Source organism: Pseudoliparis swirei, chromosome 5, assembly GCF_029220125.1.
Source record: "Pseudoliparis swirei isolate HS2019 ecotype Mariana Trench chromosome 5, NWPU_hadal_v1, whole genome shotgun sequence".
NCBI lineage: Eukaryota > Metazoa > Chordata > Actinopteri > Perciformes > Liparidae > Pseudoliparis > Pseudoliparis swirei.
Window position 1 is genome coordinate 14,440,351 of NC_079392.1, and position 144,179 is coordinate 14,584,529.

At 42.5% G+C, this 144,179-nt stretch overlaps 1 protein-coding gene across 3 annotated transcripts; it reads right to left on the bottom strand.

Annotated features, from left to right (window-relative positions):
* Positions 1 to 16,144: 16,144 nt before the first annotated feature.
* On the bottom strand, positions 16,145 to 94,149 carry LOC130193901 (cadherin-2-like). 3 transcript variants are annotated; one of them, XM_056414729.1, is made up of 16 exons: positions 94,016 to 94,149; positions 87,695 to 87,833; positions 54,462 to 54,691; positions 49,565 to 49,738; positions 47,422 to 47,577; positions 45,079 to 45,223; positions 44,823 to 44,995; positions 43,978 to 44,115; positions 43,437 to 43,622; positions 42,194 to 42,447; positions 39,385 to 39,527; positions 33,670 to 33,903; positions 32,528 to 32,761; positions 29,045 to 29,184; positions 20,524 to 20,685; positions 16,145 to 17,341 (listed from the first exon to the last, which is right to left on the bottom strand). In XM_056414729.1, exons 1-16 carry the CDS (start codon positions 94,055 to 94,057, stop codon positions 17,135 to 17,137), a joined length of 2,757 nt encoding a protein of 918 aa, XP_056270704.1. In that variant the 5' UTR covers positions 94,058 to 94,149; the 3' UTR covers positions 16,145 to 17,134. The 3 variants fall into 3 exon arrangements, with proteins under 3 accessions (XP_056270704.1, XP_056270705.1, XP_056270706.1); XM_056414730.1 differs by lacking the exon at positions 16,145 to 17,341 and adding an exon at positions 17,742 to 19,636; XM_056414731.1 differs by lacking the exon at positions 16,145 to 17,341 and adding an exon at positions 27,399 to 27,500 and having other exon boundaries at positions 20,603 to 20,685.
* Between the last annotated feature and the right edge of the window lie 50,030 nt (positions 94,150 to 144,179).

A 144,179-nucleotide genomic window follows, 5' to 3' on the forward strand; every position in this document is an offset into this window, starting at 1 on the left:
TAGAAACAAGGCGACCTGCTGCATATAAAAAAGGCTCATTGTAAGGTAACTAAACAACAATTCGTATTTTAAGATGGATACACAAGAGAAAACATACGTAATTATAATGTATTGAATTTTTGCCACACTGTACCCATCTGTATATAAATATAAACATGTAAAGTGTAATGATGCGTTCCTTTGACCAATTTGCTTTGCTTTAATTGCTTAGTGTATCTGTGTGAACTGGTAGATACATTTGTGTGAAACCAAAATTAATTTGAAAGTTTTTTTTTTTCATTTGTAGATGATGTAATAAAGATTGGTGAGCATCTTTTTTCTAATTTTGCGACATGGTTTCGCTCTGGTCTAACCAAAGTAGCAGATCACATCTTACCTTTGAGTGTCTATAAAAGTGATATATACATTTGAAGTATTATTATTGTTATTATTATTACCTTAGGGATGGCTCCTCGTATTTGTTGAAATCGGATTGACAGTTTCATTGTGAACGGACAAACTGACAACTGTTCTGTTGTTTTAAGGCTCCGCCCCTTCATGACTCTCGTGGACCCTGTCCGTCCTCTGTGTTTACTTCGACTCGTCCCAGATTATTTTCAGTGGTAGTGTGACTCTCGCGCCACTCTTAGTCTTTTTTCGACAGAAAGTATCTTTTGTTGTTCTTCATCTTGTTGATGTACTAACTTCTGTTCCTTGTGCCCAGGAGTCCCGTACTGACCACCGCCGCTCACCCCACCACATCTCTCGACCTGCCTTCGATTCCTGCCCTATAAATCCCCAGCTGTCTTCCAATTAATAAAAGCCGTTCTTACACCTACCCTCCACCTCCTTGTCTGCTCGAAGGTCCTGCTGAAACCAAACCGTAACAGTTCTTACACAAACTGAGAGTAGGTGTTGGCAATACATCCAAAAGGGCCTTGGATGTCTTCAGCATCATCAGTTTATCTTTATACCTAGAACTGTATTTGTGTTAAAATGACTACCACATATATTCCGGTTCATTCCTTCGAGGCGCTTGCATAAAATGCCTTTTTATCTCAACGTCCCGGGACGAATTTGAGTCCTTACATTTCTGCTTACAGCTGTGAGCTAGCTTTCTCCTCTCTGAACATTATTAAAACCAAGTACCAATCCGGGCTCACCAATGAGCACCTCCATGAGAATGGCACTAACTCCATTCAAACTACTTGCAGGACAGTTACAGGCCCATTTCATTCTCCAGGAAAGGAAAAAGAAATAAACATGAAGAGAAAAAGGGGGTTGATCTAAACTCTGTTTGCCAATCCATTGGACTCGGATTACTGCTATTTATAGTTTGTTTTCCATACTGTTATTGTTGAAACGATAGGCAAATGGGTATTGTTGATGTTATTTATGAGACATAAGGCGGACTACTGGATGGAATTCACACATTATGAGGTTCAATTCAGTTTATTTTGTGTAGCCCAATATCCCAAATTATGAATTTGCCTCAGAGGGCTTTACAATCTGTACACGAACGACATCCCTGTCCCAGGACCTCACCTCGGATAAGGAAAAACTCCCAAGAAATCGAAAAACTCTTTCAAAGGGAAACCTTCAGGAGAGCAAACGGCGTTACGGCAACTCTTCTTCTACACCATCACAAGAGTCTGGAATCCGTGGAGGTACTCAGTTTGCGCAGATATCAGCATCTCTACCCCTGGCCTATCCTGATTCAGGATGGAGTCCAATCGCGAAAAAGACTTTGCACTATTACAAAATGCAATTGTAAATACATTATTGTAAAACTCTAAATACCTGTCTCTGCTGATTGAAATAGAGTTATACTGTACGAACACATTCAATGAATATAACAAATGTATGAATAGTGAGTAGTAGGCAAGATCCAGACCTCCATAATCCATGAGACAGAAGGAGGTTGAGGGGGCGCATCAGCAGGGCTTTTTTCCCTGGGACATTTTTTTTCTGTTTCTTGGGAGTTTTTCCTGATCCGATGTGAGGTCCTGGGACAGGGATGTCTATGTTTACAGATTGTAAAGCCCTCTGTGACAGGATTGTAGCCGTCACCAGTAGGTTCCCCCCCTAAGCACCAAGGAAATGCGCAACCAGAGGGATATTTGGTAATAAGTTTTATTACTTCAGCCCGCAGACTGTGTCTCTGCTCACTGCTCTCTCGTCTTCAGTCCGTCCAGCTCCTTTAAAGAGAAAGCCTCGCAGATACACAAACACAGATTGTTATCAGCTCGACCGATTACCCATCAGTCCAGCTGATGACAATCAGACACCGTTCCCTGAACCACACCCCCGCTCCACCCACTCTGCAGCCAAGCCTAAACACACCCCGCTGCCACACCCTCCGAGGCAAATTCGTAATTTGTGATATTGGGCTATATAAAATAAAGTGAATTCAATTGAACAAATACCTTCAATCACCCGGTTATATTATTATAACAATCAATAGGAACCAACTCTTGATCTAATTGATTCTTCTTTCAATAATCATTGTGTTCCTTTTTATTTATTACACCACATCTAAAAAGGAATGGGATGTTGTATATGTACAGATGGTAGTTTTTGATATTGGGATATATAAAATAAACTGAAATGAATTGATGGGAGGATATTTGAGTATATTTAATATCGTATTTATATTTTGCTTTTAGGGTGATATTGTTGCATTATATAGTACTGTTTGTCCACTGACTTTCTCTCCTCGGTGCTTCTGCTCCCCTCTCACATTCACGATGATGTAATTGTCACTTGAAGCCATGTGGCTTTTGTTCAGCCAGAGTTGCATGGCAAGCTTTGGGGACAGATGTTCCAAATCAAATGGCTGCCTATATAGCGGACATATTCCGACATGCTGTGGCTGCGTATGCAGTCGACGGTGACACACACACTACTTCAATCTGAGCTGCAGTATTTCACATGGGCTCTGAATCCTGTTCCAGTGGCCTGCATGACAACAATGCAATCACATAAACACATTTGGATAGGTTCCACATGAAAAAACAGAAAGCTGAAACAAAATCCAGAAAAATTGCAGTCAAATCAGGGAGGAAAAGCACAACAACAGGATCTCCCAGTAAACGGGTAATAAAGAAAAAATCCCGTAATTCATTTCAAAGCAGGACATCAGTTAGAGGAGCAGCAGCGGGACACGCCTCATTTGTCTCTTAATAACCAGAGGATTACTGCTTTCTATGGTCGCGTCTTAAAAAAGGAGCTGCACATTTCTTGCTAGTTCAGAAAAAATATATTGAATATCATATGCATTACAAATCACTTACCAGATGTTTTACTGAAACAATATGAGCATCTGTCTTCACCAACCCATATCCATCAAACTTTCTCTCTCTCACACACACACACATACACACACACACACACACACACAGGCAGAGACAAGGAGAAAAGCATAGAGGCTTAAAATAGAGCCACGTTGTAAGTTCATCCTCCGAGGAGTTCATTCTGCTGGACGGTTTATTTGGACATTATCTGCAACCTAGTGGAAGAGTTACAAATAGTGCAAACGTACAAATGCATCTGCACACCCAAGAGAAGAAAAAGAGACATGGTTTGGGTATGATAATCAAAGAGTTTATCGAGGCTCAGGGACATTCGGGTCGTTAAGCAGATTTTACGGACTTGGAAAATGCCTTTGATTTATTTGTAAAAGATGTCTACTTGTTTCCCTGATAGCCTTTTCTTAGCGGCTGTAATTCCGATACCGAGTCATGTCACAAGAAGTAATGCTACGATACTTGTGGTGCACTAACACCATCAATGGCTTTACACAGGACATGATGTTGTCATGTTAAAAGGAATAATTCAGCCCCAAAGTGATCACGTGTATATCGGTTAACCCTTTTTTTAGTTTTTCTCTCATACTTCCACAAAGAATCCAACAACAGGAGACCAGTCGTTATGGATTGAGGTCAATGAAACATCTCTGCAGTACAATCCAAGTCTTATTCATCCAGTCACATGTTCACTCCTTCTGCAGCTCATGGGTAGAGTGGTCGTCCTGCAAGGTCCCCGGTTCGATTCCCCCTCTCCCCATTAGTTGCATGTCGAAGTGTTTTTGAGCGAGACATCCCAGTTGCCCCCGGGGGGCTTCACTGCAGCCCACTGCTCCTAAATTGCTAACGTTGTTTTAAATACAGAGACCAAATAAAAATGTATGTAAAAATTTGTAATATTTCGAAGTTTAAACCACAAGCATCTTCGAAATACTTACTATTGAAAAATCTTCCACAGACGGCACACCTTGTCCATATTGTTCAACAAACAGTGACCTTTCACCCAGGAAACCCGAGTGAAAGGACAAGGTCATTATGAAAACACTGTATGAATGTAACAAGTGGAACTTGTCATACGCTGCATACGAAGCAAAGCGTTGAATGAGGACACGTTCTTATGCAACATTGTTTACGCTTTTTATTTTAAGCTGCACCTAATGTTTTTTCCTTAACTTAACTAACTGGATATGTTGCCTCAACCTTTTCGTGGTTGTGCTTTTTGTGGTGAAAATAAACCTTTTTAATTTCCTTGAATATAATTTGGAGAAACAAACATGATAACTCTTTAATGTCTTTGAGTATTTATTGAAGAGACACTTGGAATAGTTCAGCTGAATGGAGAGAGCTCTTTCCCCACAGATGGTGCAGAGGCCTAACCACAGAGTCTAATGCACATTATTTGGTATTCTCCACCCTCCTATTAAATACGATTAGATTTGTATTCATCCTCAGGGGGAAATGTCTTTCTAGCAGCAGCAAGCAAGCATGTTACAATAAAATAAAATAGCAGGGCATATTACATTTAAGAATTTATATAATAAAGGAAATGAAAATTAAAAAAAAAATAGAAATGAAAACTATACAAGTGATGTTGATTCAATTGAAGTAGGATTCAATACATTTCAATTTATTTTGTTTAGCCCAATATAATACAAATGTGCCTCAAAGGGCTTTACAATCTGTAGGATCTGGCCAGATGTGATTTATTAAAAAGTCTAATAGCGGTCGGCTATCAGGAATCAGGAATGTTCTCCTGTATCAGGAACATTTTTCTGAACCTCTCCTTGTGAATCGGAGTTGAATCAGTCTGTTGAAGAACGTGCTCCGCTGCAGTGGGTGGTGGAGAGAGTCATCCGGGTTATCCAATATGTACAATCATTTCTTCAGTGTCTAGCTCTCCACCACCTGTTCCGGATAGTTCTGTTTGCAGCCGATGATGGAGCCGGCCTTCCTCACCAGTTTTGTGAGTCTGTTGGTGTCTCCAGCCCCAATCCTGCTCCCCCAGCAGAATACGGAGGAGTCCAGAGCCCTGGTCCAACAGACTGGTAGAACATCTCCAACAGGATCAAAGTTTCGTCAAGAAAAAAAGTTGACTCCTCCCCTTCTTGCACACAATGTTGATGTTAGCCTTCCAGTTCAGTTTGTTGTCAATGGAGACACCCAGGAACCTGTACTCCTCCACCATGTCCACATCCTCTACCAGAACTCTCAGCGGTTGTGGTCCATTCGGGTGCGACTAAGCTCGGTGCAGCAGGTAGATGATGGCGTCGTCCACTCCCACGCAAGGCTGGTAAGCAAACTGCGAGCGCTACTATGTATCTATCTTAGATAAAGCTCTACTATGGATCTATCTTAGATAAAGCTCTACTATGGATCTATCTTAGATAAAGCTCTACTATGGATCTATCTTAGATAAAGCGCTACTATGTATCTATCTTAGATAAAGCTCTACTATGGATCTATCTTAGATAAAGCGCTACTATGTATCTATCTTAGATAAAGCTCTACTATGTATCTATCTTAGATAAAGCTCTACTATGGATCTATCTTAGATAAAGCGCTACTATGGATCTATCTTAGATAAAGCTCTACTATGGATCTATCTTAGATAAAGCGCTACTATGTATCTATCTTAGATAAAGCGCGACTATGTATCTATCTTAGATAAAGCGCTACTATGTATCTATCTTAGATAAAGCGCGACTATGTATCTATCTTAGATAAAGCGCTGCTATGTTTCCGAGGGAATCTCATTTTTATTTTTCGACTGCGCCATGAAAGACGCAAACAATCTTGAGCAAGTTACTCACTGAATGTAATGAATTACTATTTATTCATTTTTAAAAAAAAGTAATAGTATTACTCTACTTATTACATGTGTGTGTGGTGTTCAGGACAGAATGGGCCTGTAGCCTGCGAGGTGTGTACAAGCGAGTGCAGATTAAATCACAATATACCATGCAGTGATGCAACTGCAGGTGTAAACCGGCCACAGGTCCAGACTGTGACAGTCATAACATCTGTAACATCTGTACAGTAGGTCCAGATGTGTCCACATACATCAGCTGTGTTTTCTAATAGAGTCTAGGAGCTTGAGCCGTAATAGATTGAGTAACATCTCCAACAACCTAATAACTTTACATAGTAATGTAAAACTATCATATAGCTATAAAATGCTCTCCCACATTCGAGGTAATGATGTGGGAGAGCACCTATTACACCCCTAATGACTGAAGACGGGATTTCCCTCCTTTCCATTACAAGTGTCACACATACATTCATATTGAACACATTTTGTTCTCACTGGGCATCTCATGGTGATAAATACTTGAGACATTGTGTGCGTATCAAAATATTTCGCCAAAATATCAACAGTTGTTTACACATAAGATTCATACATGTCACCATCTTTTATCCATAAAAGGAGTAAACACAAGTTAGTCATCAATTTAACTAGAAAAAGATTGGAACAATAAATGTCTCTGAAATACTTTCCCAGGTCACACACATTTACATTTATCACATGTGTGTTCATATGTTCCGTCTGGTCTTTTTGTTTCTGAATCTATATTATCTATTGTTACTTCAAGCTGAATTAAAAAGTCGATGGCTTCACTAGACACCTTTAAGACATTAAAGTTATGATTGTGTAATAATGTCAACCTGTACTGTCCCTCCCTGGTAAATGTATTAAAAAATACACAATGCCATTCAATACATGATTGGAGTGGCCATTCCCCTCTATTGTATTGGGGGAGGGGCATATATGACAATCATGGACCTGCATGACGTACCAATAGAGCTAATGTAGTGGACATTTCTTAAATGATATCAACAATACTTAATTAGTCTCTAGAAGCTCCAGAAACACATTTAATTGATATGAAAGATGTAAGAGATGTATGATTGCACTTAACTTAATCCAACAGGAATACATTTCATATTAAATAAAACATAATTTCACTTAAATCAACCTCAGGGCAAATGGATAATGGGGAAATGGATAGCCAATCAAATAATTCAGTGTCAATTCTAAAGGTCACTGTTTCATACACACAACACCACATAATCCAAAGTGTAGCACACCAACATATATATATATATATATATATATATAAATATATATATACAGTATATATATATATATAGCTCCTATGAGCCCTTTTTCTACAGAAACCCATTATTTCCATTGACTTGAGTGGCACCACTGAACCCAGCGTAAAAGGCTCTTAAGTTGCTTAACTTTAGACCGGAATGATAGGCTGTTTGTGTTTGTGTTGCTATGGTAGCTACCACATACGTTTACCTGATTCAGGTGAGACTGATTACCTACAACTAAATAAAGAAACGTCAGAATCTAAAATGAAATGGAATAACGGTGTACTGACTACTTTCTTGAAATGTACAAATACTATTGACCTTTTCAGTTCAAGAAAACACAAATTTTACTCCTTTTAAGGGTGCTATATACAAGATTGCGGGCAATGGCTCTCAACCAGCTGACAGCTGACAGCTGACTGTTTTCCTGGGGGGAACCGGAGTGTGCTGGCTGCGCTTCCTTTCAGCAGAGTCTCATAACGCATCCATACATTTGTTTGATATTTGCACACCTTATGTCTTCAGTACTAAGTGAAAATTTGAGATTTACAATGTGAGACTGTTAAGAGAGACGCGTACGTGAATCGATTCGGTCGCCTCGGGTGGGAGGCGGAAAGAAAAGTCACGCCGCTTCTTCTCGTGTAGGGGAAACGGGGGAGGGGTGGGGGGGGGGGAACGAGACGGGAGAGGAGAGATGGAGAGTATGGGGAAAGGTTTGAGGTGCGAGTCGGCTCACACCGGGTACTTTATTGAGGGAAATAATCGTGCTCTAAGGACAGACGTGTAGCAAACTGTCGTAAAAGCACGTCGGCGACGCCCAAGCGCAGCGCGTCACCGCGCGCTGCTAACCTGTCGCACTGGAGAGGACGCGGGTCCACGGGTCACGATGCCCGTCCTCTCTTCTGACGATCGCCCCGGTCACGGTATCCTCGCCTTGCGCTTCGAGGGGGAGAGGGAAACTCGAGCGAGGGCGAAGACCGAGTTAAGGGGGAAGGAGGCGGAGATCAGTAACTCCCTCTATATGATTCTGCGATCGTTCGGGCCTGATGAGCGACGCGCGTGCACCTCGACAGTGGTCGCTGTTCGGCTCGGCGCGCGACACCCCTAGATGATGGCAGATCGATCTCCGCGGAGAGGAACGCTGTTTCTTCAATTATCGGGTCTCTCCCCAACACGCTCGAGGGTACCAGGCTCGTAGAGCGGCTGGCGGGACACTTAGTAATATTCTATTTTTAGGACAACCTCCGCGACGAGGACTCGAGTGTTACGAGTCCCTCTCTGGGTCCCAGAACCAACCACGGCTCGGCCGAGAGACGGAGGTCTACCAGCTGCAGCGATATCTCTCTTCAGTACAAAATGTCAGTTACAGGTGTGTGAGGAATCAGTATGTGCCCTGGGTAACTGCGGTCAGTGGGTGTAGCCGTGCAGATGTCGCTCAGACTCACCTCGGGGGAGGCCGGGGTCCGCTCTTGGGTCTCCGCCTTCGGCCTCCTCGGGTGGGTCGACAGGTGAAGAAATAGGTCTCACAAAAAAGTAGGTCCACAAACCGAATGTAAAGTTTAAGACTGCAAGGCAGCCAAGTATTTTATTCAAAAAAAGAAGAAAGAAATAAACAAAGTACAATTACAAGTGAGTTCCCTCACGGGAGCCTGACGCAAAATCACAACAACTAAAAAATTCTCTTTTTCTAACCCCTTTTTCAGAAGAAAAAAAGAAGAAAAATAGACAAAGTACGTCAGGCGTCCGTGAGTTCTTCACGGACGCCTGACGCAAACCACAACCTATGAAAAAACCTCCTTTCTTTTCAAAAAACTCCTTTTCTTTTGCTCTTTTCCTTTTCCCTGTTCGTCACCTTTATACCCTCTGCTCCTCCCACTTTTCACCGGATATCCGTCCCTCTTTGGGGTGCTGATGGGGGGTCATCCCCCCCCCCCTCTCTTCCTGAGAGGTTCTGGAGAGACTCTCTGTCTCCCCCTCAAAGAGGAGGACTGTTGTCTCAGCTGGTTTAGATGAGCTGAGTCACCTCTGTGACCTGTCTCCGGGTGTCTCCTCTTATCTCTCAGGCACTTAGGGTACCCTCTTTATGAGTCTTTCAGACTTGGTGAGACTTCCCGTGGGCAGTGACGCAGAACACATTATAACCGGGGGTCAGGATACAGAACATATGGGGGACATAGGTTACATTATCATATCAAAGACCATTGATCTACAGGCAGGTTAACACACATGAATTCAGGCTTGTGTTGATTCACTCCGCAATAACATCATCATGGGCCCATATGGTGAGGATATGGGCTCCGAACACACAATCAAACAGGTCTTCATTTGAATATCACAAGAGGTGCAATGTTTACATCTGGTGTCGGCGTAGGGCCCCTGAGTGAGTTCAGACAGAGGGTCACCGGTTGTAAACGCCAAAGATGACCACTCAGGACCCTTGTTCTGTCACACCTGGCCCTCTGCTTATCATCCCAGCGATGGCCTCGACGCTTTCATTTGACCTTACAGCCACTCTCCCCGTCGGCCGGCCTGATGGATGCCTTGTTGCTTTCCTGTTGTTGTAGTCTAATGGAACTGGGTCACCTTAGATCTGTTTTATTACTAACATTCCGCATTCGCTCTTTCCCGGCCTGGTCTACGGATCCCCTTGCTAATCCCAGAAAAATTCGCATTTATTTGTTCCACTTCTAACACCCTCTCTTGTGAATTTTGATAAACCAAGCCTCTTTAATATTCCAATTACTTTTATGCAAATAGTACTTAATTTGTTTCCCTTATTATCAGTTATCTGTGTTAACCCGACTACTCCTCACAAGACTCTCAAATAAAAGGACACGAAAAATCTTGCAAGACAGATAGATCATAAAGTATTTTTGCTCAACTCTTTTCTCAAGGGATAGAAGTCTAGTTGAAGTAGTAAGTACAAATATTCCTACTCAAAGTTTCAGTCCGATATTTCTCAAGCCTGAGTAGATTTTAGAGATTCTCTTTTGGTTTGCTCGTTGAAACAAAGTTTACTATTTTGCATCAAGTTTAAACAAAGACGTGTGTGGTCGTCCTTAGGTGTATGGTTAAGGTGCATTCCAAGTGGGTTTGGTCACATTGTGGTTGATGGACTGATGTGTTCAAGGCTTGAGTTCAGCATTTTGGTCACAAGCAACAGTGACACTAGAGGGTGGAGCCTAATACTACCAAACCCTTAATGAGCCATTTTTCGGCAACTAAATCAGAATCAGAACCTCATATTGCCATGTATGTATTCATGGGGATGACAGAGTCAGTCAGTGGGGGACCCGGACTCTGTTCATGAGGGTCAGTGAGTGACCTGGGCTTTGTAAATGAGCCCGAATTTACTAACTGAAGATCATGCTGTATTGAAGAATACTTGAAACTGGAGATTGAAACCATTAACTGATGTTTGTAATGTTTAAGGTAGTTTAAAGTGGAGTCTGGACATACTGTATATTTAGGTACTCGGGAACAAGTTGTGAAATTACGAAATAAGAGGCTAATAGTTTGGGATCCCAACAACTACACTTTGAACTACTGGGTACCTTTTGTATTATTACATGGCATGTATTTACTACTGATCAATAATCTGTATATTTGGGAGGAGGAAGAAGATGTGAGGAGTGAGGGAGACTGTGAGATCAAAGAGAATACATTATGGAATATTCAATTGCATACAAATCATATTTGATTAATTTTAAACCCATTTCATTTGTTGTGGGACTGTTGGGCTGTAAGTTACATAGATATCTGATCTGATCTAATTCAATAGAGTTCAGTTAATTATTGTATTGTCTCATAAGGGGAAGTTTTTTTGCAGCAGGATACTTAAAATGAGAATAAAAACAGGACATACAGAGGACAACCCATTTTACATTTTGTATAAGTGGTCTTCTGTGCTCAACGACAAATGTGACTTTGAAGGCCCTGGTCCGAGAGCCTGCATCATAGGCTTCGGTTGAGTGGGTGTTTAGTCCTGACAGATGTCATCTTGAAGAGAGGTGTTGAGAGGTGAAATGTTAACATCATAAGTAAACAGTATCAGGCAAAGACACATATGCTTAATGCTTAAGCTATTACAGCAATACACCTGACATCCTGTGTTACGATGTGCTTCCCATTTTTAAACTCTTGTTATCGTCCCATAAAGTGCACACGGTCAAATGGATGTTTGAAGGGTGCAAGTCACGAAACGCCCAAACCTGTGAGACAACCCCGCTGTCAATCAGATTGTATGCTGAGTTATTATCAGGTAACATGAGCACCACAACTACGAGCGAAGTTACAGTGACAGATATTTCTGAATCTCTTTTTTGGGGTTCAGAGCTCTTTTCACTGGTTTTGAGTGGGCGGGGCTTAGCTGAACAACATTTCAATCAGAATTGAAACGGTTGGTGGGTTGTGGGCTTACTGTCAATCAAAGGTGATGAAATAACACCCACAGGTTTACAGTTTGTATAAAGCAGGGGCTCCTTAACTAGGCGACAGACGAGGCAGACACTGTGGGGGAGGGACTCACATACAAGTATAAATACATTTATCAAGGCCTAATCATTTTCTACTATTTCACTTTCTTACCAAATGTTATTTTTATAAGCTGATTAGCAGATTTATAAAAAACTAAGGAAATCCATAATGATAACTAGAAAATACTCTCAGGTCTTCTTTCAAACATAGTTGCAGAACGGCAGCTTGTACTCGTTTCTAAAGGGAGGGCCGACTGATGCTCCAACTGGGCTCAAGCAGCGTGCAAAGGGATGTTGAAAAACCAGATCAATAGGCAGAAGAAGTGCCTTTACTAAAACAATGTTTACTAAAACATAGAGCAAAAGGGACTTGAGGGAATTTCAATGCAGCTGTATGAAACTGAATAAAAACAACACTAAACAAAAGAAAGCTGCAGCCTCACAGCAGGCTGCCAGTGAATGGCTCTTTAACTTCCTCAGCCTCACCCAAATGGAACCGAGCAAAACATCCACATCACACAGACTAATACCATTAACACGAGATCTGGAAATAAGTGCTGACATCTCCATCCATCCATCCATACCAATACAATCACCAAATATTAGAGAATTTACGGAAAAACCACCGTGTACCTGAACAGTGGCCAGCCCCTCCCTGCCCCCTTTTTGTGGAAGTTATTACAAAACCAAATCAGAAATGCCCCATTCTAGAACGGACTTTGACCTAAAGAAAAGAAAACCCTTCATATAGATGATCCACAGGCAAATGTTCCTGCTTCCTGCTGTTTGAGACCTTTCTTTATACAATGTGCTGCTTGCAAACCCCCGACTTTAAGGAAGTGCTATACCTTGTCGTCCACAGTACTTTGGAGTTCACAGGAAGGAGGCACTACAATATTTAGTTATGTGTATTATATATTTTAAGAGTCTCTTCTGTTTTATAATGTCTGTCTCTCTCAGGGTTTAGCACCATTATTTATGTATTTCTTCTGTATCTTTTTGGGCCAGGTATTGTTTTAGGCGGATTGCTTCTGTGTGCAGCACGATTGCCCAACTAACAATGTTCCCCTTGGGACAATAAGGTCTATCTTATCTTACATTATTAAAATGTCCCTTTAATAGTTTGTGCTTCTTTGTGAAAAATACATTTGAATGAAAAGTTATATTCAATTTGTTCATCTGAAAAGTGTTACGTGAAAGAAACAACTTGTATTAATAACCTTCAATCTTATACAGCGCTTCTCTAAATACCCGAAGTCCCTTACAGAGTGCAGAGTCCAGTAGTCATACACACACAGTGGTGGTAAGCTACATCAGTAGCCACAGCTGCCCTGGGGCAGACTGACGGAAGCGTGGCAGCCAATCAGCGCCTACAGCCCCTCCGACCACCACCAACATTCATTCATACGACGCGGTGCATGTCTTTATGATGGTGGGGGAAACCGGAGTACCCGGAGTAAACCCACGCAGACACGAGGAGAACATGGAAACTCCACACAGAAAGGACCTGGAACGACCGGGATTCAAACCCAGGGCCTTCTTGCTGTGAGGCGACAGTGCTAACCACTGAGCCACCGTGCTGCCCATTGATGAACCTTCACCAACTCTGCCTTTGCATTTTAGCCGATTGCTTGGTTTTTCTGGCCGGTACATTTACTGTTCTAGTTTATTCTAAGTCTGAACACTGTCTGCAGACAGACAGTTGGAGACCAGCTCATTTCTGAGTTGGTGGAGACCAAAAACAGAGCTTAAAAAAATGATATGAACTGTAATGCTACTGTTGCTCTCTGCTGGATGCTACTGTTGCCAATGTGTTAGCCATAACAGCTTTATAATGTGCTAATATGTCAATGTATTGTTCAGTGTGTCCTGCTGCCCCCAAGCACCAAACATCAAAAAATTATGTTTCAAAATGTCCGTTACTGAGCCTACACAATGGCAAATTCACAAATAATGGATTGTGTCCAGTAGCACGTCTAAAGGTCTGATGAACAGCTCTCGTGCTAACACGCCCACAAAGCAACTCGCCTGGGAGGTCATGGTGGGTCATTGTTTTTTATTGTGACCATATATGCATCTGTACCGCAGAGCACATATAGGTGAAATAAAATAATACATCATTAATGAGGAACATATTAATTAGTCTTATTTTACCAGATTATTTTTGACACTTTGTAAATACATGCAGCTCTGTTCATTAAAGCACAAGGCACGCAGGTATTTTAGCTTCATTGAAATCTTGTTTTACTCTCACTCTTCAAAACATTGGAGATATATTCATTTCATTTTCACGACAGTCCCTCCATCTCAGCATAAATTAGTTTGAGTGGACACCCTTTTATCTCTGACGACACCGATCACTTCACTGTGTGTGTGTGTGTGTGTGTGTGTGTGTGTGTGGGGGGGGTAGTATCAGCACTGATCTTTGTGAATTGGACTGTTTTTGCAATGAGACTCATTTGCATTGAAAGGAGACAATCTGCCACCAAATATCTGTGAATGACCTCATGGAAATATGTGCAAATAGCACGAGAGCACCGAGAGGCGATGTGCTTGTCAGCGCTGCATTTCACTCTTTGTGGGCGCTTTTAAATGTTGGTTTCACAGATTTAGCGTATCGTTAAGTTCATTTACCCCTCAGTGTTTGTACGTGTGTGTGTGTGTGTATAACAGGTGTTGAACTTCTTTGCAAAAAATACTGTTCCCAGAATGAAAAGATAAAAACATGCAAAAACATTTTAATTTGTAATCCAAATTACACATATACAAGGATTCAGGATATTAGCATGTCATTTTTCAGAGACCACAGCCAAAAGAACAACAAGAGAGAAAAATACAATCTGTACATATTTCAGTTTACAGTGAGTAGCCAGTTGGAGTACCGGAGAACACTAAGGCAAATCATCAGCAGACAAAAGAAATGTTGCCTTTTTAAAATGGAATCCACCACAGCCGAGTATCAAGAAGTATCGCTGCTACGAAACCAGGACCGACGTCTCCCTCTGTCAGCAATCGCTGCATAACTTACATTGTGATAAAAGCAAAAACAAAAACAGAAGGTATCTATCTAAAGTCTAGCATTACTGTACAATTCTTGTGACTAGCTTTGGAACACCAAGTGGCAGAAAGATGCTTCTCGTTTGTCCCGCTCTGGGTTTGAACCCCAAAGGCCTCACATGACACACACTGCTCCTCAAAGTGATGCTGCGGTTTTTAACAGAGCATGAAGGTACCCGTTACCCATTCATTTTAAAAAGACTTTACGATAATAACAATAATTTGCCAGATTTGAAGATTTTTTCCTTCTGAATATGTAATATGAAATAATACATATTCAATGCAGCAGATATTCTAATTGAATGAAAGAAAGTACCACGTTGAGTCACGTACACCAAGAAAGAGTTGCATTATGGGTTGTTCGTGGCCTTAATGTTGCGTCCTGCTAGTCCTTGTGATGTGTAATGAAAACCAGTCCAACTGTTTGGGCATCTGCAGAAACCGCTTCAATGTATCATCGTTTCCATGTGAAGAATTAACACATACAGGATGCAATGAACACATCTTCAAACAAGCTCACCACCGGGGTCAATGTGGGTCGGCTGATACAACAGCAAAGTGTTTCCTGTCTCCAAAGAGAACTTCCAAAAAACGGTGTTGGAAAAAGGGCCAGTTTGGTGATACGTAGCGGGCAATATCCACACACTTGAGTATCGCGATATGTTGATTGATACTGTATCTGAGAGTTGGGATGAATACCGACAGACTTAGCAACGTCAAATGTAGATACTATGTAGAAATAATAATTCCTGCTCGTAAGAAAAAGAAAAACTCAATTCAGAGAGATTGTTATTTAAATGGGTGGTGGCACTACATGTCCTCGATTATCTGAGTGCTGAGTGAGGCGGCCATTGTTCACAGCAGGTCAGTCAGAGCCCTGACGTGATGGGAACGATCACACGTCAGCGAGGGGAAGGGAACACTTCTGATTTGTGCAGGCTTCGTTAACATAGGCGGTCCTGTTGGTACCTGAGATATGTATATATGTGTGTGTGTGTGTGCGCGTGTGTGTGTATGTATGTGTGTGTGAGTGTGTGTATGTATGCATGTATGTATGCATGTATGCGAGTGTGTGTATGTTTGTGTGTGTATGTGTGTGTGTGTACGTATGTATGTGTGTATGTATGTGTGAGTGTATGTGTATGTATGTGTGTGTGTATGTATGTGTGTGCGAGTGTGTGCATGTATGTGTGTGTGTGAGTGTATGTGTATGTGTGTGTGAGTTGTGTGTATGTGTATGTGTGTGTGTGTGTGAGTGTATGTTGTATGTGTGTGTGTGAGTGTATGTTGTATATGTGTGTGTGAGTGTATGTTGTATGTGTGTGTGTGAGTGTATGTTGTATGTGTGTGTGTGAGTGTATGTTGTATGTGTGTAGATGCCGTTGATGCTGCGCGATCAGAGAACTGGAACATCCGGTACACGGAATGACTCCAGCTGCAATAAAGCTTGTGGTCAGAGGAGACTTCCGTGGTCAGTTAAGTATTGTAAGTGGGTCACCAATTAAAAGAGCAAAAGCCTAAACATGTGATTCTGGGAGTGTGGTGGAACGGCCGATGGGAAGAGAAACCCATCAACACCCAGAGCCGTACAAGTAAAGCCACGTTTCTGCTGCCAGGATCATCCAAGGCGTCTCATAATAGGCTTTGCCCTTTTATCCATCCAGTGTGTCAGACACATCCACGTGTGCACACACACACACACACACACACCCACACAGACACCCCCACACGGTGGAACACAAACACGTGCTTATTATCATGGCAAAGTGCTCCTCCAGTCGCTGTCGCAAAAACACCGAGAGCTGTTAAAGCACAGGATCAAGACTGAACACAATCAAAAGAATGTACAAAAAGGCACATTTGACCCCAGTGCTCCTGGACTGTGAGATTCAAGTGTAGATGAGCGTCTGTAGCAGGCTGTTGTCGCTCTTAGCCGACGCTCCGATAGTGATGTCCGTTAGCCTGAATTTCTAGGCCAGGAGTCCCAATGGTCCCTAGTGTCATCGACCGTGGTCAAGTGGGCAGCAGGTCGTTGCAAGCCGAACCGCGATGAAGCAGAAGGGCTGATCCAACTCCCCAGAGCGGTTACCCCTGTGGTCGTCCTTTTCCTCAGCCCCACCCGCCCCACCTGAGCCCGTGAGCAGCAAGCAGTGGGGCGGGGGAGGGTGGTAGTTGCAGGTGGGGGATGGGGTCGGGGGGTTCGAGGCGGGGGTGGGGAGGCTAGTCGTCCCCTCCGCCGTACAGGTCGGCCAGCTTGCGGAAGCGCGGCCCCCAGTCGCCCAGATAGTCGTAGTCCTGGTCGCCGCAGCTCGAGGACGAGTGCAGGGAGCTGAGGGAGCCGGCGGCGGAGCCGCTGCCCTCGTAGTCGAACACCAGCAGGGAGTCGTAGGGGGGGGCGGTGGGATCGTTGTCCGCTGCCTTCAGGCCCTGCAGAGAGAAAGGGAGGGGTGGTGAGCAGAGAGAGAGAGAGGGAGAGAGAGAGAGAGGGGTGGTGAGCAGAGAGAGAGAGAGAGAGAGAGGGGTGGTGAGAAGAGAGAGAGAGAGAGAGAGAGAGAGAGAGAGAGGGTGGTGAGCAGAGAGAGAGAGGGAAGGTGAGCAGAGAGAGAGAGAGAGAGGGGTGGTGAGCAGAGAGAGAGAGAGAGAGGGGTGGTGAGCAGAGAGAGAGAGAGAGAGAGAGAGAGGGGTGGTGAGCAGAGAGAGAGAGAGAGGGGTGGTGAGCAGAGAGAGAGAGAGAGGGGTGGTGAGCAGAGAGAGAGAGGGAGAGAGGGGTGGTGAGCAGAGAGAGAGAGAGGGAGAGAGAGAGAGGGGTGGTGAGCAGAGAGAGAGGGGTGGTGAGCAGAGAGAGAGAGAGAGGGGTGGTGAGCAGAGAGAAAGAGGGAGAGAGGGGAGGTGAGCAGAGAGAGAGAGAGAGAGGGGTGGTGAGCAGAGAGAGAATCTTCACACTGATATTTTTTTTATTCAAATAACAAAAAAAAGATGAATGTTAATTGTCATGTCTAATCTTAGAATTTAGTTTTTCACACGTTCTCTCACACCTCCCAACTAAACTTCCTGTTTCTATGGTAACTGGATGCTTGCATCATTACCAGCCGCCCAACAGACATGACGGGAAGAGAGACGTCTCACTCCGGAGCTAGAACTTCTTTAATGTTACCACGTTCCCATTTGGGCCAGCGCTGGATTCACCAGCCCGCTGAGGCATTTTCGTGTCTCTGGGAAAGCAGGCAATCGTCATTGTCGAGCCACTCGGTCAAATGTTGGTGACCACGCGGTCCCCACGGATCCTCTGGGGGCCCTTATGAGCGGCGGCTGAGGAAGGAGGAGACTGATAACACCTACGCACAAAGCCTGCTTTTCAATTGGGAACAACGAGCATGCACGTTCAGACCACACGTTATTCCTCGGAGTACGACGTCATCACCCCGAAACTTTGTGTGAAGTCTAGGTGAAGCTGGCCTTCCGGCTCATTGGAATAGACACCGCTTCCCCACATGACGGTGCTAGAACCAACACTCCCAAGTGGCTGAGATGCTGAGCAGGATTCATGGGAGCTGTAGAGCAACGACGATATCTAGAGCAGAATTATGGAAATCCGCAAAGATAGAAACCTGTGTTCATGCGTTGAGCAGTGCGAGAGCCATGGTAACCCCTGGTCAACGACCCTTGTTGACCCCCTCAGACCACATGAAAGCAGAGTTCACCTCCCCAACGATTCACAACGTCACCTTTCAAACAGCCTCTCTGACCTTTACGTCCCTCCCCCCACTTCATCCCCTGGAGAGATCAGAAGGCGTGTGAGCCAGATCCCTCTTGTTAAGGAGAAAGGTGATGCTTATTTCTCTGAGTTCAGGGGTTGAGTTGGACAAGGAGGGATTATGGGGGCTTGTGGACGAGAGGAGCATTTATTTCAGGTTGGACAGATGCTGCCTCGATCCCCAGGAGGAGATTCAGCAGATTGCTCTGCGTCGCCGGATGTAAAGCCAAGACAAGTCTTCCCTGTGACACGCAGCGGAAGTGTTTTGTGGGCCACGTCTTGTCGTCTGACTGAAGACACGCCCGTCGCTCTGGAGCTCAATGGGAAGAGGGAATTACCGCCGAGAGGGAGAAGCATCAGCTTGTCACGTCTGTCGGATTATGCCGCCGAGGTCGGCTCGCCATGTCTGACGGCTCCCGCTCCTTATTCAGAGCTCTGCTCGGCAGATGTCTTTATGGCCGCCTGACAGAAATAAAGATGCGGCACGCAAACAATACGGGAGCGTCAGACGTGCGTCTGCAATGATGATGAACCTGCGCCGCGCCGCGGGTAGCCTCGAGGCGGCAGTGGCGGTTATCAGCCCCGTCAGAGGAAGAGTTCAGACGTCTGTGTGATAAACGCTGAGCGCCATGTTAATCCGTCTGACGGAGTGGAACGCTTTGCAGAAGGTTTAAAGGAACTCAGCGGCGTTCAAAGACTCTCTGAACCACGTTCCTGATGCTACTGCACTTCTATACATTATGTCAGGAGTCACTTTGATACAAATAGACACCCATGCTACACACACACATATATATGTATATATATATATTCATAGTGGAAGGTAGTGGAAGATAGTGGGAGGTAATTTTCCCAGTTCAAATGTCCAACTTTCGACATCCAAGCGTGCAGCCACTTCCTTTTCTTTTATGACGTTTTCCGGATAACCTTTTGTGCGTGTTGGCTGGCGATGGTTCCCCGTCGGCAGCCTGCCAACCAATTATAGGAGAACACTGCTGTACTAGTTGCCTGTTTGCTGTCGCATGTGCACCCACAAATATAGGAAATAGCGCATACTACTGTATATATATTATTTATATAGAAAATACAGAAAATGTAACAAAATGACCAGCATTGTCCCTTTAAGGGACCGTGGACGGCCTGAGAGAGTCTGTGGGATTAATTGAACTCAATATATTTACCTGTAATTAGGCAGCCAATCGTAATCCAGCTAATCCTGACCATTAGCCAAGCTAATTAAGAATTACACTGGACTCTGTTTCTCTGCCTCTCTCCCCGCCTCGTGTGTGTTTGTGAAACTAACGAGTGTTAAGGTGCCCCCTTATATCACTGATACTGATGTATTCTTTCACACCAGGGGTGCAGACTAAGCCCAGACCAATGTATTTTAAATCCGCTCTGTTTGGATAGAGCTCTCTTTTAATTAGCAGTAATCCATCTGATTGTTACAGTGGGTTCGTTCCCACACAAGGAGTGACTGTTTGAAATAAACTCTTTGAACTCCACTCTCCCTAAATCCTGGGGAGTAAACAGCACACATCCCCGGCTGCTCTTTGAAGCTTCATACGAAAGAATCGGGATGAGAGAAGCCAAAGATGTGAGGCTGGCAAATCTCAAGCTCTTTCTGGACAACGTGTTTGCTTACCGCTGTCGAAACAGAGTTTGTATTTCACTCAAGTCGTGATTCGACACTTCCTGCGCGCTGAGAAGTTTGCGTGCCCGACTGCCAGAATTTAAACCGGGCGAACAGATTGACTCTCGGTAAGCGAGGATGGGATGCTGCTGACATTTTCCACAAGATGTCAGACCCGGTGTGTGTGTGTTTGTATGTGTGCGTGTGTGTGTATTGCCGTACCTCGTGGATGAAGTCTCCAATGTCTCCTGGGTGGGGGGCGGCAGAGCGGATGGGGTACTGGTGGTCATGGTGGAGAGGCCTCTCATCCAGACGTCTGATCCCCACCTTGATGCACTCTGGCTCCAGGGCGTCGGGCTGCTGCAGCTGACTCAGGTCGTAGTCCTGAACACACCGAACAACATGTCAAGTTCATTCTAATCCTACAGCACCAGAATCATTCATAACTCAAGGTTGGCTTGATTTGCGTCATTGCATATTAGAAAAAGAATATCGCAGGAAAACAATACAAACTAGAATGGGCACTCGGTAGAACGCATACCTTCGCATATCACAAGATTGGGCATTGAATTATGAACATTTTGGCATTAGTTGCATGCCAATTGGACAAAAAAGTATTGTGCTATGGTAAAAAAAGAGTTTGACCTTTCCATGACCTTGACCTTTGACCCGATTGATCCCAAAATCTAATCAAATGGTCCCCGGATAATAACCAATCATCCCACCAAATTTCATGCGATTCAAGAACATTTGACCTGTTCATGACCTTTGACCTTGACCTTTGACCCGATCGATCCCAAAATCTAATCAACTGGTCCCCGGATAATAAACAATCATCCACCCAAATTTCATGCTCGTTCAATACTTTTTTTTGAGTTCTAGATTTTTTTTTGACCTGTTCATGACCTTTGACCTTTGACCCGATCGATCCCAAAAATCTAATCAACCCTCGGATAATAAACAATCATCCACCAAATTTTCATGCGATCGTTTTCAACTTTTTGAGTTCTCTGAAAGAAGATTTTTTGACTCATGATGACTTTGACCCGATCGATCAAAAATCATCAACTGGTCGGTAATAATAAAAATAATCCACCAAATTTCATGCGATTGGTTCAAATACTTTTTTGTTTGCGAATAATACGAACACAAAAAATAAATAAATAAAAATGACATCATCAATAACACTTCAGAACATTTCCATGCGAAAGGTAATAATACTGAAATTGCAGGGGTAGGCCATAAGACGATAGTGGATTCACGATTCAAATGAGACTTTGATCACATTCACTGAGGTCTTCTCTTGGGATTTGAACTGGATTCTGTGCACTAGAAATTGACTTTCCTGGGTTTGTTGGGTTCAGGTATTTTTTCTTTTGCATTTTTGTGGCTGCTTTGCTGCTATTTTACATTTGAACCTCTCTCTTTTCTTTTTATAATTCATACTTTTCTTTTCAGTTAGAAACTTCACTTTAACCTTTTTGCCTTAATTTCTTTAGCTTTTTAATGTTTTAATGAAAGTTTTTAATCTTTTAATGAATGTTATTTTTAATTTTTATAAATCTTCTTTTCTTTTTCATTATGTTTTGATGCTTTTAATGGTTTTATTTTATCACTTTTTTGCCTTGTTATGATACAAAAAACACTGTAAAAAAATGTGCCTTCTTGTCCTCCAATTCCATTAAATCAATTTGAATGTGATCAATTATCAATTTAAATGAAAATTGAGAGTTTCATATTGACATAAACACATGCACAAATTATAAAAGGTATTAAAATAAATTATAAAAAAAAAAAAATTAATAAAAAGCAAAAAAATAAAGATTTCTTAAATCTTATTCCTAATCAAATGTCTTTCCATGAATAGCATACACAATATTCATTCCAAATTAGTTTTCTTTACAATTAATTTACAAATTACTCTACAAACTGTACACAGAGAGTCTCAACCCAACATGTACGTAAGGACAAAACTGAAACTACCCAATAGATCAAAAAGGAAAAAACAGAGGAAAAAAGGAAGAAAGAGGGGGAAAAGGATGAGAGAGGATCCAGGATCCCAACAGATGAGGATGATGGACAGGACAGATAGGCGGACAGGAGATGTAAGGTATAGAATTGATTGGAGAGAGGAATAGTACAGAGTAGATAGTAGTGGAGTAGCAGAGGTATATTCCACGATGGACAGGTGGCCAGGCAAGGCAGATGGCGGTGAGGAGGGACAAAGCGGGGGAAGAGGCAGGGGAGTAAGCAGCCCCAGTCATGTCCAGGACTGTGGATTAGCGACGACAGATAGGATCAGATGATGAAATCATAGGTCCCCATGAGCCCTTCCGGCGAGAAGGTAAAGCCTATAGGGGAAGGCAGAGGATGAAGCAATAGAGATTCAGAAAAAAGAGATTCAAAGTAAAAAGTCTAAAGGGGAGAGAGGTACTAGGTCTATCCTAAAGCGAAATAAATGATGCTTGCACATCTGGCAGCATAGAAGCTATGTACCAGAGGCCAAAACTGATTCAGCCCTTTACTAAGGTCTTCTATCTGAGAGTCTACGCTTAAGCTCTTGGGGTGACGGTCGTTGACAGTGTGAATACTGAAGCAGGATAAGTCATCAAGAGAGAGGCAGGTGAGATTTATAAACTCAAGTGTTGTAATAATTGTATAAATGTTAAAACTCCAGAAAAACTGTTGATCCACACTCTTTTTTGTGTATGAATGTCCCTCCAAAAAATTTTGCAATTCCAAAATTCATCGGAAATAAATGATTTCATGATAATTGATTTTTAGATGATTTGACACAGCAGGTAGTGAAAACCCCTTTATTCGGTGAAATCCTCCGATGGTCGTTTAATCTTGGTCTAGATCTGGTTCATTAAAAAATGAATGTGCCAGAGGTGTCACAAATCCAGTGAGATCGCATCAAGACCCAAGACCTGGTGTGGGAGAGTCCTCAGCATCCATGGTGATCCGACCTCCGTCCGGGACGATGTGGATCAAGGTGGGGTTGAGCGTCTTCAAACAAATCAGTCCATGTGTTATTGATTTGCCCAGAGGATGACCAGATGATTTTTCACCAATGCATGGGAGCATGGTAATGTTTTGTGCCATATGTATTGAAGTAGCCAACAGGTGTATTAAGGTGTATGTCGTCAATATTTATTATTACTAGGGTTGTGAAACGATTACAAATTGTAATCAAATTAATCACAGGTTTCTGTGGATTAATCATGATTAATCACATATTACCGATATTCTCGGTATATTTTTGTGAGAACATAAAGATTTATGACAAAAGACGGATATATACATCTATACACAGAGGTGCACATAACTTTTTCAGTGAGTTACTCAGGTGAGTACCGGGAGATGGTGTTTGGTACTCACTCCATATGTAGCGTCAGCTTTTGTGACTTTTTTCGTCCCGATGTGCACACGCCGGCATCGGATCGCTGCGGCGCGCGAGACGGAGAGCCAAGTAGTGTTAATGCGACACGTAGAGACAGAATGACATGCTGCTGGTTAGAGATTAGAGACGACCAACAACAGACGTATTGGAAGCTCATTCTGCGCATGCGTTAAAAAAAAGTAACTAATTAATCCTGGAATTTAATCATAACGCGTTATTTTTCACAGCAATAATTATTACAGATTTCTAATTGATCTGGATTAACTATAAATAATACATACATACTCTAATAATAAATACATTATCTTTTTTATTAAAAGTAAACAATAAAGAACAAATAATTTAACTGAATTATCCTGCAGCTTTAAATTTATTTATTTAATTTATTTGGGCGTCAAGCGACGTCCATCAAAAGAGCCAAGATATATTTTTGTCATCTAAAAAGAGAAATGTGTGCAGGGACTTTATCGGGTTATTAAAGGATTGTGATCATATTGGACATTTAGCTTTATTTTTCTGTGCCTTCATCTTGGATGCGAGTTGGTACGTTTGCTCATAAGATTTGTGCTTTGTCTCGTAGCGGCGCTTCACATCGCTGCTTTTAATATCGCTTAACATACTGAACATGTGGGGACAATAAACATATACGCGTCTGTACAGCCTTAGTTAAAGGCTCTGGTTAAGCGGACGCATTTCTCTTTTTGGAGCGCCAACTGAAATAACTTCTCTGACTCACGTACTTTTTCCATCTATCGGGTCTCTGCCGTCACACCGTGTGTGTGTGAATATGGCACTCGAGTTGAGGGCGGCGCTTAACTGAATACACATATTTGATTGGCCGAGTAGGTGAGGTGATTTACAACGTGTGTAATTGGTCGGTGTGTTTCCTGGACCGCTCAACGAGAGCCGTAGAGGCAAGAAAACCGGCGCCAGTGAAATAGAAGCGACCTGCCATATTATAGCATCTAAGACTTTTGAAAGATTAATTTAGGATATTAAGGCCATATTTTTTTACTTCGATGTCTATAAAAACGTTTTAAGGATGTGTGGAGACATCATCTGTCAACTGTCCTGCAGAATATTTGGGCTGCTGTAAAATTCACACTTCAAGCTAAATGAGAAAACCAAGTTGTTGGCTTGCACTTTATTACCAATGCGTACAAACCCACCTACACCTGCACAATAATGTATACTTCCTCAGTACGCCTCTGGCTGTAAAGATACCAAAGGTCTGACAGACTACCACCAACACCTTTCTGTTCGGGTGTCACGGCCCCGGATCTCTTCTTCCTGAATGCTGGTAGTCTGACTCATCGCAGCAACCATCCAGAGACCAATTCATGCTCCCTGGTCTCTAGGGAAATCGACTAAAGTGGCCTTTTCAGGACAATAACAGCATGCTGTGGACTGACCTTGGGCTTTGTTCACAATAACAGCCAAGCAACAGAATACTTTTCACTGAAGACAGGCTGAGAGCCCTCCAGTAACCTGGCAGGGAGGAGATAAGTGCTGTGTGCTTCTTATTGTATTCCTATACCTGCATAGGCCACAGAGAATATCCTTCCACTGAGGACATGTGTTTTTTAATATTTGAAGAACTATACCAGGATTTATTTACAGTACATTACATGTATGCATGTTGGGCCTGTTTCCTGTTAACTACGTCTACTTTACATTATTGCTAAGTTTTCCTTCTGCCATTTATTTAATTCAATTATTCCATTGTTAAATGTTCACGGCAACACAGTATATGTTATTTGCAGACTCATTTGATACCCCTGCACTGCATTACCAAAGCACTTTAAAGTAGCATTTAGAACAATGAGAGCAGACAGTGTTTGCTGTGATGCATGACCAAACTCACCCTCTAATTTCTGCAAGCTGGGTTTTATGTTTTATGGTAATGAGGAAAATAAAGACCGTCTGGAAACACGATGGTATGTGATGTTAAGTGTGCATAGCTGCACTTAAACATGCAAAACATGGCTGGAACACTATAGAAGTATATTTGGGGTTTAAGCACATACCTACTGGACTTTTACAACATTCCCACAACCACAAGGCGCCAGAGCAACGGAGCAGCTGCCCCCCACTACAAGACCTAGGGGGGGGGGGGGGGGCTAACGCCGTTTCCTGTGAACTCGGTTCACAACTGTAGGTTATCAGACGCAATGTTTGGCAATGTTTGGTCATCAATCCAAAACAGCCAATTTAGAGCCTGGATGACAAAAGTTAACTTGTGCCCGAAATACAGGAGCAATTTCTTACACTGTGACTGCTGCTACAATCCACTGGTAACAAACAAAAGAAACAATAAAAGCATTCCGTCTTCCATAAATCAGTCAAAATCAGTCCCTTATTCTTTGTCTATGGAGCAGATGGTGACATCCAACTCATTCCCTGGTTTCTGGCTTCGAGAGATTAGCCCATGTCCACAAATATTGAAAGAACTTTCCTCGGCATTGGAAATAAGACATTTTAATTCTTAATGTGGAAGTATTAGTTAAAGGTTGTTGGACCTGGAAGGATTAGGAGTGAGGGAACAACTGCTGTCAATAAAGGTAAGAGTATATGTGTGTGTGTGTGTTGTGTGTGTATGTGCGCGCGCGTGTGTGTGTGTATTGCTCAGCGCTCAGTCTGCCTCAAATCCGATGCTTAAATCCAGACAAATAAAGACACAAGCTGTCGGTAGGAATAACAACTAACATAGGAATCGAATTAAACAGAAAAAACCAACACCATCCCAAGGCCAGCGAACCATGTTATTGTAGTGGTAAAAAAAGAAGAAGCAGACTTTTTACTTTATTATTTGTACTGCAGAGACATCAGGAATGTTGGTTCCCTTAGCTTCCACTGTGTGTGACTCTCAATCTAAAGTCTTGTGCAATAGACTGTTTTCATTCATGTTATACTTTTGTCATTAACTTACATTTGGTTAACAATGTCAAAACAAATTTGATCACGTTTGATAAAATCTTCATTGCTCAAAACAACGTACATGATGTCAGGAGTCATGCTCATTCAAACATTATATCTGAATGAAAGAAACTAAATTAAACTACAATGGACGGAGTCTGTGTCTGTCAGTATTTATGTCAGTGTGTGTATATGTCCTTCAAGTTTCTCGGTCACCCTTCATCCCAGCGACTTCACACGTGGCGAGTGTATTTGCTGAGGACCAAAGGAAGAGCAGTGTGGAGTGTGTGCAGTTGTTTGGATGAGTGCTTCTTGAGAAAGCTGCAATGAGGCCAAGCAAGTCAGCTGAACAAGCACTGCAGTAAAGTGTTCAACATGTTTTTTTAAAGACCCATTTGGGTTCCCATTGGTCGGTAAATTAGAGGGTTGCTATTTTGTTTCAGGTTTTGCTTGCAAAGGTGTGCTTGCAAACCCTTTTTACGCTACACTGAATCACTAAGTTCCATCACGAGCACCACCACAGACACACACTGGGGCTAAATATATATACATCAGATTGTGATTCTATATGAGACATATGAAGTACAACAAGTCATGCACAGCCTTGCTTTGAGAGGCTGTCATAAGACACAAACATAAACAACATGCTAACATGAGCATCATGCTCAAAATGCTAATTTCTAATGCTAGGCAGGTACATGGTTTTCATGTTAGCAACATTGTCTAATAAATCCTATGCACAGTGTTCATCAAGGCAGCTTTCAAACTATGGTAGTACCTTAAAGCTGCATCCTCTCTACTGACCACCAGGGGGCGACTCATGCAGGGGACTTTTTCTTTGCTCCGCCCCGATGCGCGCGCACACGCCGGCATCGGAGCTCTGCAGCGCGCGAGACGGAGAGCCGAGAAGTGTTAACGCGACACGTAGAGACAGAGTGACATGCTGCTGGTTAGATACGATCAATAACAGATGTTTAGTTTAATAAAAGAACAAAGACGTGCTTTTTAAGAAAAGGGACCTTAAATTATTTCTGCTGTAATCTGGCGCGATAGAGAAAATTACAGGGTGGCGGGCGGAGATTTTTTTTTTCTCAACTCAAAATTGTCTGGGAGACAAATGCCGTCACCGGAAGAGCCATAGGTTCCCGACCCCTGGTCTAGATGTTTGTGTGAAATTGGCATAATTAGCATTTGATTCCTTGAGTTTTGGCCCAAAATGTGTTTGGTGATCAAAATCGAATCAGTTCATCCCTGAATCTAAGAGGATATTTGGGCAAAACTTGGCAAAAATGTAAAGTTGTTCCTCAGATATTGAATTCAATTCAGTTTGTATTGCGCAAAATCACAAATTTGCCTCAGAGGGCTTCACAACCTGTACACTTACGACATCCTTGACCTTGGACCTCACATCACATCAGAAAAAAACTCCCAAAGAAACAGAAACAAACATCAGCAGGGCCACGGCAGGAGGCCGGCCCACCAGACAGGTGGCATCGCGAAAGAGGCCGCACCAATGAGGCCAGGCCCTTGAGGGAAGTATTGCATTTACAAGAATGGGTCGGACAACCCGAAAGCTTAAGGCCTTCTGTCACGGCAGTTGCTGGAGCACAACACAAACTATGACCTGCCATAAGGAATTAAAAGTAAGGGACCATGGATGTCAGTTCAACATTTTGTTGAAATGGTTGCAACGAGGAGAAGGTGCGAGCCCTGTTGGACTCAAGGATGTGGCTATATCCTGTAAGCAGTATATGTCAGTGAAGAGCCGGTCCAAACGATTTGTTTGCAATGAAACAGCGCAGTGCCTTATATCTGGTGAATCCACTCCCTACACAGTAAGTGTGTGTGTGGCTCCACATATACAGTGCGATGCCCTGCCTTTTACAGACACTTCATCAAGCTGCTGTAGTGGGAGGTAAAACATGCTGTTAGTCTCATCGGCTGGGTAAATAAGGGTTAACCATTTTTTTCCCGCAGAAGTGCGGAGCAGCTTATGTGCTTGGCAGCAGTAGAGGAGTTGTGAGGAGGGACACAGGAAATTGTTCTCCAACAGAAAGCAATTAATCCTGTTTAGCTCCTCTTTTGTAGTACACTTAATCTGAGCCGGAGGACAGATGATTGAAAACTGTAGGGAAGCAGAGAGTATATGTAGGTGTGTGTGTGTGTGTCTGTGTGTATGTCTCTGTATGGCAGCGTCATGTGTATTTGTCTGTATGTTTCCTGTCTGAGAATGTGTGTTTGAGTGGGATAGTGTGGGAGTGATGAACGCAAGAGCAGATTGGAGGTCATTTCTGTCACCACCAAAGACACTAAAGTAACCCTAGAAGGAAAACTACCAATCACAGGAACTGTAGCTCAGCCAATCAGAAAAAACAAGACAATAGAAAGAGAAATCCAAACTAGAGAGTGTGTGTGTATGTGTACCTGGTCCTCCTCTCCTCCCCCCTCCTCGTCGTATTTCAGGATGTTGTCTCGCACGTCGTCCTCTGGGTCGATGAGGAGCTGCTTGGCCTGACGCTCCTTGTCCCTCCTCTTCATCCACATCACAAACAGCAGCACCAGCACTGCAGAACAAGTGGCGACAAAAGAAGATTGAGACATTATTTAACTCGTGTTCTACAGCTCCACGAGCAACACACAACTAGATGCACCGCCTCGTGGCAGTTTGCCTCCGCCAACCAGCAATTTACACACATTTATGTCTTAAAATGTCATCGCTTGAGTGGGCTTTGACCACCAAAATCAAACCAATTTATAATTTGAAGACTCAAGGCATTCCTGAGATATCTTGATTGCTAACAAAATCTAATCCCTCCCGCTTGATGAATCAAGATGAAACAAAAGCAACTTTTGGTGAAATGCAACCTGTCAGACGCGCCCAAAAGATGACACTAGTGGTGAGATTAGCGCGTCATGGTTAGAAGCCACCACTGGACGTAGCAGTGGACTGTGATGACACGTCTTTACATTCTGAAACATCTCAATGTCTGAAAACAGAGCTTCCTCATTGAGTCAGAATGGGTTTTTTACACACACATAGCCACACAACGAGCAGCCAGTTCTCCCGGGGATCCGTTTCACTCTCATTAATGCAAGATTTGTATCACAGTTGCAAAGCCTCCATTATCTCCTCAGCCTCCTGTCGACGGTCAAAGTTCAACACCAAACAGCAACTGAAATCCCCTCACATGGGACTAAGTATTTCAGGGAAGGACAGAAACACACAGCTCTTATTTTGAGACAACTGGCTTTATTAACTTTATTTTTGATCGTATTAATCCGGGTGGATTTACGAGACCGAGGATCTCAGGGTGTGTGAATATGTTTGTAGTCTGCTGTCCCTGCAAGGGCCAAACTAAATCATGGCGAGTGAAATTCGAAGTGAGGACAATTCAAACCCCAGAGAGGCGATTTGAAGAATGGCTTGTCACCATGAATAACATTTCCCAGTGAAAGTGACGGGGAGGGCTTTCAAATACTACATCTAGTCCATTTAAATAATGAGAACGCTGCCTGTTCCCGGCTCCAGAATTGGCCTCGTTCCATAACGCAGTCAATGTGCCACATCCCGAGCCGAGGCCCGAGGGCCGGGAGCCCATTACTTCTGTTGTCTCTTTTCCTTCCTCTTCCTGTCCTCTTCACACGCCTGTGAACTCAAATGCCCAACATCTCTACACAGCTGCTCATGGTGGTGCCATAGCAACTGTCAAATATTTGAACTGGAAACTCCCCGCGGATTCGCTCAGTCAAGAAACATGAAGCTTTGTAACTTTTTAGGAAAATGTAAAGCCGACTCTTTCAAACACTGCCAAGTAGTGGGAAAGAATCTCTCACAAAAAGATTGTGGCTAATTAAAACCCAGAACTCGAACAAAAAATGTTGTTTTTAACACCAAATATGTTCTTTAATTTGTTTTGTTAAGTAGACACACATAGCCTTTGTGGAATTCATCTGCCAAACCAGAGGACATGTCATAGAAGAGTTACCACTTCCAGTCCTTTCAGTGCCTGACCAACTGAATCTCTTCAACTAATAATGTAACTTCTGCCAAATATAACGGTTCAATTCTCTTCAGAGGTAAAGCTGCAACTCCTTTACACCTTCATTTCAGCTGATACGTCCTCCAGGCCTTCCACTCGTAGTCGCACTTCAGCTTCATTCGGAAATTCCACTTCACTCCTCACTTCAAATAAATTCATCAATTACACCTAAACTGATCTTGACCCCTTCAACTCTTTCACAAGAACTGACTCTTCAACCAATTAGCCAACATTTAAATTCAACACTTCACATACACTTCATTCAGCGAAACTATGAAGCACCTGCATGTAAATTGCTATTTTGAACTTCTCTCAAAAATTCTGCTACAGGTACAAGTTCATCTTATTTTTTTTTAAAAGTCCAGTTGGTTATTTTAACGGTCAAATCAAAATTGAATTCTAAATTGTATTTAATCCTAAAAAAATTAGCATGCACTATGTAGCGGCGTTTCACCGGCGTGGTTTTTGTTAAGCCGCAAACGAGCTGCAGGCACATCGAGTTCCTGTTTCCTTACGCAAAATAACTCAACATCGTATGGTTCCTTTCTTCTTGTCTTTATTTGATGTAAACAAAGATACATTAACTATATACACAACATTAATAAACTCTATCCTACTTCCATACGGTCTTACGGTAGAAAAACTGTGTTTCCTGGTGCCTCATGCAGCTCGTTACCATTCACCTGCTGCTGTCACGACGTCAGTTATAGACTTGGTCCTTGTGGCTCCGACACACTGGGTGGAACCCTTTAAGAGCCAGAGCACCATCTTGCTTGCTATGCGAAACAAGAACTGCATGTCGCAGGCTGGGGCTGTCGTTCTTGAACTTGAACACTCGTCTCTTGTGTGATGACACAGTGAAGCGATGAGACACTTTTGTGCGTCCACTCAGTTGTATAGCGAGGCAGCAGCTCGGAGGCCATCTACGCACAGTGTCCAAACACATGAAGTGCCACTTGATAACATGACAAACTGCAACCAGCTTGGCATCCACACTTGGGATGAGAGCCTGGGATCTCTGCCATGGCAAACCTATGCTTTACCAAGAGAGCTTCACTCACAATGACTGATGCCGGCTGCTGGCGGCACGACACACGGAACAAAAGTGACAATTTCTTCGCCGCTGGATGCAAACGGATGGAGAAAAGCTACACCTTTCCTTCCTGTGGCCATGGTGGGTTAACGCACTCTGGGGGCCCTGGGGCATGATTTTGCTGTCAGGAGCTTACCGACTGGGTTTTGGTTTTCACTCGACTCGATGTTTGCTGACTCCGTGTTCACCTAACTGTGTGTTCAATTTTAAACAAAAAGTGATGTCCTCGTCCCACCAAATTAAGCCAATACATGCAGTTTCTTTAATGTGGGAAAAGAGGCAATGTACTCATGGCTGGTATTTCAGTGTTTTTCACATTTGAAATCAGAAAGCAGGGAGAGGCCAGTGAGCAGCTACTGATTTTGTTTCTTACTTGGAACGATATTGGATCTGAGGGTGTCATTTTCTTTTTATAAAAACACGAGGACTACTGGAGTGCCATTTGTCCAGGGAATAAATGTTGATTGTAACTTTTCCCATTGGTGACAAAACAGGTGTTAGTGGGTGTTTGTGACTTTCTATTGTTTTGTCCACCTCCATTTACATTCAGAAGTTAAAACTTTGCTGCATGTTCACACAGTCGGACACAAGTTTCACATTAAAATATTTTTTTTCGGGTCAGAAAAAGGCTGTAACAAAACTCCTAGAATGCATGAGATCATGTTGTCTACTGTTGAAATGATTTTATGTTATGTGTAACATTTCTTCACTGTGTATTCTGTGAGGTCAGCCAAGTGCTACACAAACAACCAGTGTGTGTGTGGGGAGGCTCACGTAATAGTATGATGATGCAGATGAGGATGGCGATGATGGCTCCGGTACCCAGTCCAGCGGCGATGATTCGCTCCATGTCCACACAGTCGCCATGGTGATCACACTGGCAGATCTTGACTCTCAGGTAGGACGTGTTGGACATGGGCAGGTTACCGGAGTCTGTGATCATGATGGGAACCTCGTAGATCCCACTAGCCAGGGAGCCGATCCTCATTCTCAGCTGGGTATACTCGCCTGGGTGTGATGGAAGGAGAAATACAGGGAGAGATTGATAAGCAAGCATGGTAATCCCTCCCTTACAGACTTCATCCATCTCCATCTTTCACGCCCCTGCCCTCCATTACACCGGGAGTCAGAGGAGCAGATGGCGGTTCTTTGCATTGCAAAAAGCACTCAACAGCCGTAACTGATGGATAGAAGGGTTCTGCATATTTTCCACGAAAGTCATCTTTAAAGATATCCAAAAATCAAACAGATATAGGACTAGAAAGGTTACCCGAAATTAACCCCATGCCTGAACCCGCAACAAAAAATGTAAGTGGAAAGAAGAATAACGTGTTTTTTTTCTAAAAAGCTACAGCTACACGGGGGAACAGTTCCCTAGCGAGTTCCGCAGGCCCTCATTTATCTCGTAACATAGCTTTAACGCAAGAGCATTCTCTTTCTTGGATAAAGGGCTCAAGTCGTTGAGCGTAGAGATTTATTCCTCACCTCGGGAATACACTTCTGTGGTAAATATTCCAAACTCAAGGTTCACTCGGTGGCTTTTACTAGGGCTTAGGACCATGTCTCAACGCATTATTTGAAGGAAAGACCATACTCGATTATCATCACACAACAATAAGTATGTAACTTTGGTCAGGTGAACGTTCACATCAAATAAATGGATCATTTTTGTGACTTAAGTACATAATGAGGTAAATCAAGCTTCTTTGGACAGGACACGGCAAGACAAAAGTCCATCCAGTAGCTTGTTGAAAGGTGGACATTGTCAGCATGCTATCTTGCTATGGAGTGACTTCATTAATAACCTTCATTTTTATACTGGGGTGTATTCTTCACTTTAAGCAAAGACAGAATGTGAAAGAGTTATTGCATGAAGGCAGATTAATAACAAAGCAGACACATTATCCCATACTGACCATTGATGCGATTCAGCGTCCAGTTGCGGCGTACATCTGATGGACGATTGGCCAGCTCGAAGACGAAGGGTCCCGCGTTCGGGGTCAGGTCGAGGTCACTGGCTGTGATGTTGATGGCGTTCGGATCAGGCTTCTCACACATTTCCACCTCAGGGGGGAACACGTGAGGTGCATTGTCATTTATATCCAGCAGGTACATCTGAAGGGTGCCTGTACCGCTGGCAGGAGGGATACCTGGACAACAGAATGAAGATGCTCAATATTTTAGGTTCTGTTATTACTTAGCTGTGAAAATACACAAAACATGTCTTCAACCACATGTAGCTAAAAGCTCATTTCCTACTTTGACGTTGGCATGACCCACACAACCCTACCTCTGATATTCTTACCCGAACCAATCCCACTCCTCAAGCCTAAATTCAACCAAATAAAGCAACAAGAGGCAGATGCATTTACCACAGTAGGATTTAAAATGTAGCTTCCTGTGCAGAGGTCACATGTGGTGCCACCCTGATTTTAATGGCTGAACTTAATAAAATATATGGATATTGTTTTTCTCTGTTAGCCTTTGTTAGGTTGCAATAGTGTATTTTGATTCTGCACGTGTACATAGAGGAAGTCTTATACTTTAAATTAATACAAATAGAAAGATATTATAATAGGAAATATTACGGAGGATATTATTCTGACTGTATTATGAATTTATTGTAAAGCATTAGGGAAATACACTGTTTACTGTATTGACTATGTGATGTTAAAATGTGAATGGCAAGAGGTACTGTTTATATGTATGTTGCATGGGAATGAATGTTAGTTAGTATTTCAGAAATGTCGAAGACGGTTGAAGCCTGTGACGTTACTTTAATCCGGAAAATAACATACTAGACTTTTATTATGAAGGTACTTTTTTAGTAGTCTGACCGGAAGTGACGTAGTGACCCAGGGTGGTGACGTTTGACCCCTCCGTTTTGATAACGGACTTTTAGCCAACGAGAAGGTGTTGCATGACTGAATAACAGAGGACTAACTTTTGAGAATAGGTGATTGGCTGCTGACGACTAATATTTCTTTGTACTTGGAGAAATCGCTGGGTGACCTGGGTTAGACAGCAACACTCACTTGCTTTAGCTTGTACCTGTGGAGCCTTGATCACTACGAATCCACGGTCGTGAGCATCGATTGTTTGTTAAACTTCTTGCCATTAAATATTGTTGAACTTAATCCATCATTCCAGTCCTGATTTCCATCGAGCGCGAGAAGTCCGTGAACAACCTCAAGTGTACCTTCCTCAGACCTGTCTTTACAACCAAAAGGGGCATTACAGCCAGAAAGGTGTATTCCCTGTGGTTGATTCATTTAATGTAAAAGGGAACTGTTACATCCCAAAAAATGTGTGCAAGGTTAATATTTTGTCCTGAGAAAGGCACAATAGCTACTTGACCTTGTTACGAAGATTCATCTGAACCAACTGTCTGGAAAAGGGCAGTCACTTTCAGAAAATACAGGTGTCTGTTTTTGTGTGCATTGACAGTGAATATTTGAGGCGAGCAAAATATTACGAAATGAACATCATGTTGTATTGAAGACTTGAAACTAGAGATTGAGACCATGAACTCATTTTTACAATCATTACTGAGGGAATAAATCAAGAGAAAAGTAGAGTACATTTCTCATAGACTTCTATACAACCAGAGGAGTCGCCCCCTGGTGGTCAGTACAGAGAAAGTTTATCACATGTATCACTTATCAGAACCAAAGGTTCCTTAGGGGTCTTGTGATATTGGGAGAATCCAGCTGCCGTGCAAGACGAGCACGATATCTCATGCAGTGAACAAATTAAAAGGGTTGACCCTCTTGGGAGGGTTATTTACTCAGTAAATTGAACACATATCTGCCCATTAAACATACTGCCACTATGGTGGTCTGCAAAATCATTCCTTGGGAAAGAGCCAAAACAATGAATGCATCTAGTAAGAAGTATTGTGTCTGTTTTGGGAAAATATTGAGACAAGATCAAATTGGTTTGGTTTCAGTGGATTTGTTGACAATAAGAAATGTATACGGGACATCAACAGCCTTATCTTTTAAGCGATAGGCTCCCCAGTAAAACCTTCGATGGCAGCATATGGGGGGATAATCAACACTGTCGTATAATAATGCATGCAAGCTGGCCAACTACTGATGCAGAGGATGCACATCCTTCCAGCTAGGCATATTATTACAATGACGGCGATACTACATCACTTTTCTGTGATGAATGCATGTACTCTGTATTCTTCATGGACAAAGTGTAGACCAGAGTATGCTCAGCATTAGTTGGTGACCGGTGCACATATGGTGACCGCTGAAAAACTGCAGACATGTACCCTCTTGCACGGGCTTGCCAGTGTTTGTCTTTGCGTCCCGAGTGTGTCCGTGGATTTATTTTTTATTTTTTTACCAGTGATCGCCTTGCAGTGCACGTTTGCTCGACGGGGGCAGAAAATGTGCTCGGACAGTCAGTGAGCAGGAAGCTCGGAGCACAGCGGGGTCTCTGTGTGGAGAGTGGGCAGGGTGGAGTGGATGCCGAATGACATTCCTCTTGAACACTGTTCCACTCTGAACAGAGAAGCAGCCTTTTTCTGTGGCTATAAAGCATTGTTGTGATCAGCAAAAGAGCAAGACTTTGGGAACAATGTTCTCAATAGGCAGAAAAAAACGTCACCTTATAAGTCAGGGGGAGCACTGTGTCCAAAAGCCAATGCAACCCGAAAGGCCTTTCTTGATCAGCATATTTGATTACGAGAACACAGAATTGAAATGTAATTAAAGAAGGGCAGTATAGTCCGTTGTTTAGAGGAAGGAGTTTTCCTCTTCCCATGATGTGTAATGTGAGCTTGACTTTAGGCTGAAGACTATTTAAGTACCCAAAGTAAGCCCAAATATGCCATGTTCAACAGGGGTGTGCCTCAACACAAGACAAGCTCTTCCTTCCATGGGAACGGATGTGTGTGACACTAGCAGCATTGTCGAGGGGTTGTGTAATATAGGGTTGATGTGACATCACTACAATGGCTAAAACCAGACTGTATAGATGGACGACACATTTCCACTTCGTCACAACAGGGAAGCCCAAATGTCCTTGATGGGGACGCCGTCATCTGTCATCCTGCACTATTGACATCATTTGGAGCCAGAGTATATGCAGCAGCTTGTTATCGTTAACGTAACCTAGCGGCTAAAAGACACAACTACTGAACTCCAGATCTCTGTAAAGACATTTACGTTCTATGACAGACTCGTGGTTGTGGTTTCAGATACATCACCATCCCACGATAGTCTGACAGCTCTGGATTAACTAAGATAGCTAGCAACACGACTGGCTATAAAGATCTATGTCTGAAACAGACAATTCCAGTTGTGAAAAATGTAAAGTTCCTTCCCACCTCTATGTCAATCAGAGCAGCTGACAATCATGGCTATCAATCTCATAGCCACGCCCCCTTTTAACAGCATCAACTAACGGCAAACTTCTCTGGACACTGGAACATATGTACTTTGATATCTTAGATGTCCCATCTGCTAACACAGAGGGGAGGGATTTATAACCTGTACTGCAGCCAGGCACCAGGGGGCGATCGAGAGTTTGGGCATCACTTTTGGGGAGCTGTCATGTTCCTTTATGAATTATGATTAATCAAATTTAAAATCGATTCAAATATAAAATGGACTTTCTAAAAGCAGTGGCTTGTGTGGATCAAAGAAATAGCCTAAATGGACACTGGATGAAAAGTGTTCATCATCAGTAAAGATGTTCTCAAGTCCCACTACGATCAGTAAACACATTCCTCTTGCAGCCAAAATGTCAATATCAGGTTTGAAAAAGAAGAGACAAATTGTGTCCTCGTCTGTGGAATAAAAAGAGATATTCGCTGGAAGGTTTGTGTGGATTTCTGAGTTGAGTCTTGGGTCTGGCTGTGAGGAAGAGTCAGATAGTAGAACCAACTGCATTCTGACGAGTTCAAGCAGGGACATGAGGCGCTGTCATGAAGTCAGAAAAAACACCTTTTTTGGAGCCTGAATTTGTATATTAAAAAGATATAGTGCATGTGAGTTTACGGAGCAGATCTGCAAACTGTGGATGAAGAAAAAACTCCATGCCCTTTTATTCTAGCTGGCATGTAGAGCTAGTTTGTTGAGTCGCATTCAGGTTGGGTAGTTATTTTCAAAATCATGGCATGTTTCCAGTCGTGAGGGACTAAATGCTACGCCACTATATTTCATTTTCTCTTGAAGAAACAAAACGCTTAGAAATGTATGTACTTTATACATACATTTGTGGCAGTATATGACACTTGATGGGAGAAAGCTTCCATGTGCTAAAGGCTGACTTCTTTTCCGAGGTTTTCAAATGGAAACGCCCACTCATGCATTAGTTAAAAGCAATGATGTCAGTAAGCTAATCAATAAGGTTATGAATAATTTGAACACAAGCACTAACTGTAAAATGTAATGACTGTTTGTCAATGGAGTCTTGTAGCAACATAATGACCTCCGTTACCAGATGGAAAGAGCTATCTGATGACTAGGTAAAGCAGCAGAAAACATATATCAGCCTCCAAATGAAATGAATATCAGTTTGTACAGTATATTAACAATATTTTCCCCACGTTCCCTTGACATCAGATGATCATTTCTAACTTAAAACTCAAGCCGTTGCATCTCTCTCTTCTCAACTGACTCCATTGACAAAATCAATAATTGAGCTTATCTCCCATGCCGATACTTCTTTTTGAAACACGTAAGTGAACCAGAATGTCAACCTTCGGATTAAAAGGAAAACCACTGGGAAGATACAGAATAATCCCAAAAAAATAACAGAATAATTGGCTTGCCCTTTTAGATACTTTATTTCTGAATAAGTAGTAGTGTTGCAACGGATCAGAAAAACAGAGCAAATTTAACTTCTAGAGATCCCCAATCACGTTTTGTTGCTGCTGATATTAAATGCCGATCATTGATGATAAATAATAACAGATACAGATCCCTTTCTTGATTGATTACGCAACTTTTTTTGCCACCTCCCAGAAATCATTTGAAAGGCTCAGTAAACTATCAACAATTCTAAATGTTATCCTATATACATATACATATATAATTGTTATTTTTTTTTTTTCTCTTCATAAATAGGAAATACATTTAAAACATTTTATTGATTAAAACAAATATTCATAATAATAATTATAATAATGTGCTTAGAGCTAGTGTTAGGAAGTTAAACAGCTCATAAGCAATCTCTAAAATCAATTTTATATTCATGTGAAAACATCTCCATCAAACAATTGGATTCATTCTACTTGATCACACCGATTGGTTGTTTCAAATGTCACATGATCATAGATCAGAGACTAGAAAAACATAAAGGATGTCCTGATCCCATATTTGACTGAATATTGGAGAATAAAGAGTCAGTAAAATGTTAAGTCACACTGTGATGGTCAACTTTAAACTGTCATTAATCCATTGTCCACATGGGGGGGATCTCCACGAGGGAGTTGTGGAGCTTTCTACTTTCAATAGACAAGTGTTCAAGTGTTGTGTAGTGAAGATTAGCTACACCACAGCAATTACTGAAAGAGCAAAAGAGCACTGGCACAGTGAATCCACCTGTGTGTGTGTGTGTGTGCGTGTGTGTAGGGGGTTACTGCAGGACACCAATGCAGCGCGACATCTCACCGTTATCAGAGGCCATGAATGTGACGTTGTAGAGGTTATTCTTGACGTAGGGAGACTCTCGGTCAAGGATGGCAATGGTGGAAATGCGACCGTTAACCGGGTCAATCTCCAGCCAGTTAGCGGGGTCGTACATCTTGGAGTACCTGGATACAGAGAGAGAGAGAGAAAGAGAGAGAGAGAAGGCGAGAGGGAAAGGGAGAGAGCGAGAGAGAGCATTAAAAACCTCCAAGAGAGGCTTCTTTATCTGCCTCCTTGGCTTCAGGCCAGCAGCTACCGGGGAGCTGATATATGGAGGCTGCAGCACTCTCACGAGGTGACCACAATTCACTCATTTATTCTCAATGGAAGTGATTTTATATTTAACAGATTTGAAATTCAAATCAAAAACTGTGTTCTATATGTTCTGTACTTGCAAACAAACCAGTAGCAGAATGACAGATCGTCCTCCTGCATAGCTGCTGATAGTCGTCCAACGGCCACACAGTTCAGACATATTGTGGATAAACACCCCAAAGTAGCACAGCTTCCACAAAAGGTGAGCAGAGCTGCCAACAAGCCGCCACAAACCGCCCCGTTTAAAAGGGAAATATTGTCCATTTGTCATATTTCTAATTGGAGAGATAAAGAGTTGAAAGGCACGGCGATGAATAAATGGAGGAGCAGCACCAACCGCAGAATACAAAGCAACAGAAAGCAAAAATGCTCTCCCTGGCACGCACTACACTGCACAGTACTATGCACTTTAAGTGCGCGCGCATGTGTGTGAGTGTGGGTGTGCGTTTGCATGTTTTTGTGAACAGAGTGTGTCCACCATTGGCTGTTGCTAGGCTACGAAGACTTCAGCACTACATTTAGAAACAAATGGTGGGATGTAAAAAGAAAGAGGGACGTGGACACAAAAAAAGAAAAAGCAGCAGTCGTGCAGGCGCTGTGGTCTGGTTGGTGAGCTGGTGGCTGAATAAGTGCTGCAGGAGCCGGAAAGATTTACATTCAGACAGTCAGGATGTTTGGAGGAGGAGAAACACGGCCAGCCATTACAGCTTTTTATCTGGAAACGGGGCTGCGACTGAGAACAGCGTGCCGCCCCCTCGCTAATTGAGAAGGCAAAACATTCACCCTGTCCGTAAAAACTGTAATTGTGTTGGTAAATACGGACACACATACGAATCAGTGCGACCACTTCTGCACCAGTATAGAACTGGCGACCCAACATCACACCCACTCCGCTGAGAACCAGATGCATTTGTACTCATTTTGGTCTCAGACAAGAAGTACTCAGGGTTTTATTTCACGCCGACTGCAGTGCAGGGATATTACTATGTCGCCTCCGCATTGTCCGATTTATTTGGTAACATCAGATTGGAAGTGCTCATGGAAAACAATATTCATACTATATAGAATTCACCTCTGCATCGCCTTTTGATTACTTTAGCAAGCCATTTCTTCCTGGTACACTTACAGATGCACACATATACCGTAGATATGGCAATCAAAGAGGTGAATGAGGAGGAATCTTCAAATGTTGTATGGAAATGAGGATCTTTGGATGAGTCTAAAGAAAGCCCAGAGTGTGCATGTTTAAAATGTTATAAAGCAGTGTGGGTTTTGCACTTGTCTGGTCTTGGCTTGTTCCCAAACCCTCAAAGTCTTGTCTTGACTCGGTCTCGATACACTCTGGTCTTGGTCTTGACTTTGCTTTTCATTCTGTCTTTGAGTCTGGCTGTTATGAACAGCTATGAATACTTTTGCATGGCAACGTGTTGAATCAACTGGTCATTTTGCAGAATAATCTGACCAACCCCATTAAATCATTTATCCAAACAACTAAGTAACCAAGTAACCCACAAACCAACCCCCCCCCTCCTTCCCCCCACCAACAATCAATTAATCAACAAACCATTTTCTATAAACAAACAACCAAAATATTAGTGGATTAGACCAAGCAGTGTTACATTTGGAAAGTAGTTAAACATGGCTGTGTTTAATTCCAACAAGCCAAAATCCACAGTTATATAATTAGTTGACTTAATAATGAATAACAATGAAAGCCCTAGAGCTGTCATTATGGTGTATTTATCACTGATTATATTCAAAGCATAGAAAACTGTTTTTACACACAGGATAATTAGTAAAGTGGATGTGACAGCTGAGAGAGACAATTAATTTCACTCTGTAAACAGTTAGCTCAGAAACTTTAACCTGCAATTTAACTATATTTGTTTCAAATTCCATCCATTTATCCATAAAACAACGTGTGGGCCCATTTTTGTGACATTTAACAAAGGTTAACACTGATGCAAGATATGTAAGAGGCTCGTTGGTCGCTCCAATAATAGTTCCTGTACTCAAACGAGCTAATGTTCCCAGACGAGGAAGTCAAGAGCAGCCTACGATGCCTACGACAGTCACACAGAATGGCTCCGTGCTCATTCTACCTTTCATCTAATCAAAGCGTTCCAGTGAAATGAAGATGTGCACTATATAAATAGATTAAACACTATTGTAACGGAGTCTTCCCTTGCATTAAACGTATACTAATGACCTCACTTCATGACACACATACACATACAATGAATTCTAATAAATGCAAGGCTAAATTAGAAAATGAAAAGGGAAACAGATATTCAAAGGTTCTTCTTATCAAAAGACGATGGAGGATATATATTCAATGCTCTATTCAAACCTGCTCAACCTTTTTACAGTGAAATTGTTTGAATGCTGAGTGTGTTTAATTACATTCTGACTACTTACAACTGAAACTCCCTGAGAGGAATGCCTCTGAGGTCTCAGGCCAGTGGGGTCCTCTTACCGGACAGTTTGTCTCAAGTAGCGGTCAGGGTCCTGGGCAGTGAAGGAGGTGAGCAGTGACCCTGCGGGCAGACCCTCCTCCAGCTTGATGGATTTGGGATTGGGGCTGAACTCTGGACTCTCGTTGACGTCCAGGATCCGCACGGAGACGGTCGCCGTGGACTGCCGCGGCAGGTGGATTCCACGGGCCAGCGGGACCTCGTTCTCTGCCTCCACCGTCAGCATGAAGGAGCGGGTCAGCTCAAAGTCTATGGGCTGGAAGAAGGGAGGCACCGGATCATAGGGGCACGTTCACTGGACGCCCAAATAAATCTACTGACTGTGTTCAGGTGCTTTAAATAAAAAAATGTCATAAAATATAGTTTGTTCTTCCATGTTGGATTAAAAAGCAACGATGAGCAGGAAATATATCATAAATTCTGAAACTAGATTTGTCCCAATACTATTTCTTCCTCCCAGATACCAATTCCTGTAATTGCATGTCGAGCGATAACGAGTACCGAATCCATAATTAGTTACAAACTAATTAATTAGGATTACTGGGAAGGATCACAAGCCTATTTCTCCAGATGTTGAAACGCTCCATATCATATGAAACTTAGACTTTAGATTGTATTTTATGTTTGGATTGCGCATTGTGTATTATTCTGAAACATTACTATCTCTTTCATGAATCCTTGAACTTCTGCTTCCCCATCACTGGTTTTTTTGTGTTTTTTGATTGGATGCCTGAAATCACGTTTGCGGTAAAGAGATTTTAATATTTTGTTCGGTAACATTAAAGACCTCTCGTTTATTTGGACACTGATTTTGGTAAAAAAAGACTAAATGAGAGAACTAAGCATCATCACACCGAGAAAAAACAGTTCATACTCGCGTAGCGAGGCAAGCGCGCCAGACAATGAAGCAATCAAAGCTGGTGACAAACAGTTCATCAAGCGCAAGTTATAAACAACGTGACCCTAGTGTAGCTCGTTTATAGCTTAACATATGCTTTTTACTTCAGAAATCAAAATCAAGTTAATTTGTGGAGACCAATTTCCTGAACAAAACGTGAACGTACCGCTAACGTTCTGCCGCAGCTTCTCACATTACCTCAAATAATCCGATAGGTTTTTAGTAAAGTTAAGTAATGCTAATTTCTGGGGCTTGGAATCGTGTTTCATGGCGGTGACTGATTGCTATTTGTGCATTTGTGTGTGTGTGTGTGTGTGTGTGTGTGTGGGGTGGAGAGAAAATCCCACCTTGACAACAGTGAGCAGGCCTTCGTTGGTGGTGTGGTCGGTGGGGATGGAGAAGCGGCCGGTGGGGTCCCCGGCGATGATGCGGTACACGGCGCTCCAGGCTGAAGTGTGCGGCTGGTCTTTATCCGTCACGGTCAGGTTCGCCACGATGACGTTCACCCTGTTCTCATGCACCTCCCCGAAGAACTGAACGGCGGACCAAAAGACGGATTCGTTAGCTCCACAGCATGTTTTAACACCAATGTGTCACATTGACAGGAAACAGGACGACCAATAAATGAGTCCAAAGTGGAGATGATTGCTTCTGCTTCCCGGAATAAAGACCGGGTTTTCCACAAACACTGCTTCTCCCTATCCAACCTAAACATATTGGACGTTTCATTGGTTTTTCACTCCTTCGCCTTCTGCTGCCACCAATCAAAGCGTCAGTGCTGTTTAAGAGACAGTGCCCCTCCCCCGTTTGGCTGTTTTAGAGCCATGACACTCCCTCTGTGTGTGTGTGTGTGTGTGTGTGTGTGTGCGTGCGTGCGTGTGGACCTACTGTGTCGGTGGTGAACTCCGGCGGGTTGTCGTTGACGTCGGTGATCCTGATGACAGTGGTGGCGGTGTTGGACAGGCCGTACGTGGGGTTCCCCTCCATGTCCGTCGCCTGGACGATCAGAGAGTACTGGGTGACTTTCTGGAAACACAGAATGAAGAGTCAACAGCTGACCCAATACTACAAACCACATCAAACCAGTTTGAATATTGGAGCACAAATTAGAGTTGAAATCGATCCGATTGAAGGCGTTTGCCAGAAGTGGAATGTCGTCCTGTCGAAGCATCACCATCGGGCTGCTTCACTACAGTTCAGGGAGTTCATGACTGCTAGATGTAACAGGGGTTCTTCATGCCTGTTACATTTTTTAAACTTTTAATTGGAAAACAATATCATTTCCATGATGACTTTGACACAAGGCAAACTTAGTGCTTCATTTTTTAAAACAAAATTATTTTTAAGACCTGAATTACAAAAGGCACTTTCACAAAAAGATGAAGTATTCTTCGAGGGTTAGTGGGATCAATGTTTAATGTCGAATGGATGTAGATTCAGGTGTTTCTAATTGCGTGTAAAGCATGTAAAGATGCATATGATTTCCCCTTGAACTTACACAACTTACTTTCAAGAAGTAAGAGGCTTGATTTTCAAGCCGATGAACAAAACCCTTTAAAACAACCGTTGTAAACAGCATGGCGGAACATTCTGTAGGATCTTCTGAGGCCAGATAAGAAGCCACAAGCTGTCGTCCCACTGCGGACTGGACCGACAGTCACACGACTGAGAAGCAGCTGCTCCATGTGGGTTTAGGGATGAGACCAACAAAATGTCCACCCAAACACACAAACCTCCCGATCGAGGCCCGCTGCCACAGTGATGATGTCACCCGTCTTGTTGTTAATGGTGAACATGTTGGAGGAGGGGCTCTGGGGATTCTGGGAGAGAATCTTGTATCGCAGCATCCCATTGGCAGTTTTTGGATCATCCTTATCCACAGATGTCACTGTCATCACAAAGGATCCTGCAAGCAAAAATACACAGCGAGTCAACACAGATATGTCGAGGGATTCAATCCACAACAAGCATGTGCACCCGTGTGTTTACCGGGCTTGGATCCCTCGGGTACAGAGCCATTGAACATGGTGTGCGTGAACTCTGGTCTGTTGTCGTTCTGGTCGATGACATTAATCACGATGTCGATGGGGTTCTCTACCTGATTTCCATTCAGGTCCACCGCGTGGGCTCGTAGCTATACACACACACACACACACACACACACACGGTCACTGCTTTTAACTGCTCGGTCAAACTGTATCACAAGTGCAGAGAGTAGATTCATCTCAATAAAATGTATTACATAATTTGGGTGGGACCCCCTTTACAGCTTGCATTCAAGAGCGCTTTGGGTCATCAGTTTTCAGTCATGTGACCACATGACCATACAGGTGTGAATGCCCCCGAAACGCAACGAAGACAGATTGTGATGCAATCAGCCAAACCACCGCCGGAGGTGTTCAGGGGCTCATCAGACAACAAGTTGCGTTTTAAATCAGCTCACTGCGATGCGGTCTCTGACCCCAAATGACACCAATAGTTCAAGATCTGGGTTTCTTGGCTTTACTTACTAATGCAGGATCATTCAGTAGGATTCATTCGCTGGGGGTCTTGAATATTTGCACAACATTTCACAGTAATCCAACAAATGGATGGTGGATTCTGGGTAAAAATTAAAGATTGTATTTAGCTGCAAAGAGCTCTTTAGGATTCAGGAACCCTTCAGAGTGTGTGTGTCATCCCTAAGAGCTCAATGATTCTTTTTCAAGTTGTACTCATTTGTTCCTCAGGATGTTGTTGTGAGCTGCCCTCGCGGGTCTGAGCTATAAAATCAAATTGAATGTAATGCATTTCAGCCGTTAAATTCAGCTCAGCCTGGAGTATTCAAATCAGGAAGAGAACATTCGGTCCACAGAATTGGAAAACACACCTTTGAACATTCCACTGTTTTATACAACTTCAATGAACATGTCATTTTGGAAATGAAGAATCTTTTTTTTTTTATAACCGTCTTTGGTGTTTCCAATGAAAACAGCAGGCCTGTGTAGTGTATTTATTTAGCATAAGACGGTAAAAAATGCTGAATGTCGCTATTGATCAGCCTTGGACCCCTCGATAAGTCATTCCTTGCAGCGTACGTGGCATCCGTATGAGGCTCTCAAAGAGCCACGGTCTCCCTCATGAATAAACATTCCAGCTCGCTGCTCTGACAACTACATCCAATCACATGAATATTCATCACACAGCTTAAATGCAAATCACCCCGCTGTGACACCAGATTTCCACTCCTGTGTGAGTCGTGTGTGTGCGCATTCCTCCAGATCAAAAACATGAGACTCTGCTCTCAGAGGTCTATGTGACTGTAGATAGTGTGCAAACACTACGAGTCTTTTCAAAAAATGTCCTCTTGATCTCTCTGCACAAAGGAAAAGTGACAGCCAGGAGGACAAATAAACATGTGGGGTGATATGCCACCGAGAGGGGAAGGGGGGGTGGGGGGGGGGAGGCACACTGAGGGCAGATTCAGCCGTCAAGTGAAGCAGGAGGTGAATCAGTGACTGCGTTACGGTCCTGCATTCTGTGTGATTCAAATCAAGGTTCAAAGTCCTCGTTGAACCCATCAACAATCGACTTTCAGTATTTTAAAAGGAAAGTTTCATTTGAGTTTGTTGGCGTCACTCACACTTGATGTGCCCGAGAAGAGGAGGGGCTTTCCTCAGGCTAGATATCGACATCGTTTCATCAACCATGGCCTAAATAAGCACTATTGCTGCTTTGCACATGTTGTGGAAGTCCCAGATATGTCAGAAAACCAAACGCTGTCGGGCCTGGGATCCGAACATCATCCGGATTCGTTCGCGGACTTAGCTGCATTCACTGTGCACGACACGCGTCGCCAGGTTCACTACAGCCGAGTGAACCCCAAACAAACATATTCCGCTTTGATTTTTATTGCAAGTAATAGATCAAAAGGATGCTAAAATAACTACATAATCATGTTGATTTGTAAAAAGTCTGGATGCATGCTTTGTCAGGTCTGTAGACAAGACGACATGGAAACAACTGTTAAAATTATTGTTGTCTGAATGGAGTATTAAGCTATGCTGTAGCTGCTTCATCAAGAAATATGGCAGCAATGTTATTGTTTGAACCATAGACAGTCTGTGGTTTATACACACATTAGAAACACAAAAAGAAATATCTTCATGCATTTCTCAATTAACAGCGACAATAGGAGGAGAACCTCTCGGTCAAGATAAAACATTTCAACCAATATCTGTCTTTACATTGCATTCGCGCGCAATTCGGTGTGAACACGGTGTGAGAAAGAACAAAACTTGAAGTTGTCCGTCAGTAACTATGAACCAGGACTGAAGCTGTGAAGAGTCTTACATGGAAGTTGGAAATATGCTCTCTGTCCAGAGGCTTGGTGACGGACAGCTGGCCCGAGATTGGACTGATGATGAAGATGCTGGTCGGGGGCTGGTCGGCCCCGGGACCCGTCACGCTGTACCGTAGCAACCGGTTATTATCCCGGTCAGAGCGGATCTGAAGCATCGACAGACAGAAGAGGAAACGTATTTCAAATGAGTTTACAATACACAGGGAGCAGATGGAACAACAAATGTGGCTGGTGACAAGTAATAAAGTATGTATTCAAAATAAATATTTTAATTCTCCATGTCATCTGCTGTCAGTGTAATTTGGGGAATATTTCCTCCCGGTAAGCACGGCTGCCTGTTTTAAAAGGTAACAATATAATAACATACAAGTACGGTAAACTTCCTGAGTTTGACCTGGATGCTTCTCGAACGTCAGTCAGACTTTAGGCGCGCACAGGTAACATCCAGCAAAGACTGAAGGCTGCTGTTATACGATTACAGAAAATGTAATTGGAGCTGAAGTCAAAAATCAACGCTAATGCAGCGTTACATCCTGCATGCTGTCCATGGGATCGCAGCAGAGACGAGAGAGGCAGCGGTGGGGAGACGGGGCGTGGCGCCAACACAACCATGTTTGCAAAACACACCCAAAAAAAGACAGGATGAATATGGACGTGGGCCACGTCCATATTCATCCTCTGTCCATTTAATTATTCTTATAGTTAAATGGTGCCACGTGACGTGGCACCATTTAACTATAAGAATAATTTCAGTTATATGTGTGATCCACTTAAAGAGAGAGCTGTGTTATCTAAAGGATACTGGTTTCAGGTCCCAGGACTACTGACGGGTATTGAGAAGAACGATTTGTGATATATTGCAAACTCTTATTTTTAACCAATTTGTATTTTTCCAGTAAGGTCAAAATTGCCATATAATGTCATCCTACAAGAACGATGGCTACAATAAAGTTGCAACAATAAGTTTAAGTTCATTAAGCCAATCCAATTAGCTATGAGCTAACGGGGCTAACACAGTTAACAGAGCTATGAGCCAACAGGGCTAACACAGCTTACAAAGCTATGAGCTAAAGGGGCTAACACAGTTAACAGAGCTATGAGCTAACAGGGCTAACACAGTTAACAGAGCTATTAGCGAACAGGGCTCTGTAGCGCTCCAGAAAAGCCTAGGCTTGCTTGTCTGCTTCACATCATATTTGTACAGCTCTTTAGACCTTTGCGCCTCGAGAGTTTGACAGCATTTGTGGAGTCCCCAAGGGATCAATTCCTGGTCTACTGCTTCAGTTCATGAATGTTACATCATCGTCCAAAAAGTGTTGGTTGTATAACCACACAGTCACATGAAATCACTTGAGTGCATGGAAGACATACACTTGTGCACCAGAATGTAAGCCTTAGCTACCAGAGATATGCTTTTCATGGTCTTCCAGGTCCTTGTTTTGAGGTCGGCTGTAGCTCATGGAGAGGGGTCGGCTCATAACCACAAGGCACCCGGTAAAGCAAGAGGCCTCTTGTCACAGCTGGATGGAAAGTAGTTCATGCTTTTATCTGCAGCCTATCGCGATGGGCTCCTCACTGCTCACGACAGTTCTTTCAGAACGTCCCTTCTGGTTTTTTTACAGGAGAAAACATGTCATCATGTTTCACTACTTCTCAGAAGTAGGCGTTGGCATCCAGTTGAATCAGGAATTCGCCCTGATTAAAAAAAAATTTTGTTTCAAAAAGTCCTCCATCGCCTTTTGCACCCAATAAATCTGACGGGCTCTATAAGACCTCTGAGGTCATCTGGCCTCTTGCCCGTTATGAGGCTTCAGCACTCAGTTTTTTGTGCTTCAAGCTGATGGAATATTCTGTCAGACTGCATCAGCTCAGCCTCGCTGTTAACATTTAAAAGCAGGCCGACAACATCCTCTCGTCTCCTGTGCATTTGATTAGCTTTATCTTTTTGTGGCTGTCCGTTTTAATTACAAATAGCTTTGTGTGTACATGCCTTTAATGCGTGCTGCCTTAATGTGAAGCTTACTGTATTTCCCTCCGCATGAAGGTGCTCATGTCCCTGCTTTGAGGCTAGCAGTGAGGGAGAAGTCCTCACTGCTACAGTAAACCAGACTTGTGTGTGTGTGTTTGTCTTACTCTGACGAGGTCCTCGGGGAACTGTCCTCGTGAGTTCTCGGGGACGTTGATGGGCGGAATGACCCAGTCCCTCTTCACCCGCCTCAGAGTGCCATCGCCCCTGACAACCACGCTGCGCCATGGAAACAAGATCTCTGGTACCCGCTGAGTCAGTGTTGTATCACTGGGCTTCACCTGCAGAGACAGTAAACAAGCGTTGAGTGCTGGGCCACACACACACACACACACACACACACACACACACACACACACACACACACACACACACACACACACACACACACACACACACACACACACAGACACACACACACACACACACACACACACACACACACACACACACACACACACACACACACACACACACACACACACACACACACACACACACACACACACACACACACACACACACACACACAGAGAGAGAGTGAGCTGATTTGTAGAGCCTGCCTGGGAAGGCTTGGTGACTCAGCGTATTTCTGACCTCATTCCACTGGCTTAGATTAATGCTCCCATTATTGTCCGTCTGATAAATTACCATCACCTGTCAGTGTGTGTGTGTGTGTGTGTGTGTGTGTGTGTGTGTGTGTGTGTGTGTGTGTGTGTGTGTGTGTGTGTGTGTGTGTGAGATCTGCATGACTGGTCAGTGAGCAGCTACACCACAGGTTTTACAGAGGATGATAAGGAAAAGGACAGCCCCTGACCTTTAGGACACCAGATTGTGAAAGGGGTTGATTCAATTCTGCTGATTGAATGTATAGAATACATTGTAAAAAATACATCAGAGATGTGAGTCATTACATAAGAGGTAATCAACTAAATGACTAAGAACAACATAAAGAGACATTTCCAATCAGCGGAGCAAGATAAAGACTTTTTTGCGATTAGAATATTATTATCTTTTATATTTCATTAGTATTTATATTATATGATTGGTAATCTCGTTCTTTTTTTTTTCTATACATTTCTTAAAATTGTCTCCAGCAGCAATGAATAAATAAATAAACAACGTATTTTTTTTTTACAAATCCAATAATATCCATGTTCATATAGATCATTTTGGCGCAGGGTCTTTAGAGGCGCAAGCCCCCTGGTCCGGGCTGTTTGGTGGGCTCGTTTGGTAGATCTCATTTCTTTATCGACCTGAGCGTGAGCTAGAGCGATCCAACGCCACTGCATTACAACTTCACCCGAATAAAAGAGTGGATGATTTCTTTTTGAGTATATGTTAGGTATAATTTGGTACAACGTCTCTTTCCACAGAAGTTATACCTCCGATGCAACAACAGAGTCGTGTCACACTCACCTCTTCTCTTTTGGGCACAAACACTGTTTTCATTCACAATCTTTTCTTTCTGCTACAGTCAACGACACGCATCACTTCCTGCAGGACCTTTTACATTTAAAGCCTACCAGTAAAAATGTATTTGCGAGATGCTGGAAATATTAGAAAACAGCATGTGGGAAATATTGGGTTACGAAAAGACTACCGTAACAGTAAGCAAAGTAGACGAATGAGAAGAATTAGAAGGATTTACTAAATGAAATCAATCAGAGTTTGTATCAAAAGCAAATGGAAACAGAAGCAGATCAGAAAACAGAGAGGCCTACGACTAAAATATGTCAAAAGAGGCAAAGTGGACGGCAATACTTCATACACCTACAGCGTTATTCTACAGTGGACCTGTCACACTGACGTGTGGAGCTTGGGGGCTGTAAATACACCGTCTCCCTCCTCACTGGCAAACGCTGGCTGTTAACCTCCATTGCTGCTCCTCACGGGTTCTCCTCGTGAAGGATCGCTGACAGCTTCTTTCCCTCTCGGGGAGTCTCCTCCTCGCTGACGCCGACAGCAGAGAAAGCATACGGCAGCCGGCTATTTGTGGGCCGCGTTTAGATGAGCTGCCACTCAAGGCCGGCGTCGGGTATACATGCAGAGGGCCTTGTTAGCGCATGAAACAAACTGGCAGATGGCTGTTGGACTCACTTTGTCTCTGCAATCAGCACTTGGCCAACCTCAGATGTCTACTAGGCTGGAAAATACCAATTTATATCTGCACATAGTTCATCCACCATTACTGAAGCCTCGGGGGGGCTTATACTCACTTGAGAAAGTATATGCTGTATACTCACTAGAGACAGTATATTGTGTGTGTGTGCTGTATACTCACTAGAAACAGTATATACTGTATGTGTGTGCTGTATACTCACTATAGAAAAGAAATGACTCATTGGATGAACTCAATGAAATTGTTGGCAGGTTTGCCATCCAATAATTATATGCAACTCCAACTCAAATTTAGCACATCAGTGCAATAAAATGTAATTAAGTTCGTCCAACTCATTTGTATCAAATACATCTAAAATAAAATAACGATATTCATTAAATTAAATTAATTTGTGTTTGTCCAACTCAAAATATATACTAACAAAATATGCAAACTCCACACAGAAGGAACGCCCCGACTGGGAATTGAACCCACGGACCTCTGGCTTTGAGGCGAGAGTGCTTGCCACTACACCACCGTAGAGCCCTGAAAGTGTTTTCACCTCATGTAAACAAGTGATTTTCAGCTGGCGCATGCGCAAAGAGTAGTCCTCAATGAAACACATTTATTTTGAGTTGATATGCACACCATCTAACCTAAATAAATCTAATAAATGAAAGTATTCATACATTTTGTGTTACACCCATTAAATATAAATATCTATTTTTGTAATTGATTTATTTAAATGTATCAAACAATATTTAAATGTGTCACCTCGAAGAAGGGCTTGAATCGTTTTTGAGAGTGTAACCTAAATAAATCTAATAAATGAAAGTATTCATACATTTTGTGTTACACCCATTCAATATAAATATCTTCGTTTTGTAATTGATTTATTTAAATGTATCAAACAATATTTAAATGTGTCACCTCTAAGAAGGGCTTGAATCGTTTTTTTGAGTGTAGAGACAGTATATTGTGTGTGTGTGCTGTATACTCACTAGAGACAGTATATTGTGTGTGTGTGCTGTATACTCACTAGAGACAGTATATTGTGTGTGTGTGCTGTATACTCACTAGAGACAGTATATTGTATGCGTGTACTGTATACTCAGTAGAGATAGTATATACTGTATATGTGTACTGTACACTCACTAGAAACAGTATATACTGTATGTGTGTACTGTATACTCACTAGAGACAGTATATACAGTATGTGTGTAGTATATACTCAGTAGACATTACATACTGTATACATACCTGCAAACTCATGAGGGGTGAAAAAGGAAAAAGGTGACAACGGGGGGGGGGGGGGTGCAGGTGACTTTCTTTATTTTTTGTCACCACACCACATCCACGTTGTTTGAAGACTCAAAGCTTTTAGAACCACAACTACAGTCATATTATTGTTCTGACCACAAATCTAAATAATGATAATAAACAGTTTAAGAACAAAAGGTCCTCCGCTCTGACTCAGCCCTATAATGATAGTAATAACAAATATACATTGTCATTATATATAATATGGTTAAAGTCATTCATGAACCAACTTCCTTTTGTTTAGCCTGAGCAGTCCTCGTGGACTTCTCCCTGAATCTGTTCTGTCTCTACCTGTTTGTCACGATACTCATATTATAACTTCTATACATATTACATACCTGCCATAAATATCATGATACCCGATACCAGAATTCAATACAATACCATAAAAACAATATGGTACCATAAATACGAGACTGGTATATTTATGTATAATAGTAATAAATAAAACATCTGTATGGTTCACTTTTTACCAACTTTTTCAACACTTAAATGACAGTAATATTAGTATTAATACAGCCAGATATGAATGAAACGACATGGTTCCATCAGAGCATTGATGATCACGATGAGGCCGTTAGTCTCTGACCAGATGATCCACAGTTCATCAGGATGAGCAGCTGGAGAGTTACACAACTTTACAGACTGAAACATTTCACTTCTGGCATCTTTTTATTTTTTAAGCCGAAGTCGGTCTCTAAGCTCCGCCTCTTCTCTCGCTGTGAGCGCTGCGCAGCGCAGTGTGCGCAGACAGCTCGACACGGAGCAGCGCGGCTCTGATCGCTCTCTTAATGAAGTATCGATACTAAAAATATGCTAAATCACATCGTGTTTAACGTACGGTACTTTGTTAGCATCGCTACACCGTGCAGCGTGACAGCAGCAGATGTAGCGGACTAACATTCAAGCTAACCTGAACCCCCAAACGCTGAAGACATCTTGACGCTGATTGGCCAAGACGCGACACGTCCCATCAAAGATGCTTTATTGCGAAGAGCACCACATCACATTTTCTCCGCATCTCACTGCAATCTCAACGGCAGCTGGCCAGTTGACCCCCCCCCCCCCCCCCAAAAACAAAAACTCTTCGGATGACCTATTTCGAGTTCAAAACGGTGAATTTCACCGAAAGGTGACAAGTTTGCAGGTATGTGTATATGTGTACTGTATACTCAGTAGAGACAGGATACACTGAATATGTGTGTGTACTGTATATTCACTAGAGAAAGTGACGACATGTACATGCAGCAAATATTTCATCACTATTCAGAATATGACAATATTCTGAATTTGAAATGGTTTACGTAACCCTCATATTCCATTTGGATAATCTGAATGAAGCCTGTTCTTTTAATGGAGCATTTTTAGTTACAACATGTGATATGTGTCCTTCAGCTTCTAGCATTATTCTCTGGACATGTCCTCATGGGTGATATGTGTCCTTCAGCTTCGATAGAAAATTAATAACTGTATCTATAAAATATGTAACAAATTAAATCACAAGTTCCCTGAGCCCAAGGTTACATCTTTAAATGACAACGTGTACTGTGTCTACAAGTGGGTCTAGATGGAAACGGTTTTACCTGTTTAGGTCCTGCGCTGTTGCTGGTTGGACGAACGTGGAGGTGCACCCTGGTCTTCCAGACCTGTTTGGACTGCGGGTCTTGGGCGTACACCACCTCCACAGCTTTTCCACTTCCCATCGGTCTGAGGCGGCGCAGGGTGTAGACCGCACCGTGCTCACTCACCCCGAAATCAGATGACTCGCTAACCTGGAACCACACCTTCCTTCGACCGCAGTCCGTAAAGCTCACTGAGAGGGAGGGGGGGGGGGGGGGGGGGAGAGAGAGAGAAAGAAAGATTCAGATTGAGTGGAAAAAGCTGCCCTGCTGAATCCATTGATGGTTCATGTTCTCATATTGTCATTCATTGATTAGTAGTCAGCATTTAAATCAGATCCCACATGTCAGGCTAAATTTAATAAAAAGAGAATAGTTATTGATGCAAAGAAAATTATAATGTTTCCAGGGGTGCCATGAAAAAAAAACAGTGGAAAAGGAAAATGTAGCTTTATTACAAAACTGTTGGATTCAACTTCTTCCACACAAAACAGGAATAACCCTTGTATTGTATTGTGGACTCGAAGCCAAACACACACCATTGTCTTAAATATAATTGGATGCAGTGGGATTAACATTTCAATCTGTGAAGATTCTCAATCATCTAGGTCCTTGTCTATTTAGAGTTTCATAGTTGAACGGGACTGGACTTCCTTTGACCCTTGAAGATGACTCGCTTCAATGCGATGACAGCGTTCATTCGAATGGGTCCAGTCTGACTTTTTTGGAACATTCAGTGTTACTCAGGAAAACCCAATGTGGGCATCTTTAGATCCAACCAATTGTTTCATGCATTCAATGTATTTTTGAAGTTTGAATCCATCATCATTCTTGTTGTACTTGATAGCAGTCTTCCTCTCTGCCTCTATTGGGGACATTACCGACACCTGTAAATCCGGGGAATAGTGGGAATCTACCAGTTGGACTGTTTATCGAGTCACCCATGTGCAAAAGTGATCTTGTGCGCACGCAGGTGAGATAAAAAAGGATGGTGACCCACTCGTTAAAAAGTATTTCCATAGCGGTACTTGAAGTCTGAAACTCCAAAGGGAACTATAAAAGGTCTGGGAGCCCCCATCAGCTGCACGCTAGAACTTTGAGAAGTCTTTTGGATGAGTCTAGGGTTGCATGGTGTACCGATACTAAAAAGGTACCTGCCTGCACGCATTGACTGCAAGGGGGTGGAGCTTCCCAGCGTTCACACACTAACAGGCAGCGCTCACTCAAAGCGATGATCGCTGGGGAGAAAACATGGCGCCAAGTGCATTTTACCGACCGTCCTCGGCTTTTTGTGTAAATCAATGCAACAAGTGAAATCTGGAAGTACTTTGGCTACATTGCAGACAGTGAAGGAAAGCCCACTGACATACAGACAGTGAGGGAAAGCCCACTGACATACAGACAGTGAAGGAAAGCCCACTGACATACAGACAGTGAAGGAAGGCCCACTGACATACAGACAGTGAAGGAAAGCCCACTGACATACAGACAGTGAGGGAAAGCCCACTGACATACAGACAGTGAAGGAAAGCCCACTGACATACAGACAGTGAAGGAAAGCCCACTGACATACAGACAGTGAAGGAAAGCCCACTGACATACAGACAGTGAAGGAAAGCCCACTGACATACAGACAGTGAAGGAAGGCCCACTGACATACAGACAGTGAAGGAAAGCCCACTGACATACAGACAGTGAGGGAAAGCCCACTGACATACAGAGACCCGTCCGCAAAACGTGTTTCAAAGCCACTCAGACCAAGTGAGGCAACACGTCAAACGTGGCAAAGCGTCTTTCAGACAGACACCCCAAACTCTTCAAAGAGTTCAAAGAACAACAGGTAAGCAGATGTGATTATAAACATGATGCACACCGCAAGATCACCCATATACAGCCTAACACGAGTAGCCTTAGCCTAGTTTGATGACAAGTCTATATGATCATGATGTCATAATGCACACAAGCGTACTAAATGAAACACGATTGATGCAAAATGGCTACATGCTGGTGGGGCCTTAGGGTGGATCTTTTTTTTAAGTTAAGGAAAAATAAATATTCCATGAATTAAGATAAAATAGGAACTCTCCAATTGCACATACTTAAGGAAGGAACTATGTATCATCTGGTCAGATACAGACAAACAGTCTAAATAGCCGTGTATAATCACTGCACCATGTAGTTTTCATTAATATCTCGCTGTAGGCTAATACTAATATTAATGCCATTTGTTAAGTGTTGAAAAAGCTGGGCAGATGTGTATTGCGATTTCGATCAGATTTGATAAAACGTGTCTAATTAACCAGACAAGCACATGGTGTAGACGCCATGTTCCTTAAACATGTCGTCTACCTGACGGAACAGCTGGAGTCATGTAAATAGACACTCAATGCCTATTTTATCACCGAGTACTCACTCAAAATACCAGAAGTCCGAGTTCCAAACTGTCATGATACTAAGAAAAAGTACACGATAAAAGAAAAAATACAGGCTCATATGGTTAATGGTAACTAGACTTGTATAGATCTTTTATAGTCTTCCGACGACTCAAAGCTCTTTAAAACAAGGTGCCACCTGCTCATCAGACGCTATATAACCATTCATACACCGTAGGCACAGCTACGAGGCAACTTGGGCTTACGTTGCTGATGCCCCGCCCACTCCTCCTCTCTACCTCCATCTGCCTGATGCATTGTGGAGGTCTGGATCGTGGTCCATGCCTACTACCAACTATTCATACCCTCTGTCATATTCATTGAATGTGTTGTAACTCTGTAATGATTCCTTCTGTACACATGACATCTATTGTTTCTGTCCATCCGGGGAGAGGGATCCTCCTCTGGTTTCTTCCCTTCTTTCCCCATTTCTTCCGAGTTGTTCCTGATCCGATGTGTAATATGTGATATTAGGTTATACAAAATAAACTGAATTGAAATTAATTGAAAGTGTTTTGCCCAAGGACACATCGACATGGACTAGTGGAGCCGGGGATCGAACCCCCGGTCCTCTAATTGAAGGACATCCTTGCTCTACCACTGACCAGTCACCCACATATCCATATTGTAAGACACTAAATAGTCTCTGGTACATACTTCTGCCTTAAATAGTTTTGTTTTCCATATTCTGAATGCTAATTTCTTCAACTCTTCCTCACCTTTTTCAACATTTATTTTTATTTTTAGCAGCGTTGCAAAAGTTGATTTGAAATGTGCCTGATGGCTGGATGGAAAAATCCAGAGATGGAGAAGAGAGAGACTGGAAGAGGGCCGGAAAGAGGGAAACTACGAGAAGGGCCCAAAATGTGTGTATGTGTTCTCTCCTGTCCAGCAATGAGTAGGGTAGAAGTAGACTGTATCCGAAGTGGACGTAGATAATAGTTGATAGACATGATTGTATTTATCACTGTAGTTGGTAATTTCTCCTTTTCATTATCATCATTTTATTTCACGATGTGAAATATTTCCGTTTCAGCTTTATCATGTTATTATGCATGTCATGCATGTCTTTGTGCATCGTCACAAACTGTGATGTTGATAAATTGAATCGTCTTTTCTGCTATTTTTACGGTCACACTTGTGCGAACATCTGTTTAGAACTTGGAACCGCACTAATTTACGTATGAATTTCAATAATATATGTGGAGCTTGTACATCCAGAAACCGGATAAAACAAATTCAACATGCTACCGGCACGTCCATTTTTCAGGAAATGGTCAAATAAATGCCAAAACAAGTGAAGTTGGTGAAGTATTGTTCATTTCTCATTCTTTGGTTTGTGTTTCAAAGCCTTTCAAATGTGAATTATGGAAACCTCAGTCAGGATCCTGAGTGTTTTTATTCCTTTTAAAAAAATAATTAGAATTTCACTTTCTTTTTTTAAACAAAACATTTTTCAACTGACTTTCTTTGTCCACTCGGGTGGACAGCATGTGTCTATGTTTTGATTCAGGAAACACCCTGTTCTGATAATATTCAATGCAATACACACACATTGAATCTCTCCTACCTTCCAGATGTCATTCAGCAGGAAGGCGTCTTCAGTTTTACTGACTTGTACATCAGTTCACCAAATATTCTCACACATTGAATTAACATTGAATTAAATATAGACAACGTGATTTTTGTAATTTCTTCCCAACATAAAATTAATACTTGGTATTTAGTTGCTATTTGATGTCAAAAAATGATATTTACATATGAAATTTCAGAACTTCTTCTGATTAAGATACGAGCATTTTCACTGGTAAGAAAGATCAATAAACACAATCAAAAGGTATCAAACTATCAAAGACTGTGGCGTGATGATTTTGTCATGTTTCAACAGGAGCAGACAGAAACCGAACACACTTCAATCATCAACATCAAGAAATGACAAGTTAACTCTGTCCTGCTACGTATCTCAACAGACACACAGGATCATAGGAGGATCTGATCTTCTCAGCCTGGAGCTCTCTTTGAGATAATGTAGGAGATCAAAAAAGAAATGTTTAAAAAAAGAAAAAGTCTCTATGAATTCACATCCTGTCTGTTTTATTCTATTTCCCTTTTCCTTAAACAGTTGTTGGGCTCCGGGCGGTTTGTGATGATAAATCAAATCAAACAAGCTGAAAAAGCAAAAGATAATTTTCTAGTTGAGCTGTTTGCCATACGCACGCCTTGACAGCGCGGAAGTCACTTTGGCAAAAAAAATTATGTTTGAGAAACACAGAGTTCTCTCCAACTGTATTTTGTCCATCAGAACTCAGTGTACCACATTGGACTGTGTGGCCCTGGCTGCTGCCCCCCCCCCCCACTACTCCAGTGTGACTACACAGCAGAGGGGGCATTTTCCACGGGGAAGATAGCTATTGGTTAAGTCTCAGATGGGATCATTTAAATAAAGACCAAAGCCATAGAAGCGGCCCAGATGCAGAAACATTCTTTAAACACTACATGCAATTGTTTGATGTCACAAAAAATATTATTACTTATCCAGTTAGAGGGGTTCAAATATTAGGTATTTCTGAGGGTGACATTACAGGAGAGGGTATGGGGTTAATAAAATCAAAAGGCTTCATCACTGGGGATAAGAACATTACATCCTCATTACATTGTGTCTCAGGAGTTGACAATTCGGCTAATAGGCAGAACTGGATTGTCTAAAAGGGGTCATCCTTTGGTGCTAAAGGAGGTGGGGGGGTGGGGAATATTCAGTCGTCTTCTGGTGACTACAAGAATTCAAAGCAAATTTCATGAAAATCCAGCGATAAGTTATTTGAGTAAACCTTCATCTGTTTGTCATGGGGTAAATAAGACCAGGCACAAGAGGAACGTCAATGCACCAGAGCTGGGGAATATAATTATTATTAACCTCTCACGACAAGCAAACCTCAGCCTCATTTTATCATGTCAATTCTGTGGAGTCCCCTTTTGCGGACCATAAATATCAGAAATTGTATCAGTACGACTAGAGCAGCGGCACTTCTGAACCAGCTTGCTCCGACACCCCCCAACATCCTCCACTCTCTCTGATGGCGGCCTCTACCAGCTCTGTGTGGAGGCTCATACATTGTCCATCGCCACGTTCAAAAACACTTGTGTTGCCACTTGATGTTACAGCTGTGTGGGTCGCACAATGTGGGGCAGAACTGAGCATGGGGCTTTCACATGTCGCTGGGCGGTGCCCAGCTCAACCGTTCATATTCGGCGAGCGCAGCACAACAACGTGCGCCGAGATAACCGCCTCAAAGTCGACAGCGTCCACAGATCGGGGGGCCATAGCATGAAGTCAAAGTGCTGTATGAGTAGTCAGATGACCACGTTTGACTTTGTTCTCTCACATTAGCTGAACAAATTAAGCCTCTCTTGCACTTAGGAATGTAACTATTTATGGTGTTCTGCCAACTGGCGGCATGGCTCCAAGGGATGGCAATGTCTGTCTTGATCTTTCCGTTTGTCCACCTTGTGCCAAACTGAACTACTATTGGACGTATTGTCATGAAACGGGCTCCCCATGAGATTAATCCTAATTGCTTTGGTGATACAACAATGTTTCTTCTGGCTTCTGTGAAATATCTCAACATGTACTAAATTGACTAGCACAGCATTTTGTCCAGACATTGATGGTTCCCAAAGAATGAAGGCTACTGGCTACTCTACTTTGTGGCTTCTTTCTACAGCACTATTATTAAGGCAAAATCACCTATATCCATGCTCAGTTCTGCCCCACATTGTGCGACCCACACAGCTGTAACATCAAGTGGCAACACAAGTGTTTTTGAACGTGGCGATGGACAATGTATGAGCCTCCACACAGAGCTGGTAGAGGCCGCCATATATTAAACGGGCCGGAGTTTAAAAAGAGCACAGAGTAAAGCCACAGAGATAAGCCACGCCCCCTCTCCTGTGCGAATGATGCAAATAAACAACAAATAATTTACTTAGTGTAACTTATAACGTAAGTAACTTAGCATATGTTACATAACTAAACCTATGTATTCTTGAGCTTTCCCTAAACCATTAAGTTATATCCACAATAAGTTACTTCCTCCTTTTCCGTCATATAGACACACAGCCTCTAGACTTCGGCATCCTCTTCTTGGATACGTATCGGTGATCAAAATCCCAAGACATGATTTTTTGCAAAGTAGAGTATTTTGCTGACATTTACCCATCACGCCCATGGTCTGGCCTTTAGTCTTGTTAACGTGTCTCCAGATATATTTTCTTTGGGTCACAGTATTCTGATCAACTGAACGCAGAAGTTGCGTCTGAGCTTTGGTAGATTTATAAATGCCGTGTTCCGTAGCGGCCAGTGGCTAACAGATACAGTCCGTTTAAAATTAAAGCCTGGTTATCACTGCAGTTGTGGTGAATAAAGGAGACTTTACAGGATCTGCCAACATACACCGATAACAATATATCTGTGATAACCCAATTAGGTCCAATAAACTGGCACGCCTACAATCCATTGGTAGGGCTTTAGAGTTGTGTTATATATTCAGAATGGTTAGTGGTTAATGTTTCGTAATTTATGAAGCCATAATCCATTTTTAAATGTTTCAAGTGTGCATGTTTTACATCTTGAGACAAAGTACTGGCAGAGGAAGGGCTGTACGACGAATGAATATAATCAAATGAATAGGCCCGTGTCTGAAAGAGCTACTCGATAATGGCGAAGGAGCATTTTCTAAGAACCCCAATCATGAATGTTGCCCACAAGTGCAGCTTGATCAATGCACTGCTGGGATCTGATCAATAACCTTGCTGGGGAAAAAAAGGTTTCTAGTGGATGTGCACAGACACACACACACACACACACACTGCACCATACATCCTCAAAGGAAAGGTAGCAGTAGAGAAGAGGACAAAGTCAAAGATAAAAACTAATACGAGTGTCTTAAATTTAGTTGCGTGAAGAAAACTATAACGCTTGCCAACGACCTTTCCACGACTAAGAAGAGATGAAACTGTGACTATGTAACATCCAATAGCGTTGACGGGGAAAAAACAAGACTAAAATAAAAAACTAAATCCTTATTTACATTCGTTGAAAAAAAAAGGAAGAGAGAAAATGTAAAAATATCAATGCAGCGGTTGTATTTCCTGTGGTGTACGTCGAAGTTCACAATGATAATAACCACAGGCTGATGATTATTTAAAAGAGTTACTGTTCCTGTCTAAACTAGACTAAATAAACAGGATGAGTCGACAAATAGGATACACAAATAACAACATTTGACACAGGTCTAAGTATATACAAGACTAAGAATGTTGGTAAAAAATTAACAAGTGATCAGAGCAGAGTGCCATCACAGGCCATCATAACTTAGTTCAGGGTTTCTTTGAGGTATACGGATCATCATCCCATACGGTCACATCCAGGTGATCCTCAACTGGTTTCACGACGCTGGTGACCGATTGGTCTTCACATCCAACTTCAAATGGGTGATTGTTAAAATAATCACAAATAAATATTCAAAACTGGCTGCAAACTGCATGAAGCAACTTCACTGCCACCTAAAAATCAGAGGACCATGTTGGACTAAAGCAGTGGTTCTCAAACCTGTTCTGTCAAGCCGCACTTTGGAAGAAGAACCCCCAAAAAATTGCAACAAAATCGTTCGTAACCCAAAATCAAAAATTTGCCTCAAAGGGCTTTACAATCTGTTCACATTCGACATCCCATCAAGAAAAACTCAAATTCCTTGACTGGCGGATATGTGCAACAAAATGCTAATGTTATGTTAAGTTGTAATAGTTTATTTTGATAACATCTGCAGAGGTCTTATGTTTTAAATTAATACATATAGAAAGATATTATAATAGAAAATATTAAGGAGAATATTGATATTGTTATTAATGTATTATGAAGCATAGGGGTAATGTTTACTCTATGCAAATGTAAATGGCAAGAATTAATGTATGTTGCATGAGAGTGACTGTATGTTAGTATTATAGATTGACGAAGCCGGTTGAATTCCGTGAAGTGACTTACAATAACAAGAGACTTTTATTGTGAAGGTGACTTTAATTGATGGGACTCTTATTGTGAAAGCGACTGGAACCGGAAGTGACCGGAAACAGGAACAGTATGAGACTCCGCGTGTGGAGGAGATCGTTCTCTTTCTCAGGTAGGCTGCGACGCGGCAGGCTGTGTCTCCCATGTGGAGCCTGCAGCCTGCAGCCGGCGCCGGGACACGAGGAGAGTGCTTTGAATGTTTGTTTCACTTTTCCTGCCATTAAATGTTGATAACTTAATCCACGCGCGTCCGGAAGCCTGTTTTCCACCATCTGCGAAGTGCCCAGTTTCAGAATACTCAACAGTTAGCATACTAACATTTTCTAATTGGCTGATGGGAACGTCCTTAGTTCTGCGGGCGCACAATATTGGGAAAATTAAAGTTTGGACCTTATGATGGCGATCAATGAAAAGTCAAATACCCAACAAGTCTTTAAGTTTTAAGGAAGCTATACTTTGGGATGTGGTTGGACTAAGTCGCAAACGTTGTGTTGCTCGCCTTGTAAAATGAACTTGATGTGGACCTGGCAGAGAAAAGGAGCGTCCGCACCACCGAATACACACACACACACACCAAAGAGAACTAAACGGGATTAAAGCCTCACAATTGAATCCTCCAAAACAATTTTCTGTCGACTAAATACTTACAAACACTGTGTGCGTGCGCGCGTGCGCGTGTGTGTGTGTGTGTGTGTGTGCGTGTCTCGTAGTGACAGCTGGGTGTTGCTAGATAAACTCCTGTCTCGGAGCGAAGCCACAGGCCAACTTCCTTCTTCCCTCTGATAACCCAACCTAAGCAGATTTCATGAATTTGACTTTAATTAACCCTTGTGTTGCCTTCGGGTCATTTTGACCCGAATCAACATTACACCCTCCCCCCGCCTTTGGGTCATTTTGACCCGATTCAATGTTTCACCCTCCTGTTACCTTTATATTTACTAACATATTTTACCCTTTGGGTTCAATTTGACGCCAGCAATTAAAACCTCCAGAAAATTATTAGAATTAATATTGTTTTCCAAGTTTAAGTGTGAGGCACTTTATGTTTGTTTGTTGACTACCGAAAGAACACCGACATTAAACATTGAATGGGGTCAAATTAATCCTAAAGCGGGGGGAGGGTGTAATATTGATTCGGGTCAAAATGACCCGAAGGCAACACAAGGGTTAAGAGGATCCTGCCAGGTCTGGCAAACAGAAAGGCTTACTGACTGTTCAACATCAGAACGGATGTGAGTGTTCACCATGAGTGAGGGGTTACTATATGTTGAGAATTTAATTATTGATTTGATTTGGATTAATTTACCTTGAGCGACATCCAAAAACCAACCTCAGGGCTCCAGACTAACTTTTTTTACTAGGAGCACAGTGGCCCCTAACTTAAAATTTTAGGGGCGCAAGCAGAAAATTTAGGGGCGCACACTATAAATCGACTTGCAAAGTGTTCCCATCATTTTTACTGTATTACTGATAAATACCCCCCCCCCCCAGAACGCAATTTTCGGATATTAGTCAGTCGCGCGCAATTCCAGGATGCTTTATTTTCATTGGTTGCTGGATTGAATCTTACCCAGATACGGGTTGTTTTCTGATTGGCTATTGTGTAGCCCATTTTTTTTTTTGATTGGCTGATAAGTGGCTCCTCTCAGCAGAACTCCAGGGGAGCGCTTGATTCCTCCACGGTGAGGGCAGCGCGGCTCATGTTGGCGCGCTGCGGCACATTAAAACATTAAATAGCCGAGAGTTTTTTTCAGCGTGAGAAATACGATGTGTGGCGGGAGTGCGTGACTTAAGACCGAAATGCGTGCGTGACACTTGAGAGCCCTGAATTCGGCCTCCTCGGCGCACTGGTTAGCAGCCTCTTGTCTTCTAAATGCGACTGGGAGTGGAGCTGCACTTTCATTGCACAGGTCGCGGCACATTTTATGTTTCAGACTGGCGTTGTGTTTGATCAGCGTGTCGTGTTTTAATTGTGTAGTGCCAGTCTTATCAGCACATTTCGTGTTCCCCGCATGTTGTGGGAATCAACAGCAGAATTTACATTTAATTGAATTGGTCTCCCTGAAATACCTCAGCCAGGTGAACTCGCGCAGCCACTCATCGCGAAAGCTGAATTTCCTGCCTTTTTTCGCCACGACCGTTTCCTCACAATCTGAGTCGGACTCATTCTCGGGATTTGTCTTCTCTATATCATTTAGGAAGAAAGTACGAACTGATAGTCCGCTTCGCCATTGTCCATTGTTTACAGGAGACACCGCTATGTAAAATCTTTGGATTCGCGCGATAACCCCCAAGACCCGCCTCTTTTCACACATTAGCCTATAACCGTGGTCATCCACCCCCCCCCCCCCCCCCGCGCTCACACACAGGCCAGCCTTCTTCTTCTTCTTCTTCTGTTTTCGTCTCCTTTCTTCTTCTTCTGGAGTTAATGTCGGTTAGCAAACCAGTCATTCAGGCATTACCGCTAACAATAGTGGGCTGAAGTGTAGAACAAGTTTGTCAGCAACAAAAATATTTTATAACAAAAAAATAAATAATCTGCTAATTTACTGGTCGCGCATGCGCGAGTTGATGAAAAATGTACTCGCACCGTGTCTAATTTTAGGCGCAAAATGCGACCATTTGGTTGCAGTCTGGAGCCCTGAACCTGTCTCACACTTCTCCGGAACTTTAACCACGAGCTGTCTCAAGGTAAGCTCCAGGGACATTCTGAAAATGTAAGTAAACTTAAACTCGACTACATTCGTCATATGACATATTTGTACATGCATACATGAAATGTGGTCTATGCATTTAACCCATTCCTAGTATTTCAGGAGCAGTGGGCTGCAGTGAAGCACTCGGGGAGCAATTCAATTAAATTTAGTTCATTTTGTAGAGCCCAATATCACAAATTATGAATTAGCCTCAGAGGGCTTTACAGTCTGTACACATATGACATCCCTGTCCAGGACCTCAGATCGGATCAGGAAAAACTTTAAAGAAATATTAAAAAAAACTTTCACGGGAAAAGCTGGGGGGGTTTAGTGTCTTGCTCAAGGACAACAAGCAAACTATGGGGTGAGTGGGGTTCGAACCTGCTACTTTGCGGTTCTCTACCCATGAGCCACAGCCAACCCTTTTTTACCGATTCCAGTGAAAAAGTGCTGTGTTGACTAATTCTAACCCCACAGAGGTGAGAATCTGTTGTTTCGAGCTACAGTGTAGTTTGGTCAGAAGTACTCCACAGTAAAGTACAGAGCAGAAGAAGAGGTTGCAAAGCAAAGACTAAACTAGTCTCCTTGAACATCCAACCATCTACCAGCGAAGGGTGGGGAGAGGCCTTCAGGAAGTGGGCACTTTGGAACTGATCTCTCCTGTCAGCTGGTGTTGGCCTGGTTTCATGTTTCCAGAGACGAAGACGAGCATTCCCGAGTCATGGGAAAGTCCATAAAGATGAAGATGGCAGAAACAGCTCAACAGTCACGGGAGTGAAATGTTGGCTCTCTCAGAATTTATTCAGCAAAAAAGCTTCCATGTGCCGTTTAGCGCATCAACTCCTGTTGTCCGCAAGCGGCGGGAAAACACCTCGAGCGAGAGTACGAAGTTGTATCTACTCGTTTTCTTCATGCTGCTGTCTAATAATCCACAATCTAATATCCTTTACATTGTGTACACTTTTCCTTGACATATTCTTACTTTTCTGACAAGCACATGGCCTCTTTATGCCACTCTTGCTTTGCCCTAGCAACTGCTGCCGCTATCTCATAGCAACTGCCTCTGCTCGAGATAGCCAGTGCCCTCTCTCCCCTGCCCCTCCATTAGAGAGAGAGAAAAAGAGAACATCTTTTGCTAAAGGGGGGGGGGGGGGGCTCGGCGCTGCTGTATCTGCATTCCACAGTGTGCCTGGCGGAGAGCATGTGAAGCTGGATGAGTCACAGGAAACGAGAGAGGCTAACATCACCTGCTGTTCACTCATCCAGACGGTTACCGACCCGCCGGGCCTTCATGCCCCTGCATACGTGCTGGTGGGGTGAAATCTCTCCTGAAACACACCTCACAGGTGGCTGCAGTCCAGCACACACATACAATTGTCACATTTACATATAAACTCTAGAAAGAGTTTTGCTTTTGATTGTTTAAAAAGCTGCAGGACTCTGCTTGGCACGGCGGGATGAAAGATGTTAATGTAGACCCGTGCTTTAAATAGTGGGGAATAATTATTCACAATGACAGCTTTATTTGTGTCGAAATATGCGACGGACTATGAATGCCTTCTACCAGAGCTGGAGGGGATTTATCTGTGGAACGTTTCAAACAGGGAACTGAACTGAAAAGGAACCTTGCTCTCTTCAAAGACACAAGACTCTGTAAACATGAGCAGTGTACTTAAGGCTTACCTCAATATTCTTTATTTGTTTTGATGTTGTTGAACGTTGAATACTTTCACATGGATATTTTCTTTTTTCCCCAGAACAAAGTTATCAACTAATCACGTTTTCTAGAACAGGATGGGATAAAACAACACCTTTATTTTCTCCTTCAACCCCAACAAAAGGCAGCGCAAAGCAGCTCCACTCGTTCCCTTCTTAATTAAATTCAGTTGATTTATTTGTTTAACTTTCACAATAAAAACCCTCGATATATATATATATATATCAGGGTTTTTCCTGGGTCAAAATGGGTCTTCGGTGCTCCCCAATAGCACCGGAATTAGCAGGCATCTATGTCTTTTTTTTGCTTTTTTTCCCATAAATAATGGAGGCAATGCTTGAGGAAATCATTTTGCTAAAATAGATAGGCTAATAGATTGACAATTAGAGATGCACCGATCAGGTTTTTGGTGCCGATCACTGATCACTGAAATCAGTATCTGCCGATCCGATAATACCGATCACGGTGTTGATTGAAGCATTCTATTTATTGTGTCGCATTATTGCCTAGGACTATGAGGAAATACATATATAAAGCACCTCAAACATGAAAGAAATTACAGATTTCTTTAAACATTTAGGACTTTTACTTTGAGAAATGTCCTAATTGATACATTTAAATTGTTTGATTGCTATTGTAGGGGATTTCAGATATGTATGGAACACATCTGCATTACTCATTTCCTGGAACTCTTGGGGAAATCCATTTACAGGACTTTGTTTAACATACAAAAGTCTGACTTATTTTTATAAACTCTTCCTTGGTACAGTAAAAATGTTTAAATGTTAGCATAATTTAAGCTAAATCTCAGAAACGATCTCTAAAGATACAAAATCAGTTCATTGTTTACTTGTATATGTTCGTGTATGATTTGTCGACATCTTATTTTGATAAACGGATGTCGTTTCACGTGGTTCTTTCCGCTAACTTTGCAAAACCGGATGTTGTCACATAAATCCTTCCGCTAACTTTATCAAAACCCTCACGCTCCCGATCGAATGCGTTTACCGTGAACATCAGTCTCTAGGGGCAGACATGTGAGAGTCGGCTGAGTTGACCCAGAGATTCAACTCGGGGGACGGGGACGCCGCGTGAGGATCCCCTCGTGGACCTCTCACTCTGCGGCCCTCGCAGGGCGCATTTACTCCGTTGAGGTGCGCCGCGATTGAAACCTCTCTGATAGTCCAGGTGTATTCGTGCACGTCGGGCTGTTGAGTGACCAGCAGCTGGCCGCTCTGTCCATTCGCGCACCTCACAGTTGCGTATTGATCAGACAAGAAGACACGCTTATTAACTCGATTACTATTGATCAAAACAGAACGAGGGTTCGGCTGTAGCCTACTTGAAACATACTATTGAGAACATATTTGCTGACATGCACGTGATGAACACAGTTGTTTTTTTTCATCGCAGACTTTTTTTTGCCTTAGGCGCTCGGGATTTGTCATAGGCGTTCGGGAAAACGGCTTAGGCGCGCGCCCAAATGTTCTCTATGCAGGAAAAACCCTTTATATATATATATATATTCTTGGGGCGAGTTATTTCACATGTCCATGTTGTATATTGCGTCACGCCCCTTCGCCCCCCGCCCCCCGACCACTAAATATGCAACCATGATTGGTCATGTCTTAGTGGCCGGACCCAGACAATAACCCGCTCTCTCCCCTCAACCCTGCTGGAAGCACAAACATCGTCGGCCAATTTTTAAAATGTTGTCCGTGTGTGTCAGTCTTGGTCTCGAATATCCAGACGAGCGTCCTGCCACAGGCAGCATCTTTTATCTGTTGTGTTTTATATCATATTGTACTGTCTCACATCGCAGAGCGTTGTGCGGCGCATCACCACAAATGAACACAATCCCACTAAATTGCTGACTTGCTCAGAGATATAAATCTGCTTTATGAATGTGATATAAATCTGCTTTATGAATGTGATATAAATCTGCTTTATGAATGTGATATAAATCTGCTTTATGAATGTGATATAAATCTGCTTTATGAATGTGATATGACGGTGGATTTAACATTCAACACACACACACACACACACACACATACAGGAGCTCCCATCTGTTTCTGTGTGCTGGACAGACAATCGATATCTGTAGCTCACAACTGCGACTAACTGCTGATTGTCTTGGCGGACTCTCGTAGCTGAATGAGATTTACTTCATCATGCCGCCTTATCCAATTGTAGCAGCGCCGGTATGGAACCACAAAAGGGCCTCTGGAGAAACCTGACCGCTTGTCCCCCGCGGTCACAAAGTATGTTACCGGTTCATTCTTAATAGATACATGTTTTACAAACAGCACAGCAGAGCCGGCAGATTACTCAGACGGTGATTAATATACTGTCTGTCGTCATATCGTCTAATATTTCTGTGATGCAGAGAGCGCCATAGCAACGCTCTCCTGAGTGGAAGGCCTTTGGTTTTCCACTGGATGCAATCTTAAGGCTGAGCCCTTTACATTCACTCATTATCAATTCTTCGCGTTATGTTGAGGCTCTGATCAATCTCTGCATTGATCTGCCTCTAAACACACACACACAACACACACACACACTTGACATGCAAACAGATTAGCCAGGTGGCTTAGAGCAGCACGCGGCCGCCATGTTGAGGCTGATCCACCCGCAAGACCTCTCGCCGTGTACTCTACACACTACCAGAAGAATATACTTGTGTTTTTGCATGACCCTCTTTATCTCTGAAAAAAAAAAATATATACAGGACTGTCTCAGAAAATTAGAATATTGTGATAAAGTTCTTTATTTTCTGTAATGCAATTAAAAAAACAAAAATGTCATGCATTCTGGATTCATTACAAATCAACTGAAATATTGCAAGCCTTTTATTCTTTTAATATTGCTGATTATGGCTTACAGCTTAAGAAAACTCTAAAATCCTATCTCATAAAATTTTAATATTTCCTCAGACCAAGTAAAGAAAAAGATTTATAACAGCTGAGTGTTTGTCAAGGCTCAGGAAACCCTTGCAGGTGTTTCGAGTTAATTAGACAATTCAAGTGATTTGTTTAATACCCTACTAGTATACTTTTTCATGATATTCTAATATTTAGAGATAGGATATTTGAGTTTTCTTAAGCTGTAAGCCATAATCAGCAATAAATCAGAATAAAAGGCGTGCAATATTTCAGTTGATTTGTAATGAATCCAGAATGCATGACATTTTTGTTTATTTAATTGCATTACAGAAAATAAAGAACTTCATCACAATATTCTAATTTTCTGAGAGTCCTGTATATATATATATATATATATTACAAAGCACTCTGAAATGTATTTTCATCATCCAAGTAACCATTGACTTTAATTAATTTTAAGATCTGCAGAGATGTATATCACACCTCAATAGTGTGTCAGGACTGACATATGTACGTCAGGACAAAAAAATATCTGGTTTAAAATAATGTTGATAGCTTTAGAGCTGCACTTGCTTTTGGACTTCCAGGTCGTCTCAATGTTAAGTTTAGAAACATGTTTTTACTAAACTAGGGTGTTGTATTGTAGATTTCGGGAATATTATCTGAACCTGGTTGTCTTTTCATATTGGTGATCTTTTTTCATTAATCTATTAATTATTTTGAAATTAATTGTTATTATTTTATCTCTAAACTAGAATCACCATGTCATGTTTCATATTTCCAAGTGTCCGAAATGTCCTCCCTTCATCATTTTATCCTATTATACATTTATGTAAAATGAACATACTTGGCTGTTAAAGTGTGTTCCGTGACCTTTGACATCATCGAATCAGTTTCTCCTCCAGGCCCGGAAGAGGCGTTCCTGAGGTGTTGACAGACAAAACCCAAACACATAAAGCCTCCCTTCACAGCTGCTGCCAATGCTGAGTCATAAAAAGTAAAATATACCCATCACAACTTCGCAAGTCCAAGGTGACATCATCAAAGGTCCACCGGAAGGAGAACAGCAACCTCTCCCCAACTGGACTCAGATCATTACTTAACCCGAACCATCGTTACTTAACGCGAACCATCGGCGCCCCAACGTGGTGAACACTGTTTGTTAAGGAAGTCCTCCTCCTCCTCTGCTGCTGCTCCTCCTCCTCTGCACAGCGACAGTTAACATTCAGCACACAAGTCTGTCAGAGAGACACAGACGGCTGGACACATGAGAGTAAAAGCGAGATGAAAACGGCAGGAAAAGAAAATGAAAGGAGAGAGAGACACACTCAGTCACAGGGGAACTCAAAGCCAATGACACAGTGAAGAACTCCACTTGTAGATCGGAGCCTGAGCAAACATGAGACAACTACCAATTATCACCTTCTGCACCTGCCAACACACACACACACACACACACACACACACACAGACAAACACACGCGCGCACACGCACCAGGCTGTGTTCTTTCCAGCGAGGCTCGCTGGGTGTTAATAAAGCTGTCTCCTCCGTGTTAATGAAGCCATTAACATGTCTGTTCCCTCCTTCTGCTCCCCCAGAAAAAGATCCTCCTTCAGCACCTCCTGAACTTCTGTGCGGCCCTGCATAAAGAGCAACGATCTGTGGCCTAAAAGATTTTTTTTTTAAATGTGAAATAAACCTTTTTATCCGGTTCAGGGAGAGGCATTTGAAAGTTTAACGCACACACACATCCTCTCCTCCGCTGCGGTTTCCTCTGGTCGGCAGCAGATATCCCCGAGGGAAAAGGCTTCAGGGAAAGGCTTTGAGGTAGACACCTGAGACGTTTAAGCATTCTGCTATCAAACGGTACGCCGGGCGGTGTGTCTGTGCACCGAGTACGGCCCTGGAGGGGTGGATGGCACAAGTCTGGTTTCTGGAGGAAATCGATTGCGGTGCCAAAGTGGGCCGACACCCCCTTTAGGCCATCGCCGTGATGAATACATCTAGGCCTGAGCTCCTGAGCTCCTGAAGCAAGGCTCTGATCAGATGGGGATGTGAGCCAAGTCCATTTCATAAGCTGTCCCATTTACCTCAGAAAAAAAATATGTTTTAGAAACAGAAGACTCAAAGCCACCAACAATGGACTCCTTATTAGTTATTCTTGCTGCAAATAGTAGAATAACTATTATTGTTATTATTAGAGTATGACTTATGACATTTATTTGACCATTGATGGTTTTTGCAATCCAGGGGATACTTTGTGTTCAAAAAGTGATCTAGTACAAAGTGCGGCGGTTATCGAAAGCTACAAGGTAAAATAACAAGTATAGCACCCAAGAAAGTCCACTAAGGGTGGGCGGGTGTTTAGGAGGAGTCTCTCGAGACCCCTGTTCAAGTAAACATTGACTTTACAACACTCATGTTACGTTATCTTGCAGTTGTACGACTCAATATAATTGTTTTACATTCTGTGCCAACAGAAGTTTGTCTGTTGAACTATTGTCCCGTTCTATGTGTCCGCGCATGTTGACTACAAAAGAAGCCCAACAGTGGGAAACAAACAGGTTCCGGTCTGCTGAGGGTTAGTACGAAGGAAAGATCAAGATCATGCTGCATGGAGCAATACGTTTGGACATCCGTGGTACGGTGTGAAGCGTCCACCAGAGGGAAACACTACGTCCACCAGCTGGTCTCAGAGAGCCCAAATAATAAGATCAAAGGCTTGAGCCCCACATTCTTACTGCCTATTATTTTAAACACGTACATTAAAGAAAAGAGCCTTTCTCTGTTATGAATAACTATCAGCACATGCACTGATGGTGTTGGGTGTTAATTAGAGACGTTAGCCGTCCCTCGCTTGTTGTGCTTTCTTGTGTATCGAAGGGGCAACATGTCTTCATTGTCCGACAGAAACTCTTTTTGTAATTTTATTCAGCTTTAGTTCACATTTATAGTAGGCATATAGGTAGTTATCATCCGGGCCATAATCAGTGTGTTTCAGGATAATATCCTGATAATCAAAATGTACTCTTAGAATGGCACTGACAATAACTGGAATCACCTTACATTTTGTAAATAAACAAATAGCTTTCGTAAAAACTCATCACCCTTCCCTCCTGTCCCACTCCGCCATGATGATTTCCTTTCTTCCTCGTTCCCTCATGAGTCCAGTTGTCTGGTACAGGTTCCATGTGCACTCCCTGTTTTGAACAGCAGCCAAACAGGTATCCGCTGGTTTCATCGTGCTCATTTGGAATTCACTCGGCTGGTTTTTACATCCCTTGCATTTATATTCTGTACAGAGGCCTAATCCATGATCCATTATGATCCTCTTCAGTTCAGACCCATCACGTTGTTTTTTTTCATTTTCATTGTTTTTGAGATACAGTTTTTGTTCACTGCTGAACATAAAACCACTTTTTACATCTTCAGTCAAGAAAAACTAAGATTAAAAAAATGGTAAACTTGTGTCCCAGAATAAAGCAGCAGTTTCTTCTTCTTCTGACCGGTCAACTAACAGAACTTACCACGTCTGTAAATGCTGCAGTTTGTTGCTTCAATCAAAGTCAATAGATTTATTTCCAAATTGAGGTTACTGTGACACAGTTCTAATATCTAATCCACAACTCCTCCTCAACTAAATGTTAGTTGGACTAACCATAAGGTATACATAATTGATTGTGTGGTTTATAGACATGTCCCCATAATGTATACGCTATTGATTTATTGTATGGTTTGTAGACATGACCCCATAATTTATATGTTATCGATTTATCGTATGTTTTATACACATCACCTCAATAATTTATACACTATCGATTTATCGTATGGTTTATATACTTGACCTCCATAATTCATAGGCCATCCTTCCCATCCGTCCTGCACTTTAGGGATTCTGAAGAAAATACATCTAGAAGTATTCAAAGTGGCTGGTTGATGGAGTATACTCAGCCCACAAAGTATGATATGAATAGAGCCTCAGAAAAAAAGCCTTGAACATCACTTAAACATGCACAGAAACCATATTTATACATATGTTATAGTTTTGCAGGTTATGAGTCAAACTCTATGAGTCCGCCTGAGATTCCAAGACTGAGGGTTTTTGGGTAGACATTAGTAAGTGCATGTAAAGTGATTATGACTCCAAGATTAGAGATTCAGCCTGGAGCTGTGTTCGTCTGCAGGAGCAACGTCACACACACACACACACACACAAACACACTTGGATTATGGATGTAATGAATGCCAATATGTAAAATGGCGTCATCTTAAAATCATCAACTCCCCCATTAGTCACCACCCTCCGACCCTCCAGCCCCTCTTCCCTCTACCTCACACACAATCCTATAATCCTGAGCCGAGCCAGGCCAGGCCAGGCCAGGCCCCCAGAGATGGGACCACACCTCCCTGCTCCAGACACTGGGACAAAACATTAGTATATGTCATAGCTCGTCAGCGGGCAACATGATGAAGGTTTGAAATCTGGAAGAGGAGCTGGTGTCCCTTGTGCCGTAGCTCGGTACATTTGGATGGACAAAAGAGGAAAAGGAGAAGGTGCCCACATCGCTTGGCATAGCATCATTCACACAACTTTGTCAAGTCTGAGAGAGAAAACCCCGACAATAACTGGGAATCAAGGTGCACTTGCCAGCTGCTTCGACAGCTTTTGACCGTACCCCACAGCCTTCTTTGGCAAATGGATCTGGCTCGAGGGTCACCATGTGACCAAAGTACAAGAACATGAATAAGTCACACCTTAAAGTTCATTCTGACCGTGTTTCAGAATGTGTTTCCTTGTCTGGTTCAAAGACACCGACTGAGGAACAAATGTTGGCAGCTTTCATTCAGACGCACCGTAGCGACTCAAAATGTAACTCGGGATAACTCTCCATCAGGCTCCATTAGGTTACTTGTGGTGAGTGATTCATATACAAAGGATCATTTGGGGGGTTTAGTAGATCAAAGACAGCGGTATACTTCGAATCCAAAGTATAATGGGTTTTTTTTGTAGTAAATTGCTACTTTGGTTTGAGAGGAAACGTTACATCCCACAAACAACCCACTTGGTTAGCGTCACCACTGCCGCTAAAACAGATGCCCCTGTGGACGTCAACGCATACAGCGCTGTCAGGTTCACTCATTTGTTTTAAACCCATCTTTAGGTGCACTTTGAGCTGTTCGCTGTCTCCTACTATGGTTAGCCAAGTTGGGAAATGGTTCCTCTAAATAGCTGGAATGGCAAGTGCCAAGCCGTGTCCTCTTCCCACTGGACTACAAAGCCAGGAACACGCACCAACATCTGGCTTGTGTCCTCAGTGGTGAAGAACTGCAGTAGTCACAGTATTTATCGGCTCCAGCTCCGTGACACTAAATTACAGCATACGTCCGACTGTCCTCTCTCCAAGCAGCGGCGGGACAGGAGAAAGTATCACCTCTAAGTCTTAAAGAGAGACTGAATACTAAGGAAATATCTTCACAGGCCTCCCTGCTGCTTTCTATTGTGTACTAACCCTGTCGTGTATCACGTCCGTGACGGTGAACGCACAAACCAGAAAAAAGACAAACAGAAAAAACGTCTCTTTTATATGGATTTCTCATGTTTAAAAATCCTGCATAAACACTTATCTTGGAGGGACAGCAGCATAAGAGGTATCGTGTAGGACAGAATACAATACAAATATCATTTCTGCAGATGGATTGGGTGCAAAAAAAGAAAATTATGTTCTTCTGACATGAGGATTAAAAACGGTATGTACGACACCTGCATTGTGTGAAGTTTAGCGTCAGAGCGAGCAGCTGTTTGCAGAAAGAATGATCCGACTCGTTTGTTGCGTTAGCTACAGCCCGGCACACGTCAGAGCGGTTTTGAATGCCATGACTGGCATCACTTGAAAGTTCAGGTGTCAGGATGCGACGTAGCAGAACTGTAAACACCAGTGTGTCGTTATGGGCAGCATCGAGGAGTGTGTGTTTTCCTCGGCGCTGGCGGATTCTAAATGGAAGGCCTCGCGAGAAACGGCCTCGACATCGCCTCGCTCAAAGACAAGACATCAGGGCGGGACACACAATCGGCCGTGAACACGGTAGCTGCTTTTTGGAGGTTGCTTTTTCTCCACAGTAAATTATAATCATGGAATAATCCAAGTGAATTCAGTTTATTTTGTAGAGCCAGAAATCACAAACTCTCCTCAAGGGGCTTTATAATCTGGACACAAATGACATCCCTCACATCGGATCAGGAAAAAATCCCCAAAAAAACGAAAAATCCTTTAACCGAGAAAAAGGAGAAGAAACCTTCAGGGTTTTCACAGCACAACACTCTTTGGGGACTACAGTCAATCATCCCCTGCGGACTCATCCCAGTGAAGACGTCCCTGAACATGCTGTGTGAACACGTCTCACTCAACAACGACTAGTGATGTCTGGATACCAGACAAGTAGCACTCTATTACAAAAAACGGGGCATTACACAAATCCCAATACACAATTCAATACAATAAAAAGAAGAATAAATACCACCATCTTCTTCAATATAGATTGCCCACAATTTTGATGGATGACATTTGAGCATATCATGAGACAAACGTATCCTTTGACAACCACTCGAATGACATCCTACAACAAGTTACAACAATACCCGCTTGTTACATGCATATGATCATTTATTATACGGAACAGGTGGAGCAGAGGAGGACACTGAAGAAATTATTTCCCATATTGGATAAACCGGAAACCGCCTCTCCACCACCTACTGCAGGGACAGCGGAGCACGTTCTCCAACTGACTGCTTCAGCTCCACTTCACAAGGACAGATACAGGAGAACATTCCAGAGACAGGAGAACATTCCAGATACAGGAGAACATTCCAGATACTGGAGAACATTCCAGCCAACTGCTATACTATAACTTTATACTCACTTATATACACTGTATATACTTTGCATTCTGGTCGATTTATTTATTGTTTAATTCTCTTAAGTTTAATATGTCCTGCTCTTCTATTTTATTTTATATATTAACCCTTGTGTTGCCTTCGGGTCAATTTGACCCGATTCAATGTTTAACCCTCCTGTTACCTTTATATTTACTAACATATTTTACCCTTGAGGTCAATATGACCACAGCTATTAAAATCTCCAGAGAATTATTAGAATTAATATTGTTTTCCAAGTTTAAGTGTGAGGTACTTTATGTTTGTTTGTTGACTCCCGAAAGAACACCGACATTAAACATTGAATCGGGTCAAATTGACCCTGAGGCTCTACAACAGTTCACCTCTTGCCAGATCACCCTAACCCTTCTTTCTTATATTTTTTTTTTTTTTTTTATTTTTATCTGTGTGTTGCTACTGCACAAAAAAAAATTTCCCCTTGGGGATTAATAAAGTATATATCTATCTATCTATCTATTTAAGGCGACACGAGGGTTAACCTTGTTTGCTGCTGCTATAAATAAATTGAATAAAGTATATCTATCTATCCAGCTATTCTTAATAAACCTCTGTCTCAGTTAGCTGGCGGCAACAGAACTACTAAATAAGGTTTCGGGTTAGCTCCTTGCGTGGATTAAAATAACTCAGGTGCCATTGCTGAAGTACGCAGTTTACGTGATAAAAACATCAACGTCGATTATTTTAAGATGCGGATCAACTGGCCCTCTCCTTAGTAGTCTGTATACTTCTTCCTTTATCATTACAATAAGAATGATAAGGGGGAGGATTTGCAGCACAGGCATTGCTGCAAATGCTGGATGAGACCAGGCTGCGTGATAACACGGCTCTGTTGTCAACATGCAGCTTCATCACAGACATTTCCTATCGTCCCCAGAACGCCGTGAGTCTCCAGCAGAGTTCCCTTACGTCACATTTTTTGGGGGAAATTTGGGAATGACTTTGAGCTTGTGCTCTTGTGACATCCCTAACAACAGTCACGGTGGGCCACATCTCTGACAACTAAGAGGCCCCAGGAGACCCAATGCCAGTTTCATTGCAGAATATTATATGATTGGGTTGTAGTTATTGATGCATCAATGTGTCTGTCGCAGCTCATTTTCATTTATGCATGTGTATTTTACATACTGCTGTGTTGACTTTGCATGTTCCCCTCGGGACAAATAAAGCCTTATTATACAGATATTATGACTCTACACCAAAGAGATGGATCAAGCAACATTGCCATCCAGAGAGCAACAATGCTAGTGCTGGTAAAACTAATAACCAGTACCCCTATGTGGCAACTGATTCTGAATTATGTACTGGACTGCTGTTTATTAACTCAAGATTTAGGGTTCTGGAGCTCTACTTCAAGTCAGATGTGAGGTCAGGCATGCAGCCATCATTCATTTAACAGAAGATGGCTGAGAGACAGAGAGGAAGAGGGGAAAAGACAAATGGGAGGACAGAATTTAGTGGAACATGAACAACCACGACTGGAAGAGGACCCGTGGGAGTACACCTGTGTGTACACATACACACACACACACACACACACACACAGCTGAGGGTGGCACAGCCTGGCTTTTGTCAGTTCAACATATAGATGTTAGAATGAGAGCTGGAGTCACATCCCCACCTCGTCCTTACTTAATGTGATTATGATGATAGAATTAAAATGAAAAACCAAATGAAGTATTTTCTTCAACATGCATCTATCATTGAGAAAATATGTTATTGTGTGGCATTTGGTGAGAAGATTATGACACAGATGTGGTGAGGTATCGTGGGAAAATAAGTTTTCAATGGACTAGTCTTGCGTAGCACTGCGTCAGCACCAAACAAAGCTCTGGCTTCACACATTAGCATTCTGGCCCAGAGGGGGGAGGGGAAACACATGATTCTAGCTCTTTCAACCAATCACAATGGTCTTGAGCGGTGCTAAGCACAGGATGCAGCAACGGTACGCTGTGTGGGGACAATAGGTTTTTACCAAAGTTCTGAATCCCCACAACCCTAAGAGGCGCTGGAGCAAAGTCACAAATTAGCACTAAAAAGAAGAGGATTATGGTCTGGCAGTATGCGAGATTAGCCGTGGGCAGAAGCACGACCGAACGCATTATCTCCACCAGCCGTAATTATCTTAATGGCGACATGGTAACGCTGCTCCTGCAACACACACACACACATCTCCATCACACGTGCATGCCTGCCGACAAACAAACACACACACACACCTACAGCTCCATCACACACACACACACACGTTGAGTGACCTCTCATTCACTCCTCACACAGCAGCTTTAAGTGGCCAGAGTAATCCGGGGGAGACTTGTCACTCATTTAGATCTGATCTGTCATGTTATCATGCAGAAGAGTCCTCGTAAATCTTCACATTTTAGCTGCGTAATCAATGTCCCGGCCCCCCCCCCCCCCCATCACACGTAAATGAATTAAGAAACAGAGAAACGTGGCCGTGTTCCTCACAGATTGGGGTGTCAGTAATTCCTGCATGCTCAGTTGTGTTCACGACCTCTGCATTCCAGAGAGGAGACACTCACTGGGGATAATATTATAGTCTTCCTCCTTCACAAGCTTCTGTTATGGCAGTCGTGTTTGATCGCATATAGATTTTTGATAACATTTTCATCTGGATTATGATGACGATGCTGGGGAAGGACAGACTCTAATCAGAGCTCTATTCATGGCTTTTACCATGAATAGAGATCTGATCAGCTGTGACAGAAGGTATCCTCCTCCCTCGTCTCTGACCATTGGTGTTGAAATAAACAGCGGCTGCTTCTGATTGGTGCCGACAGAATCCTCCCGCCTCCCCGTCAGCAGGCCCCTTCACTACCTTTAGTCATTTAAACGACTCTTTGATCCAGAGGCATTCCCAATGAGCCCACCAGCAGAACCTGGATCACCTGATGTGGAAAAATGTCACGTGCTAAACTTGATACATTACAATATCCCAACTGACCTTTCTATCAGTTGGAATATATCAACAGTAACGCAAAAGAAGGCAGCAAATGTTATTGATGCTCCATTATGTGACATTATTTAATACTAATGAATGTTCAATTCATCAAATAATCTGTACTTGGAATAGAGTGGATGTCCAAAAGCTCTATTCGGGTTTTATTCATTAACGAGCATCATGAGTATAAATGGGAGAAAACCAATCTTGCTATATAAATTGGCCAAGTTTACACGTAGCATATACAATAAATCCACTCCTGGGGAAAGGAATACTACACAACACACAACCACACACACACAGAGTTCCAACGCATAAAGATCAGTTCCTTTTCTTAGAGACAATTTACATTCAACCATTTTTTTAAACTATCACCCACATTGAACAAATCCAAAGTACTTCTGTTCTGTAAAATCTAAACTACTACTGCCACAGAAAGAGTTGTTAGCTCGTGACCTGGGTTATCTGACCAGATGGTGGCGCCAGAGTGAAGGTCTCGGCCATTCAGATCAATAAGTTCATCAAAATGGGTTTGATCGGTTTGATCATGATGTGAATAAAGTTGACCTTTTGACCTCCGTGTACCGACCTGGCTGGAGATTTATGTTCCCTTTTGAGGTTGCCATCCCTGAAACATCGGTCAGGTCGCTGCCGTCAATCCCACGAACCAATGAGATGGAATATTTTACAACGCTGGATTAACAGCATCAATGTGATGACGCACCTGTCCATCATATATTGTGTACATATGGTTATGTTATCTAGAATTCAACAGTTTTCAGAAAGTGTTCATACTGCCCACCACCACACTAGTACGAAAGATATAACTAGTACTCGAGATATTTTTTATCTGAAAGAGCTGCCGATATAGAACGGACATCCATCCAAAATCAAATGAATAATTTAGGACAGCGGAGTGGTACAAATTGAGTACTTTCTGCTACAAAATCTAACATTACATCAGATGCAGAAGGGAGAACAGCAATGAACATCCCACTGCTAAGACGTTAATAAGCCTCTTTGAGAAAAAACAATGCAAGAGCGGTTGTCAATTGACGGGAAAAAAGAAGTGTGGAGAGAGAGAGAGAGAGAGAGAGAGCGAGAGAGAGAGCTCCTTCTGTATCTCGGCCGCCCTTTCCCGACTGCGCTGATGGACAGTGATATATGAGCCTAGAATAAAGTAGGGCAATCCCCTGCATGACAAGAGAAGAGTATGAAATGGGAAAAGAAAGGGAGAGGAAAAAAAGAGGGTTAGAGTGAGGACGTGGGGGAGATGAATGCGCTGCGTGTCTGCTGGCCCGTTGATGGGGGGTTTCCACAACCGTGTTACAGCGCTGACCAGCAGCCGCACCGCTGGCTCTCACCGCCTTAATAGGAAGGATGGATGGGAAAACGGGAAAGTCAGAGCAGTAGTGCTGGATGGCTTCTGACCTCTCTAACACACACGCGCACACACACACACACACACACACACACACACACACACGCGCACACACACACACACACACACACACAATGACAAGCAGGAAGAGGACCCACACAAACATCATGGCAAGAAAAGCACACCCAAACTACCACATGTATTACCACACACACACGCACACACAAAGAGAGTCCTGACTCACTGGTGCCTTCAGACAGTTTCCAGGAAGTGTTGAACCATTTGTCACATGACAATGTGAGCTTTTAAAAGGGACAGTTCACCCCAAAATCTAAATATTTTACCTTTTGCCTGGAGTGCTATTTATCAGTCAAGATAGTTTTGGAGATGTGACCTCAGAGATGACTGCCTTCTGTCCCAATATCATTGGACTAGAGGACCCCAAAAATATTTTAATACGAATTAGGACTGTAACTAAGGATTATTTGAATAATTGATTAATCTGTCAAATATTTTTTCGATTAATCAATTAATCGGATGGGAAAAAAACATTGATTTCCAAAAAAGAAATAAAGTTTTACTCATTTGACTATTTGTGGTTCATTCTCGCCTGAGGGGGCGTGGCTTATCTCCGTTGCTTTGCTCCGTGGAAACGTTTATCAATTCCGCCACCCACCACAGAAGATTTAACATACCACAAACTTTAAATATATATACTCAAACATCTCTGCGACATATTAAGTGGCGTGATAATCACGCGACACAACGAATAGATAATGAAATTTGTTGCCAACTATTCTAATAATTGATTTTATCGATTCCTCGATACCTTAGAACAGGGGTTCCCAAACTTTTTAGGCCACGCACCCCCTTCTACATCCCGACCGGGTTCACGCACCACCAATCCCCCACACTTTTTCTTTTTTAGCCCCGGATGTTTTTTAGCCTAGGGACGCCACTGAGTCTCACACTCAATGCGTGACACTTGAGAGCCCTGAGAATGTTTAACCCTTGTGTTGCCTTAGGGTCATTTTGACCCGAATCAATATTACACCCTCCCCCCGCCTTAGGATTAATTTGACCCCATTCAATGTTTAATGTCGGTGTTCTTTCGGTAGTCAACAAACAAACATAAAGTGCCTCACACTTAAACTTGGAAAACAGTATTAATTCTAATAATTTTCTGGAGGTTTTAATTGCTGGCGTCAAATTGAACCCAAAGGGTAAAATATGTTAGTAAATATAAAGGTAACAGGAGGGTGAAACATTGAATCGGGTCAAAATGACCCAAAGGCGGGGGGAGGTTGTAATATTGAGTCGGGTCAAAATGACCCTAAGGCAACACAAGGGTTAATATTAATTATTACACTATTAGACCGCCATTACATTTTTCCTCTCGCGCACCCCCTAGAGACAGCTCACGCACCCCCAGGGGTGCGCGCACCACACTTTGGGAATCCCTGCCTTAGAAGTATAAAGGATTTTTTTTTTTTCTCTGCCAAATCTCAATTTTTAAATGTCTTTGCGCAAGCAGCTGAAGAAAAACTTGATTGGAGTAAGCCCGTCATAACTACACGGGGAGCCAGTCCTCTTCCACTGACTCCGGCATGTTTCTACAGTAGCCCAGAACCGACAGACCAATGGCTCGAGAGGGAGTTATTCACAGTAGATTTCCATAGGGTGCAAGGCCACCATTGGTTCTCCTCGAAAAAAGGAGTGAGCGGAGGGGTGTTCAGTTTGTGCAGTTTTCAAAGCTGGGTGCCAGAATAACATCACTCAAAATAGTATTGTGGTTTCTTGATTGTCCTGACCAAACAAACTCTTCATCGACTAACGCTCGTACAATGCTGTCGATTACTCGATGAGGTGATTTAATCGACAGATCTCTTCGTCCACAAAGAATCAGACAGAAGCAACACTTTGAATCCTTCTTTTTCCTCGACCTATGGAGGGAGCAACCCTGTTCCACACCCAATAATACTAGCTCAGTTGTCTGTGTGCATCATGGGGCAGCCTGGGTCCTGCCAAGGGGCCCTTAAGCAAGACACCAAAACTGCTCCCTGGGCGCAGTATAGTAGCAGCCAACTGCTCCTAACACGAGGTTAAATGGAGGGACTTTGTTTCACGGCGACTTTAAAAGCTGATTTACATTCACGTTTACATCATGCAAATTGGACTGGGCCGTATTCAGGGAGTGTTTGTGGATAGGCTACATAAAACCTGATGGGTATCCAGCTCAACACTTTGTTCAGACAATACTGAGATAGATGAAGAGGACTTTGGTTGAACGCTTAAATAAATCAAAACTGAAGACAGTTTTAAAAAGTGACTCATAACAGTCAACGCTACTTCCTGTTTCCTCGTCACCGTCTGTCTGTCTCTGCACCTCCTTTGCAACCCGTCCCCGGGACACTCGGTCTGTTTATAATTACGCACCTCCCCTCCATCCTCTCATTAATTATTCAATCCTCTTCTGCTCCAATTAAATAATTAACAGCGCCAAGAGCCATCAGACCCTGCAAAGACACCCCGTGCCGGTCCACCAATCATCTTCAAGCAGCTCAATGACTCCTTCACATCCCACTACAGAGAGATATACAATGATCAGAATGCCATCCAGTCGGACTGGCTTTTTAGATTTATGGGGGGACAAACTGAATGCTATTTCATCCGAAAACACGTTATCAAAAAAACACTTAAAGAATAAGAACTAAAAGCTTGATTTCTGAACTTCGTCCAATAATTGATCCGATACCAGTTAATAAAGCTGCACGTCTCACTGCGTGCAAAAGACTGGGATCATTCTTTTATGTGGAAGAAAAGACTTAAACATTGCTTTCCTCACTTTGTAAAAACAAATTGTACCAAACATATGCAAAGGTATAAATGTATTGAAATGTTATTCATTAAAATAATGATATTTTATACCAGATCAGCCAACTGTCACTGACACCTGATCCAGCTACTTAGTATCGAACCCATATCCAATATCAGTATCGGTGCATCTTTGGCTAATTAAACAACACCTTCTTTTCTTTGAAATGTCAGTTTATAACCTAACAGTAGCAAACAGAATCTCACTCAAATGAGCCGCTTATAGACGACTGAAAAACAAGAGTTGAATCTCAATTGTCCCTGCCAGCTCCCTGACATGGATGGAGGCGAAAATAACAAAATCAGGGATTTACTCACCTGGTAGCGTGTCTAAGGTTAGTGGATTATGTCAGGTATAGAAGTAATCGGCAGACGTCAAAAGGAGACCAGACTTTTCTGTGGATTATTATTGAGCCACTTCAAAGACCAAAATGTGGCCTGAAACCGGCGAGAAGGGCTCGTTTCATTTTGCTACTGAAGCCGTTGTTGACCCCTGACAGCCACTACGGACCAATTAAGATGAGCGAGGAGTCAAAGGTGGAATACAACTAATCAATAAAATGTGTTTTAAAATGTTTTTGCACAAGAGGTCCTTGAGAATGCAGTCAAGTGTCCCTGACTAAAGTAAGTACACTTCAGCAGAGTGAAACAATGTAAGCAGTGTTCTTTGTCTCTGCCAAAAGCTATTATTTTCCAGGAGACCTTATTAGGATTCCTTTTCTTTATTGGCTTCATGGAAGGAGGAGCGAAACAGTTTGGTGAACAGTTTGAGATGTGGGAAGTCAGACTATAACCAACAACACACTAACTCTTTCTCTCTTCGTCTTCCCACCTGATGTAGCAAATTAGTATTTCTTACACTGACTGAATAAACAGCACAGCCCTCCCTTCACCTTCACACAGTGACACACTGACCCGAGCATTGAAACTCTCTCTCCTCTTGCTTTCTTTACCGCTCCGTCAGCTTCAGTCACCGTTGCCTTTTTTTACACTTCGCAGAGCTCATACAGCACCACTGAAGCACAACAAATATCTATAACCAGACACACACACTTCCTGGTACTGTGATGTGGTCAGAAAAAGCCTGCTTAGCTGGTCAGCACAGTTTCATGCATTCATTTGAAATAAAAATCACACAAAAAAACAATTCCAGTCCAGCAGAGGAAAAGGAGCCGCCTGACCTTTTGTTTTTCAGATAGCAAAATGCCGGCTTCATATTCATACGCTTTCACACGCCTCACACTGGTAAACTGCCCTGCACGACCACAAGCTCCTTCTGTTAAACTGCAACTCTCCTACTAGATATTGAAATCCGCCCAAGGCAGTTTCCTAAAAACGCAAACAGCAGCTGGTAATGTTTGCAGACGGCACAGCGGTGACCGGCGCCCGCTTGTCACTACGACCCACGGAGAGGGCGGCGGACTTCTGTGGAAGGAATCCTTCGGGTTTCTGGGATTTTGGCTGCGGTCGAATAGTCCGCATGGCTGAGGAAGGTTCCTAACGGAGTGAAGTGACCCGGAAGTGGCCACCATAATAAGAGCTGTTAAATGCAAAGGAAAGGAGTTCCGATGCTTTCTTACTTAGCTCCTTTAGCATAGGAAACACTGGACCTTCCCTTGTGCAAGGAAAGGAGATAATTCCGTGCCACAGTTCTTTGCGGTGGCAACATTTAAAGTGGCGCAACATTCGGTCGTTCACGAGAACAAACGATTATGAAGACAAACACAGATCATGTAAATAACCATTAGCATAACTTGGGAAATTTCTTTTTTAATAATCTGTTAAACCTGCTGACAAAATACGAACGATTATGTATTAATAAAGCAATACTATGGACCGGGTTGTTTATGTTATTCATAAATAAACACATACTATGAAGCGGGATGTTTTTTATTAATAAAGTAATACTATAAACCAGGTTGTTTGTTGTTTATAAAGTAATACTATGAACTGGGTTGTTTATGTCATTAATAAAGTAATACTTTTAAACAGGTCGTTTATGTCATCTACATGAGGTATCTGTTGATCCGGCACGGCACCGAGATAATAGTCGTGATGTAATCACATATACAGATAATTACGTCGTTCAAAAATGTATACCATGAAGCTCAAATAAATGACTAAAACCGGAATAGATAACCTTGCGTCTCATAGGGAGAGCCCAGTGTTGTTGAATCAAACTCTGGCCTCCATCTGATTCATGTGCAGTGTGTAAACATCATGTGCAGCTGGACGTGTTGATTCACTTCCTCTTGCATCAGTTCATTGTACACGACAGTTATTAATACATGAAAAGAACAAAAAGTATTAAAATCCACACGGTAGCTTTACCACAAGGTTACTTGATAAATAATGTTTATTTATTTAATTACTAGATAATATGCTACGTGGTTATGGAGATATGAAATGAGCTCTACCGGAACCGAAGAGCGTGTCTGTCTGTAGACACAGCAACCTTTCACCACTACGTCTTGGTTCTCGCATATTTGCACTGCTCTATTATTGTTGACAATGTAGACCTGTCATTATTAATCACATGTTGGTCCTGGCTTTACTGTATATAGATATACTATATTTCCATTCATCCTCTTTCTCTAGTCGTGTTCAGAGTTTGTTGCCTTCCTATTTCTGTGCACGTACAACGACAGCGACTAAAGACCAAGTCATATTCCTGGTACGAGTCCATGACGTACATGACGGTGGATTGAAAAAAAAAAAAAAAAGGAATTAACGTCTAATGGGTTTCTCCAGCAATATCACCAAAGAGGAGGAGCCTTCAGTGAGCCCGTCTACCGGCATAGAGACATAAGAACGCTCACGGCTGTCGCGCCAAACAATTGACAGATTCACATTATTTTCAAGAGACGGAGGCATCATCAGCGGCCTCACCACACCACAGTTGTGTGCAGGTCACGGAAATATCTGAAGTGTAGTAATCAGGTCGTCTCCTCCTCCTCCTCCTCCTCCTCCTCCTCCTCCTCCTCCTCCTCCTCCTCCTCCTCCTCCTCCTCCTCCTCCTCCTCCTCCTCCTCCTCCTCCTCCTCCTCCTCCTCCTCCTCCTCCTCCTCCTCCTCCTCCTCCTCCTCCTCCTCCTCCTCCTCCTCCTCCTCCTCCTCGACAAACTCAGTCCTCTTCAGGCTCCATTATGGTTCAGATGTCAACAGGACTCTTCAACAACCCCCACCCAACAGCAGGGGATTAATACTGGAGCTGACCCCGCGTGTGTGTGTACTAACCGTTAAAGACGGCCTGTCCCTTTGCCAGCTCCCGATCCACTTGGATGACGTAGTCCTCCTGAGTGAAGCCCCTTGTGCACGGCAACGACCCCTGATCGCCTGGCGACAAACGTTCGGCCTCTCCGCCCAGAGCAACCAGCTAGGGAGGGAGGCATAGACAGACAGACAGAGAGAGAGAGAGACCGACAGACAGAGAGGGAGAGAGTATAAACAAGGTATTCTGGTATTTGAATGCATCAGGATTTTGTCTGAAGTTTGGCTCCAAGGTGGCTTTAAGGTTTTTGTTTTCTTATCACCCCCATTAAAACCAAATTTGCATAAAGCAGGAAAAAATTTAAAGCCAATAATGCAACAAATCTTTCTGTATTGTTTTAAATCAAAGTGAGGTCTCTGATTGAAGCATTGTGAGCCAGGACAGAAGCAATTAGCACAGACTGGTGATGTAGTTTGCAACCGTGAAGCAGGAGGAGAAGGAATGCTGTGTGTCAGAAGAAAGATAAAAACCCAGTGCAACGGTCCGGAACAGGAGAGCGTTATTAATCAGAGACAACTGGGTCAATTCATTTCAACAATAATTAGAATCTAGACTTGTGTCTCTCTCATTGTCTGAACATAGGCCCAACATTACCCCGCCCCTCCCCACACTATTCCCACTCATAAAGGTGCTGTGTGTGTGTGTGTGTGTGTGTGTGTGTGCTCTTCAGTGATAAAGTAATGAAGCAGAGAGGGGGTGCTGTGATTCAATTCGACTTAACCTGAAAACTTTAAACCCTCACATCCTCGCTGTCCATCCTGACATGTTTGGGAGGAGGTGTGTGTGTGGGGGGGGGGGGGGGAGAGAGGGCTTGGTGGGGAGAGGGAGGGGGGGGGGGGATTTAGCATGTCTGGCTTTCATCTATTCCCCCTATTGGCAGAAGGAATGGGGAGAGACACTGAGTGCAGCTCTGGTCGGATGCTGTGCTTCTGCGTGACGCTGCACAGGCTTCAGGGGGGACATTTAGAGGGCATGGGAGAGGGGAGAGTTCAAATGTGTCTGTTCATAGGATAAATATAAAATAACTTAAAAAGGAAAGAGTTCAAATTCACTGTTGAGCTTGAAAGTAGTAGTTGCAAACTATCTCACCACAAGACACACTTCGTAGTCAGTAAGAAATAATTCAATTTAAATAATTATTTGAACATTTAAATCTTAAATTGCTGCTTTTCTGTATTCGTGACAATTTCAAATTAATTAATTAATGATTTGTCGGTTGGGCATTCATGACTACTTTCTGATATTTCATAGGCCAGATCATTTATCAGTTTTTGAGGATTGAATATACTGAGAAGACAAACATTCCTGATTCAGCCTGTTTTTGTCCGAGAAGAAAACTAAATCCGACAGCGGCTGCAGTATACAGCACCTTTATGATGAATGGTAGAGGGCACTCCGATTAAGGCCTCTATTGCCTCGGCTTTGACTTCTGAACCAAAGATGTGTTTCATGTCAACATATATTTGATCAGCGTTTCAACCACTCACACTCTTGTTGTTTTGAAAAGTAATTGTCAATGTACTAGGGCTGCATGATTATGGCCAAAAACATAATCAAGATTATTTGGATCAATATTGAGATCACGATTAGTCATTAATTTTAGGGACATCTTTTTATTGCACTTTCATGTTTAAATTAACAAGAACACTGCTTCCACTTCCATCGTTGCCACATTATAGCCACATATTTGCATCAGACTGGCCCTCATAGACAGTGCATCTCATAGAAGATAAATAATAATAAAAGATAATAAAATAGTATCAACACTTTTTACCCAAAATGAAATCAACAGAGCACTGCTTCCACTTTCATGCTATGCTACATTCCAGCTAATGTACACATCTTTGCATCAAAATAAAATGTATACAGTTCTTATTCACCTAAAGCAAAACATGAATAAAATGTTTACCCAAAATAAAGGGCTAACTAAAAAGAAATATGCCATCACAGAACAAAAGACCTGTTTGGAGAAATATTTGCACAAGGGGATCACAGATCTCTTGACCATTTTTCTTAAGCCTTCGTTGCTCACAGTATTTATTGATGCTCTCCATAGAAAAGAAAAAGGATCCAGAGGGATCTCCACCAGAGCTGGTGGAGCGACCCCACAGGAATTCCATCCACAGTTAATACGAGACAAGGCCTTCCCTCTGTGTAGACACACTGATAACAGAGTTCCAACATCCGGCCTGACCTCAGAGTAGAGAAGTAACAGGTTGTCATGTGCATGATGACCGGACATGAACTCTCACCAGGTTCAGCTGATAGTCTCAACCCTGAGTGAACAGTTGGTACACTGAACACCACTTGAGAATACGTTGATAACTTCCACCAACAAAACCTAATCTATTATTATTACTCTGTTTTTGCTTCATTGTGTTCCATTAGAGGAGGAAGTCATCATTTTACTTGTCATTTCGTTTGTCGATTTAAGTTAGCAACTAACTAATTATTTCCATTATATTTTTTTTAATATGTTTTTTTCATTAATGGATGCATTGTTTTTTGCAAAACATGTCAGAAAGTAGAGAAAATGTTGCATCATAGTTTCTCAGTTAGGGGGATGTCTTGGCAGAGAATATTCATACTCATCAACTGAAACTAAATAGTTTTCGTAGATCTACATGGGGAGCAGGTCCTCTTCACAGAGTCCTCCATGTTGCACCGCCATGTTTCTACAGGAGCCCAGGACGGACAAACCAAATACTGGATCTAGAGAGAAAGTCCTCCGCCATACTTGGGAGAAGTTTCAGTTGGTTGCCATCGAAAACCTTGATGATAGATGCTGCCAAATCCTACACACTGTTCCTTTAAGAATGTATTAATCAATTATCAAAAATGGTGGCTGGGTAACTTTCTGTGGACTGATGAATAGCTTCATTGTTTTAGTTCCACAAAAAAACTATAAGCGAGTGTTGAAATATGTTGAGAGCAGCCTCTCTGGGGCTCCTGCTTCTCCACAGGGTTTCTACTTGTGCTCCTTTATTCATACCTTAAAATGCCTTAATATTACAACTTGGGGAAATGTCATGGTCAATCTTAAGGTATTTAACCTCTTAAGAACCGTGGATATAATACATAACATATTACAATCAATGAAATATCCCCATGGCTGGTGTAAAACTCCTGGAATTATAATCACGTTACGGTATAAATTAAGGGGTACATGCAATGTTATTTTGTACAGTTGAATCCATTAAGAACACCTTATTATATATACTCGGATCCATTCATTTTAGAGGCACAATCACCTCCATTCTATTTGGAATAAAGTCTTCGAAGATAGCTTTCATTTTCACCTGAAAGCTTTTCAGACTTTAAAGTTGTGATAAACCAAATTTAAAAAAACCACCAAAACAGCTACAAGGTCAAATTAGAAGATTCCAGCCATTTAATGTAATTGATATCCCATATTCGTCTCAAGTCAAACAAATGATAATTCATAATTAACAGTAATTTGGTGAGCAAGTATGATATATTCCAGTGGGAAACGGCAGCCATAGCCGTGACAACGCTAACAGACAACATCTCGTGTGTCCAGTACTAATACTAAATAAGACATCATTGTTTTATGGAACTTTCATGAAGTGAAAACACACTGACAGAGTTAAAGATGAAAACACAGACAGCTCTGAGACCGGACAACATAACACAGTAAACCAGTCAAAAAGCATACTCTGCTTTATGGTCTATTTGACTCTAAATAGACCATCATTTAATAGACGAGCATCATGCTGTTTTAAAGAAGACTTAAAACTAGAGATTGAGACCACACACACACATGTTTACAATTTCTACTGAGGGAATACATCAAGAAAGAAGTACAGTCATTTTCTCATAGACTTCTATACGACCCGACTTCTTTTATAAACCGGAAGTCGCCACCTGATGGTCAGTAGAGAGAATGCCAGTTTTAATTTTAAGACACTTCCAATATAATGGGAGTATATGACGCTCAAAGCTTCATTAATAAAATATTTGAAAAACTCCACACCAATGTGTCTTTCCAGAATACTTGACCAGGTTAATCCAGATGATCAACAGACCTTGTTGTGAGCAGTTTGATGTAAGACCTATACTGTATGTATTGTGTGTGCAAGCCGAGTAACATTTAGTCCCATTATGTTTGAGAGAAGGAAATGTTTTTATTTTTATTTTGGTGCGACTGTCCCTTTAAGGAGGCATTAATTCGTATTCATCCAGAAAACACAGCCAGCAAGAAGAAACATGGAGCGTGTCAATGCCCCTCGAACAGGATCCAATGTCGATGGAAAAAGAGGTGATCCACACTTTGTGGAGAAATCCATAGAGGACAGTGCTGTGCCAGAGGGGGTCAAAGGTCAGGACCTAAATGAATCCCATCACGCGTGCCCTACTATACCTCCAAAGCAGCAGGGTCAGCAGTCTCATAGGCTTACCTTAAATCCCTTCCAAACATTTGTCTTTTTAGCTTTTTGTAATGGCTTTGACCAGATGTCCTAAATGTATACCTGAAGGCACCTTTACTGGTGGCTACTATATGTGGTTGTGGCGTGAATGCATATCAGGTATAGTGATATGATTCATAATTAAGTTCCACATCTCTCTGTATCTAACCGTTTACTGAGATAGCCTAAAACCGTGAACAGCAAGCGGCGGAGCATCTGTAAAGATAACAATCCCCCTGTTTCCCAAAGCCTTTAGTTCAATCAAAGGAGGATATTGGGTGTCGATTAGGTTTGATGTTTACTCTCCTCCCTTCTGATCACAACACAGTCAGTTGACCTTTCCCCTTAAAGGGGTGGTTGACGCTCACCATTGTCATTTATGGATCCTGTACTAGATGATGATATTGATGCAGATTAATTTTGATCCCAGAAAAGTGCCAATTTTTCTTTTCATTGGAAAACGAATGATATTAGTCTGCTGGAATTGATAAGCCACTGGACCGGATGTCCCGATGTTTATCGCTCACTTCATGCATCAGGGAAATAAAATCAGAAGAACCCTTGGCTCACTCTGCCGCATGTATCAGTTGAACAACAAGTCATGACTCTCCATACATGTTGATAATCGGGGAGGTAGAAAACACAGCAGAATGACGGAGCTCTCAAGGAGATCAAAACATCAGTCCAGCGACCAATGGGTGACATCCCGATGACCACGTCTACTTCTTATATACAGTCCATGATCGACACCTCCCAAACTGGACAATTAGAACCCAAACCATATAGACTGATCGATAGCACTATAGGCGAGTAGAAACCAATATTTTAGATTTGGGGACTGAACTGTTATTAACAATGTTGCCAGACATTTTTCAAAACCCTAGTTTTAGCAAAATAAGTCACATGTTTGTCAGCTGAAATGACTAGACCTCCCCACAACATTCTGAATCAAATAGTCCTCCAGTCAGGACAGGAGCTCCACCAGTTACAGCCATTAGAACTCACGATGGAAACCATTGGCGTGCTCCTTGAACACTACAGTCTTACTTCTGGGAGTGGGCTGAACGTAGTTGGCCTAAACATCAGGCCTAGCTGGACCGTCGCGGGTTCTTTGGGGGCCGTTCTTTCTGCTTTGAAATGATTGCAGGGGCACAGACGCAGCACGCGCTGTAGACTAAGCAGGACGCCCAGTTCAAGACTAGACACTGCTCCTCAAACCGCCCTGCTCCCACACCGTGTCCCGGTTAACGTTATAAGACGACACCATTAAAAATAAACCTTTATAGAGATTGGCGCGTGCTCACCGCAAGAACAGAGCCGCTACACCGGGAGGGAGGGGGGATTCAGCTCAGCTTAAGTGGACTACAGTCCGACCCTAAAGTCAAGCACCTGCTCGGAGCGGAGAACAAGCACCGTGAATTGTGTCACGGGTGAGACGGGACGACACACGGTTACCAGAGGGGCTCCGGGTTCGGTTACGGTTACGTCGGCTGCCTCCTGTACGGCCGCGTTTAGTCGGTTGGGACATGCAGAGGACCCCATCCGGTGCCAACGCGTTGCTCTCGTTTGATACATTACTCGGCGGAAACCGGGAGCAGGTCTGGGATCAGCAGCACTGTGCTGCCAGTAGAGCGCTATGTGATTCCATGTGACCCTTTTTCTTTTCTTTGTTTATTTTTTTAACGATAGTCGAGGACAACAACGACTTTTTTTTAAACATTAACTAAGCACGAAGAAGAGACCGCAGAAGCACCGTGCCCCTAGCCGCCGAATCCCGCTGTGTCCCCCGCTGTTATCGCGCTGCAGCCTCCGCCGAACGGAGCTGACTGTGTAAAAAAACCCAACATTGGTTGTTTTTACCTGCAGAGCTGCCATCAGCATCCAAATCCCCAAAAGATGCATATTTTTGGTTTTGTGTTATAATTCCTTCTGCTTGAATCGACAGAGTCCGCTGCACGTCAGGTGATTAATTCCCGGTAAACCCCGGCGGCATGAAGCAGCCTTCCTCCCTCCACCAGCTCTGCACGGAGTCTGGCTGCTCTTCCCGGCGCAGCGGCGCTCCAGCCTGCCCGGCTCCTCTTTCACCGTCTGCCGCCTCGGTGCTGCCCCCCAGCGGACACTGGGAGCAGTGAGCACGGCTGCACAGACGGAGGCTTCCTCCCCGTTTATGGGTTATTGTCAGGCACTGATATACTTCCGCCATGGGTGGATTAATATACACATAAAGTGATAATAATAAAGTAAATAATGGATCATATCAGTTACTGAAGCTAGGTTGCAGCTAAAAAGGGTTGAGCTAGTGACATAACCCTGACTGCAATGGACAGAGCCACCTGTCAATCAAGCGGATACCTATACAATATACTCAGATGCCCTAGTTGCATTGAAATAGCTCCAGGTGTCTGAAGCCCAATCCTCCATCCTCCCCATCATGGCTCTGCAGAGATCCCGTCCCACGTCTCCAATGTGTAAAAGATGGACACAATCCAGTCCTGATTCTGAGTGAAAACAGCTGAAGATAACATGAGAAATCAGCATATTAGGCTAATCAAGTGTAGGGCATTTTATATAATAATATATATAATAACCAGCTATGAGGATGCACCCACACACTTTAAATGTTCCATGCTTTTTTTAAAGTTCTTTATTGTTATTTTTGCAATTATACAGAGGAGCTGACGATGGAGATCTCAGATCTCAAGCTCCCTCCACCAATGCTCATTAAATATTAAGAAGATTATGCCAGGGAAAAGAAAAATGTGGATAAAAGAGATCAAATATAACAACAGAAGTAAAATAAGATAATAATGATCTGAATGTGATCAGGGATTAGTAAATGTACATTGTAAAACCTCCTAAAAAACTTTAATGAAGCCATCCATCATTTAACAAAGCATTTAAAGATGTGCGGAGGGGGGGTATTGAATCGAACCCAGTTTAATCTTATTTTGAGCAGCAGCTTCCCATGAGAGTTGATTATTACTGTAAAATACACAAAGAAAAATGAATAGTTCTGCTGCAGTTACTTTCAGAGCTGCCTTATCTAAGCGTTCTGAATATTCAGTTAGTTTGATTGGAGATCCGAAGAGAGCGGCTTGAGGTTCAGAAGTAAAGGGAAAGGGGGGGGCTGAGTGTTGTAACTCTGGATTTATGTCAGGAGAGGGGTTATTATGAGGACGGCTCCGGTGTCTCATCGAGCAATGCTTTCAGGTCTGCCCAAAATATCTCTGACTTTACTCATCTCTTTACATTTAACTGTAAAGGTGGAAAAATAAGGGATTGTAAGTTGTAAGCAATCACAGCACCCTGAAAGAAAATGAAGCTGTGAGGTGTCTACAGAAAGTCCTATCCATCACAGAGGCATCGTCACATTCATCCTAGTGGGATACATAAATGGGTGTTTAATCTGTGGCATTAAAGGAGCTTCTTCAAGAAAATGACTCCAGTGACGTCACCACCAGGCAGAGGGAGTGTGCACCACTGTGGGCCTTGTTGGTCTTGCACGCTATACCCCACTCATGACCGGGGCTCAGTCTTAACACATTTCTGCAGATTAACACATCACATTGTTGAGCCTTCATGTTTGTTCGCAGCATCAATTTACGGCTGTTTTCGCTTCGGAGCTAACCATCTTGTGCTCAGTTTGTACGAGAGAGAGAGAGAGAGAGAGAGAGATCACACATCAATTTACAATTATATTGTTTATCAAAATCTTACAAAACTAAAACAACAATACAAATAAATAAACAAAACATTAGTGAAGAAAAACAAACAACTCATACGTTCATAACCATCTCCTCTGTATGAACACAGGACAAAGAGTTCCGTGTTTGTGAGTCTCTCTCAGTCTGGACCTGGGATGATGTGGAGCTCCTCAAAGAGCCACATCCCTGGTGTCGTCACAACTCTCCGGTGGACTGTAAAGACCTGCCACGCCCTCATCGTCCAGCCTTCCTCAGCAGTATCAGTCCATGGCAGGGTGAAGCTCTACAGCAGTGTTTGAGCCATATGCAGTCTATGCGGGATCCAATGTCCACCAGTGAAGCCCGGACCAGAAGAAGTCCACAACTGCCCTCTGGATTCTTTTGTGTGACCATTTCTACAGTGACCGCTCCCTTATCACGGCCCTCCAACCATTCCTGAATAAAGAGCTAACCCTCACCGTGTGCATTGAAACATGAAAATGAAACGTGATGTAGACAGCCAACAGTAACAGAAAGATTAAGTGCAGCTCCTTTATCTGCTTCCTGAGAGCGGTCATGTATTGTTCTTCTCCTTTAATGTCTCCACACCAACCTTTTTCTGTATTGTTAAAACACTTTTCATAAACTTTTTTTGCATCTGGACAACGTTAATGTCCGCCAGCTTGTACAGATCTCCACTGTAAGCCTGGAACTCGGTGACAGAGACACAGTCAGAGTCCGTGTCGTACTCCATCTCCTCCTCCACAACACAAGCCTTCTCTCTCACCTGTGGACCAGCAGGCTGACTCTGGTCAGGTTCAGCTGTCGGCCTCTTGGTGCTGCCTGCAACACTTTCCCTCCTCTCTTCCTCGGCTATACTCTCAGTGCTACCTTTCCCTTTCCCCCTCTGTTTCTCCACTTTCCTTCTCCCCTTCCTTTGTTCCTGTCAGTAATTCCTCCACCTTCTTTCCCTCTGTTGTTTCACTCAGAAACTCTGAGTTCTCCTTATTAATATTTCCTCCACCGAAATCAGCACTGTCAGTCTGCCCCCCGGGACCGGTGGGCGGGGCCTAGCGACATTCGCCGGCTCGCTACTCTGGTGACCCAGGTGGTGGGCACCGCGAGCGGGGACACCTGCAGGTACACGCCGTTCAGCGTGACGCCGCTCGATATTAACACAAACGCAAACTGATCCTCTTTTAATAACACCAGCAGACCTCGGTTCATCCTGGAGGATGACATCTCAAACCAGAAACATGGTTTTTCCTCCACAAAACACAAATAAAATACCAAAAATATATTGACAAACAGACAGAGAAACACAACAACTCAATCACACAGTGAAATATGAAAGAAGAAATTATGAAAAGTTTGAGGGAATTCACTAAACATTTACCCTAACCCCGCTCTCCAACACAAAGGAGCTCCCGCCTCCTCTTGGCCTCCACCTGTCTGCTCCTGTTCCCCTCCTGGACCCCACCTGCCTTCCCTTGGCCTCCATCTGGATGCTTGTCTCCTCTGTCCTCCTCCGTGTTCTCCTGGCTCGGGTTCTCCTTGACTCCGCCCTGTCCCTCAGACTTCTTCTGAGGACAGGCGTTTCTCTCGTGTCCATGCCTGCCACAACTAAAACATTTCATGCTGTCAGTCGTTGCATGAAACAGATAATCAAACCCATCTGTTTTCACCCTGAAAACTATGTTCAAGTCCTCGCTCCTGTTGGCGAGGATCATGAAGCACTGCCTCCTGTGGGACTGCACGTGCGTCTGGAGCGGGGACTTGAAGCCAATTCAATTCAATTCAATTCAGTTTATTTGTATAGCCCATTTTCACAAATTACACATTTGTCTCAGAGTGCTTTACAATCTGTACACATAGACATCCCTGTCCCAAAACCTCACATCGGATCAGGAAAAACTCCCAAATAACCCTTCACGGGAAAAAAGGGAAGAAACCTTCAGGAGAGCAACAAAGGAGGATCCCTCTCCAGGATGGACAGATGCAATAGATGACATGTGCACAGAAGGACAGATTTAGAGTTTAAAATACATTCAATGAATATGACAGAGTGTATGAATAGTTGGTAGTCGGCATATTCCACGATCCAGACCTCCACAATCCATCAGGCAGATGGAGGATGGATCCTAAAACGTCCCCCGGCAGCTATAAGCCTATAGCAGCATATCAAGGGGCTGGACCAGGTGAACCTGATTCAGCCCGAACTATAAGCTCTGTCAAAGAGGAAAGTCTTGAGTCTACTCTTAAATGAGGTGACTGTGTCTGCTTCCCGGACTGAAGGTGGAAGCTGGTTCCATAAAAGAGGAGCTTGATAACTAAAGGCTCTGGCTCCCGTCCTACTTTTTAAGACTCTAGGAACCACAAGTAGCTCCGCATTTAGTGAACGTAGCTCTCTAGTGGGGCAATATGGTACTACAAGCTCCTTAAGATGTGATGGTGCATCACCAATCAAGGCTTTGTAGGTTAAGAGAAGACTTTTTAAAGTGATTCTTGATTTTACAGGAAGCCAGTGCAGAGCAGCTAGTGCAGGAGTGAACAGCCTCTTCTGCAGAGAAACCACCCTCCCATAGTTCTGGAGTTCTCCCTCTCCATAACTGTTCCTGACGAACGGCGGCACCTTGGACACCATCACTTCAACAGCTGATGAGCACAACGGGACAACCGGCACAAGTGGCCAACACCACGATGCCTCTCTCCACCAGCTCGTCAGCCTTAGCTACTGACTGTCTCTGGTTTTTTTTTTAAACGTGCTCCTTCCACTGAGTGAGAGAGAGAGCGAGGGCGAACGGACGCTTCATTTGCATAATAATGACCCTCAGCCATCATCTGACAGGAGCACAGATGGTCGTCTAACATTCTTTCACACAGTGCAGCGAAAACCACCTCTGATACATGATTAAACATGTAAAGGACTCTCCCCAAGTCAAATGTTAAACACGTTTGGGAAATCAAATTTGGAGTTCCACTTCAACCCACCTAATAAGTTGGCACAACTTCGAAAGCATCTATCATATGTTCCCACTGAAGAGCTTCTGTTTTTCTTCCCTTTTAGTCCCCGGGTAACAAAACCTGAGTGAAGCACCGTGGATCAACCATCCTGGTGACGTTAGCATGTAGTTGGATACTTCACTGACAGCTGGAACTCCAGAGAGGACACTGGACTTCACCTGAAACTAAGAACACTTGTGTTTCAGTTAGCTTAGAATGAGTCCTTTATATCGACATGGGGAGCTGGTCCTCTCCACAGAGTCCTCCATGTTTCTACAGGAGCCCAGAACGGACAAACCAAACACTGGCTCTAGAGAGACTTTCACACTTTTACTTCACCTGAAGGCCACCGTAGTTCTCTGACAGGCTTGTGAAAGGGAGGAGCGAGCGCAGGGGGTGTTGATAATGAAGAAATGTCCTTGTGCAAAGTGTCAGATGGGTAGCTTGAAAACTACGCTTCTGATTTTGTGGATTATTGTTGGCCTCTGTGGACCATGTCTTTTGCACACTCTTACCTTCAACACACTTTGCTGTGGCTACAATACAAGCCAACCTGGGAGATGAAATGAAGCCACTTGGACTGTTGGATGGTCCTTCCACAGCGAACAGGAGAAAGACAGAAGGAAGGAGAGGGGGGCAGACAACATCACATACAGTGGAGATTTAGTCATCATTCTATTGTTCTCATTGAGCAACAAAGATATAAAAAAACATTCATGAGTCATCTTTGTAATGCTTTACGGAAAGTTGTAGTTCCCAGATTAACCCTTGAGGTAGCCGACAGGGATTCTCTCTTTCTCTCTCTCTCTCTCTCTCTCTCTAGGGCTCAGGTCAGGATAAGTTTAATACAGTGGTTCTCTTTTTTTTTTCTGTCACGCCATCAAAAATGCTTGTGTCCCACGATCAAAATTGTAACTAGATGGTCCATGCTGAATTTTGTATTCAAATAACAACACTTTTTCAAGTAGTAGAGTAAAGAAAATTGTAATCACTTAATTAAACCAGATTGATCCATTATTAGACCAAAATAAATTAAAAGTGCAATCTTTTGGTTGCAACAATGAAAAATAAAGTTGGGTAAAAAATAACAAATATTTGGCAAATAGCTTTTTGTGGCAGCAATTTACACGTTTGGCATTGAATATATTTTCAAGATAATAACAATAAGTGCAACCTGTGAAAAACTAAACAAAACAAGTTCAAATATTTGGCAATAAAGAGTTTTTAAAAACAATAACATGCTACCGGTACAAAACAAAATGAGTGCAGATTTGTGTGGGCCATTAGTGTAAGTTATATCAGTTCAAATTCACTCAGTTCTCAAAGGAATCAATATTCCCTTGATCGAGAGGCTGCAAATTAATCATTATAAGTGCATGAATAAATTTGACTCCAAAAAGTAAATTAAAATAAATGATAAACTGAGTCAAACTCCTCTTTGCAGAATAATATGTGTACAATTGTAATTGTATTGTACTGTACTGTGACATATGTCATCATTAATGTCATTAATGACATTAATGTCTCTGAGCTCAAAGATTTGTCACACATGTTGAACACAGTGGTACTTTCAGGGACCTTGATTTATGAAACTGACCACACTGATAAAATTGGTCCAAACCTTGTGTAGTTCACGGTACATCTAGCGCTTCTCTGTGTATGACACAGTGTGTCCATTGCACATTTGGAGAGACCCTCTTGATCAGCGCCTAGATTCCTTTTCACTGCCATGGTCTCCCATCATCTGTGCAGAAAGCCACACAACTCTCCCGTGTTCTGTCAGGTAACTGTCCAGAAGTCTAAAGAGCTCATCAGCTGATGTCACTTTTTCAAAATGATTTGCCTGCATGCGGTATTCACCAAGTTTCCTCTGAAAGAACTCCCGTGGTTTATTGACTTGAGTGAGGTGTAATGTCACTCCAAGTGTCTTTTTAATTTGTTGAGCTTCATACTGTCTGCTGCCTCAGTGTTCAGACATAAAACTCAGACTGGTCTCTCCTCATCTGCATTTCCTGCAGTTGATTTTTTGTCCCTGCTGCCAAATGTCTCTCCGTTGTCACACTACTGAATTACACACTACTAAGCTACACAATACTGAGCTACACACTACTAAGCTACACAATACTAAGCTACACACTACTAAGCTAACATACACGCATGCGCAAGCGTATCCTGTTCACGGCGTAAACATTTACACATACTTTTGTAAAATGTGAAGTTTTCCTCACTGACCCCCACGTCCCACCTCTTGGCGCCCCACAGTTTGAGAACCACTGGTTTAATGACACATAAGCTATACTTGTTGTTTTGTTCCATTACATGCATGCAGCTGTGATTTCACAAACGAAGACCACGTCAAGTGATACGGGTTTACAGTTGGTTTATTGTGAAATAAATGAATGAAGGGATGATTATGTCCGGAACGAGAAGGGTAGAAGGGTCGCGAAGAATGGGTTGGAGGGGTGCGATTGGAGACTGCTGGCGTCTGGTGGTTAGAGGGAACGGCGAGGGTGGAGACTCGTGGGTGGGGGTAGTCTCTTCTGAAGCTCTGGCGGTGCAGAATCCCCAAAAGATGGCTTCATGAAAAGTGCGCATGCCCGTTACGGGTGTTGCTAGGTAGGAGCAGGTATCAGAGAGGTAAGTGAGGGAGGACCAGCGGCCAAGCATCTAAAGATGTGGTCGCCAAGAAGTTTGGCTGGCGACGAGTGTTTGAGTAGGCGTGGTTAGGGTCATGACGCCACGAGTCTCGTCGAAAGGCGAAGGTGGGTTGGGGCAGGCACATTTGTTGGTCTTGCAGAGTTTAAGGTGATGGATGATATGTCGGCGGGACGGAGATGTCCGGCGTGGTCGGAGTTCGAGGTGGTAAACTGGAGGATGCGAGAGGAAGCCGGCGAGACAATTGACTTTAATACTTGCCCGTGCAGGGAAGGCGCTAGCCTGAGCTGCGAGTGTGGCTTGTGTGGGGAACTGACATGGGAGGCAGACTGTTACGTGTGCAGTTTGGTTCGTCTTTATGGACACCGGTACTTTGCGTGGCTATGTGTTGGTAGGTTGAGGCTGATGCAGAGCCCCAAATTAGTGCATATATCTCTTTCTACGACGCGACAGGGTTACTATGCTTTCAATGCGTATGATGAAAAGATTCCTGTTATTGGGACGGTCAGAGAATCATGACGGTAAGACTACCAATAGCGCCGAGTCGGAAGGTAGAATAATGGTAGTGGGGTGAGGAAGGAGGAAGTTACTCGCGATTTGAGTACTAATGAAGGAAGGAGAGGATGACCAGTGGGATTGGGGTTCGGATGTAACCACTGTCCAATGAAACCTGTGAAACGAGGAAGCAATGTGGACAGAAAGAGCGGAGATTAGTAGTGTGTTTTAGAGGGACATGGTGATGGCGGAGGTGGGGTCGAGAAAGGAGAAATGACGTGGGGGAACGAGGCGTGAAGACATTAAGAGACGGGGTCGAGGGATGTAGGGATTAGGGTACGGGTAAAGGGATGTGGGGATTAGGGTCGAGGGGGAAGGGATGTAGAGATTAGGGTTGAGTGATGAAGGGATGTAGGGATTAGGGTCGGGGGTGTAGGGATTAGGGTAGGGGTGAAAGGATGTCAGGGTTAGGGTAGGGATTAGCGTAGAGATCAAGGGATCAAGGGATGAAGGGTAGAGGGATCGAGGCGTGGAGACGTTAAGAGACGGGGTCAAAGGATGGAGGGGATGGAGGGTAAGGGGTGGGGGTCGAGGCATGATGGTAGAGGAGCCGTGGCTGTCCGGTCGGGAGTCGGAGGCTGGTGCGTATGAGTTAGTCTTCCTGCATGAGGAGCCGAAAGCGAGTCAGTAGTCAGGTTTTGACGCCTTGGATGGAAGGCTTGAATGTTACGTCGAAGTTTTGTCTGAATAGATTGCAACGGTGCTGGACCGTTCGTGTATGCCTCGGAATGGTTGTGAGGGCTGCGTCAGCATTTTGGTGGTGACGGGATGAGTGTGGATGTGTTGGCAGTGAAGTTTGGTGAAGAAATTGCAAGGTGAAATGTCTCTAGTACAGAGGCATCTTGAAACGGGGTGGGATACGACCTGAAGAGGATGGCTAGGTTTCTTCGCCCTGATACGTCGTTACGTCATCGCAGCTGCGACTGACACGGCGGAGAGATACCCGACTGGAAGAGCGTGGTATGTCGGAGCTGAGAGGAAGAGAGTGAATAGGTTCGACGTGTTTAAGTACCGAGGGTTCGGATGATTGGCTGAGTAAGGGGCGTGGCCTTCCTTCCCGAACTATATTATTTTAAACATCATAAGTGGCCGTATTTAACAATTACACATATTTTGTATAGCCAAAAATCACAAATTCAATTTGCCTAGAGGGCTTTACAATCTGTACACATACGACAACATTGGAGCAACAGCAACAGGGCTGGACACGTGTTGTTCCAAATTAGATGATGGCACTTTAGCAAAATCAACATTCAACTGTTTTGGGCTCGACCGAAGTCTGTCACTGAGTCACCGACTGAGTGAGGAAGTTACTCCATTGGACGTTGATCTTTCAATCTCTAGTTTCAAGTCTTCTTCAATTCAGCATGATTTTCATTAAGTAAATGATGGTCCATTTAGAGTCAAACAGACCATAAAGCAGGGTATGCATTAGGGCGGGGCTACAAGGTGATCGACAGGTAGCTGTTAGTACCAGAAACATACATGCCGTCTCTACGTCACCCCTTCGCTTTCCAAATATGGTACCTTCTTTTCATCGAATGCCAAAAAGCCAAGATAGCAACAGAAAAATCACAGAACTCAAGACTTCATATGGCAGTCCACTAACCAATGGACGACTTCTCAATGACTCCATCCACTTCTTATACTTATACAGTCCATGCTTTACTGCCATTATTTATCATCAGTGTTATGTTACACACAATGTCACGCAAATCTGAGGATTAACGAAGAGTGACAAGGTAGAACATTGACAACAGGAAACAATTTACAATCATTAAAATATATCAGTGCAGAAACTGAAACATCCCTGTTGTTGTGAAGTTATTTTGTCTTTTTTGTGAACCAAGTAGGAAGTGAACGTGAATCTGTTAAAACATTGCCAAAATATTGGATAAAACAGCTCAGGAGCAGACAGGGCAGAATACCTGGAGGCAGACAAGATGCTCTACAATTTATTTATCCACACCTCCATTCAGTAAACCTCTCAAGGGCCGTTTTAATGTGGACGTCTCAACAAAACTAGAAAAAAAAGAAGTGGAAGATGCCATTCCACATGTGGAGTAGACTGGACCACAAATGGACTTCAAATTGGGAATTTTTCATCTGGAACAATCGTGCAAATTACCGACGGGACGATTTAGGCAAAACCAACAGCCAAGAAACAAAGGAACGGCCTTGAGGGATAATCTGCATAGTGAAACTGAGACAGTCTGAATGGAAGCTCATGTTTGGTTAAAAAAGAGCCTGAGGAGAAAGAAAATCACTCTGATGTGTGCCTATTTGTCATCAGGCATGTGCATGGAAGTACTGTGATATTCTAAGCAAGTGCAGAAGCCTGTGATTGCCTACGGCTGAGCTGTAATGCAAAGATTTATAAGGGAATGATGAAAAAATATATATTAATAAATCGAAGCCTTGAACATAAAGGACAAAGAAAAGTTTCTCTATGAACAAAGTCCAGCGATAAGTTGTTCTTTGCATATTTGGCTGTCAAATTTGTAAAGAAAAGCAGCCATCTTATTTTGACAGAAAAATAAACTTTTTCAATGCCACAAAAGATGCCGTTAAGAGGCATGAGTCATCATCCTTTTAAAAGGCATTTCAACAAGGCCCCTCCGAGGAAAATAACAATTACTGCCTCCATTCCCTCTGTGCTGAACGGGGGCGTTTATTGTGCAAAGGGCTGCACTTCTCTTTAGAGGTGCTGTTAGCAACGACTGCCTGTGTTTTAAAAGTTGTCAGTGGGTCCATGGGAACTGTGTGAATTCTGAAACTTGATGTCACTCGAGTCAGCGTTGGTGGGGTCGGGTCCGAAGACTATACAAAATCTGTTGGTGTGTGGAAGTGAGCTCACTAGGCGTCTGTAGCTGCTCATCCAGCATCCAGGCTACATTAGTCACTACTAGCATAACACACCCAACTGTTAATTTGCATTGTGAGTAAATGGTAATGGTAAATGGATCTGTACTTTTAGAGCACTGTTCTAGTCTTCCGACCACTCAAAGCGCTTTAACATTACATGACATCATTCACCCATGCATACCCTGATGGGAGGAGCTAAGGTTCCACCTGCATATCAGCAGTAACTAATAGTCACACTCCATAAGAACAGCTGCGGAAAAAGATTCAGGGTTAAGTGTCTTGCCCAAGAACAAATCGACATGGGCCGGGGATCAAACAGCCGACACTCTGATTGAAGGACGACCCTGCTCTCCACTGAGCCACAGTCTGCCACATGTAAAGTGGATACATGGGTTGGGACAAGGAATCTCTGGTTCTGCAGTCAGGATTGTTAATCCTTTTGTTAAACTTTCCATCACGCGCCAGACAATGTTATTATAGGAGTGTCATGCAAAATTATTTGAGTAATCGTTTAGATTGCTAGCACTCTTTCAATGGATTTGTCTTATTGATTTAAAATGAGCTTGTAGTTAGGCCACTTAGACTTCTTTGTCGTGTCTCAAGTGGCTCATGAGACTGTCAACAATTGACCAGTGTACAGAAGGTTGGCTGCACACAATCCATGATGATATTAGCGTTTGCCCCCAGAGGCGTCATCGTCCCAATTGCTTTTATCTCGACTAGGCTGGACAATGACAACACCCAGAGTCCATATTGTTATTCTTTACTTTAAAGTGACGAGTCATAAGAAAGCCTCAATGCACACTTCTTGCCCAACTGCCCATTAGCATTTTATATACTTATTTACAGACAACCCTATCAATAATAAGAGTGTACATGTTGGCAACGGAAGCCATGCACATGAGTGAGTATGCTTTAGACCAGGGGTCAGGAACCTTTTTGACTGGGAGAGCCATAAAAGCCAAATATATTTCATTGAGAGCCATATAGTATTTTTAACGGATAATACATTAAATATGTCTTGCTTTTAATGTGACTTCTGGTGCTGCATGATGCTCCGGGGGAGGGGGGGGGGGGGTGCAGGTGACTTTTTCTTTGGTCCGATGCGCGCACACGCCGGCATCGGAGCTCTGCGGCGCGCGAGACGACGAGCTGAGAAGTGTTACCGCGACACGTAGAGACAGAAATAACATGCTGCTGTGTAGATACAATCAATAACAGACGTTTAGTTTAATAAAAGAACAAAGATGTCTTTAAGAAAAGGACCTGACATTACTTCTGCTGTAATCTGGCGCGATAGAGAAAATTACAGGGGGGCGGGTGGAGATTTTATTATTTTTTTCAACTCAAAATTGTCTGCGAGCCATATGCCGTCACCGGAAGAGCCATATTTGGCTCGCGAGCCATAGGTTCCCGACCCCTGCTTTAGACATTGTGAACAGCATTAAACTGCTTGTTACATTTTCGGTTGTCAGGATCAGCTCTCAAACAGCAGACTCAACTCCATTCTGACCGGATCAGGAGCGTTTCAGAGCAACAGCTGTTTCAGTTGGACAAGCGATCATGTTATCTGGTGACTGGGACACAGTTTACCATAGTAACCTACGTGAATGGTTGTTGTAGTTAATAAACATACATTAGTCTGAATATTGCATTGTTTGAAAGCCTTTATGAGGACAGCTACATGTTTTCAACATCTGCAATCAGATCAACCATGGACGCATTGGGCTGAGTCACCACTTAACACAGTCGCTGGTTCAACCGAAACACTGGCGGCATCTGTGTCAGCAAGCTATGAAACTAGTTGGTTCCGAGATGGATCCAAAATGCTCCTGTTTGTTTGAAAACTTAAACTTCAATACATAATAATAAACAGCATGGTGTTCAACCAGTTGAAAAGACAAGAACCACTTCATTTTTGGAACTGTGGATTCTAAATTGTGAACATGGATTTGAAATGAGCTTTGAGCAGCATATCTTTTGGGGGTCAGATATAGCTCATTGGGAGAGTGATCATCTAGCAACCACAAGGTACATGGTCCGATCCCCGCTCTCCCCATCGTTCCATGTCAAAGTGTCCTTGAGCAAAACAAGGAACCCCCAATTGCTCCCCGGGCACCTCAAAGGGATGGGTCAAATGCAGAGAAGAATATCCCCTCTGGGATAAATAAAAGTCTACATTTCTTTCTTCTTCGCCAAATGATCTTTTAAAATGAGATTTCTCTGAAAAGTGTTACTTCGCACCAGAAGGGAGACACACCATTCAACAGGAGCACAGAGATTGACATAACACCTGCTCTCCCATATAACTGAACAAACACTGTTCTTTACATGGCCAAAGACATGGAGACATACAGACAAGACCAAAGACAGCCACCCCTTTCTCTGACTATTCTCTGAGACCTTTCTTTTCTCTTCCTTATTTTTGATACCAAAACCCTTGCTTTCTGCACACAGATCTATTGTCTGTTTCCAGGGCAACAGGTGCTCGACAAGAGTAACGAGACAAATTATTTCCAAGGCTTGAGGCTGCTTCCTTCCCCTGCCGTGTGTGGAGCATGTGTGGAGCTCTCATGCGCATATAGATCAGATAATAAATGGGAAGTGCGAAGAATCCTTCACGCTGAGAGAAGCTTTAACTGGAGGCCTTTCTCCTGAAAAGTGGGTGGAAAGCAGCTTGGTTGTGTCCGTGAACCAGAGTTTTTAATCTGAGCCCGCTGCCATTGTGGATGACTGTATCACTAGATCACTCTCTGCTTCAAGGCAGTAATTCATCTCACCTCGGGCCCAACGGACTGAGGCCAGCTTGTATTTACAGGGAGCACGACGGATAATCAGACGCTGTACTAACTGCACAAACACTTTTCATTGTTGAGAGCAAACATGGAGACAAAGACGGGGGAGGGGGGGGGCAGCACATAGGAAGCCTGGGGGCTAGGGAGAGGCTTCATTTCCTGCATGTTTTGTGAATTTATTTGCACCCAAATGTCTTAATCTATGCAAAAGAGAGCATAATATTCAGGCAGTAAAGTGACTACTCAAAATATGAAACTATAATGGATTCTAAAGTCTCTCAGGCATTCTGTGTCGCTTTAAAATATTTATTTTCCTGCAGATCGATTTAATCTCTGCTGAGTCAGCGCACATGTAATTTGTTGTAGTATCCTCCTCTTTAAATGTGGCATGGGTTCACATCAAAAACACTTGATTTCATTTAAATTGTATTTCTGCTCCTCATGTTTTCAACCTTATATCACATGTTCTCTGAAATGTGGAGAATAAAGTCATCATACATCGAAGGTTAAAGTTAACTTAAAGTTAAGTTTGAGTTAAAGGGTCAAAGCATCAGAAATACAAACATGCAGTGTTGGGCCGATGAAGCAGTATTGAGTGCACAGAGGGGCTGGTTCAGTTTTGATAAAGGCTTCTCGATACTAATGTTTAGCTCAATCGGGGATGATAGCAAAAGATAACAAAGTTTGTCTTCTCAAGATAACGAATAATTAACTTGTGATCTGATTTGATAGCCAGGATGTTAAATGGATCGTTTCACACACACACACACACACACACACACACCTGTCTAAAGTCAGAGGGCCGTCACATCACTAAAGGCTTTCTGGTCAACTGAAGTTGTGTCAGCTGGTGATGGAGCTCTCAGGTCACAGGGGTCAACCTGAGACCTCTTCCTGTGGACACAGAGACTTTCCGGATGCTGCTGGCCGCTATGTTCTCTTTAGACCGTCGCTTGACTGAAACATGTCACCTGCCCGGCAGAAGATAAAGCATCATGTTCATCTGCAATTTTCCATGGAGGAGCCGCAACATTTAAATCAGAGACAAGACCGAAAGCTGCACTGTTCATATCCAACTTCAACGTTCACTTCTTCACTGCTGTCTGCTTTGAGATCATCCCCCGTCACTCTCTCACTAAGCAGCAATAACAACTGCTCTTGAGGAATCTGATCCGATGATTGTGCCACGGATATTCCAAAGGCTATCTATAAGAAGTGAATGTCATCATCCTGACGTCACCCATTGGTTTGTGGACTACAGATTTAAAGTCTCAAATTCAGCATGTTGTCCGTCGCCATCTTGGCCTTTTGCAACTCGTCGTGAAACAAAAGGGAGGGGCTTAGTACAACTGAATGTACTTAGGTATAACTTATATTTATTTATACATTTATTTGAGCATTTATTTATTCCTGTATTTATTCATGCATTTATTTATTTATACTTATGGAATTTTCTGTCCTCCATAGTTTTTGAGCTTGTGTACATTAATGAGTGCATGTTAATGAGTGCATTTATTAAAATGATTTATTCTAGTTTATTTGAGCTACAGTACTGAACAGGGTTAGTATCCTGTCTGCTAGATAAGTGTGTGTGTTCCCTTAAATCCCCTGATGGAATTTTATGACTTTTTCACAAAAAGATTTGCAAGAGGACTTTTGGCTCTTAAATTGATATTGAATTTCGACTCGACATTCAAAGCATCAGTGTGGCCCTTAAAAGCTGCAGGGACACGCCGGGCCAGACAGGCAGGCTACCACGGGCTGACCCAACCGTCTTTTATCGCCCTGCTCCAAACTGAATGCTGAGCATTGTCCCCAATGGATAAGAGCTGCTTGTGAAGCGGTCTGTGGATGAGAGTTTAACGGTGCAGCAATACCCCCAGATCCCCATTAGAAGCTATTCAGTGTCAGATCAACTTTAAGTGCTCTGGCCACTTACACAAGAAGCAGACCATACAGTACATTAAGTAAAGCTTTCTATGGCGAGGCTCCTTGGTCAGGCAAGAACACCCTCGCGTCCAAGAACACCCCTCTCCAGTACGTTGGTTCTCACTGAGCTCTGACTCTTTGTCCATCACGCAGTGCTCAGCTGCTCCTTGAGCGCACACAGACTAGACTGTCAGAATGCTTTCCAGGCTCCTCCTGATAAATGCACCTTGCCTGCAAGCAAGATTAGTCATCAGCCTTCTCATCTCTTAAGGCTAGTTAACCATTTTGTGCAGTAACCCCACCAGGCTCTCCATAAACTAGGTCAACTTGTAAAGAGATTTCAGTGGCATCACAGATCTCCCAGTGCCCGTGTGGAGGCACAGATGTGGAACAGCCATTGCAGAGTGATGGTGTCTGTGTGAAATGACAAAATGGTGGCAGTGGCAAAAAAGAAAATTGACGTAAATCAGACATTTTTACCTATCGTAAGTCAACATTTGAGTAAAAAAAAAGATATGATCAGAAAGATTTTTGCACATGTAACAGAAAAGCACAGACTGCACACTAAGCTCAACAATCTGGAGCCAGCTTGCAGTCATCCGCCTGCTCTCACTCCTTCTCAGTGTGTGTTGCAAAAAACAGTGCTAGAAATAGATCCTTTACTTAAGTACAGTATTTCTTTCACGACACATCGATTGTACACAAGATGTCACAACTACATACTTTTTATAAGGGAAACATTTATTTTGTTTCCATAGGCTCTCCTCGCTTTAGTGGCATTTGGCCTGGCAGGTCTGGTTGCTCATTGGTGGCCGCCGATCGCCTATAAGTCCGCTGCTCTTAACCGCCACGCTTCCTCATCAGATGTTGATGATTATATGCAATCAGTGATAAATAAAATGTAAAAAAATAAATAAAAACAAAGATGTTCAAGGTTCATTGGAGCCATTGCAAAACATTGCACAATTACTCAGAGATGTTTCAATTACTCAAGATCAACCCCACAGAGAGTTTACATCAATTAGAAGACAATAGTTTGACTGGAATCAACACCGTTTTTCTGCAACATGCTCCACCGTTACTTTGTGGTGGTAGAAATCACCGACCGCAGCACTGCTCCAGAGTTTGTGGGTTGAGATCTGAATCCTCGAGTGCCAGAACACAGGATTTTCATCCTGGTTGTGGAATGATTCAGTGACTGAGTCTAAACTCACAAAGGGCTTTGTTTGTTTGTTTGTTCTTTTGAGTTTTTCGTCACCATTAAACCAAGGATTCAATTTGTGTCGTCGACAAGTCTTTCCAAACCAGTTTTTTTTGTCAATTTCACATTAATAATCACTTATGCCAATTCACTTTATTGTTATGAATTATTAGTGACACATACTTAACATTTTGGTCCAGAATAAATGTATAACAGTGTCATTTGTCTAAGACTGTGGAGGGAAAATCAAACCCAAGAGACACAAAATATGCAGAGTGAAGCTGTGAATATGAAAATGCTTAATCAACAGATTCTTTGTTCAGGCAGCTGTTATCATAATGGGTGATCATAAAACAATGACTTTAAAGCATGCGGGTTAAGTGCCTCGCTTGAAGACTCTTCATTAGCATCTGCACGTCGAGGTAGAGTGTTTGGCTGAAAACTGGTTTGTGTTTCTTTACATAATTCCTCTCAGAAAAATGGAACAACAAACACTGTGTGATGGAACTCTGTCCATTACATTACATTACATGTCATTTAGCAGACGCTTTTATCCAAAGACTGTCCAGCCTCGAGCATCCTTTAAGCAGTCTGTCATTGCCATGTACGCACACACAGACACACACACACTACAACAGTGTGTGTGTGTCTACCTGACCAAAATTCAGTCTTCCTTCTCTAACTCCGAAAAGCTCTTCTCTATCTTTTCCAACCTCCTTGATCCCGTCTGTCGCCCTGCTCCTTCCACCCTTTTGCCGAGCCACTTTGTTACTTTACAAACAAGATAGCTCCTTTACAAATCCATCTTCTATCACCTCACCAACACTAACTTCTTCATCCCCTCTTCCTCTTTCACCCCTTGTCTCCCAATCAAGTTCTTAGCCATTCTCCAGGCTATTGCTCCTGACCTTCTGACCTTCCTCACCCATCTTATTAACAGCTCCCTCTCAACTGGCTGTTTCTAACTCTCTGAAGGAGGCAGTCAACCCTCTCCTGAAGAAATCTCTTCTTCCTTTCTCTCCAAAACTCTGGAGCGAGCTATCTTGAGCCAAGTGTCCTCCTATCTCCACAGTAACAACCTTCTTGACCCTCACCAGTCTGGATTCAAGGCCGGCCACTCGACAGAGACGGCCCTCCTTGCTGTCTCTGAGCAGCTTCACACTGCTAGAGCAGCCTCTCTCCTCTGTCCTTATCCTTCTCGACCTTTCTGCAGCATTTGACACCGTGAACCACCAGATCCTGATCTCTTCTCTTCAGGACCTGGGGATCTCAGGCACTGCACTCGCTCTTTCTCTTCCTACCTTAGGATCTGTGTCTGATCCTTGTCCTCTCACTACTGGGGTTCCTCTCTCTGTACACAAATTCTCTCGGCTCTGTCATTTCCTACCATAGCTATGCTGATGACAAATCTCTGCCTGTCTGACTGACATCTCTCAGTGGATGTCTGCTCACCATCTGAAAATCAACCCTGACAAGACCGAGCTACTATTCCTTCCAGGAAAGGCTCCCCACCCATGACCTGACTATCACCTTCAACAGCTCGGACTGCCAGGAACCTCGGGGTGACACTCGACAGTCAACTCTGTACATGCTGCACAACATCAGGAGAATGTTCTGATCCAGGCTCTGGTCATTTCACGCCTCGACTACTGCAACTCCTCCTGGCTGGTCTACCCTGCAGCTCATCCAGAATGCAGCAGCTCGACTGGTCTTCAGCCTCCCGTCCACTGGTTAGTGGCTGCTAAACACTGGTCCTGGGATATGGTCACACTGCAACAGCCAATCGACAAATCCAGACTGTTTGCTGTCCTGGCTCCTCAGTGGTGGCCCACTGACATCAGGACAGCAGAAAGTCTCTACATCTTCCGTCGGAGACTGAAAACACACCTTTTCCGACTATATCTGGATTAAAACACAGATTAGCACTTCAGTGGCACTTAGATAGCACTTACTTATGGTACTTTTGTAGTTCGACTATGTTGAGGAAATGTTACTTCCTGTATTCTTGTTGTTCTTAGTTTGTACTCTAGGTTGAAATGCACTTATTGTAAGTCGCTTTGGATAAAAGCGTCTGCTAAATGACATGTAATGTAATGTAACAGGGTGTACAAACCCAGACCGTCAGCTGAGATTGTGGTCTAATTCAAGTTGGCAGAGAGGAGTCGGGATGAGAGCAACAAGTAATCAAGGAGACAGACGAGAGAAAGAGGAGGAGGAAGTGCAGAGAGAGAAAGAGAGGAGAGAGCATGCAAACTATAAAACATCAAAGAGGGAGGAAGATATTCAACTCGATAGTATCTGAGTCCCCTTTGAGAGGTGGAAGAGAAAGATTAGAACAGAATTAAAAGCTCTTCATAGGCCAAAAACCAACATGTTGCATGTCGAGTGGGCTGTGACACAGGTTCACAGAGGCAGCAATGACTTCCAGTCAGAGCACACACACCGATGTACTGGTTCAGGTAGGACCATGAATACTTTTATTGCCGAGAATTCACAGCATGCATTATTAGGATCCTGTCAAACTGCTGAGCCACATGATAGGCTCATAACTTCTCACTGTCAATCGGTAGAAAGGCATATCAGGTCCATTGCATTAAATTAAGGTTGAAAGAGAAACCAGAGGAAAGGGTGATGCCATGTCCCAACCTTTTTTGCTCTTGACCCCTTAATAAAATGGAATGTCTTCTCGTCACAGATGTGAGTAGTTCAATCAAACAGTGATTGTTCGTTCTTCTGAATTTCATATAAACTATTCCACACAATATTTTTGTGTTGCAAGTTTTTTTTTTATACTTCCATTAATACCTCCCAAGCACCTAAACCACTAAACCACCTAGATGTCAATTTAGAAACACAACAATAGAGTTATATAGTGGAGTTTAATATATCAGGCTTTGACCCAAGGCTTTTGTGTACTTTAATAACTCAGTACCAAGCAGTGGCGGCTGGTGACATTTTGTTGGGGAGGGGCGCAGTTGGGCGACGCGGTTTAAATAGCACTCAACAATGAGAAGAAAAGAGGTTTTGAGTAGAATATTGTAAAAAACTAAGCTTTATTTAAAGAACACACCGTGCTCAACACTGTCCAATAACAACTATCAACACACTGTAACTTTGGGCATGAGAGGTTCAGAGCAGCTTTAAGAAACATTGGGTTGGGTTTCAGAGGTTTACAAAATATAAGAGTTTCACCCTCACATGAAAGAGGTTCAGAGCAGAATAGAGTCAGAAAGAGATGCAGCACATGTTACATTGGGTGTTTGACAGAGTAGACCCACTACTGTAAAGAAAAGTAGCCCTCCTCTCTTTAAAGTTGGCAAACTTCTCCATAACTCTCTGGTTAAAGTCAATCATGTCTGTAACCAGCCTGTTTCCATTATTCTTGAGGGAATGTGTCTGTTTTTCAGAACTTCTTCGTTGTGTTTCGATGCCAGTTCGGTCTTCTTCTGCTGCTCTGCAAACTTGGTTAGCTTCATGCTGTTAGCGAGTTAGCTCCATGCTCTTAGCTAGATAACTGCGGCAAGATTCATGCTTTACACTTGTCTGAAGCTCTTTAGATCCCTCACCCCGTTGTAGTCCAGAGAGTTTCAGTCTCAGGACTTTGGAACAACAGACAGGGGAAACTAAACAGCGCATTACTCACTGAGCCTCCAGCTAACAGTTCCGGTTAGCAACCTGCTCGCGTAGCTCCGTGGAGCTCTCTGGGCTGAGGGAACGATACCGGTCTCTTATTTGCCGAATAGTCCAGTTACGTGAAATAAGAAACAATGTCATTGGCCAGGGCGCACATTTTTGCGCCCCAAGATTCACGTTTCATCCGCCAATGAGAAGCCGTCCTTGCCGAAACGACCGTGAAATGTTTGCTCGCTGCCGCACACACACGTTGGGCCGGCGCCCCGAAAATGGGGAGGGGCTTCTCTCAGTGATGATGAGTGGCGATATGTTATTTATGTCACATTTAACTTAAGTGGTTGTTGACAGGCTGACGGTCTCCCACACGCAGTTAGCGCGTCAACACGGTTTATTTGCTATTTAAATGATTTGGTATATAATGTTTTTTGACAGTATATATTATATTTTTTTCTTCTTCTTTTTTTTTTCAACTCAAAATTTTAAGAGGGGCGGCGCCCTAGTGCCCTCTATGGACGCACCGCCACTGGTACCAAGTACTACCACTCAAATTAAACCTGCAATCAATCCTTTTTTCCCCCCAGATCTGGCAAGCGTTCTTCGATTTAAAGCTTTGTGTGATTGGCCCACACAGCTGTGACTGGCTGCCTGTACACGGCTCTGAACATGGAGATGTCGAAGCCGGGTGCTAACAGTGTAAGAAGCTAACATTGCAAGAGGCTAACCGTGCAAGAGGCTAACAGTGCAAACAGTGCTAATAACGCAACAGTGCTGACAGAGCTAACAGTTTTAATCTAGACCGGACAGTGAGCGTTACACTTTAGCGGCATTGCAGTCAGGCCAGCGTGGATCATGGGCCGGTGTTATCGGTGATTAGCTAGCCAGTGGGCAACATGTACACACAGCATCCCTTCACATGATGGGTTTTGAGTGAAGTAGGCTACTCCATTGTATCGGTATGGTATCGACATCACTCAAAGGGCACAGGTATTGTAGTTATTACGGATAACAAGTTCAATTTGTTCCACACACAATTAATACATAACGACACAACGTGCAAAACTCCCAAACTTGACCTTGACTGCACGGTGGATCCTTAATGTAGACCCTCTTCACAGTGTATTCTGGCAATTCCCAGGAAAACCAGGCTCCGTGAGCAAAAGTGTTCTCTATATAATCATGATAAATCACTGGTGACTCGGCACTTAAAATAGCCGGAACCACAACTTGAGAGAATGAAGATGTCATGGTGAGGTGGTAGTAAGGACATAATCCCTGTCCAAAAGGAGGTGTATTGAACAAACTTCCTTACCACCCTCATTCTAAATGGGACAGATGAGATTGAATTGTTCTTGTTTCAAATAAAGTCATTGTTATAATGTTTTCCATTTAGATTATTCTACATCATGTAATGAGCTTGGAAAGGATGTGGCTCCTCCCGTTGGGATGGACTCGTTGCCTGAGTTGCAGCCACCTATAATTAACCCTTACTGTGTATATTGATTGGGTAATAACCGTCCTAGTCTTTCCTTCTGTATCATAATACATATATGAAATGATACATGTCTAAAACTTGAAATAATTCCTTCTATAATGTCACAATAATACCATACATTTAAACATCCAATTACTTGCATTGCGTGGAAGCAGCCCAGCAGAAAGGGATGCATACAGGCGGACAAGAGACATTAGAGTGTGAGGGGAGGAGAGGGAAACATCGAAGCAGAGCAAAGGAGAGAAAATAGACGTGTCGAGAGAGAAGAGAAAAAGACGCCTGAGGGGAAATGGAACGATTGGGAAGAAAAAAGGCTTTGAGAGAGTGAAGGCTGAAGAAATGGGAAGGACAGTGGAGAGATGGGGGAGTGGATGTTTGAGATGAAGAGAAAACAAAAACAAGGCTGAGAGATGGACGGAGAAACAGCAGCGGAGAGGCGATGAGGAGAGAGAACCGGTTCACGGGAGTGAGAGAGTGAAGAGGAAGAGAGAGATGAGAGGAACGAGTGAAGTGGAGGATGGAGGAGTGTGGTGATCAGTGCTGGGCTGCAACCCCACTTAGTGACCAGGCTGAAAGCTTTCCACTTCAGCAGCCTGTTGGCTGCACGCCTGATACCGCCGACACTCACACTCTCTCTCTCACACACACACACACACACACACACACACACACACACACACAGTGTGACTGATGCCGAACGACTTCAATACCGCCACACACACCTGTTCACATCACACAACACAGTTTAAAGTGGCGCAAGAAAATATTCTATTTCTTATCATTCCAAAATCACAGCATCCGGCTCCATCAATGACGCCTCCTCCATCCCACATACACCCCGCATTCCACCTACACACACATTAAGTCCTGCTATCTCGCTATGCTCCTGAGGATGATGAGTCTAAATACACTCTAAAAAGCCCAACTTTAAATTTGTTGTCCGAACACATTTTTTAAAGTTGAGTCAACAAATGCCTTTGAAAAAAGTTCAACTAACTCAAAATGTCAATCTCATTAATAAAGAGTGGAATCCACTTAAAATGTTAAGTTGAGAAAACTTAATAAAGTGGTTTGGGCATCTGCTGAGGTAACTAAGGCCACTGCGCATGTATGTTAGTAAACACACACACATATATATATATATATATATACAAATACATATATAAATACATATATATATGTAAATACATATATATACTACTTTAATCTTATATATTAAATAATAAAATACTATAAAAATATTTTCTTTAGCCCCTGTTTAAAATACATTGGTTTTTGATACCATTGTTTGTTTATTATATTTAGATATGGATTAGATTTGGAAGGATATTGTCCATTGTTTAATGGCAGATTTGCTCCAGTTCAGGTTTTTGTCACTTATTGAATTAAAGGGAGCCTGTACCGTGAGAGCAAATGTTTCCCTGTATTTTGCTCAATTTATTCATTTAATTTAACAGGCTATGAAGATTGAAATACTATAATACTAATGTGTAGGAGGTGACTCTTGTATGAAAGTGTTATATTTTAGTTTTTAAAATCTGCATAAAAATGTCTATGACTTTTAAATTGTATTGTTACAGAATGGGAAGAAAAAAATGAAAATTTAAAAGAGGCGGTGAATATTTATTATAGTCTCTGTATGCTTGTTTTTGTGTAGAATACAGACCCGGAGGAATCTTACGTGAAAGGAGTTGAACTGGGAATACTGCAGAGTGGGTGGAGCGGGGGTGTGGTTCAGGGAACGGTGTCTGATTGTCATCAGCTGGACTGATTGGTAATCAGATTGGTAATCAGTCCAGCTGATGACGATCTGTGTTGGTTAGCTGAGTCTGTCTCCATAAAGGAGCTGGACAGACAGGAGAGGAGCGTGGAGAGCAGAGACACAGTCTGCTGTTGGAATAAACCTTATTACTGAATATCCCTCTGGCTACTTGTTGCTTATTGGTGCTTTAGGGGGGGGAACCTACTCGTGACGGCTACACACGTGTCACAACCATGTTCCAAAGCTTGTTTCAAGGCCTTGATTTTGGATTCACAAAACAGAATTTTTTCTTTCTTTCTTTCTTTATTCAGCCATTTTGATTTTTAAGGATGTTGACCCTCTGCTGTCTATGTTCAAGTGTTGACACCTGGAATTCATATAGTTATGCAAACACATGTTTAGTTATTGTTAATAAACATTTTGTGTTTGAAGAAGTTTGTTTTCTTTAACTGTTGACTTTTCCAAAGAAAACGGTGTATATTTTTAATTAATTTAAATGAAGGCAACGTTGCAAAGAATGTTGAGTGTACTCAAATAATGGGCAGTGAAATTTAGGAACAAAACATTTTAAGTTAAAAGTAAGTTCTCTCAACAAAACATTTTAAGTTAAAAGTAAGTTCTCTCAACAAAACATTTCTCAACAAAAAATGTTAAGTGCTGCTGATGTATGTTTATAATCTACAAGAACACACAATTTAAAGTTTCTCCAATTTAATATTTTAAGTGTTCTGAACTTAAGTACATGAGTAGATGTAACTATCAAATGCAATATTTTAAGTAGTGTTAACTAAAATACATAAGTACGTCTGAATAGTAATGTTACGTTTGACAAACTTAAGATATCACTTTGAGTGAACTTCTTATCATAAGTTGACACAACACATTAGCCCTTAGTTGAGTGAACTCAAAAAGGCTTTGCAGCTGGTTGCCTCACTTTTTTTTTTTTAGAGTGTAGGAAAGGGACAGAGCTGCGGCAGTTTTCTGTAGTTACCCCTCAGGAATTATGTTTATAGAAGTCTTTACAATTCTGTTTGCCAGAACGCCAGAATGTGACGTGTTGGGCATCGACGAGGCTTGGTGAGCTGCATTGCTGCCCATATTTGTTTCAAATTGTGAGTGTAAACCGTATCTTTAAAATCCCAGCAGTGAAAAAAATTGTGTGTGGTTCTCTCTATTCTTCTCATGAGTCCACCGTAACCATTTTCTACAATATTCTTGAGTCGTGGACGGAGCCTGGCCATTTGGCCTGAACATTTGTTATGGGGCAGGTGAAGATGTCACGGGTATTGTACACTACATATGTATTGCACTCTACATAGGTATTATACACTACATTGGTATTGTACAGTGCATGGGTATTTTACAGGCAATTGTAATGTCCATACATTGCTCATCATCATCATATTTGACAAAAGAAATATGATTGTTTTTAGAGCAATGTAATTTAAGGATGAACATTATGTCATAAGTACCTACATAAATGCTGTGAAAGCCTTTTTGATTGACAAAATCTGCCTCGTTTGGGCCAGAGGGCGATTTGATGGCTGGTGGATGGTCTGTAAATAAAGAATTCCTTTTTGGCTGGATAGCGCTCGTAGAGGAAGCTAACGCTAACTAATATGTAATAACAGAAAACTAGTATGTATTTTAACTCTAAATCTGTCCTTTTGTACACATTACATCTATTGCACCTGTCCATCCTGGAGAGGGATCCTCCTCTGTTGCTCTCCTGAAGGTTTCTTCCCTTTTTTCCCCCTGAAGGGTTATTTGGGAGTTTTTCCTGGTCCGATGTGAGGTTTTGGGGCAGGGATGTCTATATGTACAGATTGTAAAGCACTCCGAGACAAATTTGTAATTTGTGAAATTGGGCTATACAAATAAACTGAATTGAAACTGAATTGAATAATATCACTCCTTCATCAATGGGATCTCTGAGGAAGGGAGCTGCAAGCTTTTCTAGCTAACTTAAGTTGGTCTGCGTTGGAGCAGTTTAACAATTTTTTATATGTTGCTATAGTAATTTTGCCAAACTTGCTTCGTAGAAACGAAAAACCTGATGTACTTAATCATATCCTGAAAATTATCCGCCTAACTCAGTCAGCCAGGTACGAGGAATGAGGCCCAGATCTAACAGGAAGTTACAATTTTTGTGACTTCCTGTATATTTTTTGAAGGCTGCTGACTGTCCAACTTGACCGGAGCTTTTTGCCCCCTTACTTTTCACGTCCACTTTCCAGGCGAGGCACAGTCCGTCTCTGTTTGTCAATTTGTGAACTGTTCGACATTTGCAGTAAGGTTCATGTTTTCGCATGATTAAATACGACCCTCTGTCTGAATAGACTGGACTGGAAAGGATAAGGCTGGCAAAAGGTTTCCAAAATAATTATTTTATAAATATTATGATTTAACTATAAGTTCAACAATTTCCCTGAGGATAAATAAAGTTATTCTTAAATTTATGTTATCTGACACCATCCATCTGAGGCCAATACTGAAAGTTGCTCTCCAGAGGAAGTAAAGGCAGCCAGAGGGGTCATGTGAGGATCTGAGCCAATCGATTCGTTGCCCTTTGGATAGTCATTATCACACATAAAAAGTCTTTCTCCAGACTTCCTTCACTGGATACACAGTACTTGATGAACTGTTCAGTTGGAGACTGATTTATTCTGTGAGTAGATTGAATATTTCTTCATTCAGTGCAGAGACGGGGCCCGTTGTCATGTTAGAGCTGTTGGTGTTTCCCAGTAATTACCAATAGTCTAGGCTCACCTCAGTTTCATTTGAAATAAAAAGCTTCTTTATCTAGAGAAAAAAGACCCTGTAGATTTTAATTTAAACATACACAAATCTCTGCATTCACTGTTCTGCAAAACACACTGTGCATGTGCCTGAGGTCATTTCCTTCCTCATTTGCAAAACCGGATTTCAAATCCAGGTTCTTTACAACTATTACTCGCTTGCGATCTTCTTCTACTCTGCCTTCGTTGGCACACTTTGTCCCCCTCGTGTCAGTGCATGAGATACACGAGAAGGTGAGGAACAAGTACTGCTGTTGACCTGGTTAGGGCAGAGGTGTGGCCAGGAAGTCACTTTGGAGGGGTCCAAGGTGAGTTGAATTATTTCAAGAGAGAGAGAGGACATAAGCACAGGACCAGTGCTAGCACCTGGCCGGTCCGTCCTGGACAATACTACTGGAGGGGGCAGACTTCAGAAAGCTGTGTGAGAAAGAATGTTGAGTGAAAGTCAGCGTCTTGGGGAACCCTCTCAAAGTTAATGTTTCGCTACAATGTTTATAAGCTTACGCTATTCTCCAACTCTCACTATCCACGGCATGTTTACCATATTGTCCATGTAAACCTCCGTCCATTCTTTCTTTTCAGATGCATGAAGCATTGTTTATGAAACTTTTTACAAACTTCTGAAGGGGGTCTGGTCAAACTGACATCTTAGCTTCGTTACAACAAGCTGCCACCTGATTGGTCGACGCGTAGATTAACAGGTAATGGTTGGTCTGCAGAGACCTCATCATACATGATCAAAATGGGTCCATAATAAATGAATACAAAAAGATTTAGGTATTATTTCATGTTTTCATTGAATGAACTATTCTGCTTCAATACACATTTTTTTCAGTCTTTCAAAAACAGTTTTTATGAGCTCAACATGTGTAACTCTCCTGCTAATGTTGTGGGGAACGCTCCCCAGAGAAGGAAGGGGAGACTTTTGAATGCAGACCTGAGGCTGGCTCCGCCCCAATCATCGGCAGTATATAAAAGCCACCTGTTGCGGTTGCCTCACTCCCTTTTGGCCTGTCCTCGCTCTTGGTGAGTTCCAAACATTTGTTAGTCACACTCTTTGATACTCTTCTGCAGCATTAATCTCTGTTTACTAGCGATGGTGAGATCAAGCCTCATGAGGCATCAAACCACTTCAGCCAATTGGTTCGAGAAAGGGTTCATTTCTCGAAGCTTCATGTGCTCACGAAACCACCTACTGGCCAAGTGCATAATCACAGGCAGCTGTATCTGAACCACATAATGTGATGCATTGAATTGTTGCGTCTGTTATGGCTGTTGGGAATGACTATGAATTACAAAAATGTATGACCAAATAATTTCTATACATAAATTATCACATATGTGCATAATAAAATATTTTTTGAATGTATTCTGTGTGTGTAAATATTCCCAAAATGGTAGTATCATATGATATGGCAGGTTGTGTAATAATGTTATTATGTCACTTTAGGAAAATGGCATGGGCAGAGAACAGTGAAAGTGTGTGTGGAACTAGGAAGAGAGGACTGAATATGCTTGTGTAACTTGGACAGTGACGTACAGGACAGGGGACATTTTATTCATTTTTATTCAGAAATAACAGTTTCTAAGGGTGTTTTCAAAGCCTCTCCGGGCTTTGAAAACACCCTTTCACAGGGTACAGAAGATGCTGGCGTGCGCAAAAATTCAAGAGCAAGTCTATATACATTTTGATACAGGAATTTTTGCCTCTCCCATTACTCCAGAGGGTTTTCCAGCCTGCTTATATTTGGCTCGGAAAGGTAGCGCTGGACCTCCACAGTGGCATCTGCTGTTACATTTTGAGTCTTCCGTGCCTCCATGACGCTGGTGTCTATACGATGCCACAGTTTGCTACCTAAGAGGAAACCACAGATCATGTTACTAAGTGTTCTCATCGGAATAATTGATCAAAAAATGTAAAATAATAGATTACCTCCTGTGACATCATGAGAGGTGGAAGCCTGGGGGATTTCCTCTCTGCTTTGTTTTGACCGTATAATGGTGGCACACTCGGAGGTCAGTCGTTTTATTGCTAATGTGTCTGAAATACAGTTAGATTTAGCTTACCTTATTAGGAGTTATCAAATCAAAGTGTTCCCACACAGGGGAAATCCTCCTCTTCCTAGCTGGCTCCATCTTATCACCTATCCTCCTCTCCTCACTCTCCAAACTATCTCTCTCTCTCTCTCTCTCTAAACTCTCAACCAACAACCCACATGTTGAATGGAGCCTGAGGGGTTTATATTGCTGTCAAACCTCACGGCAAAATCTGAACCACTTCCCGAAGCAGTCACGTGGTACAGCCGGGCAGCGAGGCTTCGGACGTCATCATTTTTGGCTCCTCCCCTAAATGAAGCAAGCCTCGATACGCGCTTCGAGGAAACGCCCCCTCCATTACTCGACACACGCTTCGAAGCGCCGGCACATCTCGTAACAACACTACTTTTTACCATTCATAGGTTCACCTGGTGCTGTTTTTGCCCCACTTGTTTTCCTGCTACTATTTTATCTGTTTTCTGCTATTTTATTTGTTGTGCTGCTACTATTTTACCTGTGTTTGCATGTTTTGTTGTAAATCATCTTAATTTCCTGTAATAAACTTCTGTTTGTATTCTACTAAAACACGTCTCTGTCCTAATAACAGTAAAAGCAAATCTGTGTTCTTCCAATTAATTTATATATTTGAGTTGTAAACTTGTATTTCTTGGGATTCAAGGCCCCAGGTGACATTATTAGTCTTATTCATTTCCCCCTCCCTTAAGGTCTCACCACACTAACATAAATGGAGGCACACGTAAAACACAGGAACTGGTTGCATATTTGTTAGTAGGCTACTGATTTGTTTGTGGAACCATGTCGACCTCATTGTTCTGAGGCAGTGTAGTTTTTGTACTAGAGAGCCACTGTGCTGCATGTTGTGTCCATGTGCAGGTCTATAAAATGTACTACATGAGGGTGTAATAAACCCCAAGTACATGTCCCCATGCATCCGAATCTACTGGTAGACAAGTGTTTCTGATTCTAACCTTGTGCACTTTTAAAAAAGTCATTATTTAATCAACTTAATTGCATGCCCAATCTAAAAAGGACATATCTCTGCAACCACAAGGTCTATTTGAAGCATGTTGGTGTTAAAATAAACTAACACTTGTGAGATGTTGTTCAGATGTGTTAATGCTGCTATATATGTTCCTGGTTAAGAGTAGACGAAGATGGCACACCACAAATAAAAGGTTTCAGGATGATCTAATCATAAGGATGCAGCAGCCAGCCAAGTCCTTTTTCAGTGATAGCACTATGAACAATATCTTTGCAAAGTTTTACTTTGAAAAAGTGAAAACGGAACCAAATTTGACATTTTCTAAAGGCAGTTTAGGCGAGGTCTCAAATGGGCATTTGGGCACCATGTGTGCCATTAGAATGTTCTCATGAAGCAAACTATATTTCACATGTATATTACTATTGGTGTTCAACTAAAAGGAATAAAAAATGTTCTACAAAAGGAGTGTGCAACACAAGCTAAAGCAACAGCTTCCTTCTGCGTAATGGAGGTGTTCTCCATGGCACATTATGATAACGCATGGAGTTATCTCGGAAATGCGTTAGCCGATTACTGAAAATTACCTATCGCTGGACTCGTTAAAGCCAATAGAATAGAGTTGTCAAATGCAAAAGAAGATTTACAGCACTTTGAGCTAATAGGCTTTAGATTGACACCGTCATTGGTGAAGCGTATGATACGATACACTGATAGTCTTTTCCGTCCCCCTGGTCAGAACAGCCCCTCTCAAAGTCTGAGATGATTTGAATGAGACACAGGATATCAGTTGAACGTGAATCATTGTAGATTTTTCGGGAAAAAAATGTTTTCTTCATTTTATCATCAAAGGTAAGATGGATTGGCTGACCATTAAGCTATTTCTGTTGCTGGTGTTCTTTGGCGCCTACGTTGCTGAAACTTTGGTGTAGATGGATTTGCGAGACATACAGTATATGAAATTATCACTATTCTATTTCTATATACTATTTCTATTTAATTGTTGAAAGAAAAAAGTTAGTTATTTGCCCATCAGATGAATGGTGTCTAGAACTTTATATTATCGTTGTGTGCACAACAGCAATTCCATGACCGTGTTTCTCAGTGGATTTGTCGTATGTGAAGGTTAAAAAAAAAGAAGGCTGCTATTTGCTATGTGGGGAATTATCTTTCCAGTGATTTAGCCACACAATGCTGCACAATGGCTTCTGGGACTTTTTGGTTTACGGAATTTATCATAGATTTTTGAGGATTTAACCTATTTTTAATCTTCAAATACAAGGTGTCCGTCTTGCGAGAGGTCCAAATCCTGAACGAGTCCCAAATTGTTACGTCCCCCAAATATGGTCCAGGGGGATGAGGGGAGTAACAGTATATATAAACCTAGGGTAAAAGAGCCAAGGGGAAGGATGAGTAAATAATGAATGAATCATGAAAGCTCGCTCATGCTGAGTCGAGGCATAAAGTGTACAACTATAAGTACAAAGGGAAATCGCAGAGGTCAAAAAGGTCAACGTGTGTGGTTGATGAGAAACAAACATTTGCTCTCCATCAAAAAATCACGGAAGATGAATCAACGAATCAATTAATAAATGACATTACAGGATACATTTGTTTATTTTAATACATTGGCATACATTTGTACATCAAAATCCATTTAAACCACTTCATATTTCTCTTCTAGTGACCATCAACCTATGAGGACTATGGTTTCTCTGTAAAAGTAACAGGACCAATTCATATCATGTGCCATATGTAGGATTCATTATGTCCAAAGCAGTTAATGTATATTTTGTCTTTACTTGATGTTACTTTATCAGACAATGACTGCATCTTTATTTCGTCAAAAATGTTCAGAAACGGAATATGCTACTACTGTCGTCTAAACCATTAGTAAGATAATTTCTAACATTCATAGTTTTTAATTTATTTTTCAATTTAGATTAGTCACAAAGTTTTTTAAAAATCTACATAGATTCACGGTCATGTTATGCTGTGGATGATCAAACTAATGAGGTAGTAGTGCAGCACACATGTTGAACAGACCACAAAGATCAATAAACCTTGAGAACTTTTGCTTGTGGGTTAATTATCACCTCTGAATGTAATTGATGTTCTGCAAAGGCCGAGCATTAAATCAGGCCACTCCACCTCACAAACACTTAATGACAATTTGTTTACATCCGACGAGCTACTATTGAGTGTGTCAGACATATTCCCATAATCAATGCAAGGATCCAGGCTGTGCCTAGCAGCAGTATTGAACGGTCCTCGGCAACAGAGATCTCTGAAGAAGACGATGTTTACAGGTCATGTTTACCACGGAAATTCTTATTACATTTCACCCAGAATTGCTTAAGTCTTAACGTGTCAGTTCACACAGACAACGATATACGTTTAGTACTGTACAATGTCCATGTCTGTGTGACCCCTTCTGTTTCTTGACTGTCCTATCTTTTTTCTCTAATGTGCTCGGTGAAGCATCAACCCCACAGGCAGCAATTCAAATCACACAAATATTCTGCTTTTACATTTTAACTGGTATCTTCTTGATCATATGCCCCAGTTTCACTATAGATAGATAGATAGATATAGACACTATAATCATCCCATGGGGAAATTTCTTTGTAGCAGCACCAAACAAGGTTACAACATATACGATACACTAACATAAAATATAATAAAATAGGAGGATTTGGCCAGAGGTGTTTTATAATAAAGTCTAATAACAGTTGGCAGGAATGTTCTCCTGAAGCTGTCCTTGTGAAGCGGAGCTGAAGCAGGCCATTTGAGAACGTGCTCCGCTGTCCCTGCAGTAGGTGGTCCGGGTTATCCAATATGGACAAGAATTTCCTCAGTGTCTTCCTCTCCACCACCTGTTCCAGATAGTGCAGTTTGCAGCCAATGATGGAGCCGGCCTTCCTAACCAGTTTAGTGAGTCTATTGGTGTTTCCAACAGACTAGTTGAACATCTCCAACATCTTGCTGCCCATATCGAAGGATCCAAGTTTCGTCAAGAAAAAGAGTCGACTCCTCCCCTTCTTGCACACAATGTTGATCTTGGCCTTCCAGTTCGGTCTGTTGTCGATGTAGACACCCAGGAACCTGTACTCCTCGACCATGTCCACATCTTCTCGCAGAACTCTCAGCGGTTGTGGAGCCGTCATCTTCCTCCTGAAGTCCACCACCATCTCTCTGGTCTTGGCCATGTTCAGAAGCAGGTGATTTCTAACCGCCCACTCCACAAAGTCCTCCACTACTGCCCTGTATTATGTGAAGCTTTTAGGGGAAGTTGGAAAAGGAAGTTGGAAAAGGAAAGGCCTTTAAAAAAAATATGTTGGAGGTGATTGGATGAACCATCAGTCAGTGTGAAGGAAGATAACTCCTTTCCCTGAAAAAAATCCATCAACTCTGTTTTTTGCTCTTCTTTCAATACACAAATACTCTCCAGCTATGCAACTGATGCTTTTGCAGCATCTATGCTGTCCTCTTTAGGAGCCGACATTGTTGTTTAGAATGGTCTCCTCTCTGGGTCTTCTCACACACACCTAAGCCACGCCTGTTGCTGCCAGTAGCTCGTCTGATTGGTCCGTATTCTGTCTTGCCGACCAAAAACACAGAACTGGAAGCCTTTCGGGCGACGCAATGTGGGCGACATATTTACAGCGGTGCGTTTTGAACGGCGCAATTTTCGCCCCAAGTTGAAATATTTCAACTTTGAGGCGATAATTTCGCAACTCAGGCCAATCACTTCATCGGTGAAAGTGACCGAGCTGTGTGAGCCTACGGGTGATGTTATGTATTAATATTAGGGCTGTCAATCGATTAAAAAAAAGTAACTAATTAATCGCACATTTTGAAATTCATGAATCGCGATTAAAAGTATTTTTCTTCTAAAGACTAAATCTTCTAAATGAACGAGTAATCCCTTCAGACAGCGTGTATTTTAGACACTTGTTTAATTGTATTCTTTTTTAAAGACAAAACTTCACACAGAGCTGTGTTTTCAAAGAGGCTCCTACCTATAAAGTGCCAGCGAGGTATTTAATATCGTGGATGATAAATTGTTTCTTCAGTGAAACATCCAGATTAGTAAAAAAAGTATATTTGAGACCCCATTGGTCCTGTCATCTTTAACATTGAACAACAGCAGAACCAGTGGCCTTGGTAAACTGACAAATATGTCACGTTAACCCTCTGGAGTCTGGGCTCATTTTCTCGATTTTACAAAACAATGTAAATTCACCTTTTAAAGGCTTTTGCATATGACACATCCCAGTGTTTCCCCCACCATTCTATCAGGGTGAGGCCCCGCCCCCCTGTAATTTTCTCTATAGCGCCAGATTACAGCAGAAGTAATGTAAGGTTCTTTTCTTCAAGACGTCTTTGTTCTTTTATTAAACTAAACGTCTGTTGTTGGTCGTCTCTACAGCAGCATGTCATTCTGTCTCGACGTGTCGTTCACACTTCTCGGCTCTCCGTCTCGCCGCAGAGCTCCATGCCGGCGTGTCTGCGCGCGCATCGGGCGGAGCAACAACAAAAAGTCACCTGCATCTTCCGCCCCGCGTCACCGACACGTCGCCCTCTATTTCTCTGTGAATATCGAGGAGCAGACGGGAGGAAGGAGGCGGACTGCCGCGGTTTGACACTCACAGGAGTGCAAAAACTTCACCGCATACCGGAAGTAAACAAAGTTGCGTTAATTGCGTTAAAATATTTTAGTGCGTTAATCGCGGACAAATTAATCGCATAGATTAACGCTGACAGCCCTAATTAATATATTAATATAATAATATATATTAATATATATATATATATATTAATACATAACATTTCTATAGCGGTTTTCATAGTACTCAAAGACGCTTTACAACACATAATTTAAAAAATCCTAAAAGCTATGCATTAAAAATTACAATAAAAACAAACAATAAAAGCAAATATGAACATACAGAGCACACAATCACACATTAAAAGCAGTTTTGAACAGGTGGGTTTTGATTAGTGATTTAAACGATGAAAGTTCGGTGCAGTCTCGGATGATTTTTGGGAGAGAGTTCCAGAGGGAGGGGGCAGAAATGGAGAATGCTCTGTCACCCCATGTCCGGTGCTTGGTCCTGTGAGGAATGGAGAGGAGGTTGGCATCAGAGGAGCGGAGCCGACGGGATGGAGTGTGATGTCAGTGAGGCAGTTCGTTAGAGTAGAGTGAGTGGCAGTGGTGATGGCCTTTGTGGAGATGTAGAGCTGGACATCATCGGCATAACAGTGGAACATGAGACCGTGTTGGCGTAGGATATTTCCAAGAGGGAGTAGGTAAAGAATAAACAGAAGTGGACCAAGCACTGAACCCTGAGGGACGCCCTGAGACAGAGGAGCAGTGGAGGAGGTGCAGTTGTTGATGTTGATGAATTGTTGTCTGTTTGTCAGATATGATTTGAGCCAGGATAGAGCAGATCCGGTGATATTGAGGGACGTTTTGAGGCGGGAGAGATGGATGTTGTGGTTGATGGTGTCGAAGGCTGCAGTGAGATCCAGGAGAATGAGGATGTTGAGGTGACCGGAGTCTGAGGAGGTGAAGAGGTCATTGGTGACTTTCAGATGTGCTGTTTCAGTGCTGTGCTGTGAGCGGAAACCAGATTGAAATGGATCGAACAGATCATTGGAGGTGAGGTGAGTTTTTAGTTGTGCAGCGACGACGCGTTCCAGTATTTTTGCTAGGAAGGGAAGATTTGAAATGGGCCGGAAATTGCTCATGGTCTCAGTGTCGAGTCCATGTTTTTTGAGGATGGGGGTGACAGCAGCCAGTTTAAGTGTGTCGGGGACTGAGCCAGAGTTAATTATTGTAATGATGAGTAGTGCGATGGCTGGGAGACATTCCTTGGTGAGAGTAGATGGGATGGGGTCCAGGCTACAGGTAGTGCTTCTCATTCCTTTTATGAGTGAAGAGAGCTCCAACGGGGTCACAGAGGAGAATTTAGAAAGGGGCGGTATGATGAGTATGGGGAGAGCAGGTGGAGAGATGGAAATAGCGGGGGCGGTGTTCAAATTGCTGTAGATTGTCAATTTTAGTATTGAAAAACGAGAGGAAAGAATTGCATTTATCAATTGTAAAGGTTTTGGAGGTGTTGTCCCTGGGTTTGAGAAGCTTGTTTATTGTTGAGAAGAGAGCCTTAGGGTTAGAGGAACCAGAGTGTATGAGGTGTGAATAGTAGGTGGACCGGGCTGAGATGAGAGCTTCTTTGTATTGTTGAAGGTACTCAATGTGGGCTTGTAGATGGACTGTTAAACCTGTTTTTTTGCAGAGTCTTTCAAGCTGACGCTTACGGGATTTCATTTGGTGGAGTTCAGGAGTATACCAGGGAGCAGAATGTTTGAAGGAGACAATTCTGGTTGTAATGGGAGCCAGCTGATATATATATATATGATATAATGTTATGAACCCAAACCAGTTAGATGTTCCAACGTTTGTGGGATTTCTTCAACAAGTATAAAGCAGAACTAGTGGTTAATTCTTCTGTGGTGGATCAAGAAAATGATAAAGTTTTTTACGGAGGCAAGCCACGGAGCCCTGCCTCTCACGGAGCGTCGCAACGCTTATGGCATGAACACGGCAAATGGTCGAGCGAGTAAACTCACGCGTTTTGGGATACGCAACAAATCGCGTCGCTTTTGGTGTGAATGTACCATAAGCCTCTATCAGGCTAGGCTGATGTCTCTGCTTTGAGTTGCTGCCGCTCTAACACAAGGTTTGGTTAATTCGTTCACGTTTCCGAGTTATACGTCTCTGAGGTTTCTGCCTCTATCTAACTCAATAAAATGAAAGCCATTTCCACCAACCTTTGTGTGGACAGGAGCTCTTTCTCAACAGTTCTACTTTTAAAATGTTTTTTACTGCAGTGAACAACACAAATTAACTCCAACTTATTTGATGGCAGGACATTTGAGTTTTTTGTTTGAAAATAGTGAAAACAGAAACGAAGGAGTGGAACAAAACTTGATCCTGTTGATAGTAAAATCACCTTCATTCGTATAGGAATGTGTAACAGAGAGTTCTTCAGGAACACCCAAATCATAAGAGCCTTGCTGAAGGCCTATGCTGCCGGTCGGGTTCCATCTTCACATTGGAAGGAATGTCACATTTTCTGACAGCATCCAGAATCCCCATGGGGACATTCTGTCAAATTTGAATTTTTCAAAACTGACAATTGCACCCAATTCAAGCATTCCCTTTTCATTCTGCATGCAACTACTTGTGTATGTACAACCAAATGCAACACCACAAATGCCTCCGAGAAGAGATTGTATCAAAACATGTTTTGTCGTTATTTCCATTTTGATGATTGTCTTGACCTGTTTTTGGGCACTTGCTGAAACGGCTGATGCTATAAGTCGGTTCTCACTCCCACCTCTTCCTAAACAAATGCTTGGTTGGTCAATACTGACTTATTATGATGCCAGAATGATACCTGGACCGTCACAGAAGCCCGTCACAAAAGACTGATGGAGTCCGTTTCTGTTGGCTCCCCTGTCTGTCTCCAACACCACAGAGAGCCATTCCACTAACTTATTCTGGGGTTAAAGCAGACACGTTTTTTATCATTGGTCTTCAAACGTCATTCTCTCTAATGTCCAACAGGGGGCGACTCCTCTGGTTGTATAAAAGTCAATGCTTCATTTGTTAACGCTGCATTCTCTTTACTGACCACCAGATGGTCATTCCTCTGGTTGTATACAAGTCTATGACAGAAAATAATGGTCTCAATCTCTAGTTTCAAGTCTTCTTCAATACAGCATGACGTTCATTTTGTAACGTATGGTCCATTTACAGTCAAATAAACCAAAAAACAGGGTGTGTTTACTATGATTGACAGGTAGACACCAGAGCCTTATATGGCGTGTCTAAGTCACTCCTCTGCCATCCAAATATTGTCAACTACATTCACTGCCAAATGAGGCATCATAGAATCAGTCCACAATCTAATGGGTGACAGGTTCGTCCAAATCTTATATACAATCAATAGTTTACTGACACAGCTGATATTTGAAAAGTTGTCGGAGAGAGCGCTTGTCTACCACAACAGACAACACATCAGTATACTGAGTCAGTTGCGATCTACTCACAGAGACCATGAGTCCTGGTACATGTTCACAACCAGCCACTCTCAAAATATCTATCAAATATGCCTTGTGGAAAGGGAAAGTAGGACATTTTAGTCACTCATGTACATACAACATGGTTTACTCAGTTGTTATTCACCCTGATAGGTTTGCCCTCCACAGTCAAACAAGACATCTTACATTTTCTTAGGCTCCATTAAAGGGTGTAAATGTAATCATGCTGGCACTGATCTATTGTTATCCCCCACCCGTCACCTGCTTAGGAAAAGAAAAGCAGGAAATGGTGTTCAAGCCTGAAATTAGCCCGTAAACAAAAATCACTGTTCAGTTGGTCTTTATGGAGAAAAACAAACCTCACTAGTCTCTTAAATAGACCTGCAGGATAAAAAATGCCACAGATGAGTGTTTTGTCTAATGAGATGGTGTGTTCGTGACAGAAGCGTTAATAATGTGTGGCGTTGCTCTGCAGACACCCACTCACATGCAGACTCTCCAACACAGTGTGAATGTGATGGTTGAATCTCCCAGTCACCCGCCTCTTTCAGCCAGGAGCCTTGATTCTGATGAGTTGTCTTGCATATGAGCATTAGCAAAGGCTGAGTTCTGAAGAACTAAACTACATCACGCAACATAATGAGTATACAGAGCTCATCTTTAGCCCCGAGAAGTGTTTTTATATAGAAGCTAAGTTTTACTGAGTAATGAATCATAAATGGTAGAGACATGGGAAATGTAACTTATTTCATTGAATCAATCAATTGGCGTGTAAAGAATCAGCTATAATAATATATATAATCACAGATCCAAATGTATGTTCCCAAGAGAAAAGTCCAAAAACTGAAAACACATTAGAGCTCTGATATTTTTTCTGATGACCAAAGATTTATTTGGGAACCACTGGACTAAACTAGCAAATTAGATGGCCCTGCTGATGCCCCTCCTCTTTCTCCTTCCGTTTACATGGATTGTGGAAATCTTGATCACGATCAATGCCTATAACTCATTATTCATGGTTTCTGTCATATTCATTGAATTGTTGTAACTCTGTAACGCTGTTCATCTGTGACCTTGCAGTTTACTTTGTTTTGGTCGCCACACGACATCCACGTCATTTGATGAAACCTGATGCTTTTATAACGACGATCTTTTTATTGTTCCGACCAAAATTCTAAACTTATCTGTTTAAGAACAGCAACAGAGGAGGATCCCTCTCCCCGGATGGACAGAAGCAATAGATGTCATGTGTACAGAATGAAGCATTACAGAGTTACATCAACACATTCAATGAAGAATGAATAAAGAATGTATGAATAATTAGTAGTAGCCATGGACCACGATCCAGACCTCTACAATCCATGAAACAGAAGGAGGTAGAGAGGGGGGGCATCAGCAGGGCCATGGCAGAAGGCCGGCCCACCAGGTAGGAGACACAGACCCAGCCAGGTCCACTGGACCCTATGAGACGTGAAGTCACAAAGACTCCGGTGATGAAACAATTAGTAATGTGCGATGGAAGGATGTAAATTCATCTATAAGGAGATAGAGAAACACTACAAACATAGATCTTTAAGTGCTCCAGGAAAGGTGCACTTATTTCTTATTCCTCGGGTATTGGTCAGATCAGGCTCTCTGCTGCCTCCACCCTCCAGGATGGTAAATGCGTCAAATTTAACAAATGCATCAAACAGCATTGATTATTTTTCACCCAGGACAAGATCCCCAGACTCCCTTGACCGTAACGCCTAAAATGTCATACCCCAATGACGGTGGCAGGCCGTGCAGTTTCTACCTAGGCCTTCAATGCCGTCTTATTACAGCTGAACAACCTAATGTAAGATATTAGTTCACCAGTGTTCCGGTCCGGGGATTTTATTGTGAAGGAGGAGACAGAAAGAGAGGAGTTGTGCGTAGTTAGTCATATTCACATGACACTGCAACAAGTGAAATAAAATGCTACATGAAGCGCAACACCTACAAATACATACCCGCAGAGTGCAGATACATAAACACGCTCATAACGGGATGCTGCGTCATTAACAGACAATGTGTGTGGTCCACACCACCGTAACAAACACAATGACAAGAACACATTTACAAGGCCCAGCCACATGTATTTATAACAAAACATGAAAACACAATCAGACAGAACTGTGGCACTAAAACGCCTCACACTCAATAGAATCAGAATAACCATATAATAAAAAGAGAGACAAATGAACACAACATACTACTGTAGAACACAACAAGCAGCTCACTCACTTAAAGTTAAAGCCCATCCCTCCTCTCTTTGCCAACAAACAACTCAATGACGCGGTCGTAGAGTTTGGCGTTGAGCTTTAAGTCCACTAACGGCTCCTTCTGATGGCCATGGACACCAGTGATGAAAGTCGAGCCTCCCCAGTTGCGTTTCTGGAATAAGTCATTCGTTTCAGGGCTGAACATTGCTGGCTCAAGCTAGCTAGCTGTAGGGTCGGACGGCCGTTGGTTATTTAATGTCCTATTTGAGAAAGGCTTCGAGAATAAATCCGCCACCAAGTTCGCTTCTCTTCCTTCCGCCATTCAAAGTTAAACGCAAAACACTTAAACTGTGGTGACTTCTTAACTTCTTCACCACTGCTAATCTATCTCCTTATCTCAGTTGAACTGCATGCAGGCCCACTAACCAATCACAGCGCAGGTTAATCTGACGTACTTTCATGAGCTTCCAGAAGGCCAAAGGACCTCAACAAATACACCCAGTATGTCAAACTAATGATATGATTGGTTGAAGATGATGTCAATCAACGATAAGGTCCCCATGTACTTCAAGCAGGCTGTACTTGTCTTGGCCTGTGTGAAGGCCAGAGATGAGCTGTTGTTCTTCCATAGAGACTGTGGAGCTGACATCGGATTGGATAAAAGCTCCCGTTAAAATATATTGGACTGGAAGCAGCGCTGCCGGATGGAAGCACAGCAACCGAGGAAGAAAATAGTGCAATAAGAAAATAAAAATTAGGAAAATAAAAGTTTTTTTATTTTTATTATAAAATAGCTATAACTTTGTAATTATGTTTAGGCCTTCAGAGATAGCTTAGAAGGCCCTGACAGTCCGCCACTGATATATATATATATTTCTTCTGATTATGATATTTTACAAAACAGTCCCTTTTTGACATTAAAATTTGATATGTTTCATTAATTGGAATTTAAAATGTTCAACTTTTCAATTGATTGTTGGTATTATCACAAATATAATGTAACAAATATAATATATATATATATTTACAAATAACTTTTATAAAAAAGCAGAAAAGGCTACAAAGAATGTCTTCATCTGCATTTGATCATGACTTCTGATTATCATGCCACTTTACAAAACAGTTCCTTTTTGAAATAATGCAGAGGGGGGTGGTGCACTTTCTTGCAAAAAACACATCGCTTTTAAGACTTTGTTACATGCTGAAAGGGAAAGATGGGCATACTATGCAGGCTGAGATTGCTGAAATGGATTCTGCTTTGTCGTTTCTTTGAAGATGTAATTTAAGCCAAATATAACACAATGGAAAAGTTTAACACACACTATATATATATATGTTGTGGAAGCACACAATTTGAAAAATGTTATCCACCACGCCAGACAGCTAGAAGAGAGTAACTACTCAAATGTGTTCAAATGAACAAAACATCCAAAACTCAAGTACATACTGTACAATGGATAAATAAATAGCATGTAGAAAAAGCTATTTTTTTCACCAATGTAGCAAACAACACACACCAGAATAGCACAAAGATGTATGGGAATCCACGTTTTAAACATCAGCAAAGATACCGCGGTATTTATCGCGACTTTAGACATTGTGTGTTTCGGCTCCTCTTGTGAAAAATGCATTAGAAATTAAAGAAAATCGATATTTTCTTTGCAAAGATGAAAATGTATTGAATGCTGGGATACCAAACATGTCCATGTTTATTGACGTGGTCTGCGTGAGCAAGCCGTTCAAAGGAAAGGGGAGGGGATTATGGACGTGAGCAATGGAGGACTCAAAATGACTTAAGTATAAATAAATAAATGCTTATTTGTATGCCTACTATGAACTATTCATACACTCTGTCACATTCATTGAATGTATTTAAACTCTAAATCTGTCCTTCTGTACACATTACATCTATTGCATCTGTCCATCCTGGAGAGGGATCCTCCTCTGTTGCTCTCCTGAAGGTTTCTTCCCTTTTTTCCCCCTGAAGGGTTATTTGGGAGTTTTTCCTGGTCCGATGCGAGGTTTTGGGGCAGGGATGTCTATGTGTACAGATTGTAAAGCACTCCGAGACTAATTTGTAATTTGTGAAATTGGGCTATACAAATAAACTGAATTGAATTGAATTGAATTAAATAAATGTATAAATAAATGTCTATATAAATGCTTAAATAAATGTATAAATAAATAAATACAGGAATGCATAAATATACGTTATAAATCAACAGTATTGTTTTTGTTGTCATGTGGTTTAATTGAAACTATGAAACCGACACTCTCATCGACAACATTTATGTTAACCAGGAGAACATCTGCAACTTGATCTCCTTTGTTATTTTTTCTGATATTTCAGACCATTTGCCGTGTCTAACGCTTATGGGGGAACGAAATAAGGTTAATGAAAAAAAGCAGCCTCTCGTTATCACATCGCGATCTGTCAATGATCAGACGCTGCAAGATATTAATCATTCTCTGTCCAATGTTGACTGGTCTGACCTACAAAACATGACCGTAGACGAAGCAAGTAACGCAGTCACTCGGTCATTTATAAGCATACTGGATCATCACGCCCCTACGAGAACTGTTCGTATTTCTCGCAAGCATGTTATGAGAGAACCCTGGATGACGGTGGGTCTGATGAACTCGATACGCAGGCGTGATCGTCTGTTCAAACTCCAGCTGGGGAAACCAGACAGTCATCCTGCGCGGGCAAAATTTCTCACCTACAGAAATATATTAAACAAAGCCAAACGAGACGCAAAACAATTGTACTACTCTAACCTCCTCAATGAATATAAGTACGACTCAAGGAAGACTTGGCGAGTGATTAACTCAATCATTAACAAATCCAACGACAAGTCTCGTATCTCGGATGTATTTTATGTCAATGGCAAAAAGGAAGTTGACCCTAAAAAGATTGCAGATGGGTTCTGTGAATATTTCGCTACCATAGGTGTGAAATATGCAGACCAAATTGGATGCTCTGATCACTCGTTTGCTGAGTATCTTGGTCAATCATCCACAATTCAATCGATGTTTCTTAATCCTGTCGACCCGGATGAAATTTCTAAAATAATAAACAGCTTTAAGCCAAAGAAAAGCGCCGGTCACGACGGTATCAGCATGAATCTAGTCAAACAACTTGGTCAATCGTTGGCCACTCCATTATCACATCTTGTAAACAAATCATTATCGGAGGGAGTTTTTCCTGATGATATGAAGATCGCTGAAGTGATCCCCATTTACAAAGCCAAAGAAAAGCATTACTTTACTAACTATCGTCCAATATCTCTGTTGCCAAGCTTTTCCAAAATTTTGGAAAAGGTCGTTCATAAACGACTGTACAGCTTTGTTGCAAAGCATAACTTGTTATACGGAAGCCAATACGGCTTTCGACCAAAGCACTCGACTGAGAACGCAGTCACTGAGTTTCTGTTTGACACCTACACTGCACTTGAACACGGAGAGAACACTCTGGCATTATTCCTAGACCTTTCTAAAGCTTTTGACACGATCGATCACTCAATACTTAAAAAAAACTGAGCCATTATGGTGTTAGAGGTACGGCACTCGAGTGGTTTAAAAGTTATCTTCGTGGTCGAAAACAATATGTGAAATACAAGGGGTTCAAATCAAAATCATATGATATAACTTGTGGAGTACCACAGGGTTCTGTATTGGGACCCCTGCTATTTATATTGTACATAAATGACCTTCCAAAAGTCTTAAAACGTGTTAAAAGCATCCTCTTTGCTGACGACACAACTATCTATATTTCATCGAAGGACCACCATAACTTATATCAAACTGCAAATGAAGAGCTAAAAATTGTATCGGATTGGTTCAAAGCGAACAAGTTATCTCTAAATGCACAGAAAACTAATTATATGCTCATAAATAAATCAAATAATCCCCCAGATCAAGATTTTAGGCTTGAGATTGACGGGGCAAATGTCTCAAAAGTCCAGTGCACCAAGTTCCTTGGTGTCTATATTGACGACAATCTGCGCTGGCATCAACATATTGACAGCTGTCGGAAGCGTATACGAAGCGGCACATTTGCCCTGCGCTCCGCAAAAAATATACTCTCAATAGAAAATCTGTGTTTGTTGTACCACAGCCTTGTCCATCCGCACCTCTTGTATTGTAATATGCTCTGGGGATCCGCAGCTAAAACTCAGGTCAAATGTATCGAGATCTTACAGAAATGGGCTGTGCGGATCATCTGCAACGTGAAGAATAATGAACACACTGAGCCGCTTTTTAAGAGATTGGGCATTCTGAGATTTACAGATCTACATTTGTGTCAAACAGGAATTTTTATGTACAGATTTATGAATAATAATCTGCCACATAATCTGTTACGTATGTTCACAAGGAACTCAAATGTCTATGACCACAACACGCGGCTGCGTGGTGGCATTCATATAAATAAACATGGGGGGTGAAAGGGTTAGGGGAAGGGCCGTCCAACTCCTCATCTCAGAGGAGCCTACAGACCTCGGTCTTTGGACGGTCCTCCATTCGTACATTTTTTTCTGTTGTTAAATGTCTGCCAGTATGTACACGTTATGTATGTACTTATGGAAAATAAATTACTTACTTACTTACATCCACATTTCTCATTTGTGATTAAATATGTAGTCAGAGTGAAAAAGGCAACATCTAACATAAAATATTTTCTCTAAATACAACCACTTTGAAATTGTCATGGGTTAAGCTCAGGTGCAGAGAAACAAGGCTGGACTCCTGGTTGAAATAGAAACAAAAACTCTATTTACTCGAGGAAAAAAGGTTCAACCTAAAAACACTGGTTTGTAGGTAACACTACACAAGAAACAAAACACGGGGAACTTTACATTGGAATCGACCACAGGATAAAGAGAGTAGTTAAAGTAGTTCAAGTACTTACAAAATGTGTAGTTAGCGTGAAGCCTAATGTTTATTTGGCCAGCTTGTTCACTTCTCTCCAAAAGTCCAGAAAACATTAATTTCACACAAAAACACAGCTTCATGAATATTTACTGCAACTCAATGTGACTTTTGCTGTTGCCTTTCAGATACAACTTCAGCAATGCGCGGCTTCACCTCGGCAAGTGCAACTCTCATATCATTTTCTCAACAAAGTCTGTTCCTTTCCATAGTTTTCTGAAATAACAATACGTTGTAACAAATGGTGTAAGTATCTCAAGGGCGTTCTTGGCAATAGAGGGTATGGTACAATTTGGTGACACTAAAACGTTGAGAGCGTTGTTTTTCTGAAGAGTTGCTGTTAAAGCTGGCTCTGCAGAAGTTCAATGATTTCGTCGAGGCATTCATCATTGACATCTGCTGTCGCAACAATATACCTGAACATCTGTCTCAGCAATGCTGGATATGACTCTGTGGCAGCTGTCTCTAATTTGGCCTCGGCTGCTGGTGATTGGCAATCAGTCGCGCATAAAAGCTCCCAGTGGAGAGTGGAGCGGGAGGAGTGAGCAGAGGCGCATGTTTTGCGGTCTGCTCGGTGTGTGTGCTGACAAATAAAAGATGTCTGTCAACGAAACCTCGTGGTGCCTGGCTGGTCCTTGGTGCGGGTGGGGGAAACCCACGGGTAGAGGCATGAGTCCTGCTACAGACTCTAGTGGGGAAGTATCCGTCGAGAGACTTTGCGAGCTCATCCAAGTGCATGGCAATTGCTTGCTTCAGCTCATCAGGTACAGAAATGTCTCCAATTCCTGACACGTCTCCGATCTTACTTGCAGTCGTCCAGCAGGGGAAAGTTTGCAAAGTTATCATTCTATGTGTGTCGTTCCCATAAAGGTAGCTTTTTCTCAAACACCTTCAGGTTTTCGTCCGCTTAGATGATGTGAACTCCACGCCCTGCATCTGTCGATTGAGAGTATCGGCCATGTATGCCAATATGAGAATTAACTCTGAATTTTCAATGCAATCTGCGTGACAATGTTGGTACAAAAACAGGGCTAATTCCACAGGCATGGCAAAAACACAATTCAGCACCTTTCCCCGGGATAACCACCGAACGTTAGAATGGTACAGAAGTACCTCAAATTCAGAGCCCATTTCCTTACACAGCTCTTTGAAGATGCGGCGCTTCAAAACATTATTTTGCACTTCAGGCAAGGTTTTTGTTGCCAACGCATGCCTGTGCAGAACACTATGTATCGATGTGTGGTGAATCGGATTTTACCAGCGCTCCGAAACCATACTCCATGAAAGATCGTTGTCTCTGAAGAAGTCATCCCCGAGTTTTTTCACAGACTGCCTTGGTTGTAAGAGGCTTATAAAATAAAATGTCTTCCTTTTATCTTGTTTTCTTTCATATAGTGCAGGAATACAACAAGCTGGCCTAGATTGGAAACATCGGTGGTCTCGTTGAGTTTCTGCTGCTGATAGTGTCATTTGAAAGAGGAATTTGGGATAACTTATCTTTAGGAGCTTTTCCCAGCATGATATTCGCCACCTTCAACACAGCTGGTTTTACGAATGTTTCAGCAATCGTGTGGTTAGCTTTTCAACGCTGATTGCGTTGGCTGGATTTTCCGCTATGGCCTATTTATTCCATTCATGTCTGTGCCTTAACTTCGCAACGCTGTTGGTGTGAACACAGCGGAAAACGGCGAAGAAAGATGGTGTATTACCAAAATGTCGGCAGCCCATTTTTTGACTACCGACAAAAACGTCCGACATTGCTAGTGTGAACCGGGCTATACTGTGTGTGTCTTCACACCTGCCCCTGAGAGTGAATCGCCAAACCCCTGGGGTTCGATCGTACCCAGGTTAAGAACCACTGGTCTAAGATATTCAGACCGAGTATCACCCAGTTTACAACTAGAAAACAACGTTCAAATCCTGGTTGGTGCTACTGCTCACATGGTAATCCGGAAAGTCTTCCGGTGCTTTATGCATCAAGACAACAATCTGTATCAGAAAACGCTTCAGCATTATATATTCATGACCTGATTGTTATTGTACTGAATTGCATTCCCTGCATGTGTGCACATGCCCTCATACAGATAAAATAGAATAAGATCAGCTGATATTTGGTGCAATAAACCACGTTAGCTTCTATGTTCACTGCTCCTCTTGGTGGATGGATAACCCATCACTACAGGTTTCCACACATGGTGCTTAGAGGCGTTACAAGTTGGCCACACAATGAAAAATCAATGCTGGCTCTGGGATCTTATTTCTGTCAAGGACCTGGCAAAGTCCCAGCATGGATCCTCCACTGATCTGCTTGTGCATTAAGTCTGCAAACATCAATATGAGTAAAATATCACTGCCAACGCAAAAAACATGTCGGTGTACTTTAAACAGGAAAGCGATTGCCAGAGAGATATGTCCCTGCAGGTATTCACATATTTTACTCTTTGGCATGGTTTATTTGTAAGTTTTTCTAAACGTACAATTTTGTTCCCCAGAGTGAATCGAAGGAGCTTTAATGTGTTGTTAAAAAAATGTCCCATTTCTAAAGGAAAAGATATATCCCTAATGGTGCGTTCACACCGGACGCGTCTAAAAAATTCTCGACGCGTCTGACGCAGCAGTCTCGTCGGGGGCGGAGTAATAAATGGGTCGAGGAACGACAGGACCGCAGAGTACTTCCACTTTTTAGTGGACTGAGCTGCACTCCCACTGCGTTTCTCGCTGCTCTCTCTCTTCTTCTCTCTTTGATCCGTGTCTCTGAGACTTTTCCACCTACAGCGGCAGATCTCCTCTGCCATGAAACACATATGCCGGCGGTTGGTTCATAGTAAAGTACAACAAATAGCTAGAATAAAAGCAAATACATACATTCAAAACTTACCAGGTAGTCCCACGGCTTCTCCAACCTTCTTCCACGCTTCATCTTTATAGCTACGGTTTCGGTAAGTGAAAAGAGTCGTGTCATAAAGTTCGGGGTGCCCACAAACGGCGACAATAATCTTTTCCTCCATTTTTTAAAACCAGCAGGACGATGACGAGCGGAGCTGCTCAACGCTGATTGGCTGACGCAACTATGACTCACGCGTTTTTGCTGCCGGAGTTGAGAAATTTCAACTCGCGCGTCGACGAGCTGCGTCTGTTCGCTCTGTTCGCCCCGCGGCAAACCCTCTGTTCGTGCTGCTTCAAACGCGTCTGACGCGCTGCTCGCTGGAAAATACGCAGCCACGCAGCTGTGCATTGACTTTGCATGTAATCTCGACGCGCGTCGAAATTTCGACGCGTCCGGTGTGAACACACCATAAAGGGCTCCCACCTCAGTCACACTACACCTTGTACCATAAAGCGATAAAAGCATACTTTCAAATTCAAAGAACATGTATATATATATATATATATATATGAACATGCATTGAAAATGTGCTGCTTTTTTTGTGCCAAAGAGCAATAATTTTTCATTTAACAACACACTGAAGTCAAATCTTATCATTACAATGATAACTTCATTATGTCTGCAGCTGATTACTGTCCTTAGGGCTTTGCTGGAAAACAGCTCGTGCACAAAAGCCTGAGGTAATTTTCACACCTGAATTTCCAGAAAATTAAGATTATTTGACTTCTGGTCTGTCTGATGTTCACATTAACTTATAATTTACAAAAGAAAAGTTAACCTTATGTAATAACGGACCGGCAGGAAAGTCATTAATTGACCAGTTTGTGATGGCATCGTGCAATTGTTGTTGGAAAAGCATGGTCCTGAAACTGACTGCAGCATTTTGTGGTGTTTTGGGGATGATATAAGCAGTATGCATATGTGCTACCATGAGTATATTATTTGGTTATAAGGAGCTCAGTTTATTGCGTTGAGGGTGGGCCTGGGCCCGTCTGTCCTGATCCAATCTGACTCTGGTGCAGTTCGCTTTGAAAGCATTCTGTGATTCAAAAGTTAGTTCAACACCTGAGCCACTTTTAATGAATCTGTGTCAGACTGTCCGTTTCCTCATGTCCTGGAAAAGCTCGACCAGCATCATCATTTCTTATAATCATCCTTGTAATTATACTGTATGTATTATCATAATTATCGGTAATAATTTTTTACCTCCACAGAATTTTTCCCTGTGACATGTAATGCGTTCAAATATAAAGTACACTATGCACTCTGAAGAGGTAATTTCATTTATTTCTGTGAGATCAGGCTAGCACAGGAGACCACACCATGTCCACTCAGTCCGTCTGTCCTTTATAACCAATCAACGCAGACTCTCTGTCCCACTATAACCAGTCCACTCAGCTTCTCTGCTCCACTATAACAAGTTCACTCAGTCTTCCATGGGACTAGAGGCACTCACACAGGAACAGTACAGAGAACTTGAACCTCAGCCTGGACCTGGAAATGAAATGGGAGACAGTTATTTATCCTGATCGTGTGAAGCTGAAATCAGCGTGATTAGCTGAACCACATTCCTGAAGCTAAGGGGCATATACCTTCCTATGCACTATGTATTCCACCCCTGGGTGCTGGTTCAAGACTCAGGACCAATAGCTTACCCAGAGTATGTGCATGTCCTGTATAAATTAACCACACTGATATCTGGTGAATCTTTCTTAGCAGCTGCGTCGACCTACAATAATGTGTGCCGATTATACAATAACTTTCTGACCAGACCTCAGCTGCTACAACCAATTAAAATGTTCATACTGAGTATTGACTCAGTGGAAATTAGACTCTGGGCTTACTAACAGTACCATATGGACTGGAGAGATGTAAGTGCCCCCACCAAGGGACACAATGAGCTATTTATATGGTACCTGCTCCTTCTCTCATTCACTCTAAACGTCCTGGCTGTGGGTTGGGTAATCTGGGCTTTAGCAGAGATAACATGAAGGAGAGAGAAATCCACTCAGGTAAATTATTCATCCCAAGGCTTGCATCTTATTGAGGAAGCTGGAAGTCGGTGGCGCACGGCCCCAACAAACAGCTGAAAAAAACTAGGAGTAATATTTGTTAAGATCAAAGTGACACAAGCCAAATTATAATTGATGACACTGAAGGCGTTGACATCGCTCTGCTTCATGATCAAAGTGATAAGCAGCGCAATCAGTGAGGAGCAGCTGCCTCAGAAGAGCTGTTCCAGCAGGCCTGGCCGAGGCGATGTAGCCGGTATTCAGGGGCCCTGCACACATCCCTAGCTATAAAACGCCACCAGTCGCACGCAGAACCACTTTGAAGGAAGTTTAACCCTCCTGTTATGTTGCGGGTCAAATTGACCCGTTTCAAAGTTTGAAAATCTAGGAAAAATATTTCTAAGTACTTTTTCTGTATAAAACTTCTGCTTAC

Bases quoted from the DNA above. Each gene is read 5' to 3' on its own strand.
- LOC130193901 (XM_056414729.1), bottom strand. From the start codon at position 94,057: ATGCATCTTTTGGGGATTTGGATGCTGATGGCAGCTCTGCAG. The intron at 87,834-94,015 runs GTAAAAACAACC...CTCCCTCCCTAG, and splicing joins TGCTGATGGCAGCTCTGCAG to CTGGTTGCTCTGGGCGGAGA. The intron at 39,528-42,193 runs GTAAGAGGACCC...CTCTGTATCCAG, and splicing joins TACTTGAGACAAACTGTCCG to GTACTCCAAGATGTACGACC.